Source organism: Phyllostomus hastatus, unplaced genomic scaffold (genome assembly GCF_019186645.2).
Source record: "Phyllostomus hastatus isolate PE091 unplaced genomic scaffold, TTU_PhHast_1.1 phas_contig_34, whole genome shotgun sequence".
NCBI classification, from domain to species: domain Eukaryota; kingdom Metazoa; phylum Chordata; class Mammalia; order Chiroptera; family Phyllostomidae; genus Phyllostomus; species Phyllostomus hastatus.
The window spans coordinates 47366747-47510925 of record NW_025333857.1 but is presented as its reverse complement, the minus strand read 5'-3'; the positions used below and the strand labels follow the sequence as shown (position 1 = coordinate 47510925).

Sequence of the window (144179 nt, the reverse complement as noted above, 5' to 3'; positions counted from 1 at the left end):
GGATGATAATAGCAGCTCCATCAGAGGGTGATTTGAAGAATAAACGAAGTAACGTGTGAAAGTGGTGAGAACAGTGCCTGGCCCATTACAAAGCAGCCAATGATGGTAGCTGTCCCAGCTCGCTGCTGGCCCCTGCGCTCCGGGCAGCCTCCCTCACGTGAACACCCATACCTCCTCCGACCCCTGCATCTCCTCCCACCCTGCTCCTGGTCCCCCAGGGAGCCGGGGAGGCAGAGCCAACAGAGAGAGCACAGGCTGAGGAGTCGCCCAGGTGGGAATGCAAGACCTGGCTCCACCAGCTAGCTGTGTGACTTGGAGAAAGAAGTACTTGAAATGGACCATTTCCCCCAGAACCCAGCCGAGCCTCCATGTTCCCTTAGGACAAGTAGAGAAAGAACAACTGCTCTGCCTGCTTCACGGAGCGTTGTGAGAATGAAACGAGAGAGTGGATGTGCAAGTCCTTTGTGGGCTGCAGAGGGATTATTCTAATCGGAGCACCGCATGGAAGGGGGGGTCACCTGGGAGGGCTGGACTGGGTGGTGGTGAGTGAGGACGGACAGGAAACCACTGGCAGCGGAGCGGGGAGTGAGCAGAGGGTGACAGATGCCTGACACCTGTATAAGCAGGGCCTCAGCGAGCTTTGGGGATGCACCCTGGGGAAGCCCCATTCCCTGACCCTCAATGCTGATTTCTGGAGCCCTTCCCCCGCAGTGCCTGCCAAGATCGCCGTGACAGCGAGTGCCGCTCCCGAGGACTCACCCTGGCCGCACGGCTGTTCCTGTGCCCTTGAGTCTATTAGACAGAGCGAAGTGATTAATTATTTTACTGTCTTTATGGCATCAACTTTAACTTGCTTCACATCCAGGTTTCCAACTCCATAAGCCCGAGTCTTAAACTCAGGAGGACATGTATTATTGAACTATTTATAATCAGAGTTTTTCAGAGCAGAAAAACCTCTGCCAGGCTAGAGCTACACAACCAAAATTAATGATTCAGAGACCAGAAGATGATCTTTCCATAATCGGAGGGGTTTGGAATGCAGGCAGGGAAAGAACAGAGAAGTCGAGCCTGAATCCAGGATGGCGAACCATTTTCTACTGAAAGGCAGAGGCCCCCACCCCCACCCCACAAGGGGAAGGCAAATCAGCTGAGGAGTAGGCATGAGGGGGACACACCATGCGAAAAACAATCAAATTTAGTTGCAGGGGGCTGTTCTTTGGAGCAAATGACTTAAGCTGGGTTACCCCAATCACACCAACTCTGGGTTTAAAATGGGGTTGCTTCACTACTGCTAACCAATGCTTCACTTTTGTCGTGCCGCCTCTACCGGATAATTCTGAATTTGGAGGGGCTTCCAGCACCTCCCTAGTTGGTTCTGGAGAACCCGTGCATTTTTCTCAGCAAGTCCTATCAACCACCGCTTCTCCTTCTTCTTCAGCTCCTGCCAAGAGAGCTGAACACCCCACCACTGCCTCGGGGCCACCCTTAGGCCACCTTCCAACAGGCAGCATCATCTCCACCACGGACATGCCACAGCTCCAGGTGGCCCTCAGCCAGCCCTCGTCCCTGTGGGGATGCCTCCCCTTCACTTCGGTGTGGCAGGGAGGCTTGTGTTCCAGTGATTGGCAGAGGTTTGACCAGAGCAGGCCTTGCCTTCTTTACCCATCGCAACCCCCTCCCCACAGGCCCCAGACTTAAGTTTGTGATGAACTTGGACCAGCAGAAATGTTCTCAGACAAATACTCTTCCTTGCTGTTGACTCCAGGCTGGTTGCCAAGCTGAGTTTGTGGGTCTGCCCCTCTGAGCTGCAGACAGGTTCCTGGAGGACCCTCCCATCAGTCCCCCAGAAAGCCTCAGCCCAGGATCCAGCTGGGCCCCTGGTGCAGATGGAGAGAGGACAGGTGCAGAGAAGTCACTCCTGTTGGCTGAGCTCGAGTTACATGCAAATGTTGGGTCAGGCTATGTCCCCACAGAAGCCCACTAGGTGAATGCCATTAGCCCCATTTCACAGCTAAGGTAACTGCAGCTCAGAGAGGGTAAGTAACTTGTCCAAGGTCCTATGGCCAATAGGTGGTACCAGGCTATATATACCAGGATCTGTCATGGTCAGTTGAATGTCAAGATTCAAAGTTCTGACTCTCCTGCTGCTTGTTTAAAACAGAAAACTTGACAATCCATTACCAGCCCTTTGTCTAGAAAAACCTTTTCTCAACATAGAAGAAAAAAAATGTTTTGTTCGTTTTTTTTGCAAGGGAAAAGAAGGGACTACCACCAGCAAGCACAGGTGTAGGCTTCCCTCCCGGAGCACATGTTAGCTGAGGTGAACTGCAGCCTTAAAAAGATGATCTTAAAAAAAGGCATCATGCCTTATATGAAAAGCCTCTTTTTTTTTAATGGTAGAAGCCTCTACCATTAAAAAAAAAAGGCCAGGTGTTCATGAAACCTCTTTCCACTTTGCCTGAGCACCAAGCTAGGTAGACTACATTTCCCAGTCTCCCTTGCATTTGGGTTTGGCCATGTCCCTGGTTCTGACCAAGGGAATAAAAGCAGAGCCCTATGCTCTAGTTAACAGCTCTGGCCCATAAAAACCTCCCATGTGCTCATTCCCTTTTCATTGGTTTGATGAGAATGAGCGTCATGACCTTGGAAACCACAGGCTGAAGGTGGCCGGTTCAGAAGGTGACAAAGCCTGGGTCCCTAAACCAGTATGGAAAGAAGACCACCCACCTATCGAGAGTTGCCAGAATTAGCAAACACCAAAACGGGATTAAATATGAATTTCAAATAACCGATGAGTAATTTTTTAGTGTAATATGTTAGGTACAAACTGGGGACAGAGGCAACCCCAGTTACCTTTCTGAATCAGCTCTGGGCCTTTGCAATCACTGGGCAGATAGTTATCACTTGGGACCTACTTACACAAAACACAAAAAACCAATCTTCATCTGACATTCAGATTTAACTAGATGTCCTACATCTTTTCTGGCAACCCTACACCTACCAGAACACCTGCCTGATACTTTACAGGAGTGACACAAACACTTGTTGTGTTTGAGCCATGATATATGTGGAGGTTTGTTATAGCAACTAGCATTACCTTAACTAACACACCATCGCTCTCTCGAGGCATCAGATGTTAAACAATCCAGGCAGATGGGCTCAGTCTGGACTGGTCAGCATTTATGCAAGTGGATGTATTGTCACAGGCTCTCCTTGCCTGGACTCTACGGCTGTAGACTCTACCCCTTTCCCTCCCATGGACACGTGTGCAACGCCAGGGAGGAAAAGAGAACTGACCCCTCACCCCGGGAGCTCTCCACCTGAGTCACCAATAATTCCAGGAGATTCATGAACAGGTGCGAACCAAAGACTAAGTAGCTCAGGGTCAAAAGTGGTGCAGAAAGGCTTTGGGGGAAAATAGCAGCAGCACTGAGCCCCTCCTGGAAATATGATGATAGCCACCAGCTATCTCGAATCTACATCTACAGAATCTCGAAGCCAGGTCCTGGAGCCTGTGGTGGGAGCTCCTGGGGAGTTATAACCAACGTGGCCCAGAAAAATGATCCAAGATTCTGGAGCTATATAGATCCAGGTCAAGTCCTGGCTTTGCTTATTTTTGAATTAAGGTCATAAAATGACCTTAGGCAGGTTATTTTACCTCTCTGATCCTCAACTCCTATGTCTATAAAATGGGATCACACCAGAAAAGCATTGTAGAATTATCTGAGATAACGTACCCAAAGCTCCTAGTGCGCATGTAGCAAACAGTGCTTCCTCCCCGAGGGTCCATCAGCTGGAAAGAAGACGTGAGGGGGAGCGCACCTTCTTCATGACTCCCGAGCTCCATTACTATGTATGCCCTAGCTCCCTCCTTCCTCTCCCCACGCTCCCAACCCAGAGACCACTGCAACCAGGGCTGAAGGAGGTATGTTTCTGATGCCCCCATCTTTCCATCTTTCCTTCCAGTCAATGACCACAGAGCTCCAACCACCACAGAAATGGGGTTCCAAATAGAAGTTGGGCTCCAGACCAGCCCCCCACACCAGCCTATCATAATATTGGCAAAACTCTCTTAGTAGCAGGATGGACTTTTTTTTTAAGATTTTATATATTTCTTTTCAGACACAAGGGAAGGGTGGGAGAAAGAGAGGGAGAGAAACAGCCATGTGTAGTTGCCTCTCGCACAGCCCCCACTGGGGACCTGGCCCACAACCCAGGCATGTGCCCTGACTGGGAATCAAACCAGCAACCCTTTGGTTCACAGGCTGGCACTCAATCCACTGAGCCACACCAGCCAGGGCAGCAGGATGGACCTCAGGTGGACTAGCCTGGGAATGCAATCCCCACTTCCAGCCTTGTTTCTCCACACTGAGCCTCCCTCCTTTAGCAGGTGCCCTTGTGAACCTGGCCTTCCAGGGCTGGCAGGTGAGGCCTGAGCTTCGGGCCCAGATGCTCATTGCCAGCACTCCCATCGCTCACCTGCTCGTGGAAATGCTCCCGTTGGCTCCGCTGGAGCCATTACCGTTCGTCATGTTTATCTGCACTTTGGTGCGTTGGGGATTCACACATTCCAATCTGTCTTTGCTCATGAAGCAATGGCCCAAAAAATGGTAACGAGGCCTCTGACGCAGCAGCATTACCACATTCTTTACCTGCAAGGTTGCCCAATTTAGCAAATATAAACACAGGTATCCCAGTTAAGTCTGAATTATAGAGAAATAATGAGTCATTTTTTTAGGATAAGTATGTCCCATGCTTATTTGGGACATACTTACACTAAAATAATGATTCACTTTTACCTGAAATTCAAGTTCAGTGGGGTGTCCTGTATCCTGTCTGACACCTGTCCTCCTAGTGCAGCCAGGTCACGCCCATCAAAAGATTTTTCAAAGTGGGGCAAGAACTAAAGATACGGGGCATCTCTCTCCTTGGCCAGATTTCAACACATCTTTCTCTGACCTCTGCACCCACCCGACCTTCCCACAGCAAGACTCCTACTTTTCCCCAAGCACACACTCACTTTCCCACCTACAGGCCTTTGCCCACACCATTTCCGCTGCCTGGATGACCGTTCTCCTGTGATGAGAGTAAAGCTGTCTTGTATCGAAAGCTTGGACTCGTCAGCACTGCAGTGTGCTCCTTAGGAGCACCCTGGCTCCCCGGCCCTGCTCAGGCAGCGTCTGACCAAAGGCCTCAAAGCCCAGTGCATCTGGGCGGCCCCCTCTACACCTGCTGTGGTGGGCTGGGTGGGCAGAGACACAGCAGAAAGGGCCTGTGCGAGGGCCCTGCAGCCCAGCCCCTGGTGCCCTCCACTGCCTCTGAGCCTCATGCCCTCATCTGTGAAATGGGTGGGATCCCCCAGGTCCTGCCTGCCTCCCAGAGTTCTACCAATAATACCTGGTGGAAAATCTGGGTTTAGAAACATTTTCTGGAAGCCCAGTGCACAGGGGCCAACCAAGCTCTCATCATCCCTCTGTTCAGCAGACCTTGCCCAGCTCCTGCAATGTGGTCACCCAGGACCCGGTGCCCAGGGCAGGCTTGGCTCACAGCCGTGAGGAGAGCAGTGAGCGGCACTCGTTGGCTTGGGTTGGCATGTTCTCTCTTTAGCAGTGAGGTTCCTGCTCCATTCTTTACTTTTCATCCCCCTCGTGGGACCTTCAAGTCACGTTAAATGAAGGTCCCTCTCATGAGACCTTCAAGTCACGTTAAATGTGGTCCTCTCCTGGCAGGGGAGGGGAAGAAAATGGTGGCACTTGGCCCAGGGTGTATTATTACTCTTGTTTCAGGAGAGAAACCCCAGCACCCAGTGTGGAGAGGGGAAAGGGAGCTGAAAGGGGGCTACTGTCAAGGGACCACGTGGTGCAGGAAACGGGGGGTGATCCCACTGGCAGACCCCCATGGATCTTGCAGCAGCTGAGCTGAGGCAACTCCCACACAAGCAGCCAAACCTCCCCTGGGAGACAGACTCATTCTCAAGGGGTGCCTTCCCTGCCTCCAACAGAAGTCTGCCTGACAACTTCCCCAGGAACCCTTGCTCTGAAACGATGGAGGGGCAGAGGGGGCCTCTGGGCCTCTGCAGGGGAGGACCCCATGAGACTGCTTATCCCATAATGTCTATGAACAGCAGGAAAATCTGGACAATGTGTGGAGCACTGGGTTGTCCAGATGCCCAGTTCTGGAACAGAAGCTGCATGACTTAACGGCTGAGCCTCAGTTTCCTTACCTGTGAAATGGGACTGTTAAAACATGCTCTGCCTACACCCCAGAATGGCGAAGGCTCTCTAGTCCACTAACAGGCAGGGAAACTAAGGCCCATAGGAAGGGTCTGTGTGTGGTTCCCCTGCTCACTAGCCCAGTGCCTTCTCCTTTATTTCTTCCCTTTTCATGCGCTTAAAAGAGATACTCTTACTTTGTCTCCAGAACACTATTTCTATCATATGTGGCTTTTGAGTCAAATTAATTCACACAGAATTGGAGCCATTGGAGCCATTTTTTTGTCCCCAGAGAGGGATGCCCAATCCTACCTTCCCCACTCACGGATCCTGCACAGCCATTCAAACACCAATCCACCCCAAAACCTCTCCTCATCCGGGAGCAACCTGAGGTCAGACTCTGCAGACTCCAGGGCGTGGCTGAGAAGAAGCCCAGGGCTTGTCCCTACCCAGCTGCTTGAAGGTACGCCTCTCCTCCCGCACAGACGCTGGGAGGACGAGGGGCCGCCTCTAAGAGGACACCATTTGCAGTCAACCCTTAGCAGCGACAAGAACAGGCCAATGACCTTCATAGGAATCCCTCGTAGAAACATTTCAGCCCCAGCCTGCGACAGGCTCCACTGACTCCTGGACATAAATTACTTGTTCATTATCAAGCCCCGACATGGGCAAAGGATGTCGGCAGCTTGATTGTGCCTGTGTCCTGTGGCAGGTGCTTGCACGCTGGGCTGCCACTGTCCATGGTGCTGTTTTACGTGGGCTGGCGCGGCTGCCTTCATCACCGGACAGGCTCCAGCTTCAAGCCACCCACGGCCCCAAGTCTCACACAGGCAGCACTGGAGTCTGGACCGGGTGGCAGGGGGCATGCACAAGTCCTCGTGACGAGGTGGCCAGAGGATAATGGAGGCAGAAATTCAGCACCAATGTCAAGCTGCATAGAGTATGACTTGAGTTCATTCTGAGAGCTAGTGAGTCAGGAACTGCGTTAAGTATTTACACGAACTGGAATCTTTTGGTTCTAAGAGTCAGAAACCCAGCTCCACCAGCCAGCATAATCCAAGAGGTAAGTGTTATGGGCATTCACTCAACCAGTGGCAACACAGGAAGGACAGGGACGTTGCTGGACTAAGGATCCAAGGGCAATCGGGGCTTTCTCTCTCCACCTCTCTGCTTCTCTCCAGGCTGGTTTTTCTGATGAGTCAGGTGTCCCCCAAGCCCAGAACCACATCTGCCGGCAACTTCAAGCTCACATCTTATATCTTTACAACAGCGAAGGGAGGGGCCTTCTTTCCCCAGCTAACATCTAAGTTCCCAAGGACAGAGTCTGATCAGCTACACGTGTCACCTGCTCTGGCTAAAGGAGTGCGGTCCTGAGCCCTGCACCCTGAGAGCAGTGGGGAGCGCTTCCCAGAGAAAAGGGATGCCCCACTGGCCATGAACCCCTAAATCTTCTTCAAACATCACATATGCTATTTCATTTTTCCTCACAACTACCCTGTGAAGTAGACACTGTTATAATCCCTGTTTTGCAGGTGAAGAAATTGAGACCCAGGAAGATCAAGTGATTTGCTCTGAGTCACCCAGCAAGAAAGTGGCAAAGCCAGGGGCCAGAGGCAGGTCAGCTGGCCCCCAGAGCCCATCCCCTTGCCCTCACTCGTGAAACTTGAACCTGACAAGTTGAAAGGGACTTCACAAAACCCTCTTAGTCTTTAGATAGATTCGAGGCGGTTTGGCTCACAGACTAGAAGACGAGGCGCTGACAGGATGGGTGTGAGGGAGGGGCGGCCAGAGTCCTCTCAGTCCACAAGCCTGGCCTGCAGCATCTGGACTGGACCTGCTCTGTTTGCCCTGAGAGGACTGTTGGGGCAGAGATCAGGGGAGAAGAGAAGAAAGAGGCGAGAGCCCAAGTAAGCCTGTGGGCTTGACTCTGCGGGCTCCTCCGAGCTCAAGGGTGGATCTGGCCTGTGATGGGCAATGCTTCTCCCTGCTGAGCCCCCTTGGCCTGCTGGAGGTTTCGTGCATGGAATAGACGTCCTCCTGCCTGAGGTGGGAGCTGGCCCTGTCCATATCTGGCTCTACGGGCCAGGGAGGGAAAGGCCGCAAGCCACCCCCACCACCACTGACAAGGAGTATCAGGTGGTCACAGCTGCCTCCAGCCAACAGGAAGCCGAAAGAGCGGCCAAAGCCCCTCTGGCCACGAGCTTCATCTCTCCCCACCTCTGTGCCCACACCAGGTCTCCTCCTCCATCACCTGTTTCCTGGAGTTCACACTTGACACAGTCCCAGGGTGGAGACCAGGCAGGGCTGATGCCCCCATTTACTGAGAAACAAATTAAGGCCCAGAGAGGGTGTGACTTTCTCAAAGACACACAGCTAGAGAGTGATCTTAGTGTTTTTGTCATCATCACCAAAATCTTATCTTGTCCAACCAAAATGACAGTAGTTTACTAAAGCACGTAAAAGTAGTTACGCAATATCTGTGTGGGCATAACTGTGCCGGGCATCTCCTACAGCAAGAGAGAGGGACTGTGGCTAATAGCCCCAGGGGGTGGACATGTCTGGGGTACACAGGGGAGTCCCAAGTAGGAACTTCAGTTACTGAGGAAGATGCAGGCCAGCTCCCCTGGGTGTTGGCTCTGAGGGGAAAGGGGCAGCCCAAACCTGCCAGTGCCTGGGCCAGAAGGGCCTTCACGCCCCCTGAGGCAGCCCTGCCACCGTGTAGATCGGAGCACTGAGGCCCAGGGAGAGGGGGGCGTGCTCAGGAGGCTCTGCCCAATCCAGTTGGGGTCTTCCTGGGATCAGCCTCCTGAGTCCAGAGAAAATGCTCCTTCTTGGAAGCCTTCCCTGATCTCCCTGTCAGAATGGACTCCTCGGAGTTCACCCAGAGCCTCACCGAACCTTCCTACCAGCTCGTGCACTGTATTCAGTGCCTGCCGCCCGGCTCCCACTCAGCCAGCCCAGACGCCCCGCAGGGCATGGCATGAGTCCCACCAGCCTCTCCCTGACTCCCCCCAACCCCAGTGGGACAGCAGCTACTTAGTGAGAAATGGAGGAACTGAAGCACCTCTGAGATGAGCTCCCCGCATTGGGGGTTCCCTCCAACTATAGGACAATGACCCCCTGGAGTGAGGAACCCCCTGAATCCTGGCTTTAGAGCAGAAGTAATGCAGAGAAGCCCACCAATGCCTGGAAGGCACGGGGGTCCAGGAGCACTATGGCCAAGCCGTGCCAACCATCATCCTACAAGGCGGACACCACCCAGCAGCCACAGAGGGCCAGTAAGACTGCCTGGTCCAACTGCATCCTCATTCTCTGAGTGGATAAAGTTGTGACCCTCTCATCTACTGGACCACATCTAATTTCTGGGGGCCAAGCCCGGTTCCTGGCACCTGGGAAGTACTCCGCCACATTTGCTGAAGGAATAAAGAAACGCACCGAAGGACAACAGAATTTGTGCAGGAGAAAGCCAGCATTGATGGGACACCTGTGACAAGCTGGGCGCTCCTCATAGGTCACCTCACTTAGCCCCCAGCCACTTGCCCAAAAACAACTGCTACAACCCAAGCTCAAAGAGAAGCTTCCCAGCCAGCAACCGAGGGGCTGCCTGGTCCCAGGCCCTCTCCTCACTCAGAGTCTTCACAGAAGGATGAGGCAGGGTTCACAGCCACGGAGTGGGGTGTGACTCTTGCCCACCATTACCTCCCAGTGCCCTGCACCGGGCCTGCCTCAGAGCAGATGCCTGGTTGGGCATGAGGTGGTGGCTATCCCCATGGTGGTGTCCCCTGGCCAGCAGCTGGAGGAGACTGAAGCAAGCAAGTCCCAGGCCTGGGCCAGGAGGCCCCACGAGGCAGAGCCCCTCTCCAAGACTGTTCCCGCCCCCCACATTGGGCCTCCTAGGATAGCTTCCCACCTGGCATTGCTGGCAGAGGGCTTCTTCAGACAGAGCCCCTGAGCCAAGCAAACCCCAAGGTCCCCAAACTTTCCACTTCCGTAAAGTGCTCTGATCTTGTCAAATTGCTACCAGAGGAGTCATAGCTGAGTGAGCACTTGCCAGGTTCCCGCGCTCTCCCGAGAGCTGTCACCGTCCTCATCCATCATAATTGAAGCGGTCCACCTGCTCCGGGCCCATCTTTCAACTGCAATGATGGCTGAGATGCAATAGATGTGTCTTGTCATCACCTTGACTTTTTTTTGGAGAACACAAAGGTCAGAAGAGATCCCAGGGTGAGTGAAGCCCTGATCTCAGTGTGAGGAGCTGACCATGGCCATCTGCTACACTCCCCAGGCCCAGAGTGGAGCTGGAGACTTCCCTCACCCATGACCCCAGGTTCCTGCATCTGCCTGCAATCTTTGGTTTTGCAGGAAGAAGACTCTGGGGGCCAATGGGAATTGGGAGGCACTGGTTTCCATGGTGCCCAGACCTGGGATGACCTGAAGATTGAACTTTCACATGTGCCTCCTCTTGGTCCATACCCAAGGTCACTGGCCTCAGACCTGTTTGTCTGGGAAGAGAAATGGTTATCACTGGTTATCTCAAGTCCATGAACAAGAGCAGAGAGACAGGAGTCAGGTTGCCTTGCCTCGAGGACCCCAGCTCCGGCCCCGCCAGCAGAGTCACCGTCCTGAGCGGAGCTCTGCCTGTTTGTAGGCCTCCTGCCCAGGGGTCTCCTGGGCTCCCCCTCCGTGCAGAATAAAGACCAGACTCCTTGGCCTGGAACTCAAGGCCCTTGGCAATGAGGCACCAAAAAAGCAGACAGTTTGAGGAGCTGTAGAGCCCCTAAAAGAACCAGTGCTTAGTTTAGACAAAAAGAACCAGGACCCACTTGGCTTAAGAAACTCCTTTTTTTAATAGTCAGAGATGCTCTAAGATACAAAGGAATGTCAGTGGAAGAATGAACTCCCCACCTTCAGAGGCATTCAAGTGCAGCCAGAATATCTCCTGGAAGGCTACTACTGGGGCTCTGGAATGGGTTCAAAGCCATAGTCATCTTGGGAACTTGTGGGGTTTCCACAAGAATGGGATTTTTACCTGAATAAATGTATTCCCCTCATTGGTGCCACATCCTGCCTCCTCTCGCCTAACCAAGGAGGTGCCCACAATCTGGGCAGAGGGAGGCTCAGAGAGGGAGGGGCCAGGACAAGCAGTCCCCTCCCCACCTCCCAGCCTCAGTGAGACCTGTGCAGTGCCTGACCCATGTAAGTACTCTCCACATTTTTGGTTATTGTTATTATTATGCCTATTTTAAAAACAGAGATGCTGAAGTTACACCCCCCTGCCTGTGGTTCCATAGCTGGGAAGTGGATGAGTCAGACCTGACTCCCAGCCCACCCTCTAGGCTCTGCTGATGGTCCTCAGCATATGAGTTCTTTCTGGTGTCCTGGCTCGGTGGGAGAGGACTGAGACATTCGTGGGATGAAAAGTCCTCTTTCCAGGCACGCAGGCATTTGTGGATGTTACCTTGGGACTGGAGGAGTGTCCGTGGCCTCTGAATAGACACACAAGCCTCTGCCAGTAGACTGCTCCCTGTTTGGAGGCAGACCAGAGTTTCTTCTACTCGGTTCCATGGGGGCTCCCCCGGTGCCCTCACCCCTGCCTCTGCTCCTTCTTATCTTCCATCCAGGGAGTCGGAAGGCAGGTCCCCCAGCTCCCAGGTCCTCACCACCTCTGATCTGGATATGGCAGTAGCTTCTTCCCTGCCTCTTCCTTCACACACGGCCTCCCATCTTCCCAGAGTTCCTGAATGCTCCTGATGGGGTCACTTCCCTGCCAAAAACCCTTCCATGCGGGCTGAGCCCTTCGGCCCTTCGGCCCTGCATGCTGACTCCATCTGCTCTTCCCACCTCCTCTTTCCCTGTCCGCCGCACACTCTACCCTGCAATCCCTGGGCCTGGGCCCTTGCTTGCCATTCCCTCTGCCTGTCACCCTCTTCCAACAACTGTTCTAATCTCCCTCCTTCTCAAAGCCTTGCCAGCCCCAGGGCCGGGGAAGGGGAGGTTTCGTTGCCATCTCCGTTCCCAGCACTGACTTCCTCCCGCTTGGTGCCTTAGCTGGTGTCCCCACATCAGTGTCTCTCCCTTTTTGAAACCACTGAGGGCCGGCTGAGCCTCAGCCACCTCTACTTCCCCAGCACCCACACTGCAGGCCTTCAATATTTAGAAAAATTACGTTAGAGGAATTCTGCCCTACTTTTGTATAGTACTGTACTTTTGAAAGCACATTCCTATCAATTACCTCGTTTTACCCTTAAATTTCTCCTCCCGTGGTGGTAGGCCAAATGCTATCCCCATGTGATGGATAAGAAACCGAAGTTCCGTGAGGTTAAGTGCCCGTCTGCGCTCCCACGCCCGCCCCACCCCCAGATCCCACAATTCATCAGTAGCAGGGCTTGACCAGACTCCAAATGCCCTGAAGCCCAGGCCAGTGGTGTCTTCTGTCACAACGACAGCATCCAGGAGCGGTTAGAAATGTTCGAAAAACACCAAGGCATGAGAAAACTTGCCTGATGACTGCTATTCTGTTTTATTGAAAAGGAAATAAGGAAGATGGCCCAAACCAAAGACCGGCGACCTTGACACGGACCCAGGCAAAACGGACAGGTTGTGAGCAGCCAGAAGAGGCAGACATTAGTAGGAGGTGGCAGGGCCTGGGCGAGACCTCAGCATCCCCTTTACCAAAAGGAAGTGCTCATTACAAAAATCCGTGATTCCACCAGGAAGTGGGACCTGCTGTATGTCCTGGTCAGTTATCTTTGGTCTCTAAGTTCCCTCGGTTCTCTCTCTCCTTGCTTGCTAAGTGTTCAGTGCTTGTCTTAGCTGACTTCTTTTAGTGCCATCCGTGTGTGTGTGTGTGTGTGTGTGTGAGAGAGAGAGAGAGAGAGAGAGAGAGAGAGAAATCCTGTAAATTACCCAGTACCGGTTGCCCATCCAGGGGCTCAGGTCCTGTTTCTTAATGATGATTGATGGCTTTAAAGATGCAGCAGATCAATACAGTCTGAATTCCTGAACTCTTGACAAGAGCTGGAGAGAACACACATCTCAATGCCTGCCACACAAAAGCAGATGGGGGCCTGCCCCGTACCTTCCCACTTCTTCCAGGGTCAGATCCACCAGAAACAGGGCCTCTGGGGGTCACCCAGGGCGATAGTGCATCAGGCTTGCTCCGCAGTGTGGCAGCAGTTCCTTCGTTCGCTCGACAAAGATTTGACCATCTCATCTGCGAGAGTCTTGGTACTTGGAGTTGGATGTGGGCAGAGACAGCAGGAGTGGAGGATAAAGGCGAAGACCTGGCCCTTGTCCTAACGGCCCCTGACACAGTGAAGGAGGTACTGCCGCACCACACGCTGCAAGACCAGGCAAATGCTGAGCACTGAGCTCCACTAGGCACCAGGCATCGCGCCCAGCTCTCCACGTGCATCCTCTCATTTGGTCCCACACGACCCCATGAGGAATTTACTGTTATCTTCTTTGTTTTACAGCAGGGGGAATCTCAGGTGAGGTCATTTGGCCAAGGTCACAGAGCTAGGAAGTGGTGGAGACAGAACTGGGGGCGAGAGTCCTCACCTTAGCACAGATCAACTTTCACAGAAGGGAGAGATTACTTGGGCATGGAAGGAGGAAGGAGGTCATCGGGGAAGATTAGGCCTGTGAGCTAGACCTTCAAGGGCAGTTGGCTTTCAGGGAGGTGGGGAGGGAGAGCATTCCAGCCAGACCCTGTTACTGGAGCAAGGGCTTGGGAGGTAGGTAGGCAGGAGCCGTTGCAGAAATGGGAGAGTAGCTGGGTTTGCGGAAGGCAGAGGCCCCAGGGGGAGGGACAGGCAGGGATGCCCCTGGAAAGGGCCAAAGGAGACAACACGCAGCAGCCGGTATTTTCCTGAGTGGGGAGCAGAAAGCCGAGCATATGGCAAGGTGGCTGTGCGGAGAGAGTCACGACCAGGGCTGTGTCCAGCCGAGCATCCTGGAGGTTGTTGCCTTAACAGCAAGACCGCTTCCCATCAGAGAGCTGGCCGGGCAGGGAGCGATGGAGAGACTTGTGAAGTAGGCGCCGGGTCCCAGACAGGAGCCGAGTGTGGGCCGTGCAGGATGGGCCGCGGCCTCGGGTTCCCGGGCTGGTGGCGGGGGAGGCCGGGGCGGGGTGGCAGCGGGAGGCTCCCCCTCGACAGGTAAGTGATTGGATTAAGAGGCCTGTCTGACAGGATGTCCGTTCAGCCGCGGAGGCTAATCAACTTCCCCATCCTGTCTGCTAATAAATCCTGCTCCGGGGACCACTCGGCCTGATGATCTCTCCTCGGGGACCGCCGCAGACTCTCTCCCGGAGAACACTCGCGCAGTCTATTAAGGAGCCGCCGTGCGCCTGTCAGGCCCGCGGGCCCGGGGCGTCTCGGGAGGTGCCCATCACCCAGGTGCGCCCGCTCCGAGGCTGCCGGCCGGGCTGCGCACCGCACCAGCCATTGTCTGCCGCCGCGGGGTTGACAGCCCGCCGGGGTCCCCGCGCGCAGAGCGGGGCCGCCGGCCGGAGAAGCGCAGGGCTGGTCTCTCTCCCTCCGCCCCGCGGCGGCCCCGGACAGCCCTCGGCCGCTGCGAGATGCCGGGTCTCCTGGAGGGCTTCGCGTGCCTAGATTAGGAGACGGCAATTGTTGGATCTATACCATCTATAGAGAAGATGTATAAATAAATTAAAGCTTTAATTATTTTCTTGGATTTGCTGCAACTCCAGAGAGCTAGTGGAAAGCTATCTTGGGGAAGGCCTGGCTCTCCCCAAAACTGCTCTAGGTTGCTTAGCTGCGGTGATTTCTTTTTTTTTTTTTTCTTTTTTCCTCCGCCCTTCAAAGGCATGGAGTGGGGTGTGGGAGCAGAGAACCACTGCCCTTTGTTGCGCAAGAGAAAAAGTATAGGCCTTTTGACTTGTAGACCCAGCTGCTTCCAAAACAGGATGCGTCCCCACCCCCAACACACACATGCGCGCGCACACACGCACACACACTCACCAACAGCTTTCTTTTCTGTGAACAGACTGTGGGCAGAGTTCAATCCCACATTTTCATCAGATCTGGAAGAACCTCCAAGGGCGTTATTAAATATGTGAAATACGCCAGAAATATTCAAGCAATCCCCATCTGGCCCTGGGAGGGAGGAAGAAAGGACTGGGAAAGTAATAAAGTGTGTTTATTTTTTAATCTAGATGACATGTTTTACATCATTAAAAAGGACAATTATTTTTAAAATTCAGCCTGCACGCTTCAATGGCTCAGGAGGTCTGCCGCCACAGAATCCATCAGAACCTCCCTGCGCAGCCAGGCCTGGGTCCATCCTCAATGCCAAGGCGCATTCTTAAACGTTCAAAACCACAGAGGCAATTGTGAGCCATTTTAAAAGCCTTCATCTCTGAGTCACCTTTCCCGGGAGAAGGGGGTCTCTCAGAGGATCCTAAGCTCAGGCAGAGTTTCAAAGGGCAATGGAAGTTGGACAGGGTTCAGAATGCCCAGCCCTTGGCCAAACCACCAGTATCTCTGGAACAAAGCTCAGGTTGTCCCATTAGGAAAACCCTGCCGATTGCTCTCCAGGGTACGTCCCACCTCGGAGCTGTAACGGGTCCAGAGTCACACCTCAGGGAGGGAAGCAGTGGCCACAGCTGCTCCCTCCGCTGAGGCCAAGCCCAGGCCTCTGTACAAGGTACCCAACGCCCTCGTCCCCCTTCTTTCTCCTTGTCTGCTTTGGACACACGCCTGAGGTCAGCGTATTAAAGTGCAGTTCTGCTTAAAAGGCTGCACCCCTTTTGGCTCAGCAAATGGATTTTTAAGAATATTTAGGGAGGCAAGCAAGTGATTGAATAAGTGCAAAGATTAATCTTTTTTTTTAAGATTTTATTTATTTATTTTTAGAGAGGGAAAGGAGGGAGATAGAGAGAGAGAGAGAGAGAAACGTCAGTGTGAGGTTGCTGGGGGTCATGGCCCGCAACCCAGGCATGTACCCTGACTGGGAATCGAACCTGCAACACTTTGGTTTGCAGCCCGCGCTCAATCCACTGAGCTACGCCAGCCAGAGCTACAAAGATTAATCTTAATGACATTTATCATGGTGTTATTTATATTAGGTCAGACCATATGAAATTGCCATTTCTTAGGTCAAGAATAGCCAAATGTTATAAATTTCATGTTGTTCAGTTGAATAATATTTTTAAAATTAGAAAACCCTCCCTGGCTGGTATAGCTCAGTGGATTGAGCATGGGCTGTGAACCAAAGCATCATAGGTTCGATTCCCAGCTAGAGCACATGCCTAGGTTGCAGGCCAAGGCCCCCAGCAACCACACACTGATGTTTCTCTCTCTCTGTCTCTCTCTTTCTCCCTCCCTTCCCTCTCTAAAAATAAATAAATAAAATCTTAAAAAAAAATTAGAAACCCCTAAATGCCCCTTAACAAGGATGGTTGGCTGCATTTCTGTGCCCACTGGAATATTATGCAGCTATTGGAAATGATGTCCCCAAAGTATATTTTGTACGGCACAAAGATTCAGAATTAACTTAAATGAAAAAATAATGCATAAAGTCACATCTTTTTTCAGTAAAAATGAAAAACAAATATGCAGAGATAAGGACCCCAAGAAGTTAAAAAGGGTTTGCATGATTTTTATTTTCTTCTTTTTGTTTATCTGTGTTTTCTGACTTTTATTAACAAATATGCATTGCTTGTATAATAATAAAAGCGAGCAATGAAGGGTTAAAACACACAATAATGAAATGAAGTGTGGAGCCCAGAGATGAATCTGAGATGCTGACCAGAGCAGAAGAGAGGAGAAGGTCGTGCCAAAGCCCCCACCTGAGCACCGCTGCCCCCTGTGTGGGGGCCGGAGGCAGGCAGAGGCGGTGTGACCAGGTGCTCGGAGAAGGCGCCCTGGACTGGGGTGGTCCCAGATGACCCTCTTTCGCCACATGATCCAGGCAGCTACCAGTGCCATTGGCACTCCCTGGCTGCTCTGGGCTGGCCTTGAAAGAGGAGCAAGAGGAGCCAAAAGCACAGGTATAAGCACAGGTCTTATCTGAAAAAAAAAAAAAAAAAAAAAAGCCGGACTTCTAAGGAGTGGGCAAAGAACTGCAGCTCTCCGGCGCCAGATGCTCACACCATGTAGAGGCACAAGCAAGCAAAACCCCAATGCATCAACTCCAAGGAGGACCATGGCCAGCAGCCGCCTCAACAGCCGGCTGAGGAGTTTGCAGAGGCGACACAGCACCGATGGAGGGAGAGCCAGGGGCTCCAGTGAACCACCCCGGGATTGGGCTGAGCCACAATAAAGAGGCCTTGCTGGGAGGAGACACACCTCTGTGAGAAAAGCTGTGGAGGGTTCTTCAGCTTCTCTGAGTTCTTAGAACACAAGAAAAGTCGTACTGACCATCCACATGTCCTCATCATGAACAACAGTGAGGGGCCGGTGACTTCTCCAGGCTCTGCTGAGCCACCAGCCAGAGTCCAAGCAGTAAGGACCATCACAGGGAGGATGGTGGCAGCTCAGGGGACATGAAGGAGAAGCCAGGGATGGAGTTTATTCTTTACTTAAAGACAGAAGACCACCCTGCCACCACACCCCAGGACTTAGGCCATTTACCCAAAGGCAAAGTGGCTGACACTGTCACTCTTCAAGCACTACGGGGCACCAAGGTGAGGGGTGAATCACCCGAGTGTGGATTCGATTTCCGCCCCCAATGCCAACAGCATCCCCTGGGTCCTGGAGCAGGTCCTGTGTTTGCAGCAGCAGCAGCTATATCAGATACAGTTCACAGAGCAGATCCGTGTCCACGTGAACACGTGGTCTGCCCACACCCTCCACTCCGGCATGGCGGGAGCTGACGCCCTGAACTTAGGCAGCCACATGTCCTAGCAGCTTTCTGCAGCTGTGACTTTGCTCAGCCAGGAAACTGGAAGCCAGGGTCTTTCTCTGGACACCTTGAAACCAGCCAAGCTACATCATGCAAACATCCCTTCCACCGCCAGGTCTGTGTCCCCAGGGCTGGCGTCCTCTCCCTGGGGATGTCACAGGGTCACAGGTGCTTCCAAACTACCTCCTAGATGCTTTGATACCCAGGCCCCAGGTGCTCCTCCAGAGCCCTTTCTCCGTTGTGGCGTTAGACCCAGCCCGGAAAGGGAAAGGGAAAGGGAAGCCACCCAACGTGTTCCTGGCGGACATCAAACCCAAAGACCAGGCCGCCCTCTACAGGCACAAGCTAAGTGCTCTGGCAAGGGTCTGGGGACTGAGTTCCTTGCAGATCCACCTCCGTTCCCATGCTGGAGAGACACTCCTTCTGGGCTCTCTCTGTGGCCAACAGTTCACCTCCATGGGCAACCTCAAGGTGCACGTTTGTCGACATTTCCAGGTGGAGGCAACCCCCAGCTGTATGCTGAGTTCCAGGCAAAATGGCAGCAGGTGTTCCTTATGTACCTGCTGATGAATCAAGTCTCTCTTTAGACAGCAAACCTGCCCTGGTAACAGCAACTCCCAATTTAGGGATACCCCAGAATCTCTCTTCGGGGACTAACCTCAAGGACCTAATCGGTGGCCCACTGGCCAATGACCTACAGCCCAGGCCTTCTCCAGAAAGTGAGAATGGATCCATACTCTCTGGGGTGGGGACAAACCATAATTCCCCAAGGGTTAGTGGCTTCCGAGGGAGAGGGACACACAAGCCAGGGTCAGAGACCCTGAAGTTGCAGCAGCTGGCAGGGAACTTTGACAAAGCCACCACAACCTCCGACAAATATCTTATTTGCCACTGTGTCTTAAGCTGCCAAAACTCCCTCAAAATATACTACCACACCAACACTGGGGAGAGACTGTTCCCAGGGAGACCAGTGATGGAGCCCTCTCCACCAAAGGCAACCTGAAGACACACTTCAGCATTCACCAAATCAGCACGCCCGTGAAGACGCAGAGTCCGTGCCCCATCTCCCAGGAGAAGTTTACCAATGCAGTCGTGTTGCAGCAGTATATTCCGATGCACACGGGTGGTCAGATTCCCAGCACTCCCCTGCTGGGAAATCCCTGTGACTGCATGGGGCCCAAGCCAATGATGGTCAGTGAGGATGGCAGCATGAGTGTCATCTGTCACAATAACATTGTCAAAAGCATCAATGTAGATGATGTTGGCTCCCAGAATGCCCCTTGAAGGTCCTTGAAGGTCCCCAGGCCTCTTCCCAGCATCCATTTAGCATCACTCATGCCAGGGTGCACCGTGATGCCCCTCTGGATGCACCGGGGAAGGTGGGTTCTGCTCCTGCGGTCCTGTGAGGACAGAACAGCAGCAAAAACAGCTCATTGGAGAGTAATGGTGTGACCAGCAGCTCATCGTCCTCGGTGATGGGAGACCAGGAGTATGAGAGCCAAAGCCCAAACATCCTGGAGCCCACATCCTTTCAGGCCCCCTCCCCAGCCGATAGTCAAGTGGAAAGTATCAAGTCCAAGTCTCCTGATGCTCAGAGAACACCCACACTGAGATGGAGGTCGGAGCAGTTTCCCGTCAACATTTGTTTGAGTCCAGCCAACCTGTATCAAAGTTGAAGTTCTGGCACGTTTGGACCTGTGGCCACGTCCCCAGGCATGGCACCTTTGTTAGCAGCCCAGCCTGGCTGACAAGGCTGCAACACAGCTGCACGCAGCGCAGGAGCAGCCCATCAGCCAGTGTTCTGCAGATTCACGAGTGCCTTTCATGTACAACGTGTGGACGAGCTTTCCCCTCCAGAGGCAACCTGAGGGTCCACTTTACGATGCGTGGCACCAACCTTAGGAGGAAGCTGGCCATCGAGAAAACCATGGCTCTGTTAAGAGCAGAGGCAAAAAGTGTCCCTGAGGTGTTTCCCAAAGAAATCGTGGCCCCTTCAGTAGAAGCAGTCCACCACCTTGCTCAGTGCTGGTCTGGTCACGAAGACCAGCAAGATTGCAGCGATTCAGAGCAGAGGCATTCTTACTCTCCTGGTTTCCCTGGCAGCCAGCTCTGGCGTCAATAACGCCACTGTCTGTGAGATAGATGGCTCTCGGTCAGCTATCAGGGCCCACGGGTGCTGCTGACTGCATCCTAGACATCAGTTCCCTCACTTCCTGGGAGAAAACAAGATTGCCATCAGCTGAGCTACAGGAGAACTCGTTCCAAAGGAGAAATGCAGAGTCACTGCTCTCAAACTGAGCCTTTTTGGTTTTTTGTGTTTGTTTTATTTTTAACTTTATTTTTATTGTTGATGCTATTACAGATGTCCCCCTGTTCCCCACCTGGAAGAACTCCTTCTGCTTTTTCACAGACGTACAAACAATGTTCACTGTCACGACCTCCAGTAGGTCTTACAGTCACGATGTTGCTATGCTGCTTTGCAAACAAACAGAAAAAATCATACTAAAACATACAGTCTAGTGGTTTTTTCCATTTTGGAAAGAAGCGGGGTCTTGCAAAACAGCTTTGTTATGTGTGACAAGCTATACAGGAAACCTTTGTACGAGCTGGAGTAACTATTTCCAAAGACCGTCACCTGCTTCCAGTCGAACTTACTGAAGCACAATGGGACAGACACCTGCTCAGCCGTGTGGGGGAGGGGCGCCGTATTCATCTGTGGTGACTGTGCCGTAAACAGACAAGGTCTATAAGGTCTATCGTCTTTAGGGACCTGGTTTGTATGCCCCCAACCCTGCACCAATCTTTTTCTTTTCTTTTCTGAGTGTACTTTTTTTTTTAAACCAGAATGACAGAAATCCTCCCATCCTGGAACCTTAAGTAGGGCGCCCTCAAACATACTGAGCAGCGTGTTGTGGCTGCCCACCGAGACACAGTCCCGGAGGAGCCGGAGAGTGCCAGTGGGTTCCCTGTGCTTTCCAGATGCCGCTGACCTCCTGAGCCTGGGACAGCTCAGGACGACCTCGGGCGACTTAACTGAGTTCCCCAGTGTGTACTCTATCCAAGCAATGGGTTTCCCATTCTTGAAGAAAGTCATGGAAGGGCGTGTTTCTTACTGTAGGTTCACGTACTGATTTTTATACAAGTTTCCTTGATGTGACTTATGCCAAGTAATCGTGAGGATTCCCACCCCCGCCCCGAGCATTGCACGAAGGCCGTGAAGTTGGAGCAGGCCAGTCCCGAGCACAAAAGCTCTAACTTGCCTACCTCCTTTGTCTTTTATCTGGGCGGCCTCGGTGTCCCTTGTCCTATCTGACACCTGCTGGGGAGTTCCTGGACCCCGTCTAAACCTAAGAGTTGGTGTGTTGGTGGGAGCGGCTGGATGTGCAGGACGATTTTGCAATTTTGACCCCCTTTTTTATATGTCACATCAAGCAAACAAGGAAACATTGTTCTACTGGTTCCAGGAGGAAGAAGAAGGAAAGATCCTGATTTCTAGGTGGGGGGTCTTCCCCCCTCAAAGTGGAAATGTAGAGCAAGATCATTAAGTTAAAATTTATCACTGCACCTGACTTTAGGATCTAAAAAAAATTTTTTTTGCCAAGTTGTGTCTTTCCTTCTGGAATTGCAAGTGAACACAACACTAGCGCCTGTTTATGCTGTGAAGCAGGTATTTTACAGAGGACACAGCAGAAGTTTCTCACCATTAAGCCAACGATGCCTTGTAAATGTAGGATCTATGGAGAAAACCCTGTAGTCTTTTTACCAGATGATGCCGACTCTTGGAGAATAAATTTGTAATATCCTGCCCCCACAAAAAGCTGGACATACAGTATCTGAATGTGGCTCCAGAGAAGGCAGAGCGGGTTAGCCGAGGTCAGTCACAGACCCAGCACAGGCCGACCAAGCGCTCTGTCTCCACGTGGCCAGACAACGTCTGAGCTGTTCGGTGGGGCGTCTCTGCGTTTCCCCCATAACTCTGCTCTTGCCTCACTCACACGGCACTGCAGGCAGCAAGGTTATTTCAGCAGAAGCAGAGAGCAATAAAAAAGAACAGGGGGAAAGGTATAAGACAAAAAGATTGGGAACAATACATCATGTGTCAAAGTCATTATCTGCTGTCCCAAAGGACATTAAAGACTCCCCGGGCTGTGGGAGAGAAGAGGGTCACAGGCGAACTCTGGAGGGGTCTCGGGAAGGGCCTGGAACCCCACCCTTCCTCAGCTTCCCGCCATGGGAGAGAGCAGCTGGACTTCCCGTGTGTCCGCAAGTCGCCTCTGATGCTGCTGAGACTGCTGCTCTTCCAGGGAGGTCTGCCTTGGGAAGGAAGGGCCTCGCGGGCTGAGGTGTCTCAAGGGTGGGCAGTCAGGGTGGGTGCCCCCAGACACAGACAGCCCTCATCTCGTTTTGCCAAGGCACTTAGTGAGCTCCCACTCAAAGCGGAGACACCATCTGGCCAATGCAGGGTAGGGAGACTCTAAAGTAATGGGACCACTTGGAATTTGCTGAATGACCTCTCAGAAGACAAAGCAAGCCCGGGAGAGAAAGATAAAATCTTCTTTCTTGCAAACTCAAGTGTGTGGCCTGAGTTAGGTGGGAGGTTGGTAGGGCCCCACTGAGCACCACATTCTGTAGGTTTGCACCTTCTCAGGCAGAAAAGGCCAGGGGCGGACAGAGGGAGAAGGCAGGCCAACCTAGACTCAGACGAGTCTAGGTTGAAGGCTATTGTGACCAACACCCTGGCTGGACAGATGGGGGAAACTAAGGCAGAGAGGATCAGGGAGGTGCTTAGGGTCACAGGTAAGTTCATGGCAGAGACAGGTTTGGGACATGCTCTTTCTAACCCCCAGCCTTGCCAGTGGCCACAAGACCAACAGACAGAGCAGAGTGGGCGGATGGGCACTGCAGAGCTGTCCCTGGGGGTGTGGCTGGCTGGGTGGACAATCCCCAGTCCAGTCTGCTCTCAGAGCCCAGTTCTGACTTGGGGTCTCTGGGAGTTCGCATGCACTCTGAGCCAGCTGTCTCTGACCACGGTGTCCTGTTAGTAACCGTGCTAACTGTCCCCACACATGTCAGCACTAATCTCCCACGCCGCTGTCCGGGACCTGATTTATCAGAAGGGAGGGCACGCTCTTAAAGGGTCACAGCCCATGGCAGATCTCCGGCTCCTGCACGGTGGTGGCGGAACATATTTTCTCTGCTAACACTACTCTACGTTACAGGATAGATTATTTTGAGAATCGAGACTAAATTGAACCAAGGCAGGCTTGAATTCCCCCCAGAACTGTAGGAGAGGGGCATCTATCAGCATGACGCAGTGGGCGAAGGACTAGAGAGTGACTGCAAAGCCCAAAGCAGAGGCCTCAGTTCCGGGACTTACCTGCCCAAGTGACCTTGGGCGAGTCACTGATCCTCACTGAACCTCAGCCTCCTCATCAACAAAGTGGGGGATCACTGTCTCCTGTCCTGGTACATCAGATGGTCTTACAGATATGCCAGGAAACAGGAAGCTGACATGTTACCAGGAGAGACACAGACACACAGACACACACACACACACACACACACACGGCCCGTGAACACAAGAAAAACGTTCCAAGTCCCTAACTCATCTTAGAAATACAGGTTAAACCAGCTGGAGAGCATTTTTGATTAGCAAACTGACAAAGATGATAAGATGATAAAAGCCAGCATTGGTGAATGTGGGGAGATGCGGTCACTATCTAACACTGTGGCTGAGAATATAAATCAGAACGACCTTTGAGGAGGGCAAACTCAGCTGTTCAGATGAGCTGACCCCCTGCCACCGCGACTCCAGACCCAGGAACTTGTCCTGAGGAAATAATTAACGGCATGAACAAAGATGGAAGAATTTTAAGAATTTTATTCTGGGGATTGGTTAAGGAAAGTGGGATACAACTATCTCACCAATACTAGGCATCTGATTTAACATTTAGTTTCCCAAACCAGTCACAAAAGTATTCATTTTTAAGTTTTTTTAAAGAGCAGGCTAAAAAACAGGATGCAGAGTGAAATCTGTAGAGGAAAAAAATATTAGAAGCAAATACACTGATGTATGGACAGTGGGGACTCATGGGGCAGTCGGCTCAGGAGTGATTTGGTTTTTTTCTCATTTGCATCTTCTACATGCTCTACAGTGGCCATTCCATTCTTCATTTTTTATATCTTGTTAAAATTATATTTTATTGTGCTTGAACAATTAAAATTAAAAAATTACATTTATTGATTATGCTGTTACAGTTGTCTTGATTTTTCCCCTTTTGCCCCCCTCCACCCATCAACCCCCACTCCCTCAGGCAATCCCCCCACCATTGTTTGTGTCCATGGGTGATGCATGTAAGTTCTTTGGCTACTCCATTTCCTATACTGTACTGTACATCCCCATGGCTGTTCTGTAACTAGCTATTTGTCCTTCTTAATCCCTTCACCTCTTCACCCATTCCCCCATAGCTCCTACCATCTAACAACCATCAGAATACTCTCTGTAGCCCTGGCTGGTGCAGCTCAGTGGATTGAGCACCAGCCTACGAACCAAGGGGTTACCGGTTCCATTCCCAGTCAGGACACATGCCTGGGTTGTGAGCCAGGTCCCCAGTGTGGGGAGCATGAGAGGCAACCACACATTGATGTTTCTCTCCCTCTCTTTCTCCCTCCCTTCCCTTCTCTCTAAAAATAAATAAATAAAATCTTTAAAAACAAAAGGAGAGCCTGCAGTTCCCAGACTCGAGTCCACCGTTCTGACCCCACGCTCGGGGCATGCTCCTTAGCCCAGGGCATCATAAACCCAGAGCCAAGTGGATGTTCTAACACCAGCAGACTGGTGAATCTGGATCCCCACACTGCCTCTCATTAACTGTGTGTCCTTGGGCCTCTCAGTGGCCGCCCCTCCGAGCCTCAGTTTCCTCATCTGTAAAGCAGTTCTATTAATTTCTGTCTCAAGGAATCATTGGGGGGATTATATCGGAGGAGGAAGCTCTATGCACAGGCTCTAGCTCAGTGTACACAGTTCCCTCCCTGCCAGATGAACCTTGGGCAGAGGGCTGCCTCCAGACACGGCTGCCCGGCGGGGTCCACCTCTGTGCTTCTCGTCGGAAGGTGCCCTGCCTTCCCCAGGAGTTCCACAGCAGGCTGAGGGCAGGCGCTGCCTCTGCCTCCACCCCTCATCCAAACTGGCTCCGGGTTCCTTCTCTACAAACAGTTTCTTTCCTGGGCGGAGAGAGAGGGCAAGCATAACGAGAACAAGAGAGAAGGAGACTGACAGAATGTGTTTCTGCCACGACTCACTCGAGACACATCACTTCCCTACATAGTGGGCTGAACAACGGCTCTCCCAAAGGTCAGTTTCTGACCCTGGACTAGACTGTAAATCTCAACTTACACAGCAACGCAGACTTTGCAGAGGTGACTGCATTAGGGATCTGAGATGGAGAGATTACTCCTTATAGGGTCTTAAGTGCAGTCCCAAGTGTCCTTGGAAGAGCAAGGAAGAGGGAGATGTGACACAGACAAGAGAAAAGGCAATGCAACCCCAGAGGCAGAGACTGGAGCGATGCAGCCACCAGCCAAGGACGCTGGCAGCCACCGGACACTGGAAGAAGTAAAGAACAGATTCTCCCGTGGAGCCACCCGCGAGAGCATGGCACCACCAACACCCTGATTTTGGCCCAGCAAAGTGGATTTTGGATTTCCAGCCTCAAGAACTGTGAGAGAATAAAATTTTGTTTGAAGCCACCAAGTGTGTGCTAAGTTGTTACAGCAGCCACAAGAAACTAATACCCTTACCCTCTCTGAGTCCACGGGAAAGTTCTGTGACCCCATGATTGTAAACTCAGAGGATTAAACAGAACTTCCTGTTAAGTAATGAAGAAAGTGACTCACTTCTGAATCATTGCGCTCAGTCATTTGACATCAGATGTACCCTTCTCAATGCCAGAGGGCCAGCACAGGCTTGAACGCAACCTCATGCCCTTGGGGATGGGTGAGGAATTCTCTATGGCATGTATGTGCCATATACATAACAGGATTCCATGCATAGTTTGTTTGAGAAAAAGAGACCTGAGAAGAAGAAGAAGAAGAAGAAGAAGGAGGAGGAGGAGGAGGAGGAGGAGGAGGGGAGGAGGAGCCGGGGGAGGGGGAGAGGGAGGGGAGGGGAAGGGAAAAAGGAGTTTGGCATAATCTCAAAGAATGTAATTTTAGGAAATGAAACAGCAGCAGAATGAATTGTAAAAACCACTTGCCTAGTCCACTCCACCCTATATAGACCGACAAACCAATGCCCAGAAATGGCATAGGACACACCCAGGGTCACACAGCTAGTCAGCAGCAGGACTGAAGCTCCACCTTGGGCCTTCCAGCACCCCCCCCAACACACACACCCCACACACACTCACACACTACCACACACACTCGCACACTGCCACACATGCAGATTGCTAGTGCTCCTCAGCTGTCAGCCTCAGACAGTCGCCATTGTATCGGTTTTCTAAGAACATTGTAACAATAACTACAAACCGGGTGGCTGAGAACAACAGTGATCTGTTCTCTAACAGATCCCGAAACTAGGAGTCCCCAAACCAGCGCGTTGGCAGGGCCCTGCTCTCTCTGGAGGCTCTAGGGGAGGAGCCCTTCCTTGCCTCTTCTAGCTTCTGGCGGTTCCCAGCAACCCTTGGTGTCCCTTGACGTGCCGATGCATCACTCCAGTCCCCGCCCTCATCATCACAGAGACTTCTCCCACGTCTCTCTGTCTCTGATTTCTTTCTTACAAGGACACCTGTAGGGGATTAGGGCCACTAGTATGATGCCATCTTAACTTGATTACATCCAAAAAGACCCTGTATCACATTCACAGGTTCCGGATAGACATGGATTTTGGAAGGACACTATTCAACCCAGCACAACCATCTATAATGTATCAGCTCCTTATGCAAAAAAACAAAAACAAAAAAATCAGGGCTTGAGAGTCCAGCAACAGCCTAGTCACTGCATGTCTAAGGCGTTTGCTCTGTGTATCTCCTTCTGTTCTGTATGGTAGTGACATGTGCCTGGTTCTGTCCTTTCTAGAATGTGTGTTCCTCAAGGGCAAAAAAAAAAAACCAAGTTCCCAGCCCCCTCACACAGCCCTGGCACAAAGGAGGAACTTGGGAACATTTGCCAAACAAATTAATAAAATGGGATATTTGAAAGCACAGTGCATAGAATTCAGTTTCTGGAAATGAAATGGCAGCCACGTGCCTACCCTCTTCCAGCTTGCTGGTTTCACAGTGGCAGCTGGGTTGCGGTGAATCCTGCAAATGTCCAGGGTCCCTCCCGGCAGGAGCCCGTGAGAGGACTGGCATCTAGCGACTGGCCAGCAGAGGGCAGGGTGGTCTAATGGATGGAGGCCCAGAGGGTTGAGCTTGGCTCCATTCACCCAGCAAACAGCACCAGAGTGCTGCTGATTGCAAAACCTATGGGAAAACACGTAGTCCAACTCCTCTTTGTACAGATGGAGGAAACTAAGGTCCAGGCAGGAAAAGGTTTGCTCAAGCTCACGCAGAGAATTGTGATCCAGAACTCCGGACTCCACTCCCTGGACCAGTTCTAGAGCTGCCTGCATGATCAGTCCCCTGGGACCAAACCTGAACAAATGAGGACGAAAGAGCTCATCACTTCAACATAAGGCTTTTAAAGGGGCCCCTTCCTGATTTAATTCTATGTACACAATGTTTAGCCCCTTGGACCTAGTGATGCCACTGCCAGAAATGAACCTCAGATATGCACAAGGATGTTCACTGTGGTATTGTTTATAAGAGAAAAACTGGAAACAATATCAATTCAGACCATAGTGGGGCTGGTTTAGTAAGTGATGGCATGTCTCTTTCATGTTATGGAGTAGTGTACAATCATTAAAAATATTTTTAGTAGAATATTTATAAAAAATGTTCATGATAGAAACCTAGAGAAATAATACATATAGTGTGCTCCTAAATTATAAAATTTATATAGATAGATAGTCTGTCCAGAAGTAGTCCAGCCAGTGTTAATATAATGAGAATAGTTTGCACAACATTGATGTAACCTGGCAGCCAAGGAGTGTGGACTGGAAAGTGCATGTGTGAACAATGATGACTTCACTGTACTAGTCAGTGGGGGCAGTAGATGCTGTTGAATGAGCATGTATACTGTGTTGACATCACATTCAAAATGACTGTGTGGATAGAGCAACAAATCTGCATCAAATTTTGTGTTAAGCTTGAATATTCCTCTGCCAAAACTATTCAGATGATTCAGAAGGCCGAAGCTATGGCCAACTGGTGACTGACAGCCTCATCACGACAATATGCCCACTCATGCATCACATCTCATGCAGAGTTTTTTGGTGAAACACCAAATCACCCAGGTGACTCAGCCTCCCTACAGCCCACATTTAGTGCCCTGCCACTTCTGGCTTTCCCCAAAACTAAAATCACCTTTGAAAGGGAAGATTTCAGACTGTCGATGAGATTCAGGAAAATATGACAGAGCAGCTGATGGTGACTGGGAGAACTGTGTGACGTCCCAAGGTGCCTACTTTGAAGGGGACTGACGCATCATTGTCCCGTGTACCATGTTTCTTGTATCTTGTATCTTCTTCAATTTAAAGGTCTCTATTTTTCATATACATGGCTGTATACCTTCTGGACTATATATCTATAAACATTATATCTATAAATGTTATATATCTATAAACATTATATATCTATAAACATTATAGATATAAAATCTCCTCAGACCTTGTACTCGGGCAAGGTGGTCCCTGCCTCGGGCCACATAATTTCGGGCAGCCTGCGTTTCATAAGCACACACACCCTGTCATTACAGGAGATGTGGGCACGTCTGTCACCTAAGACCCGAGATCAGTGCTGCACAGCACAGCCCTAAATGTCACTCTGCGACTGACATCGAGCAAGCCCCAGGCACTGTGTCTCCCTCTCTTGCCCTCTGGCTGTGAAACAAGAGAGCACTGGGTCCCAATGGCACCACACATTGTGGGCTGTCCCCCCACTGCTGCCATCGGAGATGGACACTGCTTCGGAGGGCAGGGAAGACTGGAGCAGTGGACATACTTAAGTAAGAGAAAAGACAAATTAATTTGTCAAATCCTCCCTCTCAGGATGAAATGCAAACTTTTCTTGCATAACAACATACCATCTCCCAGTAGTGCCAAGTGTCCATGTCCTTGCTTTTCTCCCCGTCCTGATTTGTGGTTCCAGAGGAACTCACTAATTAGCACAAAATCTGAAACATCTGCACATAACAGCCGAGGAAGACCTTGCAACAGCAAATTTATTTTATTCTTAAATCTGTATACGATGAGTAGACCTAGACAAGATATGCATGAAGCATCATACCAGTTGATGAGTAGATGTACCCCTTAGCCATTAAAATAGCATAGAGTTTTACTGTTTTCAATATTTAATTTAATTTAATCGTGTTTAAAAATTAAATAAATTTCAGCCTTATTGGAATAATTCCGATCTAAATTTTAATATTTACTAATTGTAATTTGAATTTTGCCTACCTTAATAATTCTGAATATTTTAGAAGAAAATAACAGTTTCAGAAAAATTATTTAAATGTTCAATATTTAAACGTGTTCTGTGGGACTCCAGCAGAACTCTTCTTGCCCTGGGCCTCTCAAACGTAAGGGGTAGGCCTGTGTTTAAAAAAAAGATTCTGAGAGAAAATACACCAGAATTTTAAGGAAAGTTGACTCCAGATTGTGGAATTACCATGATTATTTTTTTAACTGTATTCCTTTCCTTTGTATTTTTCCAGATGTTCTAAAAAAAAAAAAATCTTACCAGAAAATAACACCACGTTAAGGGTGCATTTTCAAGTGTTGCAGCTTCACCAGGGCAGCTCTCCAATCCCTCCCCGACCAGGGCCCTGGGGCAGGTCTCTAATTCTGACCCCGGGCTCCCACAAGCACCCCAGGCTGCCGGCAGGAGGGACCCTAAGGGTGGCCCTGCGCTCAGCCCACACCCAGTGCTCTCCCCCTCGGCCAATATCTGTGTCAGTTAACCGGATGCATCAAGCTGCCCCAGAACCCCCCGCGGGCTGCGCTCTTGGCGAACCGCATTCTCAGTCTGTGGTTTCCCCTCTCCGTGCTGCTTCTGGGCACGAGGTGGAAACTGGCAGCTTCCCCCTGGTTTAGGCTGACCAAGCTCCCCAACAGGGCCGAAACACCCCGCACCTGACCTTCCAGAAGTCTCCTCTGGAAGATGATCCAGCACACTGGGGGTGGGGGCAAGTGCTGTTTCGGTTTACTGATGGATTCTTGAGCCCAGCAGAGGGATCTCACCATGTAGGGGACAAGCAATGAAGGAAAACCCCTGCATTTCTTCATAGAAAACAGCGGTGGGAACGGAGAGGCGAAGAACGCAGGATGTTCTCACTAGTTCCCATCCAATCCCCGAGGAGCCACGTGTCGTCTGCAGCTTCCCGCCACCCCACCCCCACCCCAGGCAGTGACTGGCGGCTGCATTTCCTTGTCAGGGCATCCCGCGGGTGACAGTGTTTCCTAGAATTGGGGGAGGAGGACTTTACCGCCCTGTAACCTAGGGGTTCCCCGAAGGGCCTCAGAGCTGAGTCAGCCCCTCTAGTTACACCTGAGGCTCAGAGAGTTCCACGGAGGACAGGCGCTAGGTCACAAAGCAGCCACGTCCAGGCGGGAACCCAAGAACTGTCTCTTTCAGCACGCCCCAGGGCCTGAAACTTTCCCTCTCACCTCGACGTGTTACACTGTGCACAGGATACCTGCTACATCGCCAAAGAGACATCCTCACACTTCAGGGTTTTCAGAAAATTATCACGCCCAAAAGCTTTCCCGGAGCTGCACGCTGAGCAAAGGCAGAGAGGGCCACGCTTGCATCACCGCGGTAACCTCAGCGGTTCCCAGCGCGCTGCCTGGTGCGCTGGTTCTGCGGTGGGCGTTTTCTCGCGTTTTCGTGTCTTCAGCAGTAGACTACGATTTGCGATCAACCACAGGCCCAGCTGTAACTGACAGCAGTTTTTTCCTTAGTAGATCAATCATCATGCATAAACCAATTGGTGTGTCTCGGATTCAATGAAATACGGTGAGATATGGCCAGAGTGGCCAAAACACATTTGTCGAGTGAATAAATGTGCCAAGCACCATGCTAAGGTTCTACGTGCATGCATCACTTCACACACTCTCCCTAAAAGTCTTCCTAGGAAGGAAGCAATATTATTCCCCTTGGACAGATCAGAAAATGATAAGTGAGAACAATTAAGACTTTCCCAAGATCACACAGTAATGGTGGGGCCAGAAACGGCATCCCATCCTGGGTAGGCAGAGTCTCTGTGGTAACCCCTGAGCCATCCAGCCTTCCCCAGAGAAGGCAATTCCCTTGTTAACAGGTAGGGTGACCAGCCATCCTGGTCTGCTCTTCTCTGAGGGGTCTCCTAGAATATGGGGCTTGCGGTGAAAAACTCTGGAACGTCCTGACAAACCAGGATGAACAGTCACCCTGCCACCAAGTTCAAGAGCCCTCCGCTTTCCCTGCTCCTGTCTGTCTGCTCCCTCCACACGGCCTCCACCTCCTCCAGGCTCTGCCCTTGAACAGCCCCCTAAGCCTGTCGGGGCTCCTAGGGGTGAGCCCCTCTCTGGATCAGCAGCCCCTCCACTCCTCAGTGCCAGGAAGCTGTCCGTGTCCTGCCTTCCCTGAGTGCGGGCCACCAAGGAACGCTGAGCCCAGATGTCCACCAGACCTGCTGGGCTGTTCCAGCAGTTGAGTACCCTTTGGCTGGTTCTCAAGGCTTCATTGAGATTACGTACCAGGCTATGGCTCCTTAAATCCCGTTTCATGCTGCTACGTGGATTTGACCAGAAGTGGGATGTTTTCAGGTCCCGGGAAGCTGCTAATATTAGCGCATTCGGACACAAACTGGAAGGCTCCTTTCCCGTGAGAAGGCTTCCAGCTCCTTGGACTGAGGTGGCAGGAATCCAGCCAAGGCCCAAGTTTGTTCGGAAGACCAAGTTGCCATTGGGCAGTGCTTCCTGAGGCTCTTGTTACCATGCACATTCCTGGTCTCTCACCCAAACTTAACTCATCAACCCCCAGTTATGGAGCCCAGATGTCTGAGCTTGAAATAAACTCCTGCAGTTTGTTCTTCCACTTGCTACAGGTTAGGAAGCACAGCAGGAGACGGTTTCAGACAACCTCTAGGCCCCTGCCTCCTGTCACCCCACTCCAGACCCTCCTAAAGCTGGGCCTTCATTCAAGTGAGTCCAGGCTCCTCCTACCCCAGCCACTGGGAGTTTTGACCCCAGCTCCTTCCACCTGGGCCTATCACTGCTGTTTCACAGCTGGACGGGGGGCATTAAATAGCTCAGTGCCCACTCTGGGGCAATGGCAGCAGCCCCTGGGAAGCCTGCAGTCACAGTTCAAGAACTCAGGGCAGAAGCCGCGCAGAACAGAGTGGGCACTGCTTTACTCACCACGCAAGCGCACCCCTGGTGGCCCCTCCCCCCAGCTTCACCAGGAGCTGGGCTCCCGCCCGGTCTGCCCCAGCCACGCCTGCCTCAGGCTGCCACCCTCTCCCCGCTCCTCACCTGCTAGACTCCAAGGGCTCCCTCAAGGGCATCGTGGACTGTCTGGTGGCCCTGGTACATTTTACATGAGAACGAGCACAGCGATACATGTCACCCCACCCTGACCACCCTCCATAAACACAGGGATGGGACCCGGGGGTTTTGTTCTCCACTACATCCTCAGTACTCAGTACAGAGCCTGGTGCGGTGTCGGAGCCTAATAAATAATTGAATAAACGGCTGGGTAAATAAATCCCCACACGACCCCATGAAACAAGAGCTGTTATTATCCCCTCTTTCACAGCTAAGGAACTGAGGCAGAGATGAAGGAAGTTACACTGCCCAGCTGCTAACTGGCAGAGCAGAACCAGATCCCATTCTGCGGGCCCCAGACCCCCACGCTCCTGTCTACCGTGTTGCCCCCACCTCCGGGAGCAGGCGGGAGCAGGCAGACCTGCGACGCGTTTCGCCACTGGTTTGCCGTCTGTCCTAAGACCAGCAATCTCTGCATTTGTGAATTCTCTCTCCTGTTCTTGGTCCTGGACTTTCCTTTCTGCTTCTCTTTCTTTCTCCTCTCCCCTCTTTCCCGCCTCAGATCTCCCCTGCCTGTTGTGTCTGCAGACCGATCGTCACCGTGACCAGTGAGCCCTTAGAGAGAACCTCTCCAAATAAAGCCTGAGTTGTGCTGGAGACAGAAAAGCCCAGCACCATGCCTGGAAGATTCACTAGCCCAGGTGAGTTGGGGAAACAGGTAAGTAAATATTGAAAAGAATTAGTGCTTTTTTCTTTTAAAGCCTATCTTTCATATGAAGGAAAAATAAAAACAGTTCCTAAAGATGAAAAACAAGTATATTTGGAAAATTTGGAGAAACAGATATAATAACGATAATTGGAAACTAGCTTCTACCCTTTATAGCAAATCCTGATGAGATGCATCCTAAAGTGTAAACAGATTTGAACAATAAACTTATTGAACCATATACAATTATTTCTGGAGAGAAATGGATGAGCGGTTGGTTAGACAAATGGAAGAGGTGTGAATGATTCTTAACACTCTGATCTGGCAAAATGGTCCTTGGAAATTAATGGAACAAAAAATTATACCGGGGAAAAGAAGCATCATCAGGAGAAAGCACTAAACATAGGAACCATGAAATGAAAATGCATTCTTATGAATAAGAGGATTAATGAAATGAATTTAAGAAAAGGTCAAGTTGGGGAGAATATCTGATGGGCTGCAGCTCCACAAAGCCCCTAAATTTACTGTGGCATTTCAAGCACAGGACTTTGGAAGTACAAAGTCCCTGAGAATTATCCATTCCACACTCTTTTTTCTATTGATGAGGACCCTCAGGTCCAGAGAGGGTGAGTGACTTGCCCAAAGCCACACAGCAGTGTAGGTACCAGTCTTTATGTTGCATAAATGCCACATGTGGATCAAGGGAACTTGTGCTTCAATCTACTCTAGGCTGTGTTTAGTGGCAGATGCTACACTTCAGAGGGTCCTGACAGGTAGGGGACAGTCCCAAGGAGCTAGCTCAAGAGTCTCCATGCAGAGAATAAACTTTCTAGGGTCAGAGAGGCCTGGGCTCAGATCTGGATTGTACCACTTGCCAGCTGTGACCTTGCAGGTGGGCCTCAGTCTCCTCATCAGTAATATGGAGCCAACACCGCCTACTTTGCAGAATGAGACGTGATATCCCAGGAAAAGCACCTAGTACGTGGTAGGAGCTAGATAAAGGATGCTAATGCTGTAGGCATGACCAGAATCCATTGCCTTGAAATTCTGAAACTATCCCAAAAGAAAAAAATGTCATGGCAATAAAAGGAAAACAAAACATCATGACAGAAGCAGAGGGCTCACGGGAAGAAATTAGGAATGGAGTGTGGCCCTGAAGATTGTTATCTTTTCTCACAGAAGTCAACTGGCCTGGGAACAATATGGGTGCCGCCTGGGGAAGTGCTGGCATCTCTTTCCCAGCGTAGTTCCCGAATTGCTCTTGAGGACTAGGGCTGCCCTTCCCTAGGCCATGCCCTTGAGGGTCCCTCTACAGAACACTGCCCCCAAAACGAGTCCACTCTGCAGGGGAGTGCAGTTCTTTGTCAGCCCCTCTCTGCCCACCCACCACTTCTGTGAGTGAGTGGTTCAGGGAAAAAGGACAAGAAGGGTCCTAGGAGGAGACTCCACTTCCCACCACAGAGGGGCGCCAGAGAGGCACTCTCCTCCTGGGGCTATCTCTGGAGCAGTGCTGTAGGAGCCGTCTGCCTACGGATTTTGTGGAGGTCACGTTTGGAAACATCCATGTGATTCCTGAGATCTGCAGAGCCATGAGGTGACGCCACTCAGCAGGACCCCGATCGATCCTACTCGCAAGGGAAAAGAGGAGTGCGGCCTGATTAGGGACTAATTCTTCTTCTCTTCCTATGGGAAGCCTAAGTGTGTTTAGCTAGAATTGTTTTCACAAAATAATACTATGAGGAGCTCTGCACAGACTTGACCTAGGAAGTCTCCATCAGCAGACAAGACAGGCTCAGGCACTCCAAACTAACACCATACAGCCAGAGCTCTCTAAATCCTTCAGATTCAGCTCCCTGTTTTAACTAAACAGCACTGACACCCCAGTTCAATTTCTGCCATGTTCATCAAGCCTCCCCAGCCCTCTATGAATCAACTCCCTCCTCTAGCTCCTGCGACTCCAGGTTGACCACTGTATTTCTGGAATTTAGACAAAACCGCATGTCATGTGGTGGCCACTGAGGGCAGCCACCACCTTTTCCTTTATTCCCAATGCCCTTAGCTGCACCTAGTTGGGTCCCTGGCACATGGCCATGGTTCAGAGCATTCTTGGAATTATATTAAATGAAGTAATTATGGGTCTGGGCCAAATGGAGTCAGAGGCCAAATTTTCCAACAGTGGTTTTATTGTTTTTATAGCCTGTATTCTTTGAAGGGAAATCCAAGGTAGTTTATACAACAGAACTTAGAGCAAAGGGTAATAGACTCTGTGTTCATGGACTTGGCAGTGGCTGGAGAGCTGGCATCCCAACCCAGGGAGCTGCCTAAGGGAGATGAAAGAGGCTGTTCTTTGGTGATGGATGGACCCAAGGTCAAACTCAAGCTCTATTATTTACTACCGTGGGCTTCATTTCCTTCATTTGTAACAAGAAGATAATAGTATTTACCTTACAGGATAGTAGTGAGATTTCAATGTAATCACGTGCAAAGCCCCTAGCTCATAACAGGTCCAGGAGTACGATAGTTCTACTCTCCTGTTGTGACTTAGAGAGACACGAGATAGAACAGGGCTCGGGCTTGAGAGTCAGGCTGACTCGGACGGGGTGTGAGAGCTGCCTTCTCCACACGCACCTGTGTGCCTTTGAGCAAGGTAGTTAACATATACAAGGTCTGTTTCCTCATCTGTAGAATGAGAATAATAAATAGCACCTACTTCATTGAGTTTGAGGGAAGATTAAATGAGATCAATGAAATGCCAAAAATTGCCTAGGACTTATTCAACTCTAAACAAGTAGTCACTATTATTTTGCTCTTCTTTAAGGTGGTATGAGGCATCTACCAGGTCCAAAGTCAGGATCAGGCTTTGGGAGGGCTCTGTGGATTAGGGGGTCCTGGCTGAGAGGCCCTGCCAAGACCACAGGGCAGAGCACATGGCAGAAAGCCTCTGACCTGGTGGGCTCCGCAGGCACCGTTAGTTGGACTGTGGAGACGCCCCAGAGGTCCACAGCCCCAGGGGGTGGAGAGATTTTCCAGGGGATGCCCAAGGCAGACAGCTTTATGGCAACACATTTCCTGGTTCTCAACTTCCATGTGAATTCCTTCCTAACACTGATCTGCCTGCGCTGAAAGCATTCTTTTGGTTTGCTGGTCTCATCTTCTCTTCTACGATTCCCCCTTCTTCTACTGTACAAACACACTTCTGTGTCTTTTCACCCCGAATCTTAGTACGGTACATGTCCTGCTGAGTCACAACTTCTGGGGCACCAAATAAAGGGACGATCCCACAGATGGCATTCTCAATGTCACCTTTGATCAAGGCACTCTAACCACCGCTCCCCAAATCCAGGGCTACCACGTACAGCTGTGCGGGGTGTTCACCACATTGCTCCAGGGGTCGCCACTCCCATCACAGCCTGTGCGACCAGCTCTCCCTGGAGTCTTGCAGTGCGAGGCTGTAGGAGGTGGTCCTGGCCCTGTCCATCTCATCCAGAGAAACTTCACCAATAAAATGTAACTATTTAATAATTATTTATCAACATTTTCAGTGCATTCATGTTATTGTTATCAAATTTGTATTACTAACAGTTGAAATGATAACTCAATCCAGAAGAATTTTTTTTTAATTCTTAGAGGCTTATGGTCATAGGAAATAAAAAATATTCAATTTATATACATTTTTTGTTGCAGAGAAATATGATAGGAAAATCAATAAAAGACTTTCAAGCATAAAAATACATTACATTAGAATTAAATTCTGTGGGGGAAGTGGATTGGAAATACAATTTCCTACTGTTAAATAAGAGCTCATTCATGGATTTTTTTTTAAAAGGATGGTGGTGGACATCAAATTGCTATGATATTTGTATTTTATTGGCACATTTAAAACAGTGATGTGAGAGTCTTATTTTACAATTTGTATATTTATAACACACCAGACATTACATCTTTTCCAATTGCTTAAAATTGTTTAAGATATTCTAGATGTCAACTTTCAAATGCTTAAAAAAGGACATAGATTTTCAAAATTATTTTAGGAACCCTTGAGCAAAAATGGTGAACCCTGCTGAAGCCAACTGCTTGGGAGCAGGCGGCCTGCCCCGGCAAGTGGGGGTGTCGTCTGTCTCCACAGCAGAATGCAAATCCCCTGTGAGGAATGCTGGTTCTTCCCTCTTTTTCGGGCTGAGCTCAGACTCAGAGGTAGGGACTGTATTCTGTGGGAAGGGAGGCTTTTGGCTACCAGGTGGGGTTTGCTTGCCTGTCTCTTGTCATTCTTCTCTTTGCCACAGAACTGGGGTTTTCTTCTGGGTGACCCTGGGCAAGTGTTCCCCTCCCTCGGGACCCAGCAACTGGCTATCAGAAAGGGGCAGGGGCAGTCTGACCTCTTCCCCCTCAGACTCTGGGCACTCAGGTGGTCATTTGGGGCTCTGGTTATTCCTCCACCAAGGCTGCCTCACTGAGTGCAAAGCCTTCAACCAACTTGCATGAATGAACTTTTAGAAATATAGATGAGTTAGTCAAAGTCTCCCTATTCAAGAAATTTAAAAGTTTAATGTCACATATATTTAAAATAACTTATATAGCCCTGGCTGGTGTGGATCAGTGGATTGAGTGCTGACCTGTGAACCGAAAGGTCGCCTGTTCGATTCCCAGGCAGGGCACATGCCTGGGCTGCGGGCCAGGTCCCCAGTAGGGGGCGCACGAGAGGCAACCACACATTGATGTTTCTCTCCCTCTCTCCTTCCCTTCCCCTCTCTCTAAAAATAAAATCTTAAAAATAACTAAATAAATAAAATAAAATAACTTATAAAACATATTAAAATACCAATGTAGTAATTATAAATTAATATTAATTGAAATCAATGTATCAAATATTAATTAAATTAATGCATTCATTTTCAATTAACATATTAATATAGTCTTATATGAACTGCAAGGGTATTTAGAAACATTGCTTTCTTCCCAGGCTCACATTTCATTCATGAAACAATTATATTCATCCTCTTCCCATACATCATTGACATTGGCATCTTGGTCACCACTGGAGCCACTGCCCAAGTCATCCCACACAGCTCTCCAGAGCGCCCATCTTCACTTCCGTCTGAGTTATTTAGGACACAGGACGCTTTGCATCCGTGGACGAGGCTGTCACTGGAAATTATACTCCCAGCCCCAAGTACCCATTCTCTATTCATGAGCTCTGCAAAGTAACCACTTAGTGTATTGTTTTTTAAAGGGATCTGTAAGAGGCTTGTTTACAGCATCCAACACTTGCAATAATAAGGAAAAATGGCTAAATCTGTGCTCCGTGGTTTTGTCTCCATTTTTGCTCCAGTAAGTGACCTTTATAAGCCTTTGAAGTGCAGCATTGATTGAAGTTATTGGGAGCTAATACGTCATCCCCAAATAGTGCTTTGTGGGTTAAAATGAAGTGATTGGGAGTGAGCCTTATAACATGAGAGACTTAGCAAGAACTTAAATGGAAGGTAAATCTCTCTTTTCTGAGAGATAATGGGTGAGTGACTGGTGGGGGAACAGTTGCATGTTGGAGTCTGGCTAGATCCTAGACCCTCCCTCCCAGGTTGGGGCTTCGTAGGAGCTGCCCTCCGGGCCCTTCTTTGGGATCTCCCCCAAGACTGCCCCAGCAGGATGACGGGTTTGAGCTGGGGCAGAGGCTGATGGTGGGGCTGTCATCTGGACCCAGACCCAAGCCCGAGAGAGGAGGCCATGTTTGCCTCGTGCTGTGTCTGCACAAACAGCGGCTTCTCCTCTGCTGCCCTTGCTGTCTCCCAGCCAGACTGTGAGGTGGGTGCTTCTCTGTGAGAAAACTGAAGCTCTAGGCATTTTTCAACTTCATTTATAGACATGAAAACCTGGCCAATAATTAATCTCCAGGTAGTTAATCTTATGCCCAGAGGCACAGAGCTAGCTTTGGAGTTAGACATCACAGATTTACATCCTTGTTCTTTCCCTTAGAAGACAGAAGTCCAGCAGTGAGTCCCTTGATCTTTCTGGGCTTTACTTGTCTTACCTGTAAAATGGAGGTAATAATGTCTACTGCACAGGCATCACGAGGATTAGAATAATGGTACCCAGCCCAGAACCCGGTACATCGTACGCTCTGCCTGTAAGATCCTGGACCCACCAGACTCAGTCTCTGAGAACATAATATAAAAAAAGAACCAGCCACTCCCTGGGACCATGTGGTTTCCCCTGGACAATGAGTGGGCACACTGTTTCTTTTTACATGTGTGAAATGCAAGGAAGAAGATAGTACACTGGCCACCTGCCCAGACACGGTACCAGGGATTCAGGCAGGGATGCTGGTGTGTGACAAGCATCTTAAAAATCACTTCTGTGGCTTGTTTCTCTTATTACAATAATGAGAGAGTGGTGCACAAGGAAATTACAATCAACTCTAATTTCCAGGGAAAATATCGGTTATTTTGGTATGCATCATTCTAATTCTTTGTTTGCTTGCGATTCCTCCTTTAATCGCAAACATAGGATCTTATGCTTCATATTATTTTTCACTTGCTTTTTTCAATGCCCATGAACATCTTTCCATGGCATCGCTATGGTTTCCCATCATCCCAATGGGCACCATGTTCTGTTCAGTGGTTGTGCCATTGTTTTTCTAGACCGACCGCTGTTGGGAGGCTTTTGGTTGGTTTCTAATTTCTCCCATTACATACAAGGCGTTAGAATTTGACAGTGTGGAAAGCACTTGCTCCCATCACTTTGGAACTTTTCATTAACTTGGAAAGAGAGAAATGTGATCATCATTCTTTCCATTTGACAGATGAGAAAACTGAGGCTCACAAAGAAAAAGTGGTTTGCCCAAGGTCAGCAGCTGGTAGAGCAGCTCCCAACCTGAGCCTTTTGGGCCTCCAAGCTGGCCAACTGCCTGACGCAATACTCCATCTTTCTTTTCTTTTTTTTCTTTTCTTTTCTTTTCTTTTGTCTTTTCTTTTTTCTTTTCTTTCTTCACAGAGGAATGTGATGAAAGGATATTTATGCTTCTTCTGCCTCTTTCTCCCAAGGAGCTTCTGGGCTTTGAGGGACCACTTAACCCAAACCAGAAACCCTGTGCTCCCAATCCACTCCTCACGCACTGCAGTTTTATTTTGATCATTGTAGTTATTGGTACTTGTTATTTTCTTGTTTATTTACTCGTCTTTCAGGGATTTTCAGTGGAGCAGAACCAATCCCCAATGATTAGAGGCAAGGCCTGGATTGTCTTAAATCCCTACAACACTTGAATTTTAACCAGATATCCGAGTGGGTCAAAACCCATTTATAATGACCTCAATCCAGACTAGAACTTCCTCTTACACACGAGCATGAAAGAGCGTATGCTTGGTGTAATGCACACTGACTTTTCCAGAAATGCAACCACCAGGGAAATTGAGAGATTATTTTACTTTCTTCATTCTGCAGTTTTCGCATCTCAGAAAATGACGTCATCAGCAACAATGCCGTTCCTGGGATTTTAGCCGCCATTGTTGCTCCTGTATCAGTCCACACCTGCAGCTGTCACTGCAAAAGGAATTCTCGGTGTATCTACCTACATCTTTTTTTAGACCTTACTTCAAATTCACAAAGACAAAAAGAAAATGTTATCAACATTCATTTGGCTATTATCTTTTCCTCCTTAACTTCAAATATTATAAATAAGCTTAAGCATCTGAATATTCTATGATGCTTTCTGGTGTACTTGTGAGCAAACATTTGAATATTATAATACATTATTTTATAAAAAGTACTTTCCTTTTATTTCTCCATTACATTACAGTGAAAATGGTATATTGCTTATTTAAATTATGTGAACAAGTAGAATGTATTATCTGTGACTTTAATTTCAGAATGATCAAGGAGCCATCAAAAAGATTTGAGTTACCAAGAGGCCTTTGGGCCCCACCGTGTTGAGAACCCTGGTGTGGTCTGTCTCCCCCAACAGAGGATCTGCTCTGCGGAGGCAGGGCCTGGCCTGCCCGAGCCCCTGGTCCTGCCCCAGCACCCGGAAGAGTACTCGGTAGAGGCCAGTTGAATGAAGGAGTGATGGAGGCATTCCAGGCATTGTAACAAATTTGGGTGGGGGAGATATCCATGGGCTGAGTCAGCCTTTGACAAGTCGATTAGGTAGCATTCTGAATTTCTTTATATCCAAGTGCCAAGTAGGATGGGAAGCCTAATCTGCCCAGATGTTAAGAAGATTCAAGGAGATCACGGATCTGAAGACCCCCCTGCAGAGTTCCTGGCAGGAGGCAGGATTGAGGGGTGCTGAATAATTGATTGCTGCTATTGTTTTTGTCGTGAGATTTCTCAAGCAGTAAACCGTAACTCTCTATTTTCAGCTACCTGGCCCTCCTCTCCAGTTAAAATCTGATAGTTGTTATTAATACAATTTTCCTAAGAACCTCCTATTCCCATTTATTTATTTCCTCCCCCCTCCCCCACCCCAAGGCCTGAGCTACTTTCAATAATCTCCCTCTAATTGGAAATCGGGGCTGTCAGGCTGACCTTCCTCTCCTCTCCCCAGTTTTCAACTTGATCCTGTCTCTGCCAGATGCAAACGTCCCCACCGCTCCAAGCAGAAGCCACAGGCCAGGAGGGTGCCACGGAGGCCAGACTCCCTGTGGGCGCCACGGTGGGGTGGGTGCCCCCAGACTTCAGCTGCCACGTGGGGTGTGGGCCTGGCACCTCTGCCAGTCCTCCGTGATGAAATGCCACCGCCCCCGGGGAGCCGTCCCCAGCCTTCCACGGTGGCGTGGCGGCAGGTTTATCACACTCGCTGAGAGAAGACATAATCAATTCCCCAGCTGGCACTTTGCGCTGAATACCCACTTTTTCAGCTTGATAGCAGGACTAAATTAGTTATTTAGCAACTAGGCCCTAATTTAGAGCGAGCGAGAGCCTTGACAAGGATCATTGTTCAAGGCCATCCCCCCTTTGCCGTCAGATGGGAGGCCCACAAATCCCCAGAAGGTGATAAATAGACAATTAGAAAATAGATATATTTGGTTAGATCTACAAGGCTCCCCAGTGCTGTCAGGCTCACAATGAAGGGGCCGAGGTAAATTGGTGGCCAATGAACGCCAGCTGCACGGCCATCCGTCCTGCAGACACTCAGCCATATGTGGCCATTTACAGGCCGTCCTGAAGAATAGCTCGGACCAATAAGACCGGAGGGAACTAAAAATACTTGACAAAGTTGGCTGCTCTTCATTTAACAAGAATAAAATATCTAATGGGGTGTAATGGAGGCCATCAATCACCTACTGCCATTCCCAGCCGTAATACCACACTTTTAACTATTAATGCAACTTTTTTTTTCCCTAATAAGTGAGACAGGCACATCCGCTTTGTACACGGGGTGGATGTTTGTGGAGTGAAGATGAATGGGAGATGCGGGAGAGCTGTGGCAGAGGACGAATTCCAGCTTAAAAATAGAAAGGGATGGCGGGAATGTGAAATGGTGCAGCTGCTGGGGAGAACAGTGTGGAGGTTCCTCCAAAAGCTAAACATAGACTTGCTTTGGGATCCAGCAGCTCCACTCCTAGGTGGACACCCAGAAGAACTGAAAGTAGAGACTTAGACAGGTACTTACACACCATTGTTCATAGCATTATTCCCATTAGCCAAAAAGTGGAAGCAACCCAAGTGTCCATCAATGGATGAATGGATAAGCAAAAATGTGATGTACACATGCAATAAAATATGATTTGACATTAAAAAAGAAGGGTTTCCTACAGTAGGATGAATCTGGAGGGCATTGTGCTAAGACAAATAAGCGAGATACAAAAGGACAAACGTGGAATGATTCCATTTGCGTGAGGTCCTTCGAGTAAGTGGGTTCACGCAGACAGGAAGTAGAATGGTGGCTACCAGGGGCTGGAGGGCGCGGGGAGTGGGGAGTTACTGTGTAATGTGCAGAGTTTCTGTGTGTGATGATGAAAAAGTTCTGAAATTACATAGAGGTGATGGTTGTACAACATTGTGAATGTACGTAAGCCATTGAATTATACCCTTAAAAATGGTTAAAATGGTCATTTTTCTGTTATGTGTATTTTACCACTTTTTTAACATTTTAAATAGGAAAGAGAGAGCGGGCAACACATTGAGAATCCGCTCAAATGGTAAACACCATGTTCAGTGGGTAGGAGCTGATTATTTCCTGCAGGGTAAGGTTTTCCAGCCCCTCTGCTTCTCTCAGTGCCAGAAGCAGTCATGAGCCCTCCTCCGTGTAGAACAAAGTCCTGGGCTCTGCAGCACACACCAGATCGGTCTGGGCTCGCCCTCAGAGACTCCATTCCACTGGAGCCAGCAGACAAGTGCACAAAGAACACACAGAGCTGCAAAGAGCCAGCATTCGGGAAGCAGCATAGGAGAGGGGCAAGGTGACCTCAGCATCCTAAGGGGAGGTGTGACCCAAAAGATAGGTATGGCACTGGCCATGAAAAGCCCTTGAGCCAGGGCACAGACAAGAGGCAAGATTTGCCCAGGACATACAGTAAAGGTTCTCCAGGCAGAGGAATGATTGTAGACAAAGGGAAAGACACAGGACACACTCCCCTATTTAGCTGGAGTCCTGGGTATGTGAAGGGGAGTAATAGAAGGTGAAGGGGGAAATGAGGGTGAAGGTAGTCAAGGAAAGCCTGCACTCATTTGTTATTCATTCATTCCCCAAATATTTGTTAATTATTACGATATGCTAGGTACTGGGATCTGTGGATGAGAGATAGGTGCAGTAAAGAAACAGGAAGACTGGCCCGAGTTGGCCAACACAGCAAGGAAATGGACTGGCTCACACAACAAAGTCGGAGGCAGAACAGATTCCTGGATTGGCTGATTCGAAGGATTGCCCGTGCTGTCACATAACCGAGACCTTTCCTTTTTCTTTTTCTTTTTTTTACCCTCACTGGAGGACATTTTTTTCATTTTTTGTTTTGAGAGAGAGAGAGAAACATTGATGCGAGAGAGAATCATCGATTGGTTGCCTCGCCTATGCACATATGCACATAGACTGGGGATCAAACCCACAACCTAGGTAAGTGCCCTGATTGGGAATCAAACCCACAACCTTTCAGTTACGGCACAGAGCTCCAACCAGCTGAACCACACGGGCTAGGGTTCCGAGATCTTTCTGTCTGTAGTGGAGACTGGATCTCACTGACCCATTCTATCTTTTTCCAAAGCACACAGAGTGCTAGAGCACATTTCCCAACCTCCCTTGCAGTGGAGTGTGGCCATACGAACGACTTTTAGCCAATAGAATGTGGGTGCATAGAAGCCTCCCACGCACAATCCTCCACCGTGTCTGTCCTCATCTGCCAACCAGAACTGGAGGACCCCAGGGTGCAGAGCACGGCAGAACCCCCTGGAGGAAGGAGCATGATCCCCTGAATTACCATATGCATTAGTTTGCAAAGGATGACAAAACAAGGTACTGCAAACTGAGGGGCTTAAACAACTGAAATTTATTTTCTCACAGTCTGGAGGCTGGAAGTCCAAGATCAAGCTGCCAGCAAGTCTGGTTTCTCCTGAGGTTCTCTCCTTGTCTTGCAGATGATACTTTCTCCCTGTTCTCACGTGGGCTTGCCCTGCGTGCTCACATCCCTGGGGGCTCTGTGTATCCAAATTTCCTCCTCTTATAAGGCCACCAGTCAGGCTGGATAGTGCTGACCCTAATGGGCTCGTTTTAACGGAATCATGTCTTTAAAGGCCTTATCTCCAAGTAACAGTCATGTTCTGAGGTACTGGGGGTTAAGGCTTCAGTGAATGAATTGGCAGGGAGACACAATTAAGCCCATACGACCACATGAAAGGCCTTTTCCAGAAGTCTGATAGAAATCTACACGATCAAGAAATAAACCTCTGTTGTGTTAAGGCGCTGAGATGTGGGGGGTTGTTTGCTAAACAGCTAATGATACTTACCCTGATTAATCAACTGTTAGTCTGCTCTGCAGTTAGTAGCGAGCTTCATCCGGAGGTGGGCTGAAAGATGGCTGCCGGGAGACCCAGGGCCGTCTGCTTCCTTTTTTACCCCCACTGGGAAAGAGAGGGGCAGTTGCAGAGGTTCTCCATGAGCAGCGAGTGCTCTCCTTTCCCAGAGGCCCCTGCCAAACTGCCCCTCTTGTTTCACCAGCCAGAGATGGGTCACACGCCCATGACCAGTCACCATGGCGGGGGAATGGAGCTAGTCTGACGGACTTATATAAGCAACGTGAGGCCATTTCCCCCCGAGCACCAGGCTATGTGAGGGAGGAAGGGGTACCTGAGTAAAATTGGAAGTTTGTTAGACAAGAGGAAGAATCGATGTTAGGAATGCAACCAACAGCTGATCCAACACCTTTAACGAGTTTCCCTTCATTCTATAGCTGCCAGGGGCCAGAACTCTGACAAGCCCAACACTCTGTGGGCAATTTTTAAAAGGACATGTAGAATATAAAGGCTGGAAGAGACTTTTGTGTTTATCTATTCTAAGCCAATCCCTTTATTGTATGGAAGGTGAGGTCCAAGACCACCAAGGAGTTAGTGGTGAAATCGAGACTAGAACGTAGGGGTCTGACTCACACACTCTACCTTCCCTCAAGCCACCAGTGGGTCCCATTCTTTGCTGCTCATCAGAAATACCTGGGGAGATTTCTAGCAATACAGCTTCCAGAGCCTGCCCCAACCTGATTAAATCAATCTTCCACCCTGGCTGGGCAGTTCATTTGGTTACAGCATCCTCCTAATACACCATGGTTGTGGGTTCGATTCCTGGTCAAGGCATATACAAGAATCAACCAATGAATGCATAAATAAGTGGAACAACAAATCTGTGCTTCTCTCTCTCTCTCTCTTTCACCTTTCCTCTCTTTCTAAAGTTCAATAAATTTTAAAAAATTAAAAATCAATCTCTGGAAGTAGAGCCAGAATCCTGTGTTTTAAAAAAATTTCCTTAGTTTATTCTACTTTAAATACAGCTTTGGGGACCAGAATACCATACCTTTTCTAGAGAAATCATTCTGATATTCCGATTTGCCTTAAGAACAGAAAGTCCTGTGAATTTGGTTAATCTGGGAGTATTTTCAAGTCACCCCCAAAGATGGATCTTCCCTGGGTAAGTCAGGCTTTCTCATGGCCTCAGTTTCCCTGGCATTAGATGACACCTCAGTGCCTGACCCCTCTAGCTCCCAGAGCTACTGTGAGGTCCAAATGAGATGACTGGGACGTGAGCATCCTTTGTAAACTGTTCAGCGCTGTTTACAGTAATTGTCAATCCATAGCTGCTTCCAGATCAGCTAAGAAATATTTCAGGGATCTCGGGAAAGGCAGCTTATCCATATGGCCTGAGCCGTCAATCTGAAAGACCCCATGGGTGGGAAAGTCAGGTCCCCACAGATGGAGACCAGCACCTGTCCTCAACCCACCACCCACTTAAGGAGTCTCCCCCTCGGCCACCGCTGGTTTCATGCATTATTCAGTCACTAGAGTCACCCTACAGTGGCCCTGATGGCGTCCTTCACACCATCTGAGAATGTCTCCAGGTAGGGCAGACAAGGAACAAGAAGCAGAACGACTTTGAAAACACCCACAGAGTGCAGATGAGCCAGGTGCTGCGGCAGCGTGGGGCTGAGTGCTCTTCGAGGGGGAGGCAGGAGAGGTCTGAGTGGCGGAGGGGATGATGGTGGAGGGGACGATGGTGGCTGCAGGATGTCGGCCATCGAGTTGCATTGTAATCTTTGTGGCTTGGGCTTTTTGTACTCTTTTCCCCACCAGCATGCGTATGTGGGGTTTATTGAAAAGGTTCCTTCTATTTCCGTTTTTAAAGCACAGTTACGCCTCTTAACTCATTTGATCCTCAAAACCACCTTGTACATAAATAGATTGTTTCCTTCTCCTTGAACCTGGCATGCTCTGCTTGTGTCCTAGTTCACCAAATCTGAATACAGCTCAGTCCCTCTGCTCACTGTTTCACACACAATTGTGAGCCCAAATGCCCTATGTTCCCTTTCTTTTTCCATCTGACTCATGCTCAGTAGTTAATTCATTTAGCAAATTATATTAATTAGGATGCACAAGAAGCAGAAAACCAACTCAAATGACCTTAAGCAAGAAAGAGAAAGTTAATGCAAGGATTGAAGAGGATCTCATGAAACCCAAGAACAGGATTGTTGTTGAGGCCCAGGTGCGAAGCCTGGGAGCTCAGTCTTGATGACCACCCTCTTCGTCGCCTTCCCTGGCTGGGCTCCTATGATTCTCTTTCTCTCTCCCTCTCCCTGTCCCCGCCCCTACCCCCAGGTCAGTCTTCTCCAGTTCTCTCGTTCAAAGAAAAGGAAATATGGTGCCAAATAGTTCCTGGCCTTTGCCTCTCAGGTTTTTAACCACTGAGAAAAAAAAGATATCTGACCTTCCTTCTAACCTAAACTTTAAATAACTCAGGCAAGGCCCCAGCTGGTGTGGCTCAGTGGATTGAGTGCTGGCCTGCAAACTGAAATGTCCCTGGTTCGATTCCCAGTCGGGGCACATGTCTAGGTTGAGGGCCAGGTCCCCAGTAGGGGGCATTCAAGAGGCAACTGATCACTGTATCTCTTGCACATCAATATTTCTCTCCCTCTCTTTCTTCCTCCCTTCCCCTCTCTAAAAATAAATAAATAAAATCTTTAAAATAAATAAAAGGTTCCAGAGAGGCTTATTGGCCCAGGTACCCACTCCTGGGCCAGTGAGTGTAGAATGGAGTAGAGAAGGCAATCCTAGAGACACAGGGGACTGGATTGGTGCTGGGAGACCAAACACGAGGTGCCATTACACAAATCCCTCTCCACTTCACCACGTGTGAGGCATTCATTCATTCAACACAATGTCCTGAGCACCCACCATGTGCTAGCCGCTCTGACGGACATGGGAAGTAAAGCAGTGAACAAGACGAACCCCTGCTCTCAGGGAGTTTACGGACTGTCTGGAAAGACAGACAATACATATGGATACCCTAAAATTTATTGTGATTGGGGTGTTATTGGGAAGAGGGACAGGATACATGTGTATCCTCTGACGCAGTTTGGATAGATGAGGCGTCTCCCCAGAGGAAGCAAGATGGAAACTATGACTGAAGGGTGAGTAGCAGTTACCTGGAAACTCTACTGAGGACTCTGGGAAATTTAAAGATGAAGATCTTGTTTTCAAGAAATGTCAGCCTAATAACTCAGTGTTTCCTGAAGAGTTCTGTAGAACACTGGATGCACCACATATTAATAAGTTTCTGGTTTACAAAAATGGTTCTGTGGTCAAATACACTTTGGAAATGCTGGGTTAGACAAAGTCCAGCTCTTCTCTGTCTTTCTCTTCTCTTTCCTGCAGAGTTTGTTGGAGATTTTCCCATGCCAAGGTGCCCCAAAAATCTCCAAAGAGATTCTCCTTCCCAACCACACAAACCTTTTAAGTAACATGTTCACGTGCAAGTCAGGTGCTCTGTCAAAAAACCCTCCTCTATGGCGCATAAGAGACCTGCCCAAGGGCACACGGTGCAATAGTGATAGAATCTGGACTCTACTGACCTCCCTATTGGCCTTTTTCTCCCCCATTTTCCTTGCACGATTAGGTTGTAGATGCAAGATAACCACTTTTCCAGCCTCCTGTATAGCTATGGATGGCCACGTAATGCATTTCTGCTAGTAAGATGTTAAGAGAATTCTGCTTGAAGGCTGTGGGAAAGACTGCTTCTGATATAGAGACTTAATAGAATGAGTTCTCTCACTGCACTCCCTTTTTGCTTTTGAACTCTGTTGACAGAAGACGTGGTGCTGTGAGCTCTTGCAGCTACCTTATGACCATGAGGGAAGACACTCTCCACGCCGTGAGTGCAGTAGAGCATAGAGCAGGTGGGAATAGCCAGAGGCCTTGGTTACATTGTTAAATTGCTGGACCAACTCTGTGACCGTCCATCTCTGGACTTCTTGCCATGAATACTACTTAAATGAGAGAGTGATACTATTTGCAGCCAAAAAAGAAAAGAAGTCCTTACTAATTCAATTCTCGACTCTGGTGATCTATATTGGGCTTTTAAAATACAGAATGTCTTCGTGTTTGACATTCTCCTGGTAGAATGCCTCTTAGAATAGGAATACCCAGATTTCACAGAACACTCATATCTTTCAGTGTAACATCTCAGTCAATATTCATAAGGAAAAACACTTTTCAACTCATTAAAAAATTATCACACAAACTCATTGTGACATTATTTACAAAACAATGTCTGAGAAAAGTTTTAAGTCATAGGCCAGCTGTAACTTGTGGGCCATCAGAACCACGTACAAACTCTGAAAAGCACCCCAAGAAACACCCACAGGGAGGCGTGTTTCAGAAGGAGCCGACACTGAAAGAAGCTTCATCACTGTGTATAAACAACTGTTAAAACCCCTATTCATAATTTAAAGACGGGAAGGGAAGTTGTAAGCCTTTTTACACCCAGTTATGATCGTTTGTAACTTAAACAAAGGCATTCAGTTCCATTTATGCTTTAATAAAATTGGGTTGAGGGTATTGGGTTCACATGTAACACACTGATGTTTTTCTATTTAAAATACTGAAGAACTGGCTCCCAGTTAGTAGTTGTGTGCAAAATTCAGGCCTGGATTACTGACAGTACAGATGCCTGTGATTTTATGTGGTCAGAAAACTGAATTTGAATTGTCTTACGAATGTCTTCACTGAACTACAGATCTATACTCCTCTTGTATTAAGAACCAATAAATTAGCTGTATTAAGAGTTTTTGCACCTTCTGGAGAACAATGATTACACATTTGTTTCCCATTAGGTTCCATACCACAGAGCCACGGGCCTGGTTGTATAGGAAACCATCTGAGGTTTTTAAAAATATAGATGTATATGTCCTACCTCAGATAAATTAAACCAAACCCCTGGCCCTGGCTAATGTGGCTCAGTGGATTGAGTGCTGGCCTATGAACCAAAGGGTCACCGGTTCAATTCCCAGTCAGGAACATACCTGGGTTGCGGGCTAGGTCCCGGGTTTGGGGTGTGTGAGAGGCAACCACACATTGATGTTTCTCTCCTTGTCTTTCTCCCTCCCTTTCCCTCTCTCTAAAAAATGAATTTTAAAAATAAATAAAGTCTAAAAAAAATAAAGAGAATCTCTGGAGGCAGGGTTCATGCATCAGTATTTTTTAAACTTCCCAGATAATTATTAAGTGTACTCACATTTGAAACCACTTCTCTGAACAACAAATTCCTCCAAGAATTTAGGAGTAGGGAATGCATTGATATGTCCAAGAATTAGGAAACCCACTACTAGTTTCCTTTTCTTCTTGGCTACCAGGAAGCTCAACCAAAGTTAGTTATGATAACTCTCTTGTGCCTGGTACTTACTGCAGTTGATTCTTTTAATTCTTCAGATGTCCAGATGCTGCAGTTTTTAGAATCTTAACTCACTTTATTACAATAAAATTCCAAGTCTTTGTGTGCTCTCACCAGGCCTTTTACCCACTCCGACCAACCATTGTAGTGTATGTGTACACAACCACACACACACATGCACACATACACACACACACACACACCAGGGGTTAGCTTACTCCAAGGAAGTCACACCTCCTGCTTTTGCCTTAATCTTTGTTCCCCTTCCAGAAGTTTGACTGCCTTAAACATGTTCTACAGTGGTTAAAACCTTGACTAATCCAATTTTCTGTGAATCGAGGCCATTGAATTTTAATATCAACCAACTTTCTGTGGCTAAAAAAATATTTTAACTTTGGGAACAAAATATATGGCCTCATTTATGCCTGATTTCATCAACCAGTTAAAATTTTGTGTGTTGTTCTTTTCATCAGCTCTGACAAAGTGATATGGAATTAGACACCCTGTGAACTGTTTCTTCGCTCTAATATGTGAGCTGCGCTTCACTAGAGGGAATAAAATAATCCACTGTCATTTCTGTTTTTATCATATTCAGTTTTGGCAGAGAATTTATTCACTCTTCACCACATAGTTATTTATGTGCTACAATCTCGCGTTTTTGCATTCCCCAGAGAACGCACCATTAAAACTCTTAATGTGACACCTCATATTTTAGTACACTAGAAAATAGTTACAATTTTAATTTAAATTGAAATGACTATGTAATAGCTGGACAAATCAGTTTGAGATCCCCAGAGCTCTTAATTGTAATTCTCCATTGTTTTCTATGCATAAATTTTCTTTTCCGAAGTGCTCATTCTGAAATGCTCACTCATTGTTTTTCAGCTGTTCCGTGCTCAATCCAAACTCACTTATTTAATAATTTTCTATGGTGAACAACTTCATGATTAAACTTTAATGTTAAATATAAATGGTTGAACTAATAAGCTTATTAGAGTGTTTAGAAAAGAAAGAGAATTGGACATTTAAGGAATGATGAATTTAAGTATCAAGTGTAAGAACAGAAGACATATCCAATCCAGCCGAGAACAAAGCAGAGACATAGAGTGTGATGTATATAGTAGGTATATAGTAGACACGAATGTCTGTCTGCTCCAAGCAGTGGGCAGACGAGCCTCTAGCACGTTGGAATTCAGGGCTGGATGGCGTTCTGAAAGGATCTAGTATAACCTACTCATTTTACAATGGAGGAACACGGAACAAGAAAAGGGAATGACTTTTTCAAAATCAACAATGTATGACCAAGGCCAAGCCAAGAGAATCGGAAGCGAAGGGAAAGAAGAGGGGAGAGGACCCTTCCTACTAACGGGGCAGGCGGGTGGCTTCCCTTCCCGAACCCCCGTGTCCACCAACGCAGGTGTCAGACGGAGCAACAGACGAGGCCGTCACCTCCCGAGGTGCTGAGGGTGTGTTTCACGGCATCTGATTCTTAGGTTAAAAACAGAAACAACGCCCGAGCTACTGTCGGGTCAGGCTCTATTTAACCTGATGTGGCAATGTTTGAGAACAGGAACGTCTCCAATAGAAAACTGGCTCAATGCCCCTCAAACAGTCCTTGAAAGGTCTGCTCAGCCTCTTGGAATATTGTTGGAAGCAAGAATATCTATCCTTCCAGTTCACGCCATACCCCAAGACCCCAGGAGGCACACACACAGGAAGGGCCTAATGAAAGCTGACTGCTGAGCTACCACCCTTCCACTTAGTGAGGAAGATTCAAACCCCCTAGAAAAGTCTTCAACAGACTCTGGTAAAGCCAGGGTCCAGCACTGACCCTGCCACTCGATACCTGTCCATGTGACTTTGACCACGTCTGTTCACCACACTGGGCCTTAATTTTCTCACTGGAAATTGAGAAAAGAGGCCTAAAGCCCCACCCTTCCAGTCCTAATGGTTTATGACTTCCGATACCATCCCTTAACTCCATCTTCACGTCCTTCACTTGAGTGTTATCGAGCGTCCGGGCTAGGCTGGAGTTCGTGGCTGGCACAGGGAGTATCGAGTGAGTAAGACACTGTCCCTGCACCCCTGGGGCTCAGAGTCCACTGGAACGGGCTGAGTGGTGTGCCCTGGGAGAGCGGCAAGAGAGGTTTTAGAATAAATACAAAGTTTCAGCTGTGGGCATTTGATCGAGTGGTCACACCGTTGTCCAAAAGGATAACATGACCATGGAATGTATCATTCAAACAAGGACACTTTTTACAGTAAAAGGTGGGATTATTAACAATTATACTTGGACCATAGGCTTAAATTGAGACTATTCCTGGCAACGTGGGGTGTAGTCACCGTAAAGATGGGGGCTACAGGAGAAAAGAAAGTTTAGGGGAATAGTACGATGGGGCCTAGGAACCTTGCCTTTCAGGTGCCTCTGGAACGTGTGAATGGAGCTGTCTGGTGGAAGGGAGACACAGGGGGCCGGCTGAGAGATCTGGGCCAGAGACACGTGCAGATTTGGGAGCCACCCGGGCCATAGGACAGATGAGGACATCTAGAGAAACGTGAAGAGTCAGAAGAAAACATCGAAGGGGCAGATGGAGGAAGAAGCACAAAGGGAGACTGAGCAGAGTGGCAGGAAAACCAGAAGAGAATAAAACCAAAAGCAGAGAGAGTTGCAAATGGAGGAAGCGGCGGGCAGTGTCAGGCACCAGGAGGAGACAACACAGTCCTCTCACGCAGCCCGAGCAAGTCAACGGGGCTGGTGCCTCTGGGTAGTGCCCTCCACAGCCACTCTCTCGAATCCCCTTTAGGCCACAAGATTTCTCACCTGCCTCTTAAACATACTCTCATTTTCATGAGTCTATTTGTGAATCTGAAAAATGGAGATGCTCTCTGGAAGCTACAGAGTACTTTTTAAAGGCTCAAACAGCATCGTGGATGTGAAAAAAGCACTTGGCAAATTATACATACCATACTGAATTCCCCTGTCTCTCCCCTACCCAACATCCTTTCTGCCTCCCACATCGGAATTTTCTCCTCTTCGCTCTCCTTCCCCCTGCTTTCAACCTTCATCTTCATCAGTCTTGCCCATCTAGCCTCTACTTCTCAGCAATTCTTTTGTCTTCCTGAGATCAAGCTTCTGCCCCACCAGGCTCCTGAAGCTACTACCCCTGGCCTCTTCGGGACAGATCCAACGCTCTCTTCTCTCTCCTCAGCCTCCCTGGCCTCTCCGCAGCATCAGCACTGAGGTCCATCCCTTTGTCAACGGTCTCTTTGGGCTTTGTTGACTCGCTGTTTCCTCTCCCACCTCCCTCCAGCGCCTTGCCTATTCTTCGGAGATGCGGCTGACAACGGCTGAGCCCAGCTGCCGCTCGCTCGGGGCTCAGACCTAGGCACACAACCGCGGGGCAAGGGGAGACGCTGGAGCCATTTTTCCCTTTCTACAGCCAGACCCTACACTGGATTTTCCTATCAAGAAACCCCTGGGGTTCCCACTCTATAAAGTAAAATTTAAATACTAGAGTCTCCTGTCAAGGACCTCATAGAATTATTCCCTCTCAGGACTAGAAGGGAACCTCAAGTGATCCCATTCAGACATCACCTAATCCCCATAACCACTCCCCAGTAGTCCCTGTTGAGGGACTCTCCTGTTTTTCCCTCTCTCTTTTTAAAAATTTTATTTATTTATTTATTTATTTATTTATTTAGAAAGGGGAGGGAGGGAGAGAAATATCAATGTGAGAGAGAAACATCAATAGGCTGCCTCTCACACGCACCCTGACCAGGGACCTGGCACACACCCAGGCTTGTGCCCTGACTGGGAATCAAACCAGTGACTTTCACTCTGAGAGACCATGCCCAACCAACTGAGCCACACCGGTCAGGGCAGGACTTTCCTGCCACTGCTGCTGCTGGGGAACCGCAGGCACGGGGAACTGGTCACTCCCTGGGCAAGCACCATTCCTTCCCAGATGACTGAGAAGAAAGTCTGACCTCATATCCCAGCTTCTTACTATACCCATGCATTTGGTCTTCTTTATATCCAATGGGTCCTCCGAGAAAGGTCAAATCCCTCTTCCACACGTCTCCAGGTTTTGCAGATGCCTGTCACACCTCCTGCTCGTCCTCACCTGGGAAAGCCTGATTGTTGCCATTCCTTTCTCCACTCCTCGCATCACACAACTTCAGATCCCCTCGTGACCCTGACCTTCTCTGAGTGTAACCATTTACAATAGCGAAGTGTGTGTGTGTGTGTGTGTGTGTGTGAAGTGAACAAAGGGAATTTCTTTTAGTTTTCCTTTAAGTAGTTCATTTTTGCAAACATCAGGGAACAATTTCTGAGAGGCAGCATGACATATGATGACATAGGAACAAGGTTATCCAGAGCCCAGCACACCAGACAGTCTGGAAAACCCTTAAGTGAAGAATGCTCGTCTCCATGAAACCTTGATAATTTAAAGGGGACAATGACTATCTGAGGCAGTCAAGGTCTCCGTTAAATCCAGCAAACCCAGGTGACTGGAGGGGCGGGGGTGCTTCTCACGCAAGGGGACCCTTTGGTCTTTAGCGACATCATTATCTGCAGGTTATTATCATTACTACAAATACTAATACACTTTTATTAAGCACTGGCAATGACCCAGGGCAAGTGAGTTTAAGTTCATATTATATCCATTTTCATTATGGAGAGAAAAGAGGAGAATGAACAAGGGACTATAATGTGAAATTCTAAAGTAGGAAAAATGAAAAAAGGTTAATTAAAAAAAAAACCCACAGAGTAAAAAGAAAGGCTCCAACTGTTCGTAGTCAGGAGCCATGATGGATGGTGGATCTTGTCGCCCTGGACTTGTCCCCTATGATTTCTTCCCATCTCTCTCTCTCTAAAAAAAGATCCTCCTCTCAGCTAAGGACACGGCAGGGACGGGGTGGGGAGGAGGAGGGAGAAGGGCAGTAGACTTTTATCGCTGGGGCCCCTTTGGCTCTGAAGTTCTATAGATCAGTGTGTCCTAATTCTAATATCTAGCCCAAAACAAAACAAAAGTTAACATAAAAATACATTAAAATGTAAAAATAAAACACAAATACAAAATACTGAGAGACACTCCCTTCCCCAAAAACTGTTTTTTTTTTCTTCCTTTGATGCTAAATTATCAAAGTACACCACTCTTGCCTCTGGGTACACCCTGGCCTTCTGTGCGGCTTCGGTCTCTTAGGACAAATGGAGGACGTTTCGCACGACCCACCGAACTTCTTTGACAGTCTCCTGTAGAATTACATCTGTCTGGTCTGTAACTCTGCGCTTGGTAATTTGAAAGATTTTTCTCTGCAAGTTATCTCTCTCCATCACACAAACGCCTGGGGCTTTCAGAGTGTACAAAAAAAAAAAAAAACCCAGGAAAAATTCAAACACCAAGCAGGTCAGCAGAATGGAGAACTAAATATAGAGGCAGCGTGCCATCCAGGCCAGAGTGTCCTCTGGAAGGACTGTTGTGCTTTGAGTGTGTACTTGTGTCACATGGTCTGGTGTTTGTAGCCACTTTGTGGGAGCTGTTTTCCTCCATCGAACCAAATGACACATCAGGCCTGGATGCCGTTTGTAGTGTCAGCTCGGAGGGGCCCTAGAAGAGGTTCGTTTGTGACTGCATGTGTGTCGTGTTTATAGAAACACACCTGGAGGCAGGCAGTGGCTCACCCAAGGTCATACAGGGGGACTAGGACTGGAGTCAAGTGCCTGGGTCCCAGAATCCAGTTTTCTTCCTAGTAAAATGCAGTCTCCCCGTGATACAAAATGCCACAGCTGGTTTCAGACGAGTCTGTACAACACCTCAGAGGAGGACTAAGCAGTCATAACCCAGACCCTTCTCCTCAGACGCTGTGAGAAACAGGTGACTCTTGGAAGGTTGGCTTAGAGTGAGGACTGGGTGGAGACAATCCCCCCCGCCGCCAAAAATCCAGGCATAAACGTCTACACATCTTGTTGTTGCCCAGTATATTTCCCATGGAGGCCCTTAGCACCTCAATGGCAGGATCACATGTGTATTCTTCTCCATATCCCACTTAGCACCAACTGTGAAGTTCAAATTCAATAAATGTTGACTGAGTAACTGAACTGAATGAAGTTAATAGTGAGTCAATGAATAAATATTCAACAAAGAGCACTCAGGGGATGTTAAGGGCAGCAGTGGGAGGAGTGGGAGTGGGCGTACCTATCAGACTTGCCTGGACAGGATGACCGCGTGGAGACCAGACGGGAGGGCACCGTGGCGCTGGTCTTCCGGGGCACGCTCTGGGCAGACCCTGGGCTGGGAGCTGCATACACGTTCTGACAATTCTTGTAACAACTCTGACGAGGGCCCTATTTTTCCTGTTTTACACCTGAGAACCTGAAGCTTTTAGAGGCCCAGCAATTGCTCGGTCTCCCTGGTAAGACATAACAGAGCTTTTGCAATAACCGCCATTTCGAACATCTTCAACTTTGAAAAATCTGCTAAAAACCCTGAGTTCTCCCCTACGTAATGACATGCTGCCCCCACTGTGGGTGGTGTGCACACTTCCTTACTCCCTGGCACTGTAAGATGGTCCGGACTCGCACATTCCCTGCTCCCGTCCTAGAATCAGCCACTTCTCCCAGGGCCCTGGCTCCTTTCAGGGGAGGGTTGTATTAGAAACCAAGACCTAGGACTAGCTGAGCTTATTGCTACTGGAGTGTTTTTTAGAGCTTCTCAGCTGATAGAGCAAAGAAATATGTGTGAACACTAACTTGTGCGTGTATGTATATACACATGTACATATGTTATGTATATACATATATATATGTAACCATCTGCCTGTAAATGAGAGTTCTTGCCGATGTCCCATTATAATCCAACAACACATGGATCACTCTAGTTTCCTTTCCTTGTGTGTAAATCTCCACTCCAACAGTGAGGAATGCGGCTTCCATCATCGCCATCTACTTACCTCGGTATCAGCACACGAGTATCAGAACTGCTAACCTGCACTCCCGTGGGAAACAATCTTATGGCCCAGAGCACAGTAGTCTGTGGTTCCTTTGGCCTTGAATTTCCAAAGTCATTTAGATCAGCACCCTTACTCCCACCCCCTTCAGTGAGGTTGTTTCCTGCATTTGTACTAGTTACAGTCTCTTGTCACTGGATACGTTCCTTCCTGGGATATCCCAAGTTCTTAACACGTTTTTATTCACATACAGTAATGCTATAGACTGAATGTTTGTGTCTTCCCCCTCCCCCCAATTGATTTGTTGAAACCTGATCCCCAATGTGATGGTATTCAGAAGTGTACCTTTTGGGAGGCAATTAGGTCATGAGGATGGAGCCCTCATAAATGGGATTAGTGCCCTAAGAGGCCCCAGGGAGGTCCCTTGCTCCCTCCACCATGTGAGGTCACAGTGAGATGACCGTCTCTGAACCAGGAAGCCGGCATCTGCCAGTGCCTTGATCTTGGCATTTCCAGTCTCCAGAACTGTGAGAAATAAATGCTTAAGCTACCCAGTCTGTGGCACTTTGTTACAGCAGCCTAAACAGATTAAGACAGCTAAGGTCTGCTGTTTGTGCTGTGAATTTCTGTAGGTTTTGACAATGCATGTTATGTGCCCACCATTACAGCACCACACACAATGGTTTTATCACCCCGGTGCCCTGGGCTTCACTTACTCATCACTCCTTCCCATCCCACTGCCAACCACTGATCTTTTTAATGTCTCTATGGTTTTGCCTTTTTCCAGGTCATATAATTGTAATCATACTCTAGGTTCAGACTTTTTTTTGTCACTCAGCAATATGCATTTAATGTTCCTCTATGTCTTTCCATGGCTTGCAAGCTCATGTTATTTTAGTGCTGAATAATATTCCACTGTATGGATGTACCAGATTTTGTTTACCTGTGTACATGCTGAATGACATTTTTGTTGGTTCCAATTTTTAGCAATTACAGAGATGCTGTAAACATTCACACACAGGATTTTATGTGCCTAACTTTTCAAATCAATTGGATAAAGACCTAGGAGCCCAGTTGGTAGATTATATAGTGAGATTATGTTTAGGTTTGTAAGAAACTATCAGTCTTCCAAAGTAGATGTGCGAAACGAAACCATTTTACGTTTCTACCAGCAATTGATTAAGAGTTCTTGTTGCTCCACACCCTTGTCAGTACTTGGGATTGTCAGTTTCTTGGACTTTAGCCACTCTAATAGGTATGCAGTGGTATCTTGCTTTAACTTGAAATTTTCTAATGACAAGTGTTAAGGATCTTTGTCAAAAAAAATCAGTTGGCCATTGTGATGGGCAGAGGAATGTCCTTCTTCCAGAGGGACACCTTAATTCCTGATATCTAGGAATATATGTTACGTGTCAAAGGAAAATTAAGGTTGCGTATAAAATTAAGGTTGCTAAATAGCTGGCTCTAAGATAGGGGAATAATCCTGCATTATGTGGGTGAGCCCCAAGTAATCATTAGGGTTGTAAAATGTGACAGAGGGTAGACTGTGGAGTAAATCAGCGTGATGTGATGTGAGACAGACTCAATTCATCCTTGTTTGAAGACGGAGAAGGGGGCCATGAGCTGAAATATGCAGGAGCCTCTATTGGAAAAGGCAAGGAAATGTATCCTGCCCCAGAGCCTGCAGAAAGGCTTTCAAATATATAATTCCGTAGGCCTATATTACAGCAAAATAATAAAAATAAGCTCTTTAAAACATATCATGTCACTGTGGGCCCAGAAGCTCAGTTTTTCAATTCTTATTTCCTTAGTAAGCTGTATTCTCCCTATTCAAAGGAAGACACTTAGTAAAAGTAACAAATCCTAAGAAGAATCACATAACACACTCAACTGCAGCAAACCATACTGTAATAAAGTCTGCATTAGGAAAGTTTTCCTGTATCTTAGCCAGTTTGTATAAGATGGTTGCTATAAAAAGTCAATCTTTAAATAAATATCATACATAATCATGCTTTCCCGTATGGTACAATCTCAGGAGAGATGTATTACCTCTATTTCTAGGACAGCAAAGAACATGGACTTTGGAGCCTAGTGCATTTGGTTCAAATTCAGTTCACTTACAAGTGTGATGACTTTGAGAGTTATTACCTTGAAATTCAACTCCTTCTCTAGGTGGTATAAAAGGATACCACCTAGAGAAGGAGTTGAAGTACAAAAAGTAAATGAGTAAATCTGTATAATACATGTTGTAGTGATTTGAAAAAAAAAATCTCTAAATCAGGGCTCAGCAAACTTCTTCTGTAAATACTTTATGACAGCAAATACCTTATGCTTTGTAGGCCATACAGTCTCTGTCAAAACTACTCCACTCTGCTCCTGCAGCACAAAAGCAGCCACAGACAACACAGGCAGGGCTGATAAAACTCCACCGGAAAGGCTACAGGATGGCCCGTGGGTCACGGTGTGCCAGTGCGGGGCCTGGCACACTGTGAGTGCCCGATACCTGATGCTTCTCTGACCTTTACTTTGTTTCTCCCCATCACAGCCAACAAATACAATCTTCCATTGCTCCTGCAACTCATCCACCATTCTATCACTCCCAACGTTCGAATTATCCAAAATCACCTAAAACGCCGCTGCCAAAGCTTCTGGGGTCGCTCTACTCCCAATATCCAAATAATGGACTCACCGTCTTCCGCATTGTTGCGCATCTGCATGCCTACAGCAACAAGGAAACCACTCTGTTTCTAAGTGCCTTTTCTGTTGTCAGGTAGCTTGGAGTTTCTCTGAAAGCTCTTTATTGTTAGCTTAGGTTCAAATGGTTGAACTCCTTACTGCGGTTCATCGGTTAAAAGTTTTTGAGAATCATTGTTCCAGACCATACCATTTGTCACAGGGACAGAAGAGTGACTCTCCTCTTATGCTCTATAAAAATAAATTGTACTTTAGAAAATAAAAAACTTTTGTTCAAAAGACACCATCAAAAAAGTAAAAAAAACAAAAACAAGAACAGCTCTGGCCAACGTGGCTCTGTTGGTCGGAGCACCATCCAGTGACCAAAAGGTTGTGGGACACCCGGTCAGGGCACACATATAGGTATGTCATTCCCAGTCCAGGGGCGTGACACCTCCAGTCTGGACACGTACAATGCTGGGCAGGGCACCGATCCCCCGTCCAGGCACATATGGGAGGCAAATGACCAATGCTTCTCCCTCACCTGTTTCTCTCTCCCCACTCCTCTCTCTCTAAAAACAATGAAAAAAATGTCCATGGGTAAGGATTTAAAAAAAAAGAAGTAAAAAGATGACCCATAGAATGAAAGAAAATATTAGCACACCATGTATTTGATTAAAAAAACCCTTATACACTATCAGAACTATAGAATTCTTACAACTCAATAATTTAAAAACCCAATTGAAAAGGGGCAAAAGAACTGCCCCTTTTCTCCAAAAAAAAGATTATAAATGGCCATAAGCACATGAAAAAATGCTCAACATCGTTAGTCATTAAGGAAAAGCAAGTCAAAACCACAGTGAGATACCATTACATACCCCCTAGGAGGACTAAACTAGAAAAAAGAGCCCTGGCTGGTGTGGCTCAGTGGTTGAGTGCTGGCCTGTGAATCAAGGGGTTGCTGGTTCGATTCCCAGTCTAGGGCAGGTGCTTGGGTTGCTGGCCAGGTCCCCGGTGGGGGACACGCGACAGGCAACCACGTATTATGTTTCTCTCCCTCTCTTCCCCTCTGTCTAAAAATGAATAAATACAATCTTAAAAAAAAAGGAAAAAGAGATGGTAACAATGTTAAGGAGAATGTAGAAAAAGTAGAATCCTCGTTGCTGGTGAAATCAGAAAATGGGAAGGAGGGTGGCAATGCGTCACTGTTGACGTGATGCAGCAACTCCACTCCTGGGGACTGAAAGCAGAGGTCCACACAAAAGCGTGTAAACAAGCGTTCAGAGCAGCAGTATTCTCAGTAGCCAAGAGTGGGAACAACCCAAATGCCCATCAATTGATAAATGGAGAAATGAAATGTAAAATAATCCATACAATGGGATGTTTGTCAGCTATAAAATGGAACGAAGACTGGCAATACATGCTACAACATGGTGAATCTTGAAACCATTATGCTAAATGAAAGAAGTGAGGCCCAAAAGGCCATATAGTGTATGATTCCATTACATGAAATGTCCCGAACGGTCAAACCCATCGAGACGGGAAGTGGACTCGTGGTTGCCCGGGGCTGGAAGGTGGGAAAGTTGGGAGTGACCACTAACGGGCTCAGGCTTTCTCCTGAAGGTGGGGAAAATGTTCTAAAATTAGACTGTGGTGATGGTTGCACAACTGAGACTACACTAAACACCACTGAATTTATACACTCAAGGGGTGAATTTTATGATATGTGAATTATATTTTAATAAGACTTACAGAAAAATTAAAAACCCTTGACGGTTTTGCCAAAACAGTGCTGTGGAACATGCAAGTTCCTTCAAATTCTTCACCACTAATTTCCAGCTAAACTTCCAACCCTCATCCTCTGCCGCTTCCCCGCTTGCGCCACCTTCTGCACCCGCCCTAAACACATCCCGCTCGCCTCTGCACATACTGATCCCACTGTCAGAACGTTGCAGAAGCTCTTTTGTTTCTGGTGAACTCATATGTCCTTCAGGACCAAATCCTGTTTCCTCCAAGAAATCACCCCTGGCTCCTCCAGGCAAAGCGGACCACCCCCCCGTGCCATGAACACTGGCTTTCCCATCTGCCCCCACTGACGGACTCCAAATGCCCTGCATTTACCAGACAGTCTCATCTTCAGCCCCAGGACCTAACGCTTCTCAGCACTTAGGAAATGTTTATTGAGCAAATGAATGACAAACTGCTCCTTGACTACTGACTAGAAACAGTGCTATTTTTTCTCCAACTAGTTTAATTGGTAAAATCCATACAAATATAACTTGAGTGCTGGCCTTTGGAGACCAATAGAATGAAATAAAAATACAAACTTGAGGCCAACAGTGAGACTTAAGAAAAATTACCGTTAAGTAACATTTCATGGAGGTTCATAGTTCAGATACTTATCATTGTTGAGCGAACACACTTACTCAAGTCAATACTCTTTTATTCAACATATTAAATGTGTTGTTTAACTCTGGTAACCACAGCTGCGACTTAGTTAACGATCTCAATAAATCCTACTTAAATCAGAGACAGGAAAAAATTATGCAAATGAATTCTTATCTGTTTTTCTGCCCAAGGCATATTTGATAACAGATAAAATATACTTCAAATAGTCTCTACTTAATAGTCAGAAAGCCATTTGAGGTTTTATTTGAATCAAAATCAAATACAAAGACAAGTTAAGAAGCCTGCTACAGTCACAAATGGTTTTATTTCAGAAAGAAATTACACATTAAAAGGAGACATAGTTAAAAGCTTACATTCACATATGGAAGTGAATCTAGGAAAGTCAACAGTTATTAATACACAAAGCCACATGATTAAAAAAGACAGAACAGATAATGACAGATGGGCTGGCCTTAGATTCATCTGCAAAATAATATATTTTGTTTAAAAACAAAAATACATTGGTCTTTAAGAGAGCGCTTTAGAAACGAGTTCGCCGTTACAGCGGACTCTGAAAATGGAACCGATCACCCCAGATCACCCCAGTCTCCGTGTCACAGCCACACCCCCCAGCAGCAGGGAACCCGCCCACCGGTCACACCTTGCAGCTAGACAGGATGTCTTCCACTAATCTCTTGTAAACCCAGGCGTCCCCCTTTAGCCGCTGCCTCCTGATACCCACCACATCGGGTTTTTGAAGCTGGCATACTTCTAGTTCAAACTGTATTGTCACTTTGCCAAAATCTGACTGTGTTTGACACTTCAGTGTATAGCTGTGAAAAACAAGATAAGAAGCCAGTCAGTAGGAGAACCATGAATATTCCGTATCATACAAGAGACTTCTAAGCCTCTAGGAGGCCAGTGGAGGAAATAAACCATTATTTCCTATTGAGCAATATATTACTGCTTACACTTTCCAAATGACCTAGCTGTGCTTTAGTGATGGAAGAGGGCTGGTGTTTTCCCAGAAGCTGAACTAGGATTTTAAGAAAGAATAAAGATGAAAAGGCTTTACCAGAATCCTCCCTTGCTCCAAAGAAAAGCCCTTCTTTCATAGCTATACGTGCTATTCACACTCAAGAAGGCTTCTGGCGCCCTTTCATGAAACTCTCAGCAGTGTAATCTGTGACCATTAGGCCATTTCCACAATGTTCACAACAAAGGCAAGCTCAGGGAAGATTAAGAATGTTTTTTGTATGCATCTCATCAGAAACTTCTGTCTTTCACATAAATAAAGCTGCAGACACCAACCTGTCAGAAGGACATGTGTTTTTGAGGTTTCTCTGACAGTAATAAGAAGTTCTGATCATTGCAACGCTTCAAGCCAGAGTTATAAAGAAAGCCCAAGGAGATGTCACACTCGCATGGTTGAAACATGCGGCGTATTTAATAGAACTGCCACGTTGCCACGTTAACCACTCTGATAATGAGAAGGCCCAGACTCAGGCCCTGGCTGGTGTAGCTCAGTGGACTGAGCGCTGGCCTTCGAACCAAAGCGTTGCTGGTTTGATTCCCAGTTGGGACACATGCCTGGGTTGCGAGCCAAGTCCCCAGTAGGGGGTGCGCTAGAGGCAACCACACACTGATGTTGCGTTGCCCTTCTTTCTCCCTCCCTTCCTCCCTCTCTAAAAATAAATAAATTAAACCTTTAAAAAAAAGGCCCAGACTAAATGAAGCCATAAACACATCTTAAGACATAGGTATGTTCCTGAAAGCTGCATAAACTGAATTCATGTAAATCAGTTTTTAAACTAGTTTACATTGTATTTTAGTTTTATTGAATTGTCTTATTGATCTTCAGTAAACACAAACAATATCCAGGTGGATCAATTTGAAATTTCAGTTCCCTAAGTATCTAGGGGCACAAAATTAGGCACTGTTTCACAGAAGTATGACAATATTACTTGTTTCTGTTATGTACCCTGAGGTTTCACAAAAGGTCACTTTTTCTTTTTCTTTTTTTAAAGATTTTATTTATTTATTTTTAGAGAGGGAAGGGAGAGAGAAAGAGAGAGAGAAAGACCAATGTGCGGTAGCTGGGGGCCGTGGCCTGCAACCCAGGCATGTGCCCTGACTGGGAATCGGACCTGCGATGCTTTGGTTCGCAGCCCTCACTCAATCCACTGAGCTACGCCAGCCAGGGCTCAAAAGATCATTCTTTTCCTTACCAACTTGGTTATGTGTTTTGGTGCTCTGTCTCTTAAAAATAAGCAATGAATATGAACAGTGCATAAAGGAGTACCCTGTAGTTATGGCTCCTGATGGAAAGAGAAAGCATAGAGCAACTTAGTTATATGAAAAAGAAAAGGTAATTCTTCCTGATTAGAAAAAGATAATAGACTGTGACTGAGATTGGTAATATCTAGTGAAAATTAGATATAGAATAATACCACTGGAAAACAAAGAAGTTAACAATAGAGGAAATAAAAAGAAAAGGATCAAGGCAAAGACCTTCTGGGTGATCAAGAAATGAGAAAAACAAATTACTGATTAACAGCCAGTCAGCGATCTGATAGAGGTCACATGACAGAGACTTGGCGAGGGGTCTGAAACCCTGGCTAAACCCCAAGTGTGAAGAGCAGGTCAGAGGGAGTTAGATGTGTTCTAATGACGCCTAAAAAAGAAAGACAAGGTTCCCATAAAGAGTGCTTGCCAGCATGTATAGAGAGTGAAAAGTAAAATCACTTGTTGCAAAAGATCGTTTCTTAAAACCTTAACTCTAGTTTGATTATTCTATTTATATTTACATGGTTTTGATTGATCTATTAGTGGCTTTTAGCTGCATTGATAATAATAATTTTAAAGAGACATAACTGAGTTTGGAAGTAGGAACATCTTAGGTGACCAGAGAGGTCAGGCTGTTCAGACAGTGAGACCGTAACCTCGGAGGCTCTGAGAGCAGTTCACTCAACAGTGGGGGGGGGAGTTACGGGGAACTGACTTCCTACAGCACTGAAAACATGGTCCTGTGAACATAGTGAGTCGTAAAGAGAGGGAGTCTCTATGAGAGCCTAGACTTGTTTGAGGGTTCACAGAAATTAGGGTTACAGCTTATAAATATTATTGTGAAGTAGGACATCAAAGAAAAATAGGATGTAAAAGAAAACTGGAAGAAGTTCAGATTTTCCTATTCTGAGAAGTCTAACTTTCAGAGTGGTGACAACACAGGCACTTAAAAAATGTCTGTAACTCATGTAAAACAAGAGAATAAATTATGAACAATGGCACTCCCAGAAAAACTTTTTGGAACGATGTGGGAAAAATATATATATTCTTTTGAAGGGGAGAAAAGAATCCTGCATTTTCTTAAAGCTCAAAGGATATCAAGCAATAAATGCAACAGTCTGTCGGTGCGCTTCTTACCCCTTCTGCACAAAGTCGACGTGCTTCTTCGGAAGAATAGACATTATTTCGTTGATGAGTTGATCTGGATTCACTAATTTGGTTGTGGTCACATTATAGTGAAGCTTAAAAGAGAAAAGGAGGGGTGAGAAGTAAATCTTTACATCAACACAAATACCACCCTTCCTGATTCAGAGACCCAAAACTCCTCAATATAGAACAATTTCAAACAAAAATATTTCAGGAAAAATACTGAAAGAATTTACAAGGCACTCTTGGTAAAATGGATTAAGATGACAATGGGAAAGCTTGGAGAAATCAAGTTTATTAGTAACTGTATCCATATTATCCTTTCGACACACTCACCCTTCCTACCAATCTTTTTACAGAAATAAATACTAAATAATGTCTATCAGTTTGAACTTTACCTGTTTCTCCCTCCCTACACTATGCCAGAGACCTTAACCATCCTGAAATGTACACTGGGGGAAGATGAAACAAATGCCCTAGAAAGTTTCATTTGTATGTAGTTGGATATGTTTCCTTAACTCTTTCTTGATTATTTAAAAAAGTCCCAGGAGCTGATTCCATGACAACTCCATATGAGAACATAACAAGTATTCCTTTCTAAAAAGTAATGTCAAGGTATTTTTTTCTCATTCACTGAGAGCACAGTTCTCAGATAATTTCATTCCCAACTGGCCTCTAGCCTTCCATCCATTCATTCAACGACTATTTACCGAAGGCCTACTATGTACCAGACACTGTTTTAACAGTTCCTAAAAACAGACAGAAACCCTCCTTTCCTAGTAGTACCTTCACTCAAACAAAAATTGTACTTTCTGTGTCACTTAGATTTGAGTTTTTATAAATGACAAAATGGGGAGCTTGGCAAAGACCCAACTACCTCACCTGTCAATCAAGAACCTGTGACCCAGGGAAGAGACATACATTTCTTAAGGTGGTTTCCCAAAACGTGATATGAACTGTCACTGGAGATGGATATACAACGTAACTCTTGATGATGCACAGATATTTTTATTTTAATATTTATATATTTTTCCAATCTGATTAAACATATGTATAATTAGCAAAAAACAATAAATGTGGTTTTCTTTTAAATAAATATGTTTTTAAAAAGTTAGTCCTCTTGCCCTGGCTGGCGGGCCCGTGGATTGAGCACGGGCTGCAAACCAAAGCATCACAGGTTCAATTCCCAGTCAGGGCACATGCCTGGGTTGCAGGCCACAGCCCCCAACAACCGCACATTGATGTTTCTCTCTCTCTCTCTTTCTCCCTCCCTTCCCTCTCTAAAAATAAATAAATAAAATCTGTAAAAAAAAAAGTCCCCTTGACGTGGTGATAGTTTCATAGGTATATATATAAAGCTAAAGGTATGTTAACTGTACATTATTAATATGTGCAGTTTATATTGTATGTCGATTATACCTCTATAACTCTGTATTTTAAGAAGAGAGTCAATACAGACAACACCAGATAAATAACAGGGCAGGTGAGATGCTGAGATGCTGATACGAGGTGAGAGCCGCGTGGCCGGGGTCTGGGAGCCCCAGCTTAAGGCACGAAAGGAACAAGCGGCAGAGCCGTGACAGGCCCCCTGTCCTGGGTCCTGGGCCAGGGCTCTTCCCCCAACCCCATGCTGCACTGGCCCTGTCAGGGTAACGACAAACTGAACACTTGCAAATCACAATTCGAGTGATTCCTTTTGTAAAATAACTTATCATACTTCACCCGTTAGTATTTGACAACTGCTTAGCTTCTCATAATATATATAATTGGACAAGTTTCCTTAATTTTCTTTACTTAACATTTTCCAGGGAAATGGCACTATGGTTTTCTTAATCCCCATGTTAAGGTTTGGAATACAACTGTCTCCAACTAGGGAAATCTCAGAATAAAGATAAAATATGCCCAATGCACAGCCATAGGTAACATAAAACTTCTCTGTTACTATACAAGTTCAACAAGGCAACAAATACTGATGGGAAAGTCCTCCCTTCTTCCTCTTGAGGACAGGATGTACGTGGGATCTCAGAACTTTCTCCCCTGCAGCGCCCTCCTGCCCAGCAGCTAAGCATTTTCCTTCCCCCAAACCTACTCAGATTTGCTCAAAGTGAGACTCTCAGGGCAAAACCTACACACAGCCACAGTCCCCAAGTTCCAGAGAACACTACCATCTCCCCCAACTCACCCCCGCAGGCCCGCCCTTCTTGAACACGCGTTACCACGGCCCTGAGCAGCGTGGAGCGACGAAACCCCCGCCCGTTCCCACTGCCGCTCCTCGGGCTCCTCGGGACCGGGACCGTGCCTCACTCACCCCTTACCTCTCACTCCCCTCCCCAGACAAAAGCATCCTTCGTTAGATGTTCGAACGACAGCTCAGAGAGAATCCGAGAGAGAATTACTAACTACCTACTAATAACTCCTTTCCTTTCCCTTCCCCACCAGATAGTGCGCACCCCACAGACACATTCAACCTTTCAAAGCACGAGTCTGTCCGCCAAGGCCTGAGCCTCTCAGCCAGCCCACCCTCCCGGCCTGTGGACCACTGTCTTCCTCCCATGCATGACACTCAAAGTGCAGTTTAACTTCCCCTGCACTCAGATACTTTGTGAGGGCCTCCGAGGCTATCCATGCGCCAGAAACTCTTCTATGTGCCAGAGATATGACAACTGAGCTCCAGTCCCCAACTACAGGGGACCGTAAGGCAGTTCTTCCTATGTGCCCTATGCTCTGCACCTCTGGGTTGCCTCTGTGGCTAATCCCTTTACCCAAACCTGAGCATTTGAATTAAAGTTATTTGCTCCTTGAAAGGGAGGCTGTATCTAATTCACCTCTGCATTCTCGAAGCCCCTTGCATAGTAACGTGTGTATTTTAGGCGCTCAAAAATATTGACTCAATGCTGAATGAATGAATAAAAATACTGATCAATTCATTCATTCAGTACTTCTCTTTAAAAAATAAACAGGAGCCCAGCTGGCAGTCACCTTCTGAAACCCGCAGTAAGGACATCCGGTCCACTCACCTTTAGCCTCCTCGGCCCTCCTTTGGCGGAGCCCTTCCTCTTGCTCCTGCTGAGCACGGTGATGACTTTATCCAGCCCCCTCTCAAGGCTGCCAAACACTTTGGTCCCCTTTCTTTTTGGAGTATCCTCTACATGCACTTGGTTGATATCCAGTTCCACTGAGCGACACCTTAAAAAAAAAAGAAGGAAGGCCACAAGTGGAGGTAGGCCTCCAGCCCCCACAGGGCCCTGTCCGCAGGTGTGCCTCACTCAGGTGCCCAGGGCCCGCCCATCTGTCTCCTTCCTCCCGAGCACAGAAGTCTCCTCCCACTGGAAGGTAGCCACCACCCCTACCCCTACCCCCACCCCCACCAAATGCCACTAGGCCTAACTAATTTCCCTCTATCTTTTCCTTTTTAATGTCAAATATACAGAAAAGTCAAACAAATAGTACAATGGACAACTGTTAATATTTTGCCACATTTGCTCCTTCTCTCTATATATAATACATTAAATATATGTACATCTTTGCTGAGCCATCTGAAATTAACCCACCTGAAGATATCATGATACTTCCCTCTGAAACACTTCAGCAAACATCACCAATAAATAAGGACGTTTTCCTATATCATCAGAATATCATTATGACATCAAGAAAATAATGTCATTGTATCATCTAATATCTAATTCACATTTAATTCCCTCCATTGTCCTCAAAATGGATCCTGCTTAAAGAAATGACTAGGAAACACCATGCAAGGTCACCTGTACTGCAGTCATTCATGTGAGAATGCTTTTCTTTGAGACATCCCTTGATATCTTTACTATTATGAGCAACTGCTATCTGTTAGTGGACGTCTGTGCTCTCCTGGCGAAAGTACAGAGCAAGAGAGGCTTCAGAGGGAAACTACTGTGTGGCTGAGGAGAGGGCTACCATCTCCCAGACTGCTGTATGTTAGGTTAAGGTGCCAGCCCTTCTGCTGAGAACTCCCACAATGCTCCCCCGAGGAAGGAGGGGCAGCAGCTCCGGTCATGGCCAAAGACCGCCCTCACACACGCAGCCCTCGGGCTCAGACAGAATCTACGTGATGGGTGGCCTTCGCTGGGGTTATCATCTATGAAAAGAGGAAATCTGGTTTCATACACTAAAGATCCAAGAATCTAAAAAACAGAACACTTACCGCCTCTCGGGGCTAATGACACCTGTTCCTGCAGAATTTACTGGTGTTTTGACTGGGGTTTCCCTCGGGCACTGGTTTCTATCTATTAGAAAAACAACAAACACAAATCATATGTAGTTGACATACTATGGTTTCAGAATTTCCATCAATAATGCATGCATCACCTCATCCGCTGACTCAGAAATATTGGAATCACTTCACCAGTGATGCTAAGGCTGTAATTCTTTTAACAAATGTTTCCATGTGATTTATAATAAAAACGAAATCATTTTGCTTTGCACGTGTGGCTCTTTTTCTGCACTGCAAAACTGAGGCCATGCTTATGGTTTTATTATAAATATCATATGACAGATCTCAGTAGATCACATAAATACAAATGTTGTCATTAATGATTCTCCTTCCTACAAATAAAAGTCAATATCTATTTATGCAAGGACCCAATTTATGCCTTTGATTGATACAGTACTGAGAGGTGTTAATTCACATCACAGCTCCATTCAACCTGTTAGGCAGAGAGAACAGTCCCCTGGGAAAGCCTGACTAAAGTTACCTAAAAGGAGTGAGCTTTGGTTATTTTGGTCCCTATTCCAGAATTTTGTGTTCTATTCTAGTGTATGTGTACCCCAGATAATCTATGACAAATTTGCATTAATAAATCTGGTCATCAGTGATTAGTTAACTTTTTTGTTTATAATCTAAAAGTTGTATCCCTTTAGAGATAGTAATACTCACTTCATAATATGTGATATCGAGTTCTTAAAAAGAGATCAGAGGTTTGGTTTTGTTTATAACTATTCAGCACTACTCTCACTGGTTCTACCAGAGCAAGAAAATAAGATCAATCAGCATCTATCAAAACAGTTTTCAGCTTTGTGTACTGAGAGCATCCACGACCATACAGTCACCCTCCCACAAACTGTCCCTGGCTGGGTTATACAGGGTTCGGGAAAATGAAATTGATGTTTATGTCAAAGCTGACTTGGAGCAAAAGGAAAACGCCAAGCGCCAGTGGAAGCTGTCCATCGGGGCTGCGGGCGCTCGCGCCCACAGGCGCCTCGTATGTTTGAAGAAAAACAGCCAGTAACAGACTTTGACCAACATAATCTTCCTCACAGGGACAAGACGTGCAAACTGATGGCACTTCAAGACTATAAATTCTCAACTATCCGTATTTTAAAACCTTCAGAAAGAGGTAAACAGCAGAAAATGCCAATAATAGAAGGAACTATGAGCATCAAAGGCTCTTCTTCGAAAAAGCCCTGCATGAGCTGAAGACCCATCTCATCTCCCTGCCCAGCCCCACTCACAAAGAATGTTGTACCTACATTAAGAGAAAGAACAGAAGAGAAAGAGACCCCCACACACACTAGGAAAAGATGCAAGAGCAAATACTATTGAGGTCCTATTACGTGTAAATATTATCTCACTGGAACTTCATAACAACCACAGGCAGATACACACATACACACACAAAATCACCACCATCATCACACCAAACTAGCCTCGCAATTTGGGGGAAAGTGTGGTTTGAGTTGATGAACTAGAAAATGTGATGAACAGGACTTCCAGCAGATGTTCCTGTGAAGAGTTCCACATCTGTGCACACAGGAAGCAGCCCCTGCAACGGGCTCTCCGCCCCGCTGGCGGACTGGGAGCACCATAACGGGGGGTCTGGCAGTGGTTCACATGGCAGCGTTTCCAAGCTTGGGTTCTTCAGGGCCTCAACATAACAAGACTAGGTCACGATTGCCAGAAAAAGGCTAATAAAGTTTAGATGTCATTTTAAAAAGTGACACAGACTGCCCTTGCTGGTATGGCTCAGTGGATTGAGTGCGAGCCTGTGAACCAAAGGGTTGCCGGTTCAATTCCCAGTGTAAGGCACACGCCTGGGTTGCGGGCCAGGTCTCTGGTAGGGGGTGCGAGAAGCAACCACATATTGATGTTGCTCTCCCTCTCCCTCCCTTCCCCTCTCTAAAAATCAATCAATCAATCAATCTCTTTTTTTAAAAAGTGACACAGGCTAGATCATGGTACATGGAATCCTATCAGGCTCCAATGTACCCATTCCTTCATTCAACAGATATGGTCCCCATTGTATACCAGGCATTGGATGCCTACTCTGAACCAGACAACAAATACACCCCCTCCTACGGACTATGCCGTGCTGCCACACACACAGCAGACTCAGTCTCCACTCTCCTGACACTGTCTTGCCCTAGTGAGACCCAGTAACAGAAGACTGGGTTCTGTTCTAGGCACTGTTTTAAGAGGCATACTAACAAAATAGAATACATTTAAGTGAGGCCAGCAATCAAAATGCTGAGGGGTCATAAAGAAAACAGCTAAATAATTGGTGGTGATCAAGCTGAAGAGCGGAAACCGAGGGGAATGAGAGGTGTGACGTCTGGACACAGGTGTGTGGGAGGCATCGCAGGATACCCTGTCTGCTGGAGGGCGGGAGGTGTCACAGGGCAGAGCAGGACCAGACACCAGGAGTGGAGGTCCGGATGTGTAAGAAGCATTCAGCAGAGACTTCAGTCTAGTCATTACAGGTGGGAGCAAAGGGGCAAGCAAGATCTAAACCTGGATGACCTTGGGCAAGTCACTTCACTCCTCCGAATCTCAGGTTCCTCAGCTGTGGGAAAGGCAGGTGGGTTAAAGGAGCTCCAACTTACCTTTCAGCTTTGATATTCTATGATCCTACGATTCAACTTCATATAAATGTAAAAGAGAACACCTTATTATCATCTGAGTAAAATTAGAAGTTGACCAATATGCTTTCATTTCAGCTAATGCAAATAGCATCCGATAAAAAAAGCAGGCTGACTTCTAGAAATTCCTGGGAGCATTTCTGACCTGCTATACATTTATTTAGCACAGTAAAAAGAATGGACTTTGAAGGTGTTTCAGCAAATACCTTTAGAGGGTGTAGTGTAATGATTTGGTGTAGTGAGTATCTCTCTTTTATGCTGGTTCCTATTAATTGGAGTCTTTGGCTCTGGAAGTACAAAGCACTCTTCATTCTTTACAGAGGACTTAGGAGTATATATATTCTCTTTGTTCTTTAATTTATTGGCAGATGCTCTGTATAAACCTGGAGTTAATGATTTAGATTCCGGACCATTTGACTCTGTCCGATGCTTGGCAAACTGGAAAAAAAGAAGTCACTGGATAAAGCACACTGAAGAAGAAGAAAAGTCAATTTCTTTACAACATGCTTTAATCACTTGCAAATTACCTTGTACCATTTTTACTAAAATGAAATACTATCAAAAGGATATTATTGGTAATACCAAGAAATTTGAAAATGTGTATTACATTCTCTTTAGTACATGTAGATCACTTCAGTCTGTTCCATTGACAGGTAATTTTCAACATATTTCAGGCCACGTTTTTTCACGAACATACCCAGGTCCATAGGCGATACTGAGACTGGCCACACATAAATCCCTAAAAATTGCCTCCCATACCTAGATCACCATGGTTTGTCTCTCATTATGTTATATGTAACCAAAAATAAGTTTAGTTAATAATTAAGGCAGAAAGACCATACTAAAATACTCTAACAGAAATGTTGGATAGGAAATACTTTTTAATCCTTTTGAATTTATGGGTGAGCTGGCAAAATGGTAAAGAAAGTCCTCAGAGGCCAAATTTGAAGCAAGCACAGGAATCCAGAAATGTAACCAAGGATGAGACTGCCCACCGCCCCAGGGGCATCTACCTAAGAGCTCAGATCCCCTACAGCACGGGCTTTAACACCGCAGAAGCCTTGGACCTGTGCAAGGTGGTAAGTTAGACCCAAAGCTCCCATGAAAAACCAGGAGAGGCTATAACTAAAATCGAAAAAGTGAATGAAATATAAATTTTCCCTGCAAAGGAGTCGGCAAGAAAATGTGTCCAGCTTGGCCTTAGCTCTGGAGGACAAAAAGTTTCTTTTATTTGTAAGTAACCACAGGACAGTCTTCACATAGCTTGGGGACCAATTTCATACTACTTGCATAGTCCCCAAAATCACAAGCCTATAATTTAATTTAAAGCAGTCCTGAGTTGGCTGTGCTTCAGGAGCATGGTAGAAGCAAACACAACTCCAGTCTAAAAGCTTTAATCCAATACAACCCAAGCTCTGAACCTCAAAGTAGTCCCACGGAGACTTTTTTGTTAATAATGGGGAAGGACACAGAATGTCTGCTCTCCCGCTAGGACCACTAATTGTCATACTGGGGTGGCCAAAGAGTTCATTTAATTTTTTTCTTTGAGATGGCTCTAGTAGCACTTAGCTGTCTTTAACTTCATCCAAAACAATTTTGTTTGATTGTATTATGACAGATGTCATATCAGTGTACATTTAAAAAAACTTATCAAGTCCTGGCTGGCGTAGCTCAGTGGATTGAGCGCGGGCTGGGAACCAAAGTGTCCCAGGTTTGATTCCCAGCCAGGGTACATTCCTGGGTTGCAGGCCATAACCCCCAGCAACTGCACATTGATGTTTCTCTCTCTCTCTCCCTCTCTCTCTCTCTCTCTCCTTCCCTTCCCTCTCTAAAAATAAATAAATAAAATCTAAAAAAAAACCCAACTTATCAAAATTGGGAAATTTATGTGTAGCCATTTTAATATTGAAGATGGAAGAAAATGCACATTTTCAGCATATTATGCTTTATTATTTAAAGAAAGGTAAAAACACAACTGAAATGTAAAGAAAAAAAGATCTGTGCAGTGCACGGAGAAGGTACTGTGACTGACGGAGCGCGTCAGGAGTGGTTGAGAAGTTCTGTGCTGGAGTGTTCTCACTGGACAATGCTCCTCGGTCGGGCGGACCACCTGAAGTTGACAGCGATCACACTGAGATGTTAACTGAGAACAGTGAACCTATCTCCTTATACCACACAGGAGACAGCCGACATAAAATACCCAAATCAATAACATTATTGGCAAAAATGAAAAATGTGTCTTTTATTTTACAGAAAAAACTAAGTAGACTTTTTGACCAACCCAATAATAAAAAGAAAAAGCTATTAAAGGCATAAGAACTGGAAGAAACGTAACTGTCATCCATGGATGATATAATTCTCTATACGAAGCACTCAAAAGGATATACAAGTTATAAGAATTAAAAAGAGTTCAGGAAAGTTGTTGAATATAAAAGATCAAGACACAAAAATCAATTTCATATATACACACCAGTACCAGAAGATTAGAAAAATGTGATTTGTAAGAACCTACCATTTCCAATAGTAAGAAAAAATAAAAGTATCTAGAAAACATTAATAAAAGATATGTAGGACCTTTTTGGAGGAGTTTAGAAAACTTTATTAAAACGCAATTAACCAAATAAATGGAGAGATGTTTAATGGACAGAAGATTTAAGGGTCTAGATTGCAATTTTTCCCAATTTGAATCTTAAATCCAATGTAATTTCAACTTTTGAGTATGTGAAGTATCAAGATGATTCTAAAATGTATATGGGAAAGCAAAGAGGCAAGAATAAGAGGAAATTGGTCTAAGAAGGAGTAAGCGAAAATTAGCCAACCAGATAGAAGAACTATTACAAAATTAAAGTAATTAAGATGTGTGGTATTGGCCTGGCTAGTATAGCTCAGAGGATTAAACGCAGGTCTCTGAACCAAAGGGTCGCTGGTTTGATTCCCAGCCGGGGCACATGCCTGGGTTGTGGGCCAGGTCCTCAGTAGGGGGCACATGAGAGGCAACCACATGTTGATGTTTCTTTCCCTCTTTCTCCTTTCCCCTCTCTAAAAATAAATAAATAAATCTTAAAAAAAAAAAAGATGTGTGGGATTGGTACAAATAAACCAATAAAATAAAACACAGACCAGAAACAGACACACTCACATGACAACTTGATATTATCATAGAAGTACGTTTGTAGATCAGTGGGGAGGGAGTGGACTTTTCAATGGTGCTGGTACAACTGATTACTGGGAAATATTGAATCCTTACCTCACACCGTGCAGGAGAATACTGAATAGGTTAAAGACTTAAATGTGAAAAAAGAGCTTTAAAACTTTTAGAGGCAAAAAGACACAAAAATTATAAACCATAAAGGAAAATAACAACAACTTCAAACTCATCAAAATTAACGACATTAATGAAAGTAAAATGACAAACTTAGACAATATACCTGCAACACACAATCAAGAAAGAATGAGGATTGAGATTAAATCAAGAACACCGAAACAATAAGAAAAAAGAAATAATCCAATAGAAAAATGGGCAAAGCATGTGAAAAACCATTTCACAGACTAGGAAACACCATTGGCCAATTAATATATGAGATGGTGCACAAGTAATCAGAAGAGAAAAATTAAAACCACAGTGAGATATCACTTTACACTCCCCAGATTAGAAAATACTAAATAGCTAAAAATATCAAGTATTGATACATGTGTGCAGCAATGGGAACACTTCTACTTGTGGCTGAAGTGTAATTAATAAAACCCCTTTGGGGGAAAAACCTGGCATTATCCAGTAAGGTTGAAGACACTCATTCCACTTCCAAGTACACATATACACCCTACAGAACCCCCACCCATTCCTACCAGGGGCCTTGCTGTACACAAGAGTTAATGCAGAGGGTTCTGGCCACAGTTTAGGAACTCAGCTTCTAAAAAGTTCCCAGCACTAAGTCTGTCTGCATGGCTGGGCACTGAACGCTGCTGTACCAGGGTGGACAGACTATACAAAAGTGTGGTGTGTGGTGAACTCCTGCTTTCCTTCTGGAAGTCTAGAATTCCTATGATTGTGACGATCTCACAGACCAAGGGTGCCTGAGGAACCAGCGCCTGAGAGAAACGCTGGGAGCTGAGTCTCCGGTGGGCTTCCCTGAGTGGAAACAGCCACACCGGCTCCTGCGCTGCACTGCTGGGCAGGAGTGGACTCTGCATGGCCACACGGAGTGGAGGAAATATAAACCATACACCCAAGAAGATCGACAAACTCCAAGCAGGATGAAAAGATTTTCCGAAGAAGAGGAAAGCAGACCAGTTGCCGTTCTGAGCTGGCAGGGCAAGGAGCTGACTACGAAGGGGCCTGAGGGAATCCAGGGGGCAACAGGACTGCTCTGGACTCTGGCGGTGGTTACATGACTGCATGCATTTGTCAGAACAGAACTGACACTGAAATAGTGTGGTTAGCTACTTAACTACATATAAATTACACCTCATTTTTTAAAAAGAGAAGCAGTAAAGTATTCCAAAATACAATCTTGGCTTCCTTCAACATGGAAATAAATGGCATCCCTTTCGTGAATAGTCCAATAATCTCTCATTAATGCTTTCCGTGGTTTCGGAATTCATTAAGTCTGCAAGCACACACTAGACCGCATGTTAGAGCCGAGATGTTTTTATAATTGATACGATCTATCCTACTTTAAACAGTAATAAAATTAACCAACCTGTGGTGTTTGGGGAGTAGCCACACCTGTTGGTAAATTATCTTCACAGCATTCATAGTCTATTAATCCAGCCACAAAATTTTCATCACTTGTGGTCACATCTTCTAGACTCAGGTTCTTTGACTATTCAAAAACAGAAGCATCGTGATTCAATTTTTAAAATTGTACATTCCCCGCACAGGGCAAGGCCCTGGAAGCAGATGAGAGAGGGTATATCAGAGGCTTACCATTTCATACAGAAAACAGTAAGTCAAAACATTTTAATTCAGATTATTAGGTGAGAGAATCTCTGACTCTCAAATAATATGTTTTAGAACATTGTATGCTTATGGCTTAGTTTATCATTATCAAATAATTGCTAATGCCAGACAACTCCTTTGCAAATCTACAAATAAATAGCTCTGACAAAGTAGAAGATGGAAGGGAAGCAACTTTGAAATACAGGTTTCTTAGCTGTAAGAACACACAGAGTAGTTAGCAATTTTTACTAGGAATAAATTAGCCTTATGAAAGATGTCCTGGGGACAAGATATTTGAGATCCTGTGCTAATAATACCACCAGAGTCCTTTATTTTCCCTCATTCTTCCTCTCTATAAACTAAGGTTATAGCAAATACACCCTTAATTCTAAGACAATGGAGCACAGTTGGATTTTTTTTATTTCTCCCTCCTTCCCTTCCCTTCAATACCTAGTTAACCTCACCAGGCAATTTTACTTCAGTTTCTGACACCTCATCCTTTCTTTTCCAGTCCCACTGTCACTGTTCTAATTCAAGGACAAATCTTCTCAGGCCTGAACTATTCAAACAAACAGTATGATCTCTGCCACCAATCTTTCCACCCTCTCAGCCAGGAATGACAGAGCTCTCCAGGACTGCCAATTACCATCAACTAGACCTAGCTACACGGAGTGCTGAGAAAAATCCTAAAGCTAAGTCTAGGCTCAATGGGGAAAATGTGTGTGAATGACAGCTGTCATGGGTACTACAGTGGAGAGTTAACAGCACACACACTCATCCCCGAATGAACAATTCTATATACCACTGGATGATTATTTAAAATTATAGTTATGTCTTGCTCAAAAATCCATGGTTCCCAATACCCAGACTATAGAGTCTAACCTCTCCGACACGGGATTTCAGGGTTCTCTATAATCTCTCACCTCCCCTTCCAGTTCATGAGCTCTCCCCTCCTCTCTCATTTTCCTCCTACTTGAACTCCTCACTCCAGCTAAACAGGTCTAGCCACTGACAACAGAATATATCTGTTTCAACTGATTCAATAATATGAATGCTCAAATAATTATTAGGGAAATGCTCATTAGATGGAAGTTAAGAATAAATACCTTCCCAGCTTTTTTCCACTCAAAAGCACATGGATTGAGAGCAGGCCCACCCAGACGTAAGAAAATCCAATGGCTCAGGAAAATTTCTTAGACCTCTTAGTGAGGTTATCATGAATTTAAAACTTCAGCTGAAGTTCATTCTAAGTACACAGGCATCTAATGCCTTTCTCAGATGACCTTGATCAGAAGCAAAGCTCATGCTTTTGAGTCCTGCTGTACCCAAAGGTGTTAGCTTGAGTCTGAGAGTTTAAAGGGTTTGGAGATGTGGGCAGGATGGCCAATGGGCTGATCATCAGTCCACAGACGAAAGATCTGCCTGAGCATGGGGTGTTCACTACCCCAACAAAACTCTCCAAGAACAGACTAGAAAACCGTAAGAATAAGATTATCTCACCCGGCTGGTGTGGCTCAGTGGACTGAGTGCTGGCCTGCAAACCAAAGGGCCAGTTCGATTCCCAGTCAGGGCACATGCCTGGGTTGCAGGCCAGGTCCCCAGTAGGGGGCACATGAGAGGCAACCACACATTGATGCTTCTGTCCCTCCCTTTCTCCCTCCCTTCCCCTCTTTCTAAAAATAAATAAAATCTTTATTAAAAAGATTATCTCACTTCAGAGATTTCTTCACAATTGACAACTTGCACTAACACTTTTCAGTTCTTAGTTTGGTCAAAGACCAAGTGGGGAAGGAAAACGGGAGACCAGTTAGGTCAGGCCCACTACAGCTGCAGCACATTGTTGACAAGTGACAAAAAGAGAGAGCTAAATAAAGTGTTCAAGGGAATTCAATAAGAGACCATAAAAGAGGGGCCTGCATTTTAACTTTTTTTAAACAGAATTTTGAGACCTAAAGGGGAAAAAATCACTTTACCCACATAACCATTTAGGCTATTCTGAATTCCATAAAGAGGGTCAACCATCTCTCTGCGGATACAGCTTCCTAGTGCTCAATCATTTAAACTACAACCCAAATTAATCTGAGAGATTATATTACCAAATTCCACACCCATCAGGCAAAGTATTTGGAAGGCAGGATTTGAAGCCATGGGAGATTCAAAGATTCAAACAGAAAAAGAGGCCAGCGTGAGCCATGGTGCTTCCACATCCTGGGTTGGCCAAGAGTTTGTTTTGTTTCTTCCAGGAGATGGCTCTAGTAGTGCTTAGTAGTCTTTAACTTCATTCAAAATAATTGTTAGATTGTACTGTGACAACTGTCATATCAGCGTACTTTTTTTAAAAAAAACTTGTCAAAATTGGTGAATTTTTGTGTAGTTATTTTAATATTAAAGATGGAAGATACTACACAATATTTTCAGCATATTGTTTTATTATTTCAAGAAAGGTAAAAATGCAACTGAAATGCAAAAAAGGATTCGTGCAGTGTACAGAGAAGATGCTGTGAGTGATTGAATGTGTCAAAAGTGGTTTGAGAAGTTTAATGCTGGAGATTTCTCACTGGGCCATGCTCCACGGTTGGAGAGACCAGCTGAAGTTGATAGAGATCAAATTGAGACATTAATTGAGAACAATCAGCGTTATACTGCACAAGACATAGCCAACATACTCAAAATATCCAAATCAATAGTATTGGTGAAAATGAAAAACATGTCTTTTATTTTATGGAAAAAACTAAGCAGACTTTTTGGCCAACCCAATATGTAAAACTTCTCTGCCATTCTAAAAGTCCGTGACAAAGGAAAAGGAGACAAAGACAATAAAATAGAAAGAAATAATTTGGTTACAACTGTCTCATACAAAGAATGAATTGTGTGAGCTATTGCTACTGCTAAACAAACAAAAACCTAAACCCTTAATATAAATGAATATTAAAATAATTGAAATATTGCATGTCCTATGAAGTATAATATGTCCTGTATTCACAGGTCCTATTCCCAACAATTTTTTAAATTATCTACAATTCAGTAGTGCTGTGTCCTTTAAAAGCACTTGCATGTACAGACATTATATAAATGAGCATATTAAAAACAGACCCTAAGGAAAGAGTAAAATATAAACTATATTATCTATAGGCAGTAGGTTCATATGTAAACACTATTTTCCGTTAGCTTATCTGTGACTTAAAATTTTTCTACAACAATCAGGAATTACTTTTGCAAAAAACAGGGGGAAGGGAGGATTTTTTTAAAATGCCATGCTAACATTTGAAATTTTAGAGTTCAAGTTTAGAATTTCTCATCAAAAATATTTAGATCATAAAATATCCTGCCTCTGGCTCCTTGACACCAGCAAAGTTAAGTTTCCCAGGGGTGTACCCACTCACGAACAGGGCGGGCATGTGGCAGAGCAGTAGGCGTTCACAAAAGGCTCTAATATCTACCTTGACGTTTGTGAGCGGGGTGCCACTGGTCTGTCCGCAGGGAAAAGGAGGAAGCCTTAAACGCACTGGTTTTCCCCGAACCTTCTTGGCTAGAAGCAGAAGATAGGTAGCTGTCAGATGATCATACTGCCACTGGAGGAAAAGAAAATCAAGTGGTTTAGAAGATTAAAGTTGTTTTTTGAAATGATGTTCTATTTTAAATTATTTTTTCCTTGATGTAATACACGTTCAGAATTTTAAAAAACTTTTAGCTTTATAAGGCACACAGTGAAAAACAGTGATCCCTACACTACACCCCTCAAACCCATTTCTACTCTCCCAAAAGAACCACTTTTACATACTTTTAGCCATTTTTTCTGTAGTTCTAAATTGTTTGCACAGCTTTAATTTTTTCTTCCACTGCAGATATTATCTATAGATTATCCCACCATGTAGAATTTAGCTCTACTACAGTTCCTTCCTTCCCCACACACATCTTCCTGCATCCTTCTGTTGTACTTTTATAATTTTAGTAATCAGTATTTATATTATTATTATGTAAATATATAGTATTCACAACTGAGTAAAGGTAATGTTCAAATATTTAATTAGTAAACTAACCAATCAGAACAGAGGCCAAGAGACAAGTAGGATCCTGGGGACCCCTGTCATGCCAATTCTTAACTTTTTAATGATGGATTTGAGGTGGGACTACAGGGAGGTGCCTAGGGCCTAAGGGAGTAACAAGGCAACATCAGAGGGCACTCAGGGTAGTAGTTAGCTACCAATCAGTATATACATATTAGTACCTCGCCTGGCTGGTATAGCTCCGTGGATTGAGAACGGGTCTCCGGTTCGATTCCTAGTCAGGGCACATGCCTCCAGTAGGGAGCACGCAAGAGGCAACCACGCACTAATGCTTTTCTCCCTCTCTTTCTCCCTCCCTTCCCCTCTCTCTAAAAATAAATAAATAAAATCTTTAAACAAAAAACAAACAAATATTAGTATTTCAACAACCAGTATGGCCACACTGGTTGAGTATCAGCCCTGCAGCTAAAAGACATGTGGTGCTATCCTAGCATTTCCCGCTTTTCTAACTCAGTTTTTCCTGAAGTTAAAATGTTCAAAGGCAGTCATTCATCTTAACTCAACTCCACAGTCTCCAACACACTTCACCTCCTCTCAACATGTTCACGCGTATCAAATAATCTGTCTCCTTCTCTAGCTCCCTTTTGGAAACATTCCTCTTGGCGTCTGCATTCCACACTGCACTCTGGACTGGCTTCTTTCTCAGCCTGCAACTCAACTATTAGTCTAGGGATTCCCCTTGCCTCTATCCTACAATGCACCCCTAGCTCCCTAGATCCCAAGTACCCCACTTTCCTGATTTACTTTGTTCTAGTGGAACACACCCTCCGGCAACTTCCTGAGGGTGGATGAATGGGAGGCACATTTTCTGAAAGCCTGCTTGCCTGATAAATGACTGCATCCTATTCACGCACTTGATTCTACTTTGGCTGAGTATAGAATTCTAGGTCGATAATAATTTTCGGTTCTGAAGGCATGGTCCCACGGCCTTTTCACTTCTAGTGTAGCTACCGAAAAATCTAAAGTCTGTCTGATTCCCAGGACTTTGTGTATGGTCGTTTGGTTTTTGTTCCTAAAACTTTTTGGATCGTCTCCTTTCCCCCAGTTCTCTGAAATTTCACTGTAACAGGCCTTTGTGCAGCTCTCTTTTCATCTGTTTTGCTAAGCCCTGGTTAAGCCCCTTTGTTCCTAGAAACTCGGTTCTGGAATATTTCTTCAATGGTTTCTTCCCCTCTTTCTTCTGTCTTATCTTCCTGCAACTTATATTATTTGTATGTAACCTTTCTTATCCCCTCTATTCTGTTTGTACATCATTTCATCTTTAGGTTCTACTTTTGAAAGATTTCACATTAACTCATTTTCAAACATTTCTACTGAGCTTTTCATTTCTGAGGTCATATTTTAAATTTTCAAGAGCTATCTCCTGAAACAGTTCCTTTTTAGTCATCTTATTCCTATTTTAAGATAGAAATAGCTTCTCTTATCTCTGAGAATATTAATTATCATTTCTTGGCCATTTTCCCCCACTTCCTGTTATCTGTTTTCTTCTGAATATTGTTACTTTTTCTTCCTTCTCCCTACCAACCCCATGCCATTTGTTTTGACCCCTGGCTTTCCTGTCAGAGGCTTTCCTCAAATATCTGGTGATCTTTGGCTGTCTGTCTCCATTTAAAAGTGAAGAATTATAATAACACAGCTAATTAAAGGCTCTATGGGTAGCCTGGGGCTGCTTATCATCTTGGGGACTTTTCTCTAAGGCAGCGATTTTCAACCGGTGTGCTGCAAGAATTTTCAAAACTTGCCATGCCTGACTACTTAGTCAGGGGCACTGACCTCTTTTCCCTTGGATTGTCAAATTAAAAAATGACAACACGGCAATAGCTGTCTGGTGTGAATGAATCAAAATTACACTCACTTTTTGGGTCAGATTGGCAAAAAATATGTTTTTTGGTGTGCCACAAAATTTTAGTAATTAGTTTATGTGTGCCATGAGATGAATAAGGCTGAAAGCCACTACTCTAAGGTAAACAGATGGAAAACCTGAACTCTCAACCACTGTTATGGTAGGTTTTTTCTTCTGGCTTTTCCCTAAAGACAAGTCTTCCAATATTTTCCCCGCCCCCACTGCAAGTAGGACAAAATCCTAGTTCCAGCATTCTCACAGTGGAACAGTGAAGGGGGTTAGAGGCAGTGAGTGGTTCAGTGTTCAATATGAGGGCTGGGTGTGTCCCTGCATCCTTTCCAAAGGGCTCATCACCCCACCTGAGCTGGGCCCGGTACACGAGTGCCTCTGGTTCAACGTCTCCAATCTTCTGCCGGGGTGGGGAAGAGGTGGCTGTCATGATGCACAAGGTAGAGAAAGGGACCTAGGGGTCCAACAGCCTCTAATACAGACTTTCAACCACCCTTCCTGGTTCCCACCCTGCTCACTTCCCTGATTCCAGAGCTCCCTAGCCCTGCTGACTGCTGAGCCTTTCCGGAGCTCTAGTGCTCCGATCGGTTTGCTTCCTGCCCTTTCCCACTACAGGCACGGGGGCCTTCAGCTTTCTCCACAACGCTACGCCAGCTACCACTTAGCACTGTATAAGTTCCAAACTTTTAGTGACATTACTCATCTCCTCTTTTTATTCTCTTCATTGTGAATGTTTTGCCCTTTATCCCTCTGTTATTTTAGTGAGGTTTTAGGACGTGTTGAATGCAAACATATTTGTTCAATCCACTGTGTTTAACTGAAAATTTCTAAATAATGTGCTTATAAGACTATGGACTCTCTCTGCCTTGCAAAAGTGTTAAATTTTAATAATATTGGGTAATATTTAAATGCTAAGTGTCTCCTCACAAAGTACATTACCCAAAGAGGTTTATTACCAATTCTGCATTTATTAATAAATTTTATCAGTTAATATTTTAGATGGCCACAACCACAGTATATGCTTTGAAATTTATATAACGGATCTACCCATCTAGTGGGAGAAGTGTAAACTGTGATAAATTATCACAGAATACTTCCTTTAATCCAGATGGGGCAGGGGGGAGGCAGAAAAGGTTTCAGGGAAAAAGTACTTGGGAACTGAGTGGAAACTGAGTTGTTCAGTTTCCAAAAATCAGAGCTGGCAGATAGTTAGAACTTAGGAAGTTCCAAAGGCACCTGCAGCAAATGCAAACCATGCTAAAGAAAGCTCAGTCCCACATCCCAGGCCAGACAGCCTGAGTTCCTGAAAGAGTCGCTTGACTCCCTACAAGTAGCTGGACTCGAGGCAGAAGGCTTGGAGAGAGTAGGTAAAACAGGAACGAGGAAGTCCTGGGAGGCTGACATCCAAGTTAGTAGCTGACATTGACACTTACCAACATCCTGAATTCTGGAAACAGTCTTGGAATTGCATAGTAATACTTAAAACCACAGCCAGGCCTGCACATTTTGATCCTAAACAATCTATAGTACACCTTAGCATTATTATAATCTGATTGTAATAAATCAGCACTGTGGTCTCTACCCCCGAATGGGCAATCAGGAAGAACTATGGGTAATCACATGCAATGTAGCAGAAAAATTATATAACTTCTAACGCAGGCACAGTAAAAAGTAGATTAAGAATACGGAATTAAAAGCCTTTAAAATTACAATCACTCAGACAACAATGGGCATTTTTACGTTCAGGGGATTGGCTTGCTTCTACATTCTGTGGAGTATACTGTCCTTAATAAAGCTTGTTTACTTCCTTTTACTTGTCCAATTCTTTATTCACAATCACCAATGACCTGGTTACCTGTGCGCACCTGTGACAAAACTACATTAAGGATTTTTTCCCTACTTCCCACATCTATAGTCTCATCTATGATAGCCACCTTTTTGAAAAAGATTCCATAGCCTTGGCTGGTGTAGCTCAGTGGATTGAGTGCAGGCCTGCAAACCAAAGGGTCACTGGTTCAATTCCCAGTCAGGCCACATGCCTGGGGTGCGGGCGTGGTCCCCAGTAGGGGGTGTGTGAAAAGCAACCACACATTGATGCTTCTCTCCCTCTCTTTCTCCTTCCCTTCCCCTCTCTCTAAAAATAAATAAATGAAATCTTTTAAAAAAAAGATACCATAAAGTAATTACAAACAGTGGCTAAGAAACAAGCTGCTGCTTGCTTATCAACAGTGGCATGACCCAGGCACTGCAAACAACCCCTGGACAGTGCAACGGTTTTAAATGGAGTTTCCCAAGCATGCCTAGGAGTCTGACAACCAGCCTCTCAGTTTTCTTTTTCTCTGGACTAAAAAAAAAAAAAAAACATCACTTTTATAATGTCTTTGCCCTAGCCACTGCATACTACTCATTATGATAAGATGTACAGGGGAGTTCTGTGTTGAATAACAGGTATATCAACACATTAGTTATGCTTTCAGGTGATGTCAATCTACAAGTCTAACACCACCCACGCCTCCCTTATCTTTTAGACAGTTCCCTCTTCTGAAAGTCAAATGTCTGAAAGTAAAGCAATAGGTTTACCAGTTATAAAAAAGCTACCATTTCTAGAAAACTAAAAACATTTTTAAATCCCCTCATTGTTCAGGCAGGTCAAATATTAAAGAGTGGCCCAGGCATCTGGGCTGAGGAGAGGCGGCTATGGGTACGGAGGGTTGGCGAAATCCTTCCCCTGACCTTGGTCCCAAGGCCCACAATCTGTAAACTCCCACTGCCAGAATACACGGGCATTTTCACTGCAGAGATAGGTAAAGGGATGTCGTGGTCTGAACAGGTTCTCAGGGAAGTTCCCCTACCACATGACTGGCAGGTCCCACAATCCAGAGCCAATCATAGCTGAAGAGCAGGGAAAAGTAAGGAAAACCAGGAGGCGGAAGCTCTAGTGCCATGGTTGGGAATCTCCAGAGGGCTGCAATGAGATAGCTCAAGTGGAACTCTGACTTCTGCATATAAAAAGCAGTTCAAGAGCGCTCATGTACAAAGTAAAAGTGAGGGTTCTATCAGTTGAATGTTTGGGAATAACATTCTCGCTCCTTGCGCAAAGATCTGCAGCATCATATCAGCACGGAACACATGACACTGATCTCCCTCTGTCCTAACTCCCCCACAGGTAAAAGCAGAGCTCCCAAGATGCCAGAAAAATAAGACCACAGCTGATCTCAAACCTGGCTTTCCTGAGGCTCTAGAACTTAGGACCAATGAATTCAGCATTTGTGAATTCTCTGAGACTACCTGGACCAGGACTTCCCAACCTCAACCCTATTGACATTTGACCTGGATGATTCTATACTGTGAGAGACTAGTCTGAGCACTATAGGATACTGGACATCCCTGGACTCTACCAGGTTTGCCGTTAGCAACCCCATAAACAAACCCCAACAGTGAGAACCAAAAATGTTCTGAGGGACAAAAATCACTCCCAGTTGAGAACCACTGACATAGGCCAAGGCTACTCAAGCTTTAATGTACCATGAATCACTCAGGGATTTTATTATGATGCAGATTCTGATTTAACAGATTGGAGGTGGGGCCTGAGATTCTGCATTTCTAATAAACACCAAGTGTTGCTGATGCTGCTGGTTCTACAGCACACTTTAAATAGCAAGAATCTAGAGTAACGCCTCCTGGCCACACCTTGCCATCATTTGGGAAGCTTTTAAAAGTTCTGATGCCTAGGTCACACCCCAGACCAATGAGGTCATACATAAGCTCTGAGGGTGGGACAAAGGCATCAGAATTAGTTTCAAGTTCCCAGGTTTGAGTACAATGTTCAGCCAAGGTTAAGGAGATGTATTCTATTCATCCCTAGGACTGGAAGAAAAGTACAGATACAGACAGGTGTTAAGATAGGCATTAAGACTGAGGGGACAACACAAAAGAAGAGAAACTATCACTTTCCTCACAGCATTTTTGATCTTGGTCATGCCTAGTTCTCAGAATAACTGATAAACTTAGGGAGATGTAACACCAGAAAACAATCTCTATCATGCTTCATTACACATTTCGTTTTCTGTATCAGTTTCTGTAAAGAAAACAATTCCTAGTTCCATTTCACTGCTAGTTTTCAAAAGTTGTATTTATAGACCAAATAAAGGATACTAATAAATAATTTTTTTCAATGATTGAAATTCTGAGTATGTTATTTTTAAGACTCAAATTTTTAAAATGTGTGAATCTCATGCCAAATTTCAAATTTCATAAGGTATGGGATTTGCTTTGAAACGCCTAGCTGGAAAGTGCAGATGGGGGAGGGCACTGGGACATAGACAAAATTAGCAAAATGTTAGTGACTGTTGGGATGATGAGCACATGAAAGACCATTGTTATTATACTTTTCTCTCCACTTCCGTAGGTGTTCGAAAATTTCTATAATAACAATTATAAAACAAATTCTATATATTTGAAATACAGACTTCTATTAAAGGCCACCCCCCCAAAAGTCAAGCAATTTTTTAAAAGGTGCTCATATAAAAACTTCCCATTTTCACTGTAAAAAATTAAGGACCTATATATTTTGCAGTAATCCCCAATTCTAGCCATTCCTTCTCATCCTGCGAAAAAGAAAATTCTCGTTCTGTTTTCCAGACATACTCCAGAGCCTTTGCTTATTATGTCACTCAAAAGAATGCCTTTCCATCTCCACCTCTCTTCAAAGAATTGTGGTTTAGCAAAGTTTTGTTTAGGGGAAAAAGTGCTCAAGGTACTTTCTAATCTTGCAAATTAGAAAACAGAAAAAAATACATATCATATATAAATCTATATCTTTCATCATTGGTGATGAAAGATATAGAACTGAAGAAGAAAATTTGGGTGCAATCCCAGCCCAGCATTTAGATTATACTCAGAGACAACTCTGAGTGCCTCCATCTCTAGGAAACATGTAATCTGGAGAGTAAAGCATCTGCAAGAGCTAAAATGATGCAACACCAGAAATCAGGATAATGATTTCATGGTATTTGGTTCATAAGCTTGGGGTGATATGATGCTACAGGGCTGCTTTTAGGAAAGAAGGAAAACTGTTCTGTGTTTACCTTATTTCTACAGCAGAATCATAATTCCATGTTAGAGAAGTTAACATAGTCAAGATCAGAACTCTGTCAATTCCTTGGACTAGTTGGTTCTATTTCTTAATTTTTTCCACTATAATTCTCTTTAATCAATGTCATTTTTAAAAGGCTATCCAGTAGACATTTAAAAGGAGTAAAAGTAACACATGAATACAAAATAAGTGCAATAGTTACACCCATGATAAAATCACAGGCCTGAAAATGCTGTCTTTTTTTTGTCTTTTTTTTTCTTGAGCCATGTATGGTGATGCCACTTACTGAGATGAGGAAAACTGAGAGAGGTACAGGCTGGGAGAGGGGAGTGGTGGGAACTCAAGAGATCAATTTCGGTTGCTTATTTTTAACGTACTGATAAAATCAAGAACAATGAAATCAAAGGTGTTACTCTCAAATTCATGCTGTCATTTCTTACCAATGAAATCATATCCTCCATTGTCTGCCTGTTGTTTCTGTGATGCACAGAAAGTTCCGTTACACAATCTTCATCAAGGTGAATTAGCTACAAAAAAAAAAAGTGCATAGACTTTATTACAAAATATTTGTTTGGAAAATTTTTAATTACCATAATTTCCTTGTAAAAGCAAACACCAAGATGTAAAAGCAACAGGAGTTTGTCAAATTCTTGGGTAAGAATAAACATTCTCAGGCCCTGGCTGGCGTAGCTCAGTGGATTGAGCGCGGACTGGGAACCAAAGTGTCCCAGGTTCGATTCCCAGCCAGGGTACATGCCTGGGTTGCAGACCATAACCCCCAGCAACCACACATTGATGTTTCTCTCTCTCTCTGTCTATCTCCCTCCCTTCCCCTCTAAAAATAAACAAATAAAATCTTTAAAAAGTAAGTAAGTAAAATCTTAAAAAAAAAAAGAATAAACATTCTCCATAATTTTTAAAGATATAAGCAGATGACGATAATTCAAGAAGATCAGCTCTTGCCCGGCCCTTCACAGCCTCACCATCGTCTGATCAATTCTTACAATTCTGTTATGTAGTCACGGGACTATAACTCCTTCCAACCACACGACTGCACTGGCATTCTCATCAAAGAGCAGTCACCTGGACATTTAAAACCAGTGATGGACAACAGACTGCTAAAGAGTGGCTCGGACTTACAGCAAATTGTTCCTAGGTTAACATGGGGCTCAGCACAATCCCAAGAGTCCTTATGATGATCCCACGGATGCTACACCATCTCCATTATGCTGAAGGTACGAGCAGAACACAATTTTTAAAAAGGGAGGCAGCCTCAATTCAAACTTCCTTTTGAAATCATCCAAGTATTCTGATTCCTGCATGACGTGACCTCGTCAAAAATGTATTCTCAGAACCAAACAAGGATCACCAAGAATGAGAAGGCAGGAAGGGCCTGGCCTGGAGCCGGCCCACAGGAGTTCATAAAATCACATGAGAAGAGAATCTTAAGAAACATAATTTTAAATTGTCTTCCCCATGTAAGAAGTCTCTTCACAACAGCCTCAGTAAGTGATGTTTCCCTTTCTGCTTAAAGTACTCCTTTACCAGAACAGTCGAGACGGTTAGCTTCTCCCTCCTGTCCCCTCAGGTCTGCCTCCCTGTGACCCCTACTCACTGTGAGCCAATACAATCTGACAGATAACAGGTTTTGGAACTAGACAGACCTTGGTTTTCATTGTGGCATCATTAAACAATTGTGTGACCTTGAGCATATCACAATACCTCTCTGAGCCTCAGTTCATTATCTGTAAAAAAGAGAAGGCATCTGCCTTGTCATAGATGTAACATGTGGCGCGCCTAGTCCAACATTGGAATAGAAGAGGCGCTTAAAAACTGGCTAACTATTTTTACTATCAGTCATAATTCTACCTCTTCTTTGGTATAAAAGCCTTTTGGAAATCTGAATATTTCTATTACAGACATCCTTTCCTCTGCGAGTTTTCTCTTTCCTGTCCTTTAAACCACCCTTTTAATGATTAACTCCCCTTAACATTCAGGTCCTTTCTTTCTATCACACCATCCAGGTTGTCAAGTGTTAAAAATAAGTTTCTGCTGTGTTGCTTTGACCTTGGCAGCATCCAAAACTTTAAAACGCCCCCTTCACGAAGGGCTCACCCTCAGATGCCCAGACATGTTACCACCCAGTCAGGCACCTCCTTGTTCATGTCATCACTGCTGAAACAAGATGGGAAAGATTTCTGAGGTTCCTTCCATGACCTTAAGTTACTCTCCTTGAAAGGAAAGAAAGCAGGTAAAGAAAAGGAATGAAGGAAGGAAGGGAGGGAGGAATGAAGGGAGGGAGGGAGGGAGGACCCTTCTCTTCCCACAGCCTTCCGCTCTGTACCTTTCCCACAAGGTTTGTGCAGGAAAGGAGGGAAGGATAAGGAACAGGTGCTATCTTCTTTTCTGGGCCCCTAAATTAAAAAGAAGGAAAAGAATGATGTGGACAAGAAACCAAAGTCTGAAAAGTATGGCTCACTATTTTAAGTACCTAAATTCTCAGCCACACGTACCCAAGTTAAATTAAATACAAAAACGCATGCCAAAAGCCAGCCAGTTATTTTGGACTGTCTGTGCCCAGTACAGTCCTCTTCCGTAGGGCAGAAAACAGAACTGAACATAATTTCTATTCGATACAAAACTTAGGTACTAGAGTCATATGTGAAAACTGTAGGAGATCATGCATAGAGTTACAGAATAGAATCTATACTCTAAATCTCCAAGTAAATCTGAATTATTTTTATAGTTTATTCTTTTTTTAAATTTAATCTTTAGTGTATTTTTTCCATTACCATTTAGTCCCCTTTATAGTTTACTCTTGATGAAACACAATATTGAGAAAGAAAAGCAAAGACTGAAAAGCAAGAACAATCCCTTATACCTCTTCTGTATATAAGTGATGTGATCCCTGCAACAGCTCTGTAAGGCAGGCAAGACGGATGAATGGCATAACATGTAAAGCCACTCTGTAAACACCAAAACATAACCCAAACATGCCAGACACATTAACACACCCATATCAGAAATGAGAAAATTATAAATCAGAAAAATGCATGCAATCTGCCCAAGACTGGCATTTTTCATTCCTAGTCCAAAGTTTTTTCTCCCCCAGAACACTACGACCTCTCCATGGCTCTGCTTCAGCAGCTATTCCAACAGAGACCAGACTAGAAATGCTTATCACAAAGGCCACAGCTACACAGGATACAGAGCCTGAGGCTGAACTAGCTGACCTGTCAGATCAACTAGTTCAGCCCTTCTGTCTGGGTCCAAATCTTGGTTCTACACTTACTAGTTGTTTGACCTTGGACAAGTTACTTTGTGATTCTGTGTCTCAGCTGCCTCCTCTGCTAAACGGGGACAATTAACAGCATCTACTTCAAAGGGTTGGTATAAAGATGAAATGAGTTACAAGAGCGAAGAACATAAAGCCCAGAGAATAGCCCCTGACTCTTAAAGGTATTATCCTAAAGGCTCTATCTATATTATAGTGCAGTCTATACAGAAAGTTCTTGCTATAACAGCACACTATTCTATTATAATAAGTATTCAATAAATATTAGCAATTATACTACAATGTAAGAAAAACGATATACTCTTTTGGAACACGCAAACTATGTATTTTACTTTCTACTGCACCTCACATTAAAATAAACTTTTGTTGTTGAAATCAGAGACTTTCTTCATTTTGGCACCTGCTCTGCTGCAAACAGCAGTGTACCCTATCCTATTAGAATCACGGCTGAGGAGACAGGCAGAGCCCTCCCACACGTGGAGAAATGATGACCCCCAATGGCTGAAGACAGGCATGTGCACCACCTGCTCTCCACCTCACAAGGGGCACCTCCCCGCTGCACTGCTCAGGCACCTGCGCACTCTGCTGTTCTCCGGCCCTGGGTGTTGAGAGCTGTTAGAGTTAAGTTGTAGCTCTAATTTTATTTATTCAATAGATACTATGTCACAAAGGGCCAAAGGCAACATGGAGAAAAGAAATGTTAGGAGCTGACAGTCACAGGAGATCAGGAGGACTGTCAGCTCAGGCTGCACGGCCATTGCATAGCCATTACGGCGGGCGGAGTGATGAGAAGGGTCTATAACAAGTACAGTCCGTTTTTCTGAGACCAGTTGGCCATAGGGAAGAATATTTCTACTTATTGGTGTGATTGTGCCAGAAAGCAAATATCTCCCAGCCCTACCAAGTTTGCACTGTGGCATGTCTGAGACATGCCTCTAATCTATTCTGTTGACACATACATGTGTCCCACTTCGCTGCAGAAGTTTCAATGCATCATCAGAGAACATCTCCAATTATCTGAAAAGGCTATTAAAATTCTTCTTTAAAGTGTTAAAACACTTTTCTTTTTTTTAAGATTTTATTTATTTATTTTTAGAGAAAAGGAAGGAGAAAGACAGGGAGAGAAACATCAATGTGTGGTTGGTTGTCTCTCTCGTGCCCCCTCCTGGGGTCCTGGGGCCTGGCCTGCAACCCAGGCATGTACCCTGACTGGGAATCGAACTGGCGACACTCTGGTTTGCAGGCCAGCACTCAATCCACTGATCCACATCAGCCAGGGCTGAAGTATTAAAATACTTTTCTAACTACATATCTCTGTGAGGCTACATTTTCTTCATATACTTCAATGAAAAGAATATTATCAAAACTCACTAAATGCAAAAGCAGATGAGACACTCGGATGAGTGTCTTCTATTAAAGCCAAACGTAACAGAAATTCACACAGACGTAAAGCAATGCCACTCTTCTCACTAAATTTATTTTTTAAATAGTTTTTTTTTCCATTTCTCCATTTCCGTATTTATCAATAGGGGAGAAGAATTTTATCCACCTTAAAGGGTACACCTTCCCTAGTGCTCTGGCCTTTGGCATGTGGCTTGCGTTGGATAATGGGACATTAGTCAACAGGATGCAAGCAGAGGCTTAAAAGATGAGCACTAGGGCTTGTCCACTTTCTTGTTTCTTTTGGAACCCAGCCATCATATCAAGAAGCCCAGGCTAGTCAACTGTACACAGTGTGGCCCAACAAAGAGCCAGCACAAACAGCTGGTCTTTTGGGTGACACCCGGACCACACCACCACAGCTCAGGCACCAGGAGAATGCAGTCACACGAGCAGGCCGAGGTTAAGACCCACATAGAACCACCTGGCTGAGCCAGCCCAAACTGCTGATCTACAGAATTGTTCATTACTATTGTTTTAAGTCACTAAATTTTGGAGTGATTTTTAAAACAGCAATAGTTAACTATTATACAAAGTCTACATGTCCTTTAGTAATCTTCATATTTTTACCAAGTTCAAGTTGCCATTTGCTTAAAAAATATTTTTTTACATTAATGTAGGAATAATTATTTAAATGATTGCTTAAACTTGCATAGCACTTTATCTTAAAGTCCTTTCATATACATATTAGACCAGTTCTCAGGTGTGGTCCAAAGACCCCTGAGGATCTCCAAGGACAAAACTATTTTTATAATAATACAGTTTTTCATTGTTCACAGCGTTAACATTTGCACCAATGGGACAGAAGCAGTGATGAGTAAAACTGCCGGAGCCCAAGTGAAAAAATCAATGCAAAGGCACCAAACTGACGAACACACTATATTCTCTGCAGTGCACTCGGTTAAAAGAAAATCCAGTTTCAATGAAGAATATCATTGATGACACAGTAAAAAGTATTAATTTTATTTAGACTTGGATATCGGGTGGATGGTTTATCAAGAATGAACAAAGTGAACTTGTTACTTCAAGGAAAACAACTGGCAGCATTTGCTGCCAATAATGTGGGGTTTTAAGCAAAACTTAGAATTTTGGGAAACTTATATTTGCCACCATGAACTTGACGGTTTTCCAATAATTAAGACTTTTCTGATGAGATCAGTAGTGACTTTAAGGAATGTGGGGTTTTTAAAAAATATTGTATAATGAAAGGTGTTAATATTTGGAACATCTGCATGAATAAGTGAACAGGTATTTTCCAAATGACCGATGCCTAATGTTATGTGGGAAAAGATCCAACAGACTAGTGGACTTTAACGTAATAAAAAAGTTCATTGATGTGGTGTCAGGCTCCACGTGCCACTAACCTTTAGAAAACTGCCACTTGTCAAGTTTTAATGGAATATCAAAGACTATCCCCAACTGTCTGAAAAAGTAATTAAAATACTTATCCATTTTCCCACCACATAGCTGTGTGAGGCTGCATTTCTTCTGTATGCTTTAATCAAAATTGACTGAATGCAGATCAGATCCCAGTGTCTTCTATTAAGCTAGACTTTAAAGAAATTTGCAAAAATGTAAAGCAATGCTACTCTTCTTACTAAATTTATTTTTATTTTTCATAAAAATGTGTATTTGTGATAAAATGTAATAGGTTTACAACTGTTACTTTGAAATGAATCAATAAACAAATATTAAGAGCATAAACGAGTCTCCAAACTTAAAAGTTTAGGAACCTAACTATAACCTCGTTACTACTCTGGGAAGTAGATAACTGGTTTAACCTACTTTTTACAGACGAACAAGCAGCTTTGGCAAAGTTAAGTAACTTGCCCACGATTCTCAGAGCACTGGTCACAAGCCTGATTACACACGAGAAACACCTGGGAGCTTTAACACTACCCATTAATTGTTCTGGAATGGAGCACACGCATCTTTTTTAAGGTCCCAGTGATTCTCATGCCCAGTCCAGGTTAATAACCACTCTCCTAGAGATAAACAGGCAAATGCAGTATATAATTAGGTTGTGAGTCTCCCAAACACCAATCTTACGAGTAAGTCTGTGAAGTACATTTTATGTTGTAGATGTTATCATTGTGGGTTATGAATTCACACAAAGATCACATAAAGTTTTTAAAAATTTCTACTGGATTTCATTTTACTTACAGGATTCTTGCTTTGCCACTCAACAGGACAGTTGTAATCTTGCATGACCCAGGGATGGTTCAATAGGTTTTTCACAGAAATCCGTTTCTTTGGGTCCACCTAGTGGCCATTGAGAAGTAGCTAGAGATTAGCATTCCAAACGAAGAACACAGAACAACTCTTCTCCTGAGAACTTGAAATTCATCAAAATAGATGTAAACTTTATCATCACAAAAATGCTGTCAAAGACCTTAAAATGGCCTTGGAATAAATTCTTTTAAAAAGGCGATAGAGGCAAGAAAACTATAGCAACCAACATAGGCTTAGAAGATGAATGTTTAACAAACACGAACTTCATTGGTATGGACATTATTCATGAAATTCAGTCAATCTATTGTATGATGTAATAGTCTTTTGCTGGAAAACCTATTCACAGGAAATATTCACCAATTTAATATTCAAACAGCCACAATGCAGGGCATTCATACTGAATATGCAATCTCTACCTCCCGAAGAGCTTACAATCACATAGAACAAGTTGAAAAGCGCACCTTTCTTTTCCATTTGTAATTTTCAAATATGAGGAGAGGAAAATTAATCAACAAAGATTAAGTTTTTTTGGCGTTTAGAAGAAAGGATGAGGTGTTTTCAATCTCGTTATAGAGATTTGGTGGTCTGGCCCTACTTAAACAAGGGGGGTGAGCCTGAGGTAAATTTTGAATAAAACATGGAGATGGCATTTAATAGATGGAAAAACTGGGAGATATTCTGAATACACAATAATGAAAAAAAATTGCACTAATAAGGTACTCAAAGTGTTTTCAAAGTGCTTCCTATTAATCTCATTTTATCCTCATAACAATACAGAGGAGCCGTGAGGCCTGGCCCACAGTCACCCTTTCATAGGTCAGAACTCAGGTAGGTGGCAGGTGAGTTGACTGGCAGGGAGGATGCCAGGCCTCAGCATTCCCGACTTCCGTCTTTCACTCTCAGAGGCCATCCCACTAAATCAGCGGTTCTCACAGTGAGTCCCAGCAGCATTGGTGCCATCTGGGAGCTTGTCGGAAGTGCAAATTCTTAGTCTTGCCCCAGATCTATTGAGTCAGACACCCCCTGGGTGGCACCCAGAGGTCTGGGTTTTAACAGGACCATAGGGCAACTGCAACACATGCTAAAGTTTGAGAACCACTACACTAGATCACGAGGCCCACTCAGTTGTACAGGAGCTCATTCAAGCATCCATTAAGTATCTACTACCTACCTAATGTACAAGAGTTGGAGTAAGAGCTGATGAGAGAAAATAGACGATACCCAAGAAAAAGGAAGAGAAACCATATCAGCAAAGGCAGGCAATAGAGGGCTAAAAGAAAATTAATTTGCAACAGAATTAAGAAAGCGTCTAGTAGAGGATATTTGCACAGCAGACATAATGAATGCAATTTTTTAAGCTAATAGATAAATGGTGCTGTCCTCCAAATACAGAAGGACCACAGACTCTTTAAAGTTGGGTCAAGTAATTTCAACAGACTTCTTATTTAAAAATACTAAGTAACAAAGTTTACCTGTAGCATTTGTTGAAGAAGCAGAATGCTACTGGGAGAGAGCCACTTAGGAACCTCGTATTTACCTCTCTGAAAAAAAAAAAAAAAACATTTAAAAGAGTTAGGTTCAATCAGCCTTGACACAAATTTCTAAGGTAACAACATGCTGGAGGTTTACTTCCAAGCTTGAAGACTTCACCCAACTATAAAATTCAATAAATATTATTAATGACATAAGAAATCCACTTCTTGCCTTAAAGAAAAAAATCCGGCTCATTAAATGCTATTACCACCTCTAAATGACCCACATAGCAGAGAAGGACTGGAGTACAGAGGCTGTGGAAGGGAAAACACGAAGGTTATAGGGCTTTGGAAGTATTGTTGAAGCAAATTTCAGTTTAGAATCTTGGAACAATTATCAGTTGACAAAATAAGGTAGCAGAAAAGCATATTTGGTGACAGAACGCAGCCTGTGTGGTTAAGAAGGGGTCACATGTCATCCACAAGGCAGAGTTCATCATCATTGAGGGAATCCAATGAAAGCCACCTTCTAAGGCAAGTACCTCTTTTGGGGATGGAATATTCGGTAATTATAATCACCATGTCATCAACTTTTTTAGTCGATGGCCAGGGATTTGCTGAACACTAACACATGATAAAATACCTCTACACAACCCGCCACACACCACTGTTGCCTGATTCAGAGGAAATGATACAATCATTTATTTCTCTTAGAGAAGAACAAACTGTTTAATGATGCCAGGATAACAGGTTAATTATTTGAGAAAAATTAAGATTGAACTCTAATTCACAGCCTACCCCAAAATTAACTCCACCCAGATTAAAGAGCTAAATGCACATACAAAACCATAAGAGTACCTGAAGAAAGCACAGGTGATTATTTTTAGAATCTTTCTAGACATGACAGCAAAACCAAAAACTGTGAAGTCTAACAGATGACGAAATAAATAGCTGGCATTTCTGTACAGCAAAACCCACCACTAACAAGGTTAATTATCAGCAAATTGAGGAGAAAGAAACCATTTCTACCTAAATGATAAAAGATTAGTACATTTCATCACATAAAAATGCTCTCACAAATCGTTACAATGTTACCAGCGCCAAACCTGTTTTTCCCACATTTCTTCCCCCATCTCAGCAAGTGGCACCTGCGTTATCAGTTGCTCAGGCCCAATACCTTGGAGTCATCTTCAGCTCCTCTTTCTCCCACACTTCACACCCAATCCATCAGCAAAATCTATTGATTGTACATTCAAAATATGTCCAGATTCACCTGTCACTGCCTCCACATCACCGAACTCTCTCATCTGGCACACTCCTAAGTGGTTCCTAGCAAGAAGGCTCCTAATTGGTCTTCCTGATTCCACCATTGTTCCCCCAACCTGGTCTCCACTTACCACCCACCACCAATGTTCTTTAAACATCTGGCCTGGGAGTACCTTTCCAGTTGCTAGGTGGGACGCTGCCCGATCCATGAATTGCTTATTCCTCACTCTGGCTGCTCCCAGGTCCCACCTGGTCTGAATCCCCACATCTAGTCTGCTCCTTGCTACCCCTCAAATTCACCTCCTAACTCTCCCATACAGCCCCAGCTCCACCCAGAGTAAACCTAAATCAAACACCAGTCACAGTCCTGCCTTAGGGCCTTTGCACGCTTTGTTCCTTCCACCTACAAAGCTTTCCCCAAATATCACCAGTGCTTGTGCCTTAATCTTGGGATTTGTACTAAAATACTAGTGGCATCAGTGAGGCCTCCCCTGGCCACCTTTAGAAACAGCATCTCCTCCACTATCCCATCACTTCATGCCTACTTTTCTTTGTCAAATGACATATTTACTTGTTTATTTCCTGCCTCACTACATTAGAATATAAGCTTCTTAATCACGGGGATTTTGTCCGTGCTGTTTACCTAGACTATGTCTGGCCCTAGCATATAAAAGATGCTCAATTAATATTTGTTTAATAACTGAAGAAATGGGATTTTTAAAAAAGCATACATTCCAAAAGAAAGGGGCAAATAGTCAAAGGTAATGCCCAAAATGAGAACTTTCAAATGGCCAATAAACATGAAAATGTTAAACTAATCTACTAATTTAAAAGTAATTAATTTAAACAAATATATGATAGCATCTGTTGCCTATCAAACTGACAAACTTTAAAAATAATCGCTATTGCCCTGGCTGATGTGGCTCAGTGGACTGAATGTCGACCTGCAAACCAAAGGGTCGCCTGTTCGATTCTCGGGCAGGGCACATGCCTGGGTTGCAGGCCAGGTCCCCAGTGGGGCAACTACACATTGATGTTTCTCTCCCTCTTCTTCCCTTCCCTTCTCTAAAAAATAAATAAATTAATTAAATCTCTAAAAAAAAATCACTATTAGTAAGAGTTCAAGGATAAGAGTGCTATATACACAACTAGAGAGTATAAACTTTTATGAAGAGTAATTTGGGAATGCATATGTATAAAAAGCATTTAAAATTTCATATCCTCGACCCAGCAGTTTCACTTCTAGCAATTTCTCCTCAGCAAATACTTTGGTATGCAAAACTTTATGCATAGTAACATTCAGCACAGAATGGTCTAGGGTAACTTTGGGAACTAAGGAACATAGTCTGATACAGCAACTTCGGAGGGTCCCCAAAACTAACGAAAGACAAAATTAATCAGTAAAGACTCAGGTCAGAAACATAACTAGGCCCAGGGAGACACGGCAAGCACAGACACACACACACAGGACAACAGTAATGGAACGAGGCCAGAAGGGTGGAGGCATGCAGGTGGGGGAGACATTGACTAGCACTGGCACTGGGGTGCTCTGCTCTTACGAACTGTCTAAAACATAATTCTAAACAGAAATCAGTCCAGCTTAAAGGTGAGGGGCGAGACAGACAGGTATGGATTTTGATTATGTTTAAAAAAATAGTCAAAGTTTCAAAGAAGCCTTACCAAGCAATAAATTGAAAAAGAGAAGGTGCTGACGTCAAAACAGCTCAAACTCTGACTCGGCCTCTCTGATCAGAGCAGACAGGCCGACCCACAAAGTGTTCCTAGGAAGCGCGAGAGCATTCCTTTTATAAATGACATTCATTATTAAAATGTCCCTTCTCTTTTATCTAAAGCACCAGCTATTATACAGAAAACCCACTTGTATTCACACCTTGCGAGGGCACCTTAACACTTGCCAGTATCAGAAACTGACAAAGCTTGTTTCTAAATTATAATAATGACACCTCTTACTCACTTCTCCTTACTCTCCCTCATCCATGGCCAGCTGAACCCCAAGTTGATAGGCTCCAGGCCTATCCCCAGGAAGGGGGATTTTTAGATGCTAACTCTTTAAGACTTAGCAGTAAGTCACAGTTGCCCAGGTCCTCACCTAATTGGCCCTACTCTGCTGTCTGAACTTTTCCTTATTCCTGAGACCAAGGCTTCTCATAATTCAAAACCTGAGTGCCTGACTTTCTTTTTTCTTGACAAACTGACCATTTGTCTGATACCTCAGAGATTTTACCTTGCTCTTGCCAAGGTGCCATAGAAAGTAGAGACCAGCCTGGGGTAAGGACTCTCCCACTTGCTTACACTGATCATATGCTGATGACCTACCTGAATCTCCAATCACAACCTGCTCCTAGAGTGTCCTCTGTCAGAACCCCCACCTCCTCCAATAGGTCTTCCTTCATGCTGACTGTACCAAGAGCCATTTGCTGCTTCCCTCTGGGTACGACTTACACTGGGTTGAATGGTGCCCCCTCCACCCCCCAAATTCATGCCCACCCAGAACCCGTGAAGACACTCTTATTTGGAAATAGGATCTTTTCAGATGTAATCAAGTTAAGATGAGATCACACTGGGTTAGGGTGGATCACAGTACTGGGCTAAGAACTTGATATGTTGGCTTCTACTACTACTGCTGCATATATTACTATTACTGCTACTGTACTACCTGTAAAACTTGTAATGTCACTCACAGGTTTACAAAAGAAATAAAAGAGAATGTATGTGAAAGCACTCAGCACAATGCCTTGCACATAAGAGACAATAAATGTTTGTTCCATCTGAAATAAATAGGAGAAAGAGGTAGGGATACTCAAAAAGCCATAGACTAAAGATGGGCACGTTGACCAAAAGCTATGCGTGCCAGAGCACTAAATAATCAGTAAAGTGGAAAAAAAAAAGGCCGGTCGTTCTGAGGAATGCCACACGTCCTCCTAATGGAGCTTTGCCCCACTGCAGCTGCCTCCGGAACTCGGGATTGCCTGGCAAGAAACACATAAACTAGTCACGTCCCGTTCCTATCGCCTCCTGAAATGTGCCCACCCACTTCCCTGTTTGGACAGAACAACTCTGGAGAGTACCATCCACAAGGCACAAGGCACAAGGCATAAGGCCTGTGACCCAGCACCATGACCTACCCTCTCAGCTGCATTCTCTGCACTGAAATACTGGCAGAAATAAAGTATAGAGCTGAGTTCTGCTGCCAGGCTTAATCCAACATCTTATTTGTACACAGTGCTTTAAAACACATAGGGCATATGTATAAATAGTTTATCCTGTGCAGTAGGCGGGGATTATTAACCACATTACACAGATGAGAAAACTAGATCTCAGGGAAATCAAATGCTTGTTCAACATTATAATGCAGCAGTTCTCAGCTGGAGATCGTTTTGTCCTCCAGGGGACATGAGGCAGTGTCTGGAGACACTTTTCATTGACATGACTTGGTGGCTACTATGGGCAGAGCGGGTAGAGGCTAGAAATGCTGCTAAACATCCTACTGTGCACAGAACGGCTCCCATAACAAAGAATTATCTAGTCCAAAAATGCCAATAGTGCCAAAATTGAGAAACAGTGTTACAGAGCAAAACGGGCAGAGAAAGGACCAGAGGAGAGGTACAGTGCTTTTTCTATGGTGCTGTGCTGAAAGGTCTAAGGAAGCCGAGAAGTAGACAGAGAGAAAGGCTCCTTATTTAAATATTAAAAGTATGTATCTAGGGTTCAGACAGAAAAACCTTGAGAGGAACAAGTCTGCTTGGGAAGAGCAGCTGTACAAATGGCCCTGCGACGAACAGAGAGAACACTCTGGACACGGACAACAGTGCGGTGACTGTGGGGATGACAGGGGGGTGGGTGAAGGTGGAGGAAGAGGGTATTGGGGGTATAAATGGTGATGGAAATTTTTTTAAAGGCCCTGTGATAACAAGGGGTGTGTGCCCCTGAGCCCTGGTATAAGCTCAGTCTGGGAAGATCTCTTGCTTATTTAAGGGACGACTGCCTTGCAAAAGAGAGCAAGAAACAGGCAATGGAGGGAGACGCCAAGTAGGAGAGGCAAAAAGATCCGCGGGCTAAGGAAATAATTCTGGGAATCCTAACGGGCTTGAAATTGTTCATTTCTCATGGGGAGCTAAGAAAGGCAGGCAATTGCTCCAACACATAATCACAGCACTGTAGTCAGCTCTATAATTGTAAAATATAATCTCATTAAGAGATAATTTGCTCATTTTCTTTAAAATTATAAATTATACTTGTTAGAGAGCTATTTTACTTTCAAGCTATTCAACTTTCATTTACTAAATTATTTAGACTTCCCTAATACTTGTGTACTCAGAACTAGAGCACAGTCATGCTTGTCTTTGAATGCAGGGATGGCAAGTGAATGCAGGTGACATTAGTAAGATTAACACTCAATCTATTAGTAATCATGCTGGAAATGGCAGTTGAGCATTTTAGTTAAAATAGTCAACAAATGCAAAGAATACACAAAGTCTGCCTCTTAAACAAGAGTCGCATACGATGCGTCAAATATCGCTGGGTTCTTCAGTCACACCAAGAACGGACGGAAGTATTATTTTCAAGTAAAACATTTTAGAACATTCTAGACAAAAATACATACTGCATGCAAGTGATATAACACCTTAATTAGATTCAACCAGCAGACTATTACACTGCGATTCGGAACAATAGTTCTGAGCCAAGATTACAATAAATTCCAAAATCTATAACGTGTGAAATTAAATTCCACAATAATGCATAAAAGTCCTAATTTGAATCAATTTTCAACTTGCAAACACATGAAAAACTAAAAATGAAATTCAGAGAAGAAACAAAGAATATAGAGTATTAGTAAATAATATTAATCAGGAAGGCTAAGTCTCTACTGAACAAGAATTAGACATTTTGTACCTATTCATCCCACTGCAGAAATGTTTTTGATTTACCAAAAAAATCAAATACCTACTGTTGGGATATAACACTTTCATATTATCTTAAAGTAATTCTGCTCCCCCAAAGCATTAATACAAGATCCACTACTGCACTCAAACAAACAATAACAGTAGAGAATACTGAAGTTTCCAGGTTGGTACACTTACCTTGTACTGGTGAAACAATACACTGATCATTAAAAGAGCACAGAATGAAAAGTCACCCTACCCCTGAAGCCTATATAATTTTATTAACTAATGTCACCCCAATAAGTTCAGTTAGAAAAAAGGAAAAGTCACCCTTCTATCTCTCCTTCCCCATATTCCTCTCCAGGAAGAACGGCAACTAATATGAATATACTCCCCCTCCCCCTTCATTTTTACAGCACTAGACTTACTGTTCTATACCTTGGTTTTTTCCCTTAACATTGTCTCTCAAATATCATTTCATATCAGTATTCAAAGAGCTTCCTCATTCATTTTTATGGCTGTAGAATAGTCTACTACAAAGATGTACTACAATTTAACAACATTTTCCAAAAGAAAAAGAAAGCCTTAATAAGACTCACAAGCACACAAAAAACTAAGAAATAAAAAGGTGATCAAACAGTAAACAAACTCATGTTTCTATGCTGTGAGAATACAGACCTTTTAGATTAGAATTTCAAGAGCACACCTGAGGCCAGCTCTCCAATCCTGCACATTCATTCACCATTATTAACACCACGGATATGTTACCAAACCATCCCTTTCAAAAATGGAATAGACTTTATTCCATCAAATTATGGATCCATTAGTTTGTAAACATTCCATTTTAAAAATACACCATGGGGAGAAAGTCATGGCAGAATAGCCAGGAAAATTTCAGAGGAAAAATGAAATAAAAAGAGGATGCTAATTCTACCAGACATTAAATAAATGGTATTCTAATAACACAGTAGTTGAAATAATTACATTTAAGACAAGAGCAGACAAAAAGATAAATGCAATGAAATAAACAACTCAGAAAAATATGTGTCAGAATTTACTATATAGTCAAACTATCATTCCAAATCAATAGGAAAATGAGGAATTATCGGAAAGCAGTGGGACGAGCAATTATATTTTAAAATAAATAACCAGGATAAAACAACTATGATACATTTATACAATGGAATACTACTCAGCTATAAAAAAAAAAAATCTATCCTTTGCAATAGCATAGATGGACCTGGAGAACATTATGCTAAGTGAAATAAGCCAGTCAGAGAAAGACAAATACCATATGATTTCACTCACATGTGGAATCTAATGAACAAACTGAACTAACAAGCAGAATAGAGAGAGACTCACAGATAGAGAGCAGATGACAGCTCTGGCAGCAAGTGGGGAGCGGGGAGGAATCAAACCAAAAAAGAAAAAGGATTCATGGACATGGACAGCAGTGTGATGACTGCGAGGGGGAGAGGGGTGGGTAGAGGTGGAAGAGGTTAGAAGTGGCATAAATGGTAATAGAAAAATATAGTAAGACAATATGATAAATAAACAAACAAACAAAATATTTGTTAAAAATAACACTGGGTCCCTAGAACTATCACAGATCAGGGAAGGCTAAGATGATATGACAACTAAATATAATATGGCATCCTGGAAGAATCCTAGAATAGAAAAAGAACATTAGGGGAAAACCAATGAAATCTGAATAAAGTACAGTTTACTTAATAACAATGCACCAATGTTGGTTCCTTAGTTGTGATGAATGTAAGATGTTAATAATAGGGAAAACTAGGTAAGAGATAAATAGGAACTCTACCATCTTTGCAATTTTCCTATAAATCTTAAACTACCATACTTTTAAATAAAAATTTTACTAGAAAAAGGAAAAATTGGGTTTCTATCTTACACCAATATTAATTCCTGGTAAATCACAGAATTTGCATTTCAAAATGTAAAAATACTAGAAGAAGACACGGGGAAAATTTTAGGTATATGGACTATAACACATAGAACAAAGTGCTAATTTCTTTGGGGTGCTCTACAGCACAGCAGTTAGGAACGCAGACTCTGTCCAGACCATCTGAGTTCACACTCCAGCTCTGCCAATAATCATCTGGGTAACTTCAGGCAAATTACTTTCCCTCTCTCTGCTTCACTCTCCTCCTCTTTGAAAAAGGTGCGATAACAGTACCTGCCTCATTGTCCTATTTATTGTGAAGGTTAAATGAGCTGATCAATGTTCATACAAAAATACCTGGCACACAGTAAACACGCAATAAATGATAGCAATTATTATTATTCCTTATTGTAGGAGGATCCTTATAATTTAATAAGAAAATGATCAACAATGAGCAAATGCCATGAACATACAGTTCATAGGGGAATTATACATGCATTTAAAATAAGTTCAAAGTCTCTAATAATCAGACACATAAATAAAACATCAGATGCCATTTTCACCCATTCAGTTGACCAATACCCAAAATTTTGATAAATGACAATATTAGAGAGCGTGGGGAAACAGGCACTCTCATATACTGCTGGTGAAATAATTTGGGGAGAAAGTGCTGGAGCACAATTTGACAATATCTGTTCATTTTTCAACTGGCAGACCCTATAATCCAGCAGTCCCACTCTTCAGCACATATGTCCAAGGAGGTATATACAAGGATGCTCACTGAGCATCACCAATACTGGTGGGAAAAGTAGAAAATAACTGAAATGTACAACAAGAGAAGAGCTAGATACACTATTTACAGAAAGGAGATAGTGTCATATGCAACATGGCACATATTGTTGAGCAAAGAAAGATACTAATATTTTAGCATGAAACCACTTCAGAGAAAAATACAAAATACTTCAAACACAAATAAAAGACATGGAAGAACCAAGGTGATAACAGTAGTTACCAATGTGAAGGTTGAAGGGTAGAGAACAGATACTGAAGGAAAGGTCAAGGGAAGTTTAGTTATCTGTAATGTTTTAATTATTATACAGAGAATTTTATATGCATTACTTGAATAATTAGAATTTTTAAAAAGACAAATGCAAACTTAAAATAAAGGAAATTTCACAATAAATACCATGCAGCCATTAAAAAAATAGTGGAAACGACCTACACACGCTGCTACGTACCAATATGAAACAATTTCAAAGCAAAGCATTCCGTTTTAAAAGGAGGAGGGACCAAAGTCCATTAACTGTGGATCATTAAAGTCCAGAGGACACGTACACATAAAGGTTTATGTACGCATAGATAAGTCCTACAAATATATATTATAAATTTATAAATAGTTACTCCTGTGGAAAAAAAACAGAGGGTTAGATGAGCAGGAAGCTTTTTTTTTAATTGTAAACTCCTTAGTCCTGTTTTAACTTCTTACCATATACACTTTGTTTTTCATTATAAACACAAATAACCAAATGTCAGTTTCTTGATAAACTACGAGGCTGGGTGATTCAGGCCGATGTTCTAGGAAGGAAACAGGCAAGCCCTGGGGATGATCGTTCTACTACGGATCACTAACTCCACACAGGGAGTCCGCAAACACTTTCTCTAAAGGAACAAACGGTAAGCATTTTTGGTTCTGTGCACGCACCATCTCTGTCACAACGGCTCTGCTCCATCACTGTTCTGCAAAGGCGGCCATAGAAAATACATGAGCAAATAGGTGTGGCTGCGTTCCAATAACATTTTATCTAAACAAACAGGTTTGGGGCCACCTTTGGCCTCCGCTCTGTATCCTCTACCCAAGAAGACTGACTGAGGTTTTACCTAACCTTTCCTTGCCTTCAGCAGTCCAGAAAGGAGTAAGTTAAACTGCCTAGCTATTTACACATCTAACGAATTGTGCATTATGCTCCTTACTCAAGAGGCAGGGTTGGTAGGAATAATTTCTTGACAGATCAGCTAGTACTTTCTAACAGGGTAAGACAAAAATATGCACCCCCTTCACTCCCTGCCCACCTACCTCTTCCATTTAACTTGTCCCTAATGCTTGGATATTACTTGAGAGCTGAGGGCATGCCCTCCTGCCGAGTATTCTTCTTACATATGGATTACATCATTTTAACACCACAAATCAAAGATTATAGCCCTATATAATCATTGCTATAAAGAAGAGATATAATTATCCTAAAATCAAAGTTTATAGTTAATGATTTTATACAGTGCCTCATTTGTTTTTTACGAGGTGTCTATCCACAGGGTATATGAAACTTAGATTGCTGCAAGTCAAATGTCTTTATTGAAACTTCTGTATGGTCAAGGCAAGTATTCAAAACTTTCCTGGATGTAATTATTAAAGCCATCCTTAATGGAATAAGGTCTTATTGCCATTCCCTACTGCTCATAACCAAGAAATCAAGCATTCTTAGAAGGCTCCGTATTCACAGAAGGATATCAATCCTAGCCCGTTATACCGACAGTCACTTTTGTCCTTGTGCTGAACAAGGACAATGGGGAACAAACGGTATGCATGATTTCATGAAGCTATGGCTATGCTGATAGCCATAGCTTCACGAAATTTCCAGAAAAAATAATCCCTAATTTACTGGCACTCAATAACTTGGCTGAGAGAGGTTACATCAATTGAGGGGCTACCTAAAGAATAGGTAGAGTTGATGCTGATCGTTCATTCTTCCTGACTGGTGGTCTCCTATGGTACACATGCACCCCCCAGCAGGCATGTAAGAAGATATTCTCAGGTGTGGGGAAAAAGTATTAGGACTTCAATTTATATTCATTTTCTATCTACAAAACCAGACAGAAATGAAGCTTTATTAATATTTAGCACATGGATTGGCACTGGCACCCTCACTAGTCCCTCCATAACCTGTACAAGGTGATTCTTCCTTGACTGGGGCGGTGATGCTCGACAGACCACTCGCCGTGTAGTGTGAAGTACTGTGCCTTACCTGAGCCCAGTTAAATGGACTTACAGATTATAGTGTCTGATTTAGCGTAAAGAAATCCTCGCAAAATAGCAAGTGGTTTTAAGGAGATTCTTGCAAAGAAGCCACAGCTTACAGATAAGACTATGAATACAAGCATAATAAACAAAAAAGAGCTGACACCTCTCCTCTCAATGTGAGCCCATTCGCCAAAACACCAGGTTAAAAAAAAAGACCTAATCAGAGTTATCTCAGAACTTGAAATTAGCAAGGCTATTTGGAATACAGATTTACTATTAACAATGAACCTCAAATCTAAGGATACACATATATGGCTGTATTGCCATCACAATTACAAGATTTTTAAAATTCAGAATCCAGAATATGAAAACAAATCTCTCCAACTTCTTTAGTGATGTTTAAAGTCAAATAACCACATCAAAGAAAATTCCAGGTGAACTGAATATTTAAACGTTAAAAAAAAATGAAACCATGAAAGTACTAGAAGAAAACAGGGGTGTCCAACCTTTTGGCGTCTCTGGGCCACACTGGAAGAAGAGTTGTCTTGGGTCCCACATTAAATACACAAACACTAACAAAAACTGATAAGCAAAAAAAAGGTTTTAGGTTAAATGTACAATTTTGTGTTGGGCCGCATTCATAGCCGTCCTGGGCCGCATGCAGGCTGTGAGTTGGATATCCCTGATTCGACGTAGAAAAGCCTTTCCAGATATGATAATGCATGACTGATAAATGTGACTAAATAAAGATAAAAAATTCCTGCATAGCAAAAAATATCTTAAACATAAAATAAAAAAAGGTGATACACTGTACTGATGGGGTATAGAAAAATAGGTATTTTCATGCTATTGCTGGTAGTTTTTATAAACTGATGGAACTTCCCTGGAAAGCAATCTAGCAATACCAAAATTACCAATTCACATACCCTTTGACCCAGTAACTCTTCTCTAGGAATTTTCTTACAGATATATTCACAATGTACAAAATGCCAACCTGAAAATTACTTAAATGTCCAATAACCTAGGATCCATTAAATAAAGTAAGGTATGTGTATACACTGCAATTCTATGCAGTCGTTACGAAGAATGAAGAGGTTCTCCTGTGTATGAAGTGGCATGACCTCCAAGACACACTGTTAAGGCGGTAAAACAAGATGCGGAACAGTGTTTGTGGTATGCTGTCATCTCCATGAAAAAACTGGGAAGGGGGTGGCATAAAGAAGTAAAATACATGATCCCTTACATATGTATACATTCACTAATCTGAAAAAATACATAAAAATCTGATGTGTACTTTGTCACTGGGTAGATAAATAACCTCATGCTAATAAATTTGAGAAATTAGATGAAATGGGCACATTCTTTATGTCCAAAACTAAATTCCAGATCATCCCTGCTCTCCCAGGAGTCTTTTCCATCTCAGCTGGTAGCAGCTCCAAATTTCTAGTCGCTCAGGTTACTCCCCTCATCCCATCCACAAGCAAATCGTATTATTTACATTTGCGAGTGTAACATGAAATATGACAACTGGACTGATGATTACCAACTTAGAATTAAAAGCACTGTTTAGAATCAGTGTCACTGTGTTAGCTCACCTGCACCAATAGAAATGCCTTCCTTCTATTGATGTAAATGTCCCCTTCCCTTTCTAATGAATCTGCCCTGCCTTTGTCTCCTAATCAGAACACCATTGGGGTTTCTGCCTGAATCAGTGCTTCCCAAACAGCTATTCTTTTGTGACCTCAACACTTGTTACCTTTCACTTTGGCCTTTTATTTTTAGGTTAACACTTCTGACTATGATAGTGATTACATGAATATTAGGCAAAATTTCACACTGTAATTCCCAAGGGGAGATATAGGAAAAGCTACGAGGCCAAATAAATGTTAAAAACTAAAGACTGAACATAGTGCCCTTAGACTTCTATCAGGCAATGGGCCACCCGAAACTACCACTTTCAACTCTGCAACTTTCCAGAAACAAGAATTGATTTAAGTAGTCTCCCTACCTAAAGTGTGTTATAGACCCAATGGTCCAGTCATAGCAACTTCCTAGCATTATTTCTCCTCATGCTTCTCCCATCTTACGCCTCTGCTCACACAGTCTACCAGGCATGCTCCCTCCCACATCCCTTTCTGAAGCACTTCTGCCCTTCTTTCACAGGCTGCTCAAACCTCACTTCCTCCCAAGTCCCATGCCAGTTTCGTGTATGGACTTCATTTACACCTCTGTAATAATACGGCATCCCTAGCCCTTTGCCCTTTTAAACAGATAGCCTTGGACCTGTCTCCAACAAGAAAGCAGGCCCTGGTGGACAGCGACCGGTTTTCAGAGATCTTTGTTCATGCCTTTCCGTATCCCACACAAAGGAGACCTTTGGGAGACACTTGTTAGACAGCACTGAACTCAAGCCGCACTCAGAGGAGCTGCTCTGCTGGTCGGAGCCCGGTTTGCTGCAGACAAAACATGGCACTCTTTCTTCGTCTGTGCCCATCTCCTATGGCTAGCTTGCTTTGAATACTGACTCTTTAAAAAGAATTTTACTCTTTTCCTTGCTCTGTATGACTTTGTGTTTTTTTAATTGAATGATATAATTCACACAACATAAAATTCACCCTTTTAAAGTGTGCAAGTCAGTGTTTTGAGGACATTCACAAGCTAGGCAACCATCACCACTATCTAATTCCAGAACGTTTTCATCACCACGAGCGGAAATCCCGTACCCACAAGCAGTCGCTCCCGCTGCCGCCCACCCCCAGTCCGAAACCACGAATCCACTTTCTATCTCTGTGACATATATGATTTCAACAAAGCTTATAATGGTTTTATTATACCTTAAAGCCAAATTTTACCTTCAAAAAGAAAGTTTCTCTTATTTTACCGTGGGAAAATGTGATTTAACACAACTGACTAAAATATCATTTCAGAATACAAAACGAAAATCACCTTACATGTTTACTTCCCCGTTTGTTACTCTTAAGCTTTTTATTGGAGAAATATAATATACACATTGACAAGTACGCATCTCCTAAGGGCACACCTGGGTGAGTTTCAAAAACTGAGTGCACGAGTACAGCCAGCACTCACATCAAGAAACAGAACACAAACCTCCATGCCCCTCTCCCAGTCCCTTCCCACCTCCAGAGAGTAACTACTATCCTGACTTCTAACAGCACAGATTACTTCTGCCTGTTTTTGCACGTTTATAAACAGAAGCATTTAGTGTGCAGTACAGAAAACTTTCACATTGAAATTAATGCTTGGAGTACTCACCATAATCTTCTTGTACAAAACCATGACATTATCATCATCAAATGGTAGGAAGCCACACATAAGCACATATAAGAGTATGCCCATGCTCCAAACGTCGGCCTGAGAGGGAGAGAAAAATAATAATCCCAAAAAACTTTAGGACATATTTGAGAATGGCAGTACACATAATAGAATCACGGATTCTTCACAGATTGAGAAAAGATCTCCAAGATCATCCAATTAAACCTGCTCATTCTACAGACAGGGGACCTGAAGCCCAGAAAGAAGGCTTCTCTCCAAAGTCCCCTGGGCCACCCAGGTAGGTCACCTGATATCCAGTTCTGTGCACTCTCCGCTAACGCTGGACTCTAACACTTTATCAAAAATAATTTCCAGTTGGTTGGGCTGGATTGGGCACAATAAGAAAGGAGGTGAGGTCAGGTCTCTGATTCTGAAAGATAATTCTACAGTGCTACTGAGGTTTATTACCTGCGAGGGTTATGTAAATACACATGTGGATGTCAAAACAAGCCTTAAAATTTGCTACTGATAATCTGCAAATGTGATAAGCTGCACTGTAAAGTCCTCTCTACGTAGAGAAACCCTAATAAAGTTCAACGATTGACGTTTCAAATACAGAGGCTAGAAACGAGCCTGCCAGCACAAACAACCCTACAAATCTCAAAATCCCAGAAAGGAGCTTAACCTTTATATAAGATATCCTCGTGCCCCTTGAGTCCTACACACTAACTACTTAGACAAGCAGTATTTGGCCTTTGTCAATAATGATGCCACTATTGGCTAAGAAGTCACAGCTCCCACTCTCCTTTGAGCCTTAGGGAAATTTTAAGAGGTAAGAAGGGCATTTTTTTTTTTTACAAAAGAAAAGGATAGAAAGTAAAACTAGAATAGACAAGAAAACAATTTAAAGATACTACAAGAAAGCCCTGGCTGGCATAGCTCAGTGGATTGAGCGCGGGCTGCGAACCAAAGTGTCGCAAGTTCGATTCCAGTCAGAGTACATGCCTGGGTTGCAGGCTGTGACCCCCCAGCAACCGCACATTGATGTTTCTCTCTCTCTCGCTCTTGCTCTATCTATCTCCCTCCCTTCCCTCTCTAAAATAAATAAATAAATAAATAAAATCTAAAAAAAAAAAAAAAAAAAGATACTACAAGAAAATCTCAGATGCATTCAAAACAGGAGAGCCTTAACAAGAGCCTTGAGGAATCTTGTGAGCATTGGTCCTGTGATTAGCACTCCTTCCAGAGCACGGGGCGGAACAGTGAAGAGCGTACAGGTAGGTATGCAGCAGGGCCTCGCTCAGTTCAAAACTTGACCCACAGCTACCAGCTGGGACCCTGTGAAAGCATTTTAATTTCTATGTCTCAATTCCTTCATTTTCTCTATATGATGAAATGGAGTAATAGTATTCATTCAAAGGATTTTGGGTGGACTTAAATAAAAATATAAGCATCGAGCATGTGGAATCCTTGTGCACTGTTGTGGGAATGTAAATTGTTGCTGCCACTGTGAAAATCAGTATGGCAGTTCCTCAGAAAATTAAATTATATCATTAACATATGACCCAGCCATTCTGCGTTGGGGTATTTAACCAAAGCAAGTGAAAGCAAGGTCTCAAAGAGAGATTTGTTCCTATCGGCACTATTCACAATAACCAAACAGTGGAAGCAATCCCAGCTCCATCCATGGAAGAAAGGATAAACAATATGTGATACATACATACAGTGGCGTATTATTCAACCTTAAAAAGGAAGGAAACCCTGTCACATGCTACAGCATGGATGAACCTTGAGGATCTTGTGCTAAGTGAAATAAGCCAATCACAAAATAAGACAAATACTGTATGACGCTACTACATAAGACACCGAGACTACTCAAATTCACGAAGAAAGAAAGTAGAAGGGTGGTTGCTAAGGGTGAGGGAAAGGGAGAAATGAAGAGTAACCATTTGATGTATATAGTTTCAGTTGTACAAGATAAAAACTTTTCCAAAATGAAAATGGAGATTGACAAATCTCCAAATGGAGATTTGACATCCACATGTGTATTTTCAAGAGCTCTGGAGATTGGTTGCACAACAACATGAATGTACCTAACATTAGTGAACCGTACACTTAAAAACGGTTAAGATTTTATGTTACGGTGAGGATTTCTGGCCAAGATGGCAGCGTGGGTAAATACAGCTCACCCCCTCACACAACCGCATCAAAATTACAACTATATTGTAGAACAACCATGACTCAGAACTGTCATAAATCAAGATGAATGGAAATTGACAACTACAGAATTAAAGAAGCCACATCAGACTGGTAGGAGGAGTGGAAATGCAGAAAAGCTTGGTCCCACATCCACGTGTGGTGGATACAAATTTGGGAGGGATATCTCAGGAGTGAGGAGCCCCAGCCCCATACCAGGCCCACAGTTCCAGTGCCAGGAAGATAAGTCCCCATAACTTCTGGCTGCAAAAACCAGCAGGGACTGAGTCAGCGGAAGAAACTTTTGGAGCCCCAAGCAGTTCCTCTTAAAGAATCCACACATGGACTTACTCAGACTCACTCCCTCTGAGCTCCCTCGAGCTACAGGGTAGCAGCTTGAAAGGCACCAGTAGCATAGAGGGAAGAACTGAAATGTCTGGCACCAAGGCGAAAATTTGTGGACAGCTTTCTCCTAGGCAGAAGCCATTGTCCCTTTTCTGGGCCCACCCCCAGAGAGCCACAGAGCCAGCAGGTTGGTGCCTTATCTGAGACTTCATCAATCCTGCCAATACCGTGCCCCGGAAATCCTGAGACTCTGCCCCACCCAACTGACCAGCCCACCCAAGGTGCTTTTTCATATGAATGACTGGTCTTGGCTCATGCTTCACAACTTCCTAAATTCTCCCAAACAAGCAACAGCTGGCATCAATGAGCCCCCAGCCCCTGTACCTCTTACTAAGTGGCCCTAGGTCTGGCACTAGCAGCAGCCAGCCTAGATTCACAGCTTGGCTTTTCCTGGGAACCTCGAAGCCCAACACAAGTAGCAGCCATCTCAGATTGCTTTATAGCTCATGCAGGGTGACCCGGGCAGAACACAGGTGAGGGCTGACCTTGACCTGCACTACCCAGGAAACCCCAGAGACTGTACACCCAGTGGTCAGGTACAGACCACGTCAGAGCACCACCACCCTGCCCCTGCATAGCTGATCCTCCAATGGGGGGCAGAGTTTGGTGGTCAGTGGTCACAGCCAGTCCTTGCAGCTGACAGGCCTGGGTAAATCCCTCCCATTGATCTGCCAACAGCAACCAAGGCCCAACTGCAAAAGGAGGGTGTATTCGGCCCACATGAAGGGCACACACTTCAAGTACCCAGCTTGGGTGATAGGGGAGGCTATGCCATTGGACCCTACAGGACACCAACCACAATTAGGCCACACTACCAAGACATGGAGTCAATAAATTTTTTTTAGGAAGAAAAAAAGAAAGCTTAAGGATTCTTCCAGATTAAAGAAGATCTAAGAAACAAGACAACTAAGTACAATGTATGAGCCTGAACTGAATCCTGGACTAGAGGAAAAATATAGCTATAAAAAAACATTGTTGGTACAATTAATACCATTGAAATATGAATTGTGGATTAAATAAATTGTATCAAATGTTAAATTTCCTGATGTTGACAGATAAAGTACCGTTATAAATGAGAAGGTCCTTGCTTATAGGAAACATATACATAGTATTTAATGACAAAGGGGTATGTCTCCAACTTACTCTCAATTGGTTCAAAAAACAGCATCCATATATATAAACATGGAGAAAGATAATAAGGCAAATAGGAAAAGATATAAACAATTGTGAAATTGACTAAATACATACAAAAGTTTCTTGTTCCATATTGACAACTATTCTTTAAGTTTAAGTTTATATCCAAATAAAAAGTCACCAAAAACAAGTTAGTTCCCATCTTAACTATTACAAATTAAGTAAACTGGCATATCTCAAAGTTTCTCCCACATAACACTAGCTCCAAAAGATACTCTATACAAAAATTGGATTCAGGAGGCAAATAAAATTGAGACCAGCTGCTGTGATGGTCCCCTCCCAAAGGCTCACACTGTATGAGAACATATCAAAGATCTGGAGATGCCCTGAACCAAAGAAAACTGTCCACCCTAGCCAGCATTTCCTGAGCTTTTGATGACCAAACCTTTCTTACGATATTAATACCAGTAAAATCAGTCTCCAGAAAAATGGAAGAGGCTGGATTAGCTTGTAGCAGCCAGCGGTAAAGCACGCAATGACCAGGCCTTCTAAGCCTGGGCCTCCTACGCAGGACAACTGGCCTTGAGCAGCTGGCTATGGACAAAGAATAGATTTCTTTCTGTGCTAACCAGCATCTCTGAAAACTGAGCCCACAACCCTGGCCTTGTGCCCTACCTGGCCGGACTAACCCATCTTAAATATGACACTGTTTAATGCAAAAGCATCCACAGCAAGGACTGCAGAGATATATCCCTGCTTCATAGGTATATTATGTATTATTATATTTATTACAAGTTGTTCATTTCATTTATTACTTTATATATCTCACTCTCTGAATAGCCTGAACTCTTTAATTAACAAGATTACTTCTTACCACATCATTATATCCCCAATGCACGGTGCCTGCCTCGCTACAGGTAACCAATAAATGTACATTGATTATATATTGCATTAACCAATAAATAATTACCTCTGATCCCAGATATGATTTGCCTTGTATTAATTCGGGCGCTGCATAAGCAAGACTCCCACAGCATGTCTGTAGATGGTAATCCTTGTTACCCTGTCAATAAGATAAAAATGAAACACATTCATTACAGCCCTTGAGAGAATTAAACCTTTCAGCATGAGCAAAGAGAAGCTGGAAGAAGAATTACCCCAAATAATAAAAGACTTCTGGGGCCAACCCAATACTCTCTGCCTCCATGCATGCACGCACACGCGGTTTCCTCTTCTCTGGATTTCCAACGGCACTACAACCTGGCACGAACAAAATCCTTTTCCCCTCGGCTCAGGCAAATCGGGTTCATACTTCCCCACACATCCATTTGCATAATAATCAGCTTAGCACACATCCAAGCACCTCTGTCTTTCCAACCCTGGGTACTCAAGGAAAAAAAGATGATTTCCTTATGGACCCTATCTCCAATATCAAACCTCTCCTATAAATACAGTGGAGCTTTCTTTTTCCCTACAGGGAAGAGAGCAATGTGCTACGCAGAACAACGCCTGGGAGTCTGATTTCTAGTCTCGGTTAACACCAATCACAACCTGAGCTTCCAGATCCAGTAAAATGAGGAAACTGCTCAATCTCCTCTGCTCCCCAACAGAAATATCAAGACAGTGAAAATGGTACTACTGCCCAACACCTGTAGTACAGAGTTCTACAACTGCCAAATGACCTGTGAAATTGTGAGGCTTCGTTTCAAACTGCAACGACACGCCCAGAAGTGAGCTCCTCGGCAGAACGCTGAGCCACTCCTCTCCCGGCCTTTCCCAGCCACCCCCAGCAGCTTTTTAGATGGTGCCTGCATGTATCAATCTGTGTCAGCCACAAGCAGAAGGTAACGGAGGCTGTCACAAACATTCTCCACTGCCTCCTGTGGAGAACGTGGTTTAAACCAGTACATTGGCTCAAAGTATGTTTCATCTTTACAAACCAGCCAATGAAAAATACACCTTCTACCATTTGGGTACCCAGACACAAGGCTCTACTAACAATCTCTGAAGAACCAAGAGAAGGAGAGAAAAATCAAAAAGAATCAGACATTCAGCCAAAAGGGCAAAATCTTATTTCTTGTGCACCTAGGTAATTCTGATTGGGGCAGGAAATAATCATGGGACTCAAAGGCCTGCAGTTTCAACATTCATAGTGAGTGCAAACAGCTCATTTTAGAGACTGTGAGTACTGTCATTACAGAACTCAGGAGGAAGCCTCCAACAGGCAGCCACCCAGGAGCCCTGCTACAGACAGCAGAGGTGGAAAGTCCAAAGTCACCTCAAAGAGAAGGTATGCTGGAAAATGCCAGTCTCAACTATGGAAATTAAGGAAATACATAACACGATGAATTTAAAAGCACATATGAACTTTTCCCTACTTTTATAAGGAAAGGGGGACATCTCTCAAAATGCAACTAATTGTTAGTTACGTAACCATTTGGATAACAAAGAATGGATTTTCACTAAATCCCCCAAACCCACATGAACAAAGGCATCATCTAGTGGCAGCACATTCAAATTGCAAACACATGATCAATTCAACATTCACGCTGGGAGGGCCCTGTGCCACCCCGGCACTGCAAATTCTCTCATAGTATACCCGTGGGGCCTCCAGCAGGACCAAGTCTGGACCTAGAGCAGTGGTTCTCTATCTTGGCTACATATTAGAGTCATTTAGAGAACTTATAAAAGGGATGAAATGTAACATTCTTCTCAATGGATGCAACCAGGCTCAATAAACACCTGGTGGACGCTCTGACCAGGTAGCTCAGTTGGTTAGAGCATCGTCCCAATACACCAAGGTTGAGGGTTTGATCCCTGCTCAGGGCACATACAAGAAACACTCAGTGGAAGTCAGTGCAAAACAACACACCCTAGTGTGCATTTACAAAGGAAACAGATATATGTTTACTTCTGCACTTACCTTGGGTTTCCCACAGAGACCAAAGTCAATCAGCTTTACTTTATGATATTCATCAAACAACAAATTTTCCTAGAAAGATGAAGATACTTTCGTAACTAAATAGTGACTTCCTTATAATACATTCCACCTCTAGCCATTTCTAAAAACAATTTAAGGTTTTTATCTTTAGAAGCCTGAGTATAACAGAGTGAAAATCAATTTAAAAAATAATGAAAGGACAAGAAGTACACAAAGGGAGAGGGGAGAAATGTTGATACTATATCCCGCTTTCCCTCAAGACACACTGGCATAGACGATTTTCTTCTTGGTGCTCTGAGGTTCAACTACAAACAAACAGTGTGTGCTAAAGGCAAATTTAAACCAAAAGAGTGAGCTCAGTCCAAAGGGTTGAGTATAAACAGAAGGAAAACGATAGTGACACTGCCACACACTGCTGGACCATTTCTAGGTTCCTGACCTGGTGCCAAGCAACATTAAAATCCATGTTCACCAGCATCCACGTTAGGTTGGAGCCTACAGACTTAAAAGTGTATTCACGTTTTTAACCTGTCCTTGAAAAGTACAGTCAGTCGCCCTGGCTAGTATGGCGCAGTGGGCTGAGTTCTGGCCTGTGAACTGAAAGGTCACTGGTTTGATTCCCAGCCAGGGCACGTGCCTGGGTTGCAGGCCAGGTACCCAACTGGGGGCTTGTGAAAGGCAACCGATTGATGTTTCTCTCACATCAATGTTTCTCTCCCACTCTTTCTCCCTCCCTTTCCCTCTCTCTGAAAATAAATAAATAAAATCTTAAAAAAAAAAAAGAAAGAAAAATAGTCTGTCCATGCACTGAACTGTTCCTTTCTGAGGTATAAGGGAATTAAAATTAAAGGAAGATAGGGTTAGAAAGAGTACTGAATGAAAAATACTTAAAACTCTTTCTTCCTAGAGATGAAATCCTGAGGTTTATATTCCATGGCTGATTACAAAGACATTTATAATATCACACCCAACTGGCAAAATAAATAGAATGTCAATAATAAGTTCATTGAAAAAAGCCTACTAGAAGTCAAAATGAGGTGGGGAGTGATATATTATAGTGGAGGGAAAAAAAAAAGCAAAGATAGATTCTAGACCAGCCAGTGTGGCTCAGTTGGTTGGGTGTTAGCCCACAAACCGAAAGGTCGCAGGTTCGATTCATGATCAGAGCACACACCTGGGCTGCGGGTTCAGGGCACACACAGAAGGCAGCCGAAACATGTTTCTCTCCCTCTCTGTCTCCCTCCCTTCTCCTTTCTCTAAAAGAAAAAATTTTTTAAAATATAGATTCTAAACAGAAAGAACCTAGGAATAACAAGTAAATGATGTTGAGCTCGAAGGTGACCCTCTGACTCTAACTCGGTCACTCACTGGTTTGAGGTCCCGGTGCGCATAGCCCTGGCTGTGCACGTAAGCCACCGCAGAGACGATCTGACGGAAGACGACCCGGGTCTCCTGCTCCGACAGACGGTCCTGGGAAATTATGTAGTCAAACAGCTCTCCTCCAGGGCAATACTTCAACAGCAACAGAGTCAAACAGATAGTGTTACTACTTGCAAAACTCACCTCAAAGGAATTTAAAATAAAAAAACCCATACCTCACTCAGAGAAATTAATTAAACATATAAGCAAGGGAACTGAGTGCGGCATATTGAAAAATACACTCTCAGGATCAGGCAAGTCAAACATTATTCCAGGAAAGAACAATAGCTCTTGGTCTCGAGCAGTTTTATTACCAGTAAGTAGAAGTAAAACCAACTACCATTGTGATTTTTAAGTTCTTTCAGAGTCTAATATTTCATCTTAAGGCACCCATATTTAGCATGGTTACCTGAAACAAAAAACCCAGCAGCAATTATTGCTTCTGCATCCCAAAGACCAATGATTTTAAGTATGTATGAGGAGCCCAGGTCCACAGAGGCTCCTCCGAGGTTGTGGAGAATAGATACCAGCACACAAAGCTTTAGGCTTTCCACCCCTTCTTCTCCAGGGCAGCGTCATTTTTTCTGTAAACTGGGGTTTCCATTCAAGACCTCACTTCATTTTAGCAGTATCAATTAAAATTATAGTACTATAGTATACAGCCTTTGACCTCTTAGTTGCACATTTAGAAGTTGCTCCTGAAGATATACTCTCATAACAAAAACAACACACGTTCAAGATCATTCACTGAAGTAGCACTGTTTGTAACAACAAAAGACTGGAAACAACCCAAATAAGTTCACACGATATAAACGATGGCACTCGTATAAAATGGAATTCCACGTGGCCATAAATAGGAAGTTCTTCATGAACTGACATAAAACAATTTCCAGTATAAGAGAAAAAAGCAAGGTGTAAAAGCAAGGTGTAAAACTTTTTGTTTACACCATATATATTGATGGTGGCTTACCAAAAGCATTACACGTAAGAGTATGGACTGTATGCTTCTATTTATATCAAGTTCCAGAATAGGTAAAACTAATATATGGCGACAGAAATCAGATCGGTGGTTACTGAGAAGGGCAGCAGGCAGGTGGGGTGGCAGGGATCAACATCAAAGTCAGAATAAAACTTCCTAGGGTGATGAAAATGTTTTCTCCCCTGACTGGGGTGGAAAGAACAGGGATGTGTACCTTTTCAAACTGTGCACCTGTGTGCATTTTATCATATAAAAATTATAGCTCAATAATCAATTGTGTTCAATGCTATCCAATAAGATTGACATTTAAAAGCCTACTTTACAAAAGAAATATAAAATAAAGTGAAACAAAAGCATAAAAAATCTCTATAAATGTACATAAATGGTGTGCAAGCTAAAATGTTAAGTGGGGGAAAAAACCACAAGGTACAGAATATAGTATGTGACCATTTATGTGACATAAACCAATAAACGACACATACATAGATCTGTATAAAATATACATAGGGCCCTGGATGGTGTGGATCAGTGGGTTGAATCCTGACCTGCAAACCAAAAGGTCGCTGGTTCAATTTCCAGTCAGGGCATCTACCTGGGTTGCAGGCCTATTTCCCAGTTGGCGGTATGCGAGAGGCAACCAATTGATCGAGGTATCTCTCGCACATCAATCTTTCTCTCCCTTTCTTTCTCCCTCCCTTCCCCTCTCTCGAAACATAAATAAAACCTTTAAAAAAATACAAAATGAATAAATAAATAAAATACACATAGGGAAAAAAGGTAGCCTCCGGACAAAATGGACGTATAGGTAAATACGCTTCACTTCCTCACACAACCAAAAGGACAACAACCAATTTAAAGCAAAACACAACCAGAATTGCCAGAAATTCAAACTGTATGGAAGTCTGACAACCAATGTGTTAAAGAAGAAAAATTCATTCAGGCTGGTAGGAAGGGCAGAGACGGGCAGCCGAGACAGAGAGGATGTGCAGCAAGGCAGCGGCTAGCAGACCAGGTGGACGAGGCGGCAGGTGGACAAGGCAGCAGCTGGCAAGGCCAGTGGTCCCACATTCATGTGCAGATAAACTGGGAGGAACAACTAGAGATCGAGACAAACTGTGTAACCCTGGATTCCATCACGGGGAAATAAAGCCTCAAAACCTCTGACTGAAAACACCTGTGGGGATTGCGGCAGTGGGAGAAACTGCCAGTCTCACGGGAGAGTCTGTTGGAGAGGCCCCCGGGGTCCTAGAACATACACAAGCTCACCCACCCAGAAATCAGCACCAGGGAGCACAACGAAGAGCGCAATTCACTTGTGGGTAACAGGGGAAGTGACTGAAAGCAGGGCAAGAGCCAAGCAAGTGGCATTGTTCCTTCTCTGACCCCTCCCCCACACACAGCACCACAACACAGCAAAGTGGGTTGCCCCACCCTGGCAAATACCTAAGGTTCCGCCCCTTACAACATAACAGGTGCACCCAAAGAAATATTGCCCAAATGAAAGAACAGATCAAGACTCCAGAAAAAACTAAGCAATAAGGAGACAGCCAACCTATGAGATGCAGAGTTCAAAACACTGCTAATCAGGATGCTCACAGAAATGACTGAATATGGCTGCAAAATAAAGGAAGAAGTGAAGGCCAAACAAAGTGAAATAAAGAAAAATACACAGGGAACCAACAGTGAAGGGAAGGAAATAGGGACTCAAATCAACAATTTGGAACAAAAGGAAGAAATAAACATTCCACCAGTACAGAATGAAGAAACAAGAATTCAAAAAAATGAGGAGGCTTAGGAACCTCTGAGACAACTTTAAATGTTCCAATATCCAAATCAAAGGGGTACCAGAAGAAGAGGAAGAGCAAGAAATGGAAAACTTATTTGAAAAAATAATTAAAGAAAATTTCCCCAATCTGGTGAAGGAAACAGACATAAAAGTCCAGGAAGCTCAGTGAGACCCAAACAAGTTGGACCCAAAGAAGACCACACCAAGACTCATCATAATTACATTAGCCAAAATTAAAGATAAGAAGAGAATTTTAAAAGCAGCAAGAGAAAAGGAGACAGTCACCTACAAAGGAGTTCCCATAAGACTATCAGCTGATTTCTCAAAAGAAACCCTACAGGCCAGAAGGGGCTGGAAAGAAGTATTCAAAGTCATAAAAAGCAAGGGCCTACATCCAAGATTACTCTACCAAACAAAGCTATCATTTAGAATTGAAGGGCAGATAAAGTGCTTCCCAGATAAGGTCAAGTTAAAGGAGTTCATCATCACCAAGCCCATATTACATGAAATGTAAAAGGGGCTTATCTAAGAAAAAGATCAACACTATGAACAGTAAAATGACAACAAACTCATAACTATCAACAACTGAACCTAAAAAACAAAAACAAAAACAAACTAAGCATACAAGTAGAACAGGAAAAGAATCTCAGAAATGAAGATCACATGGAGGGTTATCAGTGGGAAGGCGGAGGTAGAAGAATGGGGGAAAAGGTACAGGGAATAAGAAGCATAATAGGCAGGCACCAAAATAGACAGGGGGAGGTTAAGAATAGTATAGGAAATGGAGAAGCCGAAGAACTTATATGTATGACCCATGGACATGAACTAAGGCGGGGAGGAATGCTGGTGGGAATGGGGGTACTGGGCAGAGGGGGATAAAGAGGAGAAAAAAGAATGGGACAACTGTAATAGCAAAATCAATAGAATATACTTTAAAAAGAAAAAATAAACTTGTGCTATGGAAGTTTGCACTGCAGTAAAACACACACACACACACACACACACACACACACATACACACAGGTATTTGTAAGTTCATGGAAAAGCTATAGGAAGCACAAGAAAACTGGATGACTGGGATACAGAACAGAGAGTATTTTACTTTTTAATATGTACTCTCTTACACCTTCTCTATTTTGTCCTAGGTTCATGAAGGGTTTTTTGTTGCTTTTGTTTTGTTTTTTAAGTATTTTGTTTGGACAAAGGGATCAGCTTTTTTAAAGTCTGTAAAATCACCACTATCAACCATGTGGGTGGATGTACAGTGTAATAAGAAGAAAATGGTTCTAGGTCCAAAACTTTCAGCATTATGAATTTAAAATGTGCTTTTAAAGCAGAGTTAATCTGTGAAAATGATGTGAAGTTACAAACTATTTGGCTGAGGCTAAGGAAAATAAAGCAAGGGATGAATGATGTGAGTTCTAAGGACCTTACACTTCAAGCCAGAAAGGTTTAGTTAAAACTTGAAAGAATTTGGTTCCTACAACACATGCACTGAAGGCTGTGGGCTGAACTGTGTTCCCCGAAGATATGTTTAAAGTTCAAGTCCTAACACCCAGTACCATCATTGTGACTTTATTTGTAAATAAGATCTTTGTAGATGTAATTGAATCAGATGAGGTCCTATTGGATTTGGGCGGACCATTTGAAGACAGGCAGAAAATAGAGGGATGCATCTATAAGCCAAGGAATGCCAAGGATTACCAGCAACCATCAGAAACCAGGAAAGAGGCAAAGAACAGATTATCCAGAAAGAATCCTGCCCACACTTTGATTTTAGTCTTTAGCCTTCAGAATTATAAGATGATAAATTTCTATTGTTTTAAACCACCAAGTTTGTGGCCATTTGTTACAGCCCTAGATTAATACACCATATAAACTGAAATGAATCCTTCCCCCTAGAAACAAATTCTCACATATTCTGTCCATTACACCACATCTCGTCATGAGGACTGTGTTAGAAAGGGTGTGTTTACAATGACTTGCCAATTTATTATATATGCCTACTTGATCTAAATTGTTATAGACAGAACTCAAATAGGTAAGCCACTTAATATTTATTCTAATCTTCCAGGTAAGACATACTGTTCTCTTAATTACTGATAAAGTGAATGGAAATGGTATGAATGTTTGTTCACACCTGAAATTCCTATGTTGAAATCCTAGGATTTCAATTTGCGGGTCAATCATCTTTAAATCCTAGTTAAATCCTAGGATTTAACCCGAAAAGATGACATTAGGAGGCAGCCTTTGGGAGCTGATTAGCACATGAGGAAGATGCCCTCGTGAATGAAATCAATGCTCTCATAAAAGACTCTTGAGATTGGAGGGAGGTAGAAGAGGGTGATGAGAGGAATAAATGGTGATGGAAGGAGACTTGACTTGGGGTGGTGAACATACAATACAATATGCAGATGATATAGTATAGAACTGTATCCCTGAGACCTACATAATGTCATTAGTCAATGTCACCCCAATAAATTCAATTTAAATTTGTTTAAAAAGAGGCTCCAAAGAGACCCCTTGCCCCTTCTACCATGTAAGGACACAGTGAGAAGACCCTAGCTCTGAACTAGGAAGAGAGCCTTCACACAACCATACCGGTGCCTTGATCTTGGAATTCCCAGTCTCCAGAACTGTGAAAAATAAATTTATTTTGTTCATAACCTTCCCAGGATGTGATATTCATTATAGCAGCCCAAACAGACTAAGACAGTGAACAAATCCCTTTAGGTCTCTAACCGTACTACAAACCTCAAGAACTATGAATATTTTGTTGGCTGTCTCTAACACATGGTAGAGTTGACATATGTGCTGATGTCTCAGGTTCTTCAGGGCGTCAATCTCTGTTTTGATCCGGGGCAAATCACTCTGTGACAAAACATTATGTTAAACATTCAGTAAACCAGTGTGGGAAGTGTTTCAAGCATCAGTATGAACAAGTTTAATACTGAGTAGCAAAAGCAATCAACACTCTCAAAACCAATTGTTCAACAATACAGAAAACATATAACAAAACTTATTTGTATGTACATTCAAAAAGGCCTTGAGGGTTTTATGAAAGACAAATTTGACATGGGTCAATAGTACTAAGTCTAGAAAAATTTTTTAAGTCTCAAACTCAGTTAGAAGGTTAGCATTCCAAAAAAAGAAAATGACAGGAACACTGCTTAGTGTGCATGCCTGAGCTACCACTTTTATTCTTAGCGATGTTCCACAAGAAGCATGCTGAACTGAAAATCAGTGAGCGTAGGTGAAAGGTGTGAGGGTATTCACTGTCTCAGTCTTCCAATATTTCTAGGGACTTAAAATTTTTCAAAATAAAAAGCTGGTTGGGAAGGAGGAGGATGAGCTAAAGGAATTTCAAAATCCATATTAAAGACAGAAATCTAGAAACCCATGAAGTAACACGTAAAACTTTATGATAAGAATTAGATTCAACCTAATCATTAGTGGCTTAAGATCCAATTATCTAGAACCATGCAACCAGATGTCAGGTCTTGGCCAAGAATCAATGGTAACTTTGACTATCCTAATATGATAATCTTATTTTTTTGAGAGTGGGGGGAGTGGGAGTCTGATAACTAGGACCCTAGAAGTAATCAAAATATCATTCAAGTCCTAGGAAGTAACTAAAATAAGCATAACAACAGAAAACATAAAAAGTTTAGAAATAAATTAATGAATTTTTAATTGAGAGAGAAACATCAGTTTGTTGTTCCTTTTATTTATACATTCATTGGTTGATTCTTGTACCTGTCCTGACTGGAGATTGAACCCGCAACCTTGGCATATCAGGACAATGCTCTAACCAGCTGAGCTACCCAGCCAGGGCTTAGAGTAAGTTTTGAGTATCAATGTGGTAAAGCATTTTGTGACAACAATACACATTTTGTCTGTTATTGTAGTGTTTATAGTGTTTAAGTGACTAAGTCATACTAAAGTTGAAATTAAATTTTAAATTGCTTATGGAAATTAATCAGATTTGTAATGTTTAAATGCTCAAGAAAAATGGTTTTTAATGCCCTTTTATTCACTTAGTAAATATAATATTGAGCACAGATAAACAAAAATATTGAAAAGCCTGAATTATTGATTGAAACTAAACCATATGAGAAATAATGAATTAGAAGAAAAAAAATCACTCAGGGTGAGTACAAACACTGAAAAGGGTATAAAAGACCCATAAAGATCACAAAAGAGACAGACGTTTCCCTTAATATAAAAGCAAAGAACTTTATGTATCTTATAACCAAGACCACAAATGGAATGGGCTGCATTGGGAGGTAATGAGCAGCTCAAGCCGGGAAGCATTCATGTAAAGGAAAAAGAGGCTGACCAAGGAAAGGAGGATTTCATTAGATAACTTCTAAGTTCACTTTGAATAAAATCCTGGGATGTAAGAGCTACGTACCCTATAAAATAGGTAACACTGAGTAAGAGTGTCATGAGAAGACAAAGAAGGGCAATATTGATACCCAGAAACACCTCCAAGACCACCAAACAACAGCAGAAAAATGGATCCTCTGGACTTTAAATATGCTCCATTGCCTTGCATTAAAATTAAAGATAAAATAACCCCTTCCCTCAGATTATTTTTTAAAAGCTGCCAGTTATACATAATTGTTGATTTTTAAAAAGCTAGAGAAATACTATCCTCACAACCAATGGACATCAACTAAGTGGTGGGTGGCAATGCTGGGGGGTGGTAGGGTGCAGGGAGGATGAGGATAACAAAATTGAGAAGAAAAAAGAGAAAAATAAGTATTATTCTAATAAAAGTAGTAACTAGAACATTGGAGCAAATTTGCATTTTAATTCAAAAAACTGATCTATAAATATTTTTTAAATAATTTTAAACTTACCCCTAGTGCATTTTTATCCATGATTTTTACAGCTACCATTTCTCCAGTGAGGATATGGCGGGCAAGTTTGACCTTTGCAAAGCCACCTAAGTGTAGGAAAATTATGAAGAGATAAGCAAGACAGACCCAAATATCAACATTGGAGCAAACCGAGGGCTCAGGAACAAATACTGTTCTGTTAGATTTTAAAAGGCTCTATCAATCCATACTTTTCCATAAGTTTACAGCTCTTTCTTCCTGCTGCTTCCAAAGTGTTAGCCATTGGTTGGCTAACCATTGGCTCTGCTCATCCAATGTCTACCTGAACTTTTTTTTACCATAATAGCAGATCTTTAATTTTTTATTTTTTACTGTTTATTCTATTAGCTGTCCCAAATGTTTTCCTTTTTGCCCCCCTCCACCCAGCCCACCACTCTCTCCCACAACCAATCCCTCTTCGTTGTCCGTGTCCATGAGACATTCATATATGTTCTTTGACTAGTCCCTTCCCCTTCCTTCCACCAGTCCCCCCTCCCTTCTCCCCTCCTGCAGCTATCAGTCCGTTCCATGTTTCCATGTCTCTGATTCTATTTTTCTCATTTGTTTATTTTGTTCATTAGATTCCAGTTATAAGTGAGATCATATAGTATGTGTCTTCCACTGACTGGCTTATTTTGCACAGCATAATATTCTCCAGTTCCATCCATGCTGCTGCAAAAGGCAAAACTTGTTTCTTTCTGTTGAGTTTTATTCCTTTGTGTGAATGTATCAATTTTTTAATCTACTCATCTACTGATGGGCTCTTGGGCTGTTTCTAGTACTTGACTATTGTAAATAGTGCTGCTATGAACAAAGGGGTGCACATGTGTATATTACCAGCAGTGGAATCACTAGGTCATAAGGCAGTTCCATTGTTAATTTTTTGAGGAAATTCCACACTGTTTTCCAGTGATTACACGAGCCTATATTCCCACCAACGGTGCACTAGGGTTCCCTTCTCACCACATCCTCACCAGCACTAGCTGTTTGTTGATTAATCAATGATGGTCATTGTGACAGGTATGAGGTGGTATCTCACTGTGGTTTTGGTTTGCATCTGTCTGATGGCTACTGGTGTTGAGCATCATTTCATATGTCTATGGGTCATCTGTATGTCCTCCTTGGAGAAGGTCCTTTGCCCATTTTTTAATTGGGTTGCCTGTCTTCCTGGTGTTGAGTTCTTTCCACATTTTGGAGATTAAACCTTTGTGCAATGTATCACTGGCAAATATGTTCTCCAGTATATCTTTAATGTTTTAATGAACAAGTAGGAAAACAGAATTCACTCTTTAGAAATTTGGTTTATAATTAATATTGCTAGAACACAAAAGTTGCTGAGACAAAATATGAAACTTCCAATCAGTTTTAAAACTGTGAAGAAATCATGTTTCAAAACTGAATCAAAAGCAGGAAAGTCTACACTTTAGGTATCTAAAAGAAAGTGCCAACTTAACATTTCTAAAGAGAAGCTCCTGGTAGTCCCTCCCATGGTCTTCCACATTTCAGTAAATAACAACTCCATTTTCTCAGGTGCTCGGGCCAAAACCCAGGGGCCATCCTTAGCCTCTCTCTTTTGTCTCATACCCCCTATCCAACCCATCAACAAATCCCACTGGCTCTGCCCTCAAAACATATCAATGGTTAGTCACCTTGGGGAAAAAAGAAAGGTACTGACTGGAAATATTCTTGATATTGATATGAGCAGGACACACAGGGGTCTATATGTATGTAAAACTCCATCAAGCTTAGTGTACTTTGCATCTTTGACTGTGTTACACCTCAATAAATCAAAAAGTGCACACACATATATGTATATGTGTGTGTTTCTATACAGAATCCCAGCCTTTCACTACCTTCACTACTATCACACTATTCCAAGTCACCATCATCTCTAGCATCCTTCACCTGAATTACTGCAATAACCTCCTAACATCTCTCTACTTCTGCCCTTACCCTCCCCTACCCAATCTTTTCACAGCCAAAGAGAGTGACCCTTAAAGCAAAGGTCAGATTATTCCTTGGCTCAAAACTGTCCAATGACTTTTATTCTACATTAAATGACTGACAAGACCTCTCCTACTGCTCTCCTCTCTCTTGCTCCACTTTTGTTTATTGAATAGGTTGAAGAATTTTAAAACTATGACGTTTAGACCAGAAAGCTCATGTCTGCCCAAATACACTACACTCTCAAATAGTTGATCTATCCTCTCCCCCCCCCAAAAATGACAATTACCTGTCCCAACAGTTTCATATAATTCATAGTATTGGAGAAGTTCATCATAATCTTTCATAGTACTTCCGGAATTCCAAATTTACAAAAAAATAAACCTGTAAAACACAAATAGTACAAGATCAAGAAAGGAACTATTATGACATTATGTCCTCCACTCTTATAACTGCAAATATAAGTAAGTCTTGGGCATATATATGATGCTGGAAAAACTAATTAGCTACATGAAAAAAAACAACAACACTGGATTCCTATCTCACAGCATACATAAAAATCAATTCCAGATCAAGTAGAGATTTAAATATGAAAGGTAAAGTTTTAAAATTTTTAATAGAATACTGTCATGATTTCAAGATAGAAGAGGATCTTTTAAAGTGCTAAGTATAAAAAAATACATTAAACAATGTTAAAAAAAGGACTTCTGCACATCCAAAAACAGCATTTAAAAAAAAATGTGAGAAAACATTTGCAACACATATAACAACTGATTTTTATCCAGAATAGACCCCAAGTCAAAAATATACAACAGAAAGACAACACAACAGAAAATAAGCAAATGAAATATAAAAGCTGGAGGCAGGGAGGCATAAGGGGACTAAATGGTAATTGAAGATATAATAAAGATTATATTTTTAAAAAAAGAAATACAAAAGCACTTCACAAAGAAATACAAATGACCAATAAAAACATGAAAAAAATTGCTCATTACTCATCAGGGAAATGCAAATTAAGATTCCAATAATATATAATTTTAAGATACATATGATACATATTTTGTTTCACATATGTTACATATACTCTGAAGTACATATCATATACTCAAGTATATATGAAATAATATACAAAATTTGTTGTAAAAGTTTTAGGTAGATTTTATTCTGTCTTCTTGAGTTTTGAAATTAAGTAGTATTACAAAAAACCATAGGATTGAGAAGGGCCCTGTTATGTGCATTAATACGTAAGGTCACACTCATACCAGCTTTATTTCACTTGCAGAGGATATACTTTCAGCTGACTTAAACTACAGGCTAGCAGTGTATCTGGCAGGACTAGTCAGACTATTAACCTAACTTTTCTTTTATTCACTCAGTTATTCACACATATGTGTTTCCTGAGCACCTATGATGTGCCAGACCCACGCTTGGCACGAAAGCCATAATGGAGAAGAAACAAAATGTGGTCCCTGCCCTCATGGATCTTGCATTCTAGTAGAGAAGACAAAAGGCAAATCATCAAACAATAAAATTAAATAATTACTGAAAAGAAATAAGCAACAGTGGTTAGAATGAGTCACTGAGAAGGTAATATTTAAGCCAAGACCTAATTCAAAAGATAAGAAGTGAGAAAAGGTGATGTTTATCAGCTGGACTGGTAATCAGACTGGCTATTCCTACCAAAACTTGAACAGTATTTCCAATAGGACCTGGACAAGACTATGTAAACAATGTTTCTAAGCAAAGCTGTTAAAATGAGAACAATCCTTTATGTGACTTACTGCTTCTTTCCCATAAATAATACATTCATCCCTCACTATATTGTGGTTCACTTACTGCGGCTTCACTGTATCACAGGTTTTTAAAAAATATATATATATCTAATTCTGTATCGTGGAGTTTTCGCTTATGGTGGGATTTTGCAGTATATAGTTATTTATATAATATTTATGATTTTACTATTTTTGCCTAAAAAATAAAACAATATAAAAAATATTAAAAAATGTTAATTCAAACATTTAAAGAATATTAAATCGAAATAAAATACAGTATTTCATCAGCGGATGAATACCGTACTGTACACAATGGAAATGCAGTATGCCACTACTCCTGTTTGCACAAGTTTGCCAATGTGAGATTGTACACAGCACACTACTGGCTGATGGAATGGAAGGTGACCAACCACAGCACTGTGTTCTGTATCCTGGGCACTGATTGGCTCAGTGATCATAGCATCAGTCTGTTTGCTCTCCAGCACTGTGCCCATACATTCAGCATCTCTCCTCGTCCACTTCACATCACTGTCTGATCGCTGCATGTAGTGTTGCTCTGCCGTGTTGTGTTTTTGTGAAACAAAAAGTTTCATAAAAGTTTGAATTTATTTCAAGCCCTAGATGCCACCCAAACGTTCTGTGCCTTCTAAGGCTTCTGGCAGTGAACCCAAGCACCGGAGGAATATGCTTACCATCAAAGAAAAGATGGAACTTCTCAACATGTTAAAGGAAGACAAAAGCTATGGGGCTGTAGGCCACCATTACGGGATCAACAAATCTACTGTTTGCTACATAAAGAAAGATGAGAAGAATATTAGGTCTACAGCAACAATGACTTTTAACAAAACTGCAAAGAGGGTGGTCACTTCCCACAGTTAAGGCCATTGTGAGGATGGAGTCTGCATTGGCCCTGTAGATAAATGACTGCAAGAAGAATATCTCGCTGGATACCAACACCATCCAGACGAAGGCCAAAAAACTTTATGATAGTTTTGCGGAAAGCACAGACGCTCACAATGGTGACGAGGATGAAGATGAGGACAACAATACAGAAGCAAGACTCCAGTGCTTCTCCCACCAGAGCAACCCCATTCAGTGCCAGCAAGGGCTGGTTTGACAAATTTCAGAGACGCTTTGAACTCAAGAGTGTTTCTCTGCATGGAGAAGCTGTCTCTGCAGATAAAAAGCAGCACCAGCAACTCCCCATAACTATGTTCATCACTTGGACAAAGAGATCAGTTACGCCTACACCTTTAGCAGAAATAGTAGTTACGGCCCAGGGCGAAGATACTGCACCACCTGATGAAGCACCTGATGAAGTGGTGCCTTCAGAAGAGCTGTAATGCTCTTCTTGGCTGTGCAGTACATTCATCTCATCATCATCACCTTCATCGCCATCAGTACTGCACAGCTACATAATTCACGATCTTCATCATTCGAGTTGTAGTATACTTCACTGGTGAGTACCCATATAGAATTTTATATGTTGTTAAAATTACATAGGTTTAAGAGTGTAGAAAGTATTTAAGAGCATATGAAGTGTTTATAAGAGTGTGGGAAAGGTTAATAAGAGAGTGGAAAAGGCTTATAGGAGTGTGGGAAGGGTTTATAAAGCCTTAAAATATATGTAAATAATAAAAAAATATATCGCCGCTACTTTGTGGATTTTCACCTATCGCAGGGGTCTCTGGAAAGTAACTCCCACAATAGGTGAGGGATCACTGTATCCCAACACAATGTCATTCTAAGATACCCAAATGCTGAAATGCTCCAGCTCTTTGATAGTAGTCATTCCAAAACTGGTTCCTACTTCCCTAATTCCTTCTGAAAAATCATCCACCATAAGCCCAAATCCTATGAGCGCCTTTCAAATTACTCTTCCTTACTGAGATGCTCCGAGGTCCTATGGAGGATGGTTTCTCTTGCAACAGCAAACTAAAAACACCTATTTTTTTTTTTTTTACTATAGATTGTGTTCTTAGTGGTCTTTGGTTGGTGAACCTTAAGAGGAGTTGTTGTCCCAAAAAGAATAAAAGGAAGAGCATTTTAGAAAGAAGGAATTTAGGTGCAAAGATACCAGAGGCAGGAAAGTTGACATATACTGAACTAAAACTGCTTTTAGAGGTACCAATAAATGGAAGTATAGATTTAGAACAAGGACGATTGCTTAGCCATATGGGAGAAAAAGGAAAAAAAAAAATAATGGATCTTCATCACACACCATACACAAAGTCAGTTACAGTTAGTATAAAAAGACGTAAGAAAAAGACTTAAGAAAGACAAAACTGTGAACGTAGACAGCTGAGGCCTCACCCATACCAGAAGGAGGCGTAAGAGGAAGAGGCAGAGAAAGAAGTTAGAAATAATTAAAAGAATACAGTTTCACAGAAGCTAAGGAAGAAAAAAGTAAAACTGGTAAAAGAAACTTTCTGGGAGGGAGATTTGTAAATACATTTTCTAAAAGTACCCACATATAGGTCAAGTCCCAGGACTTGAGTAGGTGCTAGAGATTGGAGCTTTCTTTATAGGTAGACATGGATTCAAAGGTGAACCTACACAGAAATGGTTTCTCTAAGGAGCGCTTCTTCCTAGAGGCTAATGTAGCAGGACAAAACTCAAGATTTCAACCTTGGGAAGAGATGCCCCCACACCCCTTAGATAGCCAAGCAGGAATCAGAGGGGCCCAGGAAAATGGAGGTCACTGAGTCAGGCACAAAGAGTCTTCTATACAGTCCAGCACAGGACACTAGGGCTCTGGAGTTCACAAAGGGGTTTGAGGCCAAGACCCAGCTAGTGATGAAATCCTCCTTTGCCTGGCCTGTCTCCTGTGTACCAATCTCCCTCGGTGACCTAGCCATAGACTAGCTATGGCAGCACAGGGTTCAGGATGCTAGGACCCCATTCTCTCTAATAATTTGAAAGGCTGAGTTACAGGTATAGCCAACTGGCACCTGGGAAGCACAGTTTCACCTGGAAAGGGCAGAGAAAATCATCTTGATCACTACTCCTCAGTAGTTAAAACCTGGTGCTGGTGCTCATTTTTAGAGCCAGATAGTCTCCCTTCTAGAGTCCTAGCAAGCCCGCTGAGGGCTCTGGGATTGATGGATGGCCAGAACCATGTTCACTACCTTCAGGTTCTCTGTTCTTCATCCTGTCTCATCCAGAGCTGAGTGACCAGCATGTTCCTAAGCCTTAAAAACAGTCCTGCCCTGGCTGGCGTAGCTCAGTGGATTGAGCGCAGGCTGCAAACCGAAGTGTCGCAGGTTCGATGCCCAGTCAGGGTACATGCCTGGGTTGCAGGCCATGACCCCCAGCAACTGCACATTGATGTTTCTCTCTCTCTCTCTCTTTCTCCCTCCCTTCTCTCTCTAAAAATAAATAAATAAAATCTTTAAAAAACAAAACAAAACAGTCCTAACATTGGAAGACCTAGAGTGTGAGTTCTACCTCAGGAGTTAGTGAGTTTATAAAGGAAAGAAAGAGTAGTCAGCAAGGTCTATTAAGTGAGGATGGGTCATCTTAATTGAGGTGAAGAAAAAAATGAAATTATCAAGGGCCAGCTCAAGGGCCACAAAAGATTTTTTTTTCTTTTGTCCTGACCAGGAATTGAACCCCCCAACCTTTTGATGTACAGGACAACACTCCAACAAACTGAGCCACACTGACCAGGGTCACAAGAGATATTTTTAAAATATCCTTTTAGGTGTTCACTTCTGCAAGACATATACTAAAATGTCCTTTTAGGGAGGTAGGGGGAGGTAGAAGAGGGTAAAGGGAAGGCTAAATGGTGACAGAAGGAGACCTGACTTGGGGTGGTGAACACACAACACTATATACAGATAATGTATTACAGAATTGGACACTTGAAACCTATATAATTTTATTAGTCAGTATCATCCCAATAAATTCAATTAAAACATTTTTTAAATAAATAGAATAATCTATTAAAATGCCTAAAACATTCTGATTTCACGTATCTTTTAACTCCGAGCAAGGAGACAGCACAAAGATCCTATCTATTCTCAGTGGGCACATAAGGGACAGGATGAGAAATATCTTTGGCAGCAGTACTAACTCAGAAATCTTTGAAAGGGCATTTGTCAGTGCAGCAAATGTGGGAATGAAGTAGAACCACAACCTGCCCCCACCACGCCCCCAAAAAACAGGAATCAAAGGACCAAGAAATTTCAAAAACAGCCAATAACAGCAGTAAAGGTATAAAGGTCAACACGAGACTAAGAAACGTTTGGAATCCTTATGGCGGGTAAGAGAAAGAGCAGGAGATTGGAAATGGGGACGTGTCAGGCTATAAATGTTTGGAAAGCTGCCTGCTATAAAAGTGTATGTCTAGCTCTGGCTGGTGTGGTTCAGTGGACTGAGCACTGGCCTGCAAACCGAAAGGTCGCTGGTTCAATTCCCAGTCAGGGCACATGCCTGGATTGCAGGCCAAGTCCCCATTTGGGAGTATGCAAGAGGCAACTGATCAATATTTCTTGTGCGCATCAATGTTTCTCTCCCTCCATTTTGCCCTCCCTTCCCCTCTCTCTAAAAATAAATAAAACATTTTAAAGACTTATTTTATTTATTTACTTTTAGAGAGAGGGGAAGGTAGGGAGAGAGGGCAAGAAACATCAATGTGAGAGGTTTGGTTGCCTTTCACATGGCCCCAAATGGGGAACTGGCCCACAACCCAGGCATGTTCCCTGACTGGGAATTGATCCAGCAACCTCTCAGTTCACAGGTCAGCACTCAATCCACGGAGCCACACCAGCCAGGGCTAAAATCTTTTTTTAAAAAGTGGGCTATCAGGTTCATTACAGAGCAAAGCCTCAACTAATGCAGCATTGGCATATTCAGGTCACAGTGGCTAAAGAGGGAACACAAAGAGACATTTCAAAGTTTAAAACCCATGAGATGGCAATGGACAAAGGGAACAAAGCAGGCCTCAGGCAATACAAGAATCCTAATTGCCACCACTGCACGTCTAAATTCCATACAAGGACTGGGTTACTCTAACTTGCCACACAGAGAAAGAAAGCAATTTATATGATGTTGGAATTCACTTCTCTTGATGAGTGTCATAATTAACTTCTTGACAGATTTCTCCAAAATGACTTTTAAACTTCCAGGTCGTGGCCTCTGGTCAACTAATAAAGATCAACTTGCACCAATGTAAGATTGAACTTGTGTACCCTCTCTTTTTCTTTCTTCGATTTTATTTATGCTGGTTCTAAAGTTCTGTAAATATTTTATTTACTTTTAGAGAGAGGGGAAGGGAGGGAGAGAGCGAGAGAAATATCTGTCGATCAGCTGCCTCTCACATGCCCCAAACAGGGAACCTGGGCCCTGATCAGGAATTGAACTGGTAACCTTTTGCTTCGTGGGCCAATGCCTAACCCACTGAGCCACACCGGTCAGGGCTGTTTCTAAATATTTTAAGTGCCCTGTTTATCATCTAGGGTTTGGAAATATTGAACATAGGAAAGACTTGTGATTGGACTTGCTAAAGGAGGTATATGATCTGTCAATATGGAAGGCAGCCCCTCAACTGTAGACCCTAATCAGACACCTAAATATCCTTCTGAGTATGACTAAGTAGAAGAATTGGGGGCACATATAATTGGGGTCTTGAATTTCTCTGAGGAAATAAGAAATTGCTTAGATAATGAGGGGAGGTTTATCATTAAATTTTATAGGATAGCAACACATTTTCTTTCTTTTTTTTTTAGAGCGATTTTATTTATTTACTTTTAGACAGAGGGGAAGGGAGGGAAAAAGAAAGGGAGAGAAACATCAATGTGTGGTTGCCTCTGCCGAATCCCCTACTGGGGACCTGGCCCACAACCCAGGCATGTGCTCTAGACTGGGAATCCAACCAGCAACCCTTTGGTTCACAGGCCAGTTCTCCATCCACTGACACACACCGGCCAGGGCCAAGTTTTCTTATTAACATGGCATTATTTAGGCTATGCTATTCATTGCTGCATAACACATTTACCTTATCTAGTGAGCTTGGTAAGACACTAATGCTGAGGCTATTTCAAACGACAAGTAGAATACAGAATGACTTATCATGTGCCTTGTAATACATTTAATTAACATTCAGTCCTGCACCCTTGCAGAGGCTTCTGGGAGCACCAGCAAAGAGGCATTCATTCCTAAAGGTTTTAAGGGATTGATTTGCTTATCTCATTGATCCACAGCAGATACACAGGAAAGGCAGAGTCACTGGTGAAACAAACCCATGAAGGTGTGCAGGAAGGGCATTTCTGATTTCTCCCACACAACATGGTTAAAGGAAACCAAAATGTGAACAAAAAATTTAGGAACACTGGCCTCTAAGCAAAGCTCCAGGCACCTCTGATGTACCCCCTCCTTCACCTTCCCCCATTTCACTACCAAAGAAAAATACCAAAGGTGAAGCTCAAGAACAATTACTTCATCCCAGATGCTAGAGGCCTGTTCACTCTTTTGGGATGCTCTCCTTTGGGAGTGTCCCTTCTTCCCACAGGTTTCTTGGAAGGAGCTGCTCTTTTTACTGCTAGAGCACTCGGTGCATATTCCCCTTTCAGCGTGAACCTCTCAAGCCATTACTTGGAGAAAGGGAGACGAAGGCTTTGGACTCTGAAAAGGTGATGATAACACATAACACCCTTCCTTTTTTACTGGACTGCCCCAGTAAACTGAGTTGCATGAACAGAAATAACTCCGAGCCCTTCTTTGAATTTCTTTCGCGGAGAAGCGTCATGGCAACGCGGAATGGGAATTCACATCTGTCGAGCTGCTGGGTGACAAACGTTTTGCCTGCACACCTACCTTACTGATAACCCTGCGGTAATTTCGATCGTTACCCCTATTTACGAAGGAGAAAACCGGGGGCCTCGGAAAAGCGAAATATGTCATCCAGTGAAGTGGATCGGTAAGGTGTGGCTCCGGTAAAATTCTCAGCCGGGAGCAAGCTGGGCTCACGCCGCTGTTCCCCCGCGCCGCGAACTGCCAGGACACCGGCTGGAGACACTGACCTGAAGAGCCAAGAGCGGGACAGATCGCGGCCGGGCAACAGGGACAAAGGTGCCCACCTAAGGTTGCTGGCGAAGCGGCGAGTGGGAAGAGTCCCTCTGAGCCTTTAGGATCCTGTGGATTTAGCCGCTTCCGCCCGCCAAGAGAATCAAACCTCCCGGGCCGGAAGGGGCGGGGCGCGGCGGAGTTTGTAAGGTGGGGGCGTGCGTTCTTTCTCGGACCGGAAGCGGGAAGTGCTGGCCAGGCAGTGGGTGGTCAAGTGACCCTTGGGACCTGTGAGAGGTGATTTAAGTTCTTGGTCTTCAAACTGAGGTACGTCTGTCCCTGCGGGCATGTTGAGATTCTCTAGGTGGCGTGGACACACAAAGTTTCACATAATTCAACTTTCTTACGTTCTCTAAAACTGACCTGCAGAAAAGTCGCTAGTAGTCATGGTTCTCATTTTAGTACCCCCCTCCCAAATCTTACTAGAATGTGATGCCACGAGGAACAACAACACAAAACCCAGAGAGCAAATCGTCCATTAGATAATTCAAGGTACCAGAAACACCAATCCAGCATCATAATTGAAATTCTAATACACTTGACTGTTAGGCCATTATGTGATTTTCATTGCTGTATAAATTACGATCGTAATGATAACTTGATCCAAGAGAAAAAAAATAAAAAGCATAACCACAAGAAAGAAAAATATTAAGTATAAATTTACATATAAATAGACTTTTTCTGAGCACAGTTTTTAGGTTCAGGACAAATTTGAGAGGAAGGTACAGAGAGTTCTAACCACTCTGCCCCCACACACGCATAGCCACTCCCAAAATTAATATCCCCCACCAGGGGGATGTGTTACATGTGTACATGTGTTACAACTAATGAACCTCCATTGACATATGGTCACCCAAATATCATGTATATTTGAGGGGTTTACACAAATGTATGATGACATGTGTTGTGTAGCCGAGGTGGCTAAAAAATAGGACCCGGAGCCAGAAAAGTCCAATTAGGGGCTTTTAATGCAGGCGGGACAATGGGATCGATTGGGAGGGCTGGGTCGGGACAGCCCCAAGGGGAAGGGTAAAAGGGCTTTTCTGGTGTATAGCAGCCCCCCACCCCCACCCCCCGCCGAAGGAGGGTGAGTCACCCTGCTGATCTGCTCCAGGCGTACAGGGTATCTGATCAGGGAGGGCTGATTCTGTAGAAAGCTGGAGGGAGAAGGGAGAGGGCAATGAGGATTCCACCAGTTTCCAGCAGGATGCCGGCAGCTACACCTAAATTGCTTCTGATTTGGGGAATTTCGTGGTCAGGTATTTAGCCAGTGACGTGTCCCTTCTTTGTCCCAGCATAGGCGGTGGCTTAGGTCCATGTCCCAGTACATTCTAACAGTAATCACCATTATAGTATCATGTAGTTTTACTGCCCTAAAAAATCTGTGATCTGCCTATCTGTGAAGCTGTGTATATATGTATTTTTATCGCAGTGAACTACAATAGAGTGCTGGATAAAAGATTTTCAAGCCAAAAAATTACATTAATACTTTGTGGAGTGGAAGTATGAGTAAGGAGGAAAAAGAAAGAAAATAAGCAAGTATTTAAAAACAGTTTGTGTATTTTTGTTTATGCATTTTTTAATGAGTGATGCTAGGTACCAAATTACTTCACTATTTCCCATCCACTGGGTATCTTTAAAGGAGTGATGTTACAGCCTTACTTTGAGATGTTCACAATAATCCAACTTTTAAAAAATATACAGGGTGGGAAAAAGTAGGTTTACAGTTGTGAGTACACAAAACACTTATTCTTTTATTACTTATTGCACTATTTATTTGTATTACCACTGTAAATCTACTTTTACCCACCCCTGTATTTACAATAATCCACAAATTACATCCCTTCTGACTATTCAAAATTATGATGAAAAAATTTAGATGACTATTTAAAGTTTTTCAAAATTATTTTGAATGCACACATTCAAAAGAGTTTAAATATTACTGAATTAAGGAGAGTAATTACGCCACAATAGAAAACAGTTCGGCGAAAAGAGGCCGGGCTCTGTGGGCCTATTTCCTCATACGGACAATAAAGAGGTTGGATTGTAATGTTGCTGCTCCATTTCAGGAGTCACTAAGTGGGAGGGTCCGGCCATTTGGGATATAACATCTCTACCAATAATAATGCCATTAGCAACAATAATAAGACCCATTACAAATTTTTGAACTATTAATGTGCACTTACATGCATCATCGCTATAACTTAATTTCCACCCCTCTCACGCAGGGTCGTTTGTGCTGTTCATCCTTTCATCAGTCACCAGTATCTGCCCTATGCCAAGCCTCAGGGTAATGCCAGAGACAGGAAGGAAAGAGATGTGGCTTCTGCCCAACGTAACTCAAAGACAGAAGAGGCAGATCCATAAACAACTGTCTCTCACTAAAGCACCAAACAAGAAGTACTAGACAAAAATGAATGCAGCCATGCTGGTTAGAGCTCCAAGAGAGAAGCAATTATTTCTGACCAGGGAATTGAAGTATTTTGTAATGATGTTAGCCCCCCGCTGCCAAAAACATAAAATAAAATAAAACATCAGAAGAAAATTTCCTAGACAGTGAAAGCTATGCAGGCAGCAGCACAAAGGCAAGAAAACACAAGTCTCCTGGGAGAAAAGCATTTGGGGTGGAGCACAGAAGACTCGGTGTGGTGAGGGGGAAAAAAGTAAGTAAGGAGGGGACCCACTGTGAAGGCCCTTGTGTGCCCGGCTGGAGTTGAAAGGGGTGCTGACCAGGAAAAGGAGATGAACAGATACACTTCGGAGAAAGCCCAAAAAGCCACTCTGTTCAGCATAAAAATGAGACCTGGTGTCTTTAGCTGATCCCAGCCCAGTACCCAGTAGGAGCTCAAAAACTTTCTTTTTGAAGTATAGTGTGTGTGTGTATGTGTGTGCACGCACACACACTTAATTTTGAGTTTCAATTCCCATTCTTCCAAAGGAACAAATTTAATGTCTTTTGGAGTCCACCCCACAATTCTCCCCCAGCCCATTAAGATGATGGAAGTGAGCATCTGGCCTTTGGTCATCAGCCCATGCCAGTTGCCACCCCTGTTTCTCCTATTCCTGACAGCCAGGGCCCTTCTGGGCTGGAAGCACTCTCCCCTTCTGTGCCACATGTAAGAGCGTGGGAATCAGGCTGCTCCTTCCTTGGAGTCAAGAAATCCCCAAGCTTCAGCTTGGCCTCTTGGGGGCTCTGTCTAGAAGGCAGACTTGTCCCTCCACATACCACCAGAGTCTCTGTTCCTATTATTTTCCCCTTTGTCTTTTCTTTCTCCCAGCCCCAGGGAAACCTCTTCTTTATTTGAGGGTGAGGTTTGGGAAGCCCCTCTCTCTCTCTCTCAGAAAGATTTTATGTATTTCTGGAGTCCTCTTTAATCATGGAAGGGTACACATTTTGGATACCGAAGCAAGAAAGCCTCTCTGATTTTTCTTACATCTCTATTACACCCCTTCCCTGCGGGCACAGACAACCAAAAAAGTGGCACCTTGAATGAAGGAGAGAGTGAAGGGACGAGTTAAGGGGAGAGTGGTAAACTACATGGACAGAGGAATATTTATTGTTAAACATCTCAAAAAACTGTATTCCAGCACACATAACAACTGAGTACATTTTTAATGACATGTGAATGAATGAGCATCCACATTTGCCAGGAAAACAGTGATCCTACATTGTCTCCCAGCTTCAACTCAGCTGCAATACAGTGTGTGCCAGAGAGCCACGACCATCAGAAGAAAGGTCATCGGGAAGGTCATCTTCTACAGTAACTGGAGCCCACAGACCACCCTCCTTGAATACAAACAAATCTTGAAACAGCTTTAACTCTCAGTTCAGAAGCTATCCACACCTACCAGGATTCCCAGAATCCCTGGAGCTGGGTTGGAACATGGAAGGCCCAATCTGTTCATTCGGAGGAATATTTCTGGATTAAGGCAAGGCAGCAGGCCCCAGGTCAGGAAAGTTCAGGCCAGAACACTGGGACCAGATGGGTGCTGATCAGGCAACTCTGGGCCTGGCTGCCTGGCCTCTCTTTTGCACTCAGTAGTCCTCTTGCCTCCTGTGACAACTATTGTGGACCCCTCCCTGCCATGAGTTCATCACAGAAAAGCTTCCTTGGCTCTGCCTCCCCCATTGCAGGGCTGGCAGAGGACTCTGGAATGCACACAGAGCTGAACTGGAAGACAGAGAGAAGGGCTCGAGCGGTCAAAGAAATGGCCATGGCAGCATCAGAAGGCTTATGGGCAGTCCTCTGAAACCTCCAACCCCACAGCTGGGTCATCACTGTGCCCTTGGCAAAGCGTGCAGAGCCCTCCAGGAATCCCAGTCAGTTCATGCATCTTTTATCCCCAAGGCCCTGAGGGGCCTACACCGGGCCTGGGATTTTCAAAATCATGGCCAGGATTCTAAGGCTCTCCACTGAGCAAACTTGTACCAAGTGCTTGCTGTGTATAGAGACCGAGATGACAGTGATACCACTCACTCATTAACTGACTCAACAAATATTTACTGGCACCAACAAGTCCCTGCTCTCACAAAGCTTACCTTCTAGTGGGCAAGACAGAGAACAACCACATAAACAAAAATTATTTCATTTTTTACCTTGGCACTTATTAAAAGACTAAGTATGGTCCTGGCTGGTGAGCCCTGGCTGCTGTGGCTCAGGGGATTGAGCATCAGCCTGCAATCCAAACGGTCACTGGTTTGATTCTCAGTCAGGGCCTATGCCTGGGTTGCAGGCCAGGTCCCCAGTAGGAGAGGCAACCACACATTGATGTTTCTCTCCTCTTCCTCATTCCATTCCCCTCTCTAAAAATACATAAATAAAATATTTTGTCTTAAAAAGAAAGAAAACTAAGTATGGATGGGGGTAGGTAGAAAGTGATGTGGGGAGGGAGTTGACAAGGTAAGATAAGGTGGTCTGGAAAGGCCCCTCTGAAGAGGTAACGAGAGCAGAGGTGTGAAGGGTGAGAAACAGAGAGTCTGGGGAAAGAACATCCCACACAGAGGGGACCCCAGAGATAGGCTCGGCATGTTTAAATGGGCCTGTGTGGCTGGACAGAAGGGAGCAAGAGCTGAAGAGAGAAGGGAGGAGCCGACAGGCAGAGAGGTGGGAGCCACGGGCTTGCAAAGGGCGCTGCAGCTTGTGGAAGCGCTCGCTGCAATTTCATTCCAACTGTGATGCCAGGTCACACTTGGGGAATGACATGGCCTGATTTACATTTTTAAAAGACCAGAAGGCAGCTATGTGGAGACCTGACTGGAAAAGGAAGGGTTTAAGCTGTAAGGCCAGTCAAGAAAGGTATTGCTGTCAAAGTTGCTGATGGTGGCTTAGATCTGGGTAACAGTAGTGGGTGGTGAAAAGTTGTTGGGATGCTGGATGTATTTTACAGGAAGAACTCACAAAACTTCCTGATGGATTGGATCTTGAGGGGTGAGGAAAAGAGAGGAGTCGAGGATAATGTCAGGGTTTCTGAGCTGAGCAACTGGATGAATGGTGATGCCATCAACTCAGAGAGTTGTGTATAGGAATGGAGGTGGGAGGAGGTCTGGAATCAAGAACCCTGTCTGAGCCCTGGCCGGGTAGCTCAGTTGGTTAGAGTATGTTCCCAATATGCCAAGGTTGTGGGTTCAATCCCCAGTCAGGGCACATACAAGAATCAGCTAATGAGTGCATAAATAAGTGGAACAACAAATTGATGTTTCTCTCAAATCAATAAAATATTATTTCAAAGAATTCTTTTGAGGCTTATTAATTTTGCACTGGCAAGTAGGCAGCTAGGTATGTGATTCTGGCATTCTGGACATA

The 144179-nt window shown here is 44.0% G+C and overlaps 1 protein-coding gene, 1 long non-coding RNA gene and 1 pseudogene across 4 annotated transcripts; 2 read left to right on the top strand and 1 right to left on the bottom strand.

Annotated features, from left to right (window-relative positions):
* The first annotated feature begins 17329 nt into the window (after positions 1-17329).
* Positions 17330-20323, top strand: LOC123820267 (annotated as a pseudogene).
* Positions 20324-63011: 42688 nt separating this feature from the next.
* Positions 63012-138489, bottom strand: MELK (maternal embryonic leucine zipper kinase). 3 transcript variants are annotated; one of them, XM_045840541.1, is made up of 18 exons: positions 138390-138489; positions 129828-129922; positions 127577-127662; positions 125466-125582; positions 119896-120039; positions 118510-118578; positions 116557-116649; positions 111852-111950; positions 97490-97558; positions 95949-96047; positions 89491-89577; positions 81477-81608; positions 77798-77920; positions 73304-73535; positions 70387-70468; positions 69227-69395; positions 66201-66304; positions 63012-63610 (listed from the first exon to the last, which is right to left on the bottom strand). In XM_045840541.1, the coding sequence occupies exons 2-18, from the start codon at positions 129883-129885 to the stop codon at positions 63433-63435; spliced, it is 1941 nt and encodes a 646-aa protein (XP_045696497.1). In that variant the 5' UTR covers positions 129886-129922; positions 138390-138489; the 3' UTR covers positions 63012-63432. The 3 variants fall into 3 exon arrangements, with proteins under 3 accessions (XP_045696497.1, XP_045696498.1, XP_045696496.1); XM_045840542.1 differs by having other exon boundaries at positions 138127-138467; XM_045840540.1 differs by having other exon boundaries at positions 138333-138464.
* Positions 138490-138537: 48 nt separating this feature from the next.
* Positions 138538-140920, top strand: LOC123820273. The gene is made up of 2 exons (XR_006785926.1): positions 138538-138642; positions 140604-140920. It is a non-coding gene; the product is annotated as an uncharacterized LOC123820273 (long non-coding RNA).
* The last annotated feature ends 3259 nt before the right edge of the window (positions 140921-144179 follow it).

What these genes read in the sequence shown, in the direction of transcription:
- MELK (XM_045840541.1), bottom strand. Translation starts at nt 129,885, where the DNA reads ATGAAAGATTATGATGAACTTCTCCAATACTATGAATTATATGAAACT. An exon ending in GTCTCTGTGGGAAACCCAAG is followed by an intron (nt 116,650 to 118,509) that starts GTAAGTGCAGAA and finishes TCTTATTGACAG; the next exon opens with GGTAACAAGGATTACCATCT. An exon ending in AGTGGCAAAGCAAGAATCCT is followed by an intron (nt 89,578 to 95,948) that starts GTAAGTAAAATG and finishes TTTTTTTTGTAG; the next exon opens with CTAATTCACCTTGATGAAGA.